This window comes from Bos grunniens, chromosome 1 (genome assembly GCF_055505025.1).
Source record: "Bos grunniens cultivar Pamir isolate PY7600 chromosome 1, Bosgru_T2T1.0, whole genome shotgun sequence".
Classification (NCBI taxonomy): Eukaryota; Metazoa; Chordata; class Mammalia; order Artiodactyla; family Bovidae; genus Bos; species Bos grunniens.
The window spans coordinates 146,691,413-146,802,396 of record NC_141165.1 but is presented as its reverse complement, the minus strand read 5'-3'; the positions used below and the strand labels follow the sequence as shown (position 1 = coordinate 146,802,396).

The 110,984-nt window shown below is 40.7% G+C and overlaps 1 protein-coding gene and 1 long non-coding RNA gene across 2 annotated transcripts; both read right to left on the bottom strand.

Annotated features, from left to right (window-relative positions):
* Positions 1-11,039: 11,039 nt before the first annotated feature.
* Positions 11,040-84,316, bottom strand: JAM2 (junctional adhesion molecule 2). Its single transcript, XM_086412546.1, is given in 9 exon segments — positions 11,040-11,134; positions 11,136-11,181; positions 12,309-12,420; positions 15,089-15,188; positions 17,471-17,673; positions 22,708-22,860; positions 23,918-24,025; positions 30,281-30,346; positions 83,702-84,316. Coding segments are annotated over 9 exon segments (897 nt in total). The 5' UTR covers positions 83,769-84,316; the 3' UTR covers positions 11,040-11,092.
* On the bottom strand, positions 74,616-80,935 carry LOC147380267 (uncharacterized). Its single transcript, XR_015167772.1, has 3 exons — positions 80,808-80,935; positions 79,679-79,753; positions 74,616-76,759 (listed from the first exon to the last, which is right to left on the bottom strand). It is a non-coding gene; the product is annotated as an uncharacterized LOC147380267 (long non-coding RNA).
* Positions 84,317-110,984: the final 26,668 nt, after the last annotated feature.

Sequence of the window (110,984 nt, the reverse complement as noted above, 5' to 3'; positions counted from 1 at the left end):
GTCACTGTTTCCATTGTTTCCCCATCTATTTGCCATGAAATGATGGGACCGGATGCCAAGGTCTTTGTTTTTTGAGTGTTAAGTTTTAAGCCAGTTTTCACTTTCCCTTTCATCAAGGGGCTCTTTAGTCCTGTTCGCTTTCTGCCTTAAGAGTGGTGTCATTCTTTTCCATTAGCATATCTGAGGTTATTGATATTGCTACCCTCAATAGCTTACTGTTTATGAAATAACACAAATGAGACCATTTTTAAGAATTATTGTTCATGCTCCAATGGCATGAAAAATGGCACAGCTGAGGACAGTCCAGGCAGTTGTAGCAAGGACCTTATGGCCTTGTATGGTTTGATCTATCTACTTCTTGGCCCTTTACAGAAAATGTTGGAAGGGTGAGAATTCTGGTGAGAATCACTGAATGTCACAGACCAGTGACGTGTCCAGGCATATATTCGGCTCTACGTGAGTACTTAATCCAGTTGTCAGTCCGGTGAATCCTAGGGACTTGCTAAGGTCACAAAGAGCTGGACTCAAGCAACTTAGCACACACTGGGCAAAAAGAGTGGACTCCTTTAAAAGCTGCTTGAAAAGTGAAAGTATTAGTTGCTCAGTCATGTCCGACTCTTTGGGATCCCATTGGCTGTAGCTCCTCTGTCCATGGAATTTTCCAGGCAAGAATACTGGAGTGGGTTGCCATTCCCTTCTCCAGGGGATCTTCCTCACCCAGGGACTGAACTGAGATCTCCAGCACTGCAGGCAGATTCTTTACCATCTGAGTCACCAGGTCTGTTGTCCAAAAGCAGCTTAACCATGTTCAAAGTTGTCAATGGTAGTAAGAGATCTAGATTTGCCTAGAACTGGGAACGCCCTAGCCATACTGTTTTTTCAATGATTTGAATAATCAAAATAAGTTCTAGATGATTATGTTATTAACACAATCTAATTGCTCTCCTATTACACGGATCATTGGAATTTTCACTTTGTAACACTAGCTGGAGATCTTCCTGATCCATCAGTTGAGAAACCAGATGATCAGACCCATTTTTTCATTTCATTTCTCCTGTGTTTTCTATGTATCAAGTGTGGCACAGGGTGCCAGGAACCACAGGGAGCTCAAGCTGTTTCATCTCATTTTACTGGTTAGACAATTGCTCCTCCCCTCCATATCCCTGACTTTGCCATAAGAAGGACTGGCAGAGCACTGGCCATAACAGCAAGGGACTTGGCTGAATGCAGAATTTCACTGCTTGGTTTTTAGAGACAGATGTGAAGTCACCACGCAGTGACAGGTATCAACAGGGTTATGTGCATCGGCTCCAGTGGCAAGTTCTGATGTCAAGGTCACTGATCCCCTTCAAAGGAGTCTCAGGGGAAGGAAATGGCAACAACCAGCTCTGGGGGTGAAATAAGACACTTGGGTTTGTGTTTGACTCTCAAAATGATGTTTAATGAAGAAGTCAAGGACACATACCAGGTGAGTGAGCTCTGGTAGTAGGTATTTTTCTTCATGTTGCTTGTGGTTCTCAGAAATGAAAGTAAACACAGAGTGAAATCCTTGGGTATGAGACCCATTCTGCCACCGTTCTGTGACTAGATCAGTGATAAACGAGCAGCAGAATAAAGATTAGACAAGAGGAAAAGGAGGATTCTGGCAGGAATGAGACCAGAGGCTCCTTCTGTGTCTGTCAGAGTATTTTTCTGAACCCTCCAAATCACACTCTCACAGAGGGTGCATGTAGCTGATATTTTCATACTCTGTGGATTCATTTCACAACCAGAATGATACATTTTAGTAACTTTTGCTAGAAGTTAGGATATTTAACATTTCACAAGCCCCAGAATATTACAAAGTATTTTGATTCCTTTACCTCTGTCAAGACACAAGAAGCCAGATTTGTATTTTAGGTGCTGACAGAACTATTTGTATAAAAATTTCAAGTGATTTAGTAGTCATACAGATTATAATGCAATACCAATTTCATATCCTCATGTACCTCTTTGCAAATGTAAGACAAAGCTGTTTTATAATCGTTTAATAACTTGTGCAACAACTGTGGTTTTGGTGTATCGCCAAGGTAGGAGTCTTTTAAATTATAAAGGATTTTGTGTGCTTGAAATCCTAGGAAAAGAAAGAATCAAGTTTAAATATGATGTATTAACTCATATATTAAGAAATATAGAAATCTTACGAGTATAGATATACCCATTATGAGAATCTTGCAGGTACAAACCAAATATATTTAATCCAATCTATTTTATGGGCAGTTAAATAAATATTAGGAGACAAATCTCTGAAACTCTACCTAAAGAGTAAAGAAATAGGAATGGGAATCTGAGCAGGAGAAATCTTGTTTGCTAGGAGGATGCTACTTGCACACTCCTACACATTCTACAATGCACAGGACAGCCCCCCACAACAAAGAATTATGTGATATTACAAAAATTAATTAGACAAGCCTTAGAAGAAACTGTTGTTTCTTATATAAATTCTTGTCTAGGAATTAGAAGAACATGTCGGTAGTGCCAAGTTTGAGAAACCCTGCTCTAGGGCAGAACTCAAACTGGAGACTAGTCCTCAGCTAACGAAGGCAACAGAGAGGAAGACCAAGAAAAAGAGTGAGGCCTCTGTTCTTCCAACTCAGCCACCAAGTATCTCTTCCTGTTTCGTGGGATGAGATTATTTTATTCCACACTCGAGTATTTTTCTACAAATTATAGGAGCAAATATGGAGTTCCATGTTGGTTGTCTTCTATGGAACAACAGGCCTCGGTATTGTAAACCACAAAATAAAGTGACTTCCAAGATAGATTCTGGAGTAGACAATTTTTAAAATCTCTGGTAGAAAAAACTCTGTGGGTTAGTATGTAGGTCTCAAAGGTTAGTGTCTATCTGAGTCACTGAAGTGTTTAAAAAACTGATGTCCATGCCTCACCCCAAGCTCTACTGAAAGGAAACCTAAGCGAATCCCTGCAGAATGTACTAAGGAATTTAGGGAAGCAGCGCTCCACTTGTCAAGGAATTCAACTTCAAAAACATGGGAAACCTTTCTCCTCCCACTGTATTCCTGAAAGCTAGTCCAGAAGGCTGAATAGCCATCCAAAGAGCTATAAAATCTGAGCAATGATCATATTGACTGCTTCTCTGGAGTGCTTACTAATCAAAAGTACTGTTGCTACTGCTAAGTCGCTTCAGTCATGTCCGACTCTGTGCGACCCCATAGACGGCAGCCCACCAGGCTCCCCCGTCCCTGGGATTCTCCAGGCAAGAACACTGGAGTGGGTTGCCATTTCCTTCTCCAATGCATGAAACTGAAAAGTGAAAGCGAAGTCACTCAGTCGTGTCTGACCCTCAGCGACCCCATGGACTGCAGCCCTCCAGGCTCCTCCGTCCATGGGATTTTCCAGGCAAGAGTACTGGAGTGGGTTGCCATTACACAAGAGTCCAAACGTCCAAATTATGTTCCCTTAACCATCTGAGTTCGATAATTCTTGCATCTTTTCAAGGATTTCTGAAATGTTCCTTTCTGCAAAAGCAGAGGATGTTCCATACCCCTTAAATTTCCAAGAGCTTTGAGTAACTACAGGAGAGTACGGACCCACAGGTCTTCTGGGAAGCCATATGCTCGGTCAAGCTGACAAGGATAAAGGTACGTGGGTCCCAGCTTGGCCATTGTCATCCTGTGACAAGCGTGTCCTAATTTCCTCATCTTTAAAATGGAGCTGACAATGCCAGATCTAATAATGCTAAGAAGGCTGACTAACAATAGAAAACACCAGGACAGAAAATAATGGGATGGGAGAGCCCCACTGCTCTACAAATGCAGCCATCCTGGGCCGGGGATGTGAGCTAACATTTATTTAGTTCCTTCTAAAGACCAACGGTAGACATGGATACAAGGTATATTAAATGCAGAAATCCATCAATTCCATACAATTAATTCATTTCCCTGCTGGACTCCCTAAATACATTTGTTCTATAAATATGCCTTAAAAATACTCACATTTTCACTCATGGTAGTGGCTTTGGATGCAGAACTACTCTTCCTGTTTGTGGAATATAAAAAAGAACATTTACTACATTATTGCTTCCAATTCTAAAATACATATCCTCTTTCAGTTAATATTACCTCCATATATTTTTCTCAACAGGAAGAAGAATATGTATCTTAGCCAGGTATAAAAAGCCCAGCACTCCTAACTGAATTTCTTATATTTATAGATGATATTCACAGAGAAAAGCATGCAACAATATATCAGTATGTGTGAAGCCCTGTGAATCTACTTGTAGCCTCAGGCTAGATACTAACCAAGTTTTCAGAATATGCAAACCAGAGACTTACTAACTTTTAACTCACCAACTCATCAAGATTTAACATTTTGAAAGCTTGATCATTACAACCTCAAATTTCATTTTTTCCATGGGAAAAAAGTTTTACACAGTGACTATTATTTCAGTTATCTATTACGGGATGCATTATATTCCCACCAAATACTCATAGGTTCAAGTTCCAATTCCCCCCAGTACCTCAGAATGTGACTGTACTTGGAGACACGGTCTTTAAAAACGTAATTAAATTAACTAAACTAATTAGAGTGGGCTCTAATCCAATATGTCTGATATCTCTATAAGAAGAGGAAATTTAGACATAAACATGGATGGAGGGAAGACCATGTGAAGACCGGGAGAGCACTATCTTTAAGCCAAGGAAAGAGGTCTGGGCTTCTAGATCCCAGAACTATGAGAAAATAAATTTCTATTGTTTAAGCCACCAGTCTATGGCACTTTTAAGGCAGCTCTAGCAAGCTAATGAAACATCCAATTCATTATCCAATACATTTCAAGGGAGATGGATTTGACAAATAGACATATCTAGGAATAAAGATATCTTCTCCCAGATTACTGTCTGGGTTAATAGACACACACTGTGATTGGATGAAAGATAATAACCTTCCTCACCATAGTGTGGTCAGCCTTTCTCCATATATAAGACAATGCCTCTCCTCCGATCATAACCTTCCCTACAATTACTTTCCATCTTAATAAAAGCAGGAATCTTCACAATTGCCTGGGGTTTGTGGCTATATCACCCAGCTACTCTGCTTTCTCAAGGTCACCCCTGAACTAACTATTGCTAACTCAAACCTCACCCTGGACTTGTCCTGGGATGTTATGGGCCTCAGAGACCAGCATTGAGGAGCAAGTCTAGGAACAGAAAATTAATGGCATTTGAAGCCATGGTGGCTGAGGAGAGAAGAAGGCCCATACGCTCCAGGTTGGGTCTGCCATTTCCATGCATACAAGGAGGACAGGGACAAACCAACCGGTTGCATGTAAACTGGAGACTGTGGTGACCTCATACAGATCTCACGCACCAGTGGCTCCTAAATTTCTAACTCTAGTTAAGAAGAGTGAAAGTCCTAATCCCTCAGTTGTGTCTGATTCTTTGCCACCCCATGGACTCCAGGCTCCTCTGTCCATGGAATTCTCCACATAAGAATACTGGAGTGGGTTTCTGCTCTCTTCTTGAGGGGATCTGACTCAGGGATCAAACCTGGGTGTTCTGTATTGCAGGCAGATTCTTTATCCTCTGAGCCACCAGGGAAGCCCTGATTAACTCCAGTTAAGAAGCTTCCTTAACCCCAGATTCATGTGCTCAGTTACTCACTAATTATCTCTACTTGGAAGTGTAATAAACATCTCAAATATTAAAATTGCAAAGCACTCCTGAGGTGTCCACCTACCCTCAACCCCACTCTCCAACATGCTCCTCCCAAAACCTTTCACACTTTAGTAAACCTGTCACACTTCATCCTTTCCAGAGGCTTGAAGTCATGTCTGATTTCTTTCTTCTTCTCACAGCCCACATCCAATCAGCAAATTGTTCAAAACAGATTCAGAATACCATCACTGACTGACTACAGCCTTGTCTAACTCAATGAACCTATGAGCCATGCCATGTAGGGCCACCCAAGAAGGACAGGTCATGGTGGAGAGTTCTGACAAAACGTGGTCCACTGGAGAAGGGAATGGGAAACCACTTCAGTATTCTTGCCTTAAAAACCCCATGAACAGTATGAAAAGGCAAAATGATAGGAAACTGAAAGATGAACTCTCCAGGTCAGTAGGTGCCCAATATGCTACAGGAGAACAGTGGAGAAATAACTCCAGAAAGAATGAAGAGACGGAGCCAAAGCAAAAACAATACCCAGTTGTAGATGTGAATGGTGATAGAAGTAAAGTTTGATGCTATAACAAACAATATTGCATAGGAACCTGGAATGTTAGGTCCGTGAATCAAGGTTCATTGGAAGTGGTCAAACAGATGACAAGAGTGAACATTGACATTTTAGGAATCAGCGAACTAAAATGGACTGGAATGGGTGGATTTAACTCAGATGACCATTATATCTACTACTGTGGGCAGGAATCCCTTAGAAAAAATGGAGTAGCCCTCATAGTCAACAAAAGAGTAGGAAATGCAGTACTTGAATGTAATCTCAAAAACGACAGAATGATCACTGCTCGTTTCCAAGGCAAACCATTCAATATCACAGTAATCCAAGTCTACGCCCCAACCAGTAAAGCTGAATAAGCTGAAGTTGAATGGTTCTATGAAGACCTATAAGACCTTCTAGAACTAACACCCAAAAAAGATGTCCTTTTCATTATAGGGGACTGGAATGCAAAAGTAGGAGGTCAAGAGATGCATGGAGTAACAGGCAAATTTGGCCTTGGAATACAAAATGAAGCAGGGCAAAGGCTAACAGTATTTTGCCAAGAGGATGCACTGGTCATAGCAAACACTCTCTTCCAACAACACAAGAGAAGACTCTACACATGGACATCACCAGATGATCAATACCAAAATCAGATTGATTATATTCTTTGCAGCCAAAGATGGAGAAGCTCTATACAGTCAGCAAAAACAAGACCGGGAGCTGACTGTGGCTCAGATTATGAACTCCTTACTGCTAAATTCAGATTTAAATTGAAGAAAGTAGAGAAAACCACTAGACCATTCAGGTATGATCTAAATCAAATCCCTTATGATTACACAGTGGAAATGAGAAATAGATTTAAGGGACTAGAGCTGATAGACAGAGTGCCTGCAGAAATATGGACGTAGGTTTGTGACATTGTATAGGAAGCAGTGATCAAGACCATCCCCAAGAAAAAGAAATGCAAAAAAGGCAAAATGATTGTCTGAGAAGGCCTTACAAATAGCTGAGAAAAGAAGAGAAGCGAAAAGCAAAGGAGAAAAGGAAAGATATACTCATTTGAATGCAGAGTTCCAAAGAATAGCAAGGAGAGATAAGAAAGCCTTCCTCAGTGATCAATGCAAAGAAGGAGAGGAAAACAACAGAATGGGAAAGACTAGAGATCTCTTCAAGAAAATTAGAGATACCAAGGGAAAATTTCATGCAAAGATGGGCACAATAAAGGACAGAAATGGTATGAACCTAACAGAAGCAGGAGATATTAAGAAGCGGTGGCAACAATACACAGAAGAACTATATAAAAAAGGTTTTCATGACCCAGATAACCACGATGGTGTGATCACCCACCTAGGGCCTGGAATGAGACATCCTGGAATGAGAAGTCAAGTGGGCCTTAGGAAGCTTCACTGCAAACAAAGCCAGTGGAGGTGATGGAATTCCAGTTGAGCTATTTCAAATCCTAAGAGATGATGCTGTGAAAGTGCTGCATTCAATATGTCAGCAAATTAGGAAAACTCAGCAGTGGCCACAGGACTGGAAAAGGTCAGTTTTCATTCCAGTCCCAAAGAAAGGCAATGCCAAAGAATGTTCAAACTATCGCACAATTGAACTCATCTCACATGCTAGTAAAGTAATGCTCAAAATTCTCCAAGCCAGGCTTCAACAGTATGTGAACTGTGAACTTCCTGTTGTTCAAGCTGGATTTAGAAAAGGCAGAGGAACCAGAGATCAAATTGCCGACATCCGGTGGATCATGGAAAAAGCAATAGAGTTCCAGAAAAACATCTATTTTTGCTTTATTGACTATGCCAAAGCCTTTGACTGTGGATCACAACAAACTGTGGAAAATTCTGAAAGAGATGGGAATACCAGACCACCTGACCTGCCCCCTGAGAAATCTGTATACAAGACAAGAAGCAACAGTTAGAACTGGACATGGAACAACAGCCTGGTTCCAAATTGGGAAAGGAGTATGTCAAAACTGTATATTGTCATCCTGTTTATTTAACTTATATTCAGAGTGAAGTGAAAGTGAAGTCGCTCAGTTGTGTCTGACTCTTTGCGACCCCATGGACTATAGCCCACCAGGCTCCTCCGTCCATGGGATTTTCCAGGCAAGAATACTGGAGAGGGTTGCCATTTCCTTCTCCAGAATGTATATTCAGAGTACATCATGTGAAATGCTGGTCTGGATGAAGCACAAGCTATAATCAAGACTGCCGGGAGAATTATCACTAACCTCAGATGTGCAGATGACACCACTCTTATGACAGAAAGTAAAGAAGAACTAAACAGCCTCTTGATGAAAGTGAAAGAGGAGAGTGAAAAAGCTGGCTTAAGACTCAACATTCAGAAAATGAAGACCACGACATCTGGTCCCATCACTTCATGGCAAATAGATGGGGAAACAGTGGAAACAGTGGCTGACTTTATTTTGGGGGGTCCCCAAATCACTGCAGATGGTAACTGCAGCCATGAAATTAAAAGATGCTTGCTGCTTGGAAGAAAAGCTAGGACCAACCTCATAGCATATTAAAAAGCAGAGACATTACTTTGCCAACAAAGGTCTGTACAGTCAAAGCTATGGTTTTTCCAGAAGTCATGTATGGATGTGAGAGCTGTACCATAAAGCTGAGCACCAAAGAATTGATGATTTTGAACTATGGTATTGGAGAAGACTCTTGAGAGTCCCTTGGACTGCAAGGAGATACAAACAGTCCATCCTAAAGGAAATCAGTCTTGAATATTCATTGGAAGAACTAATGCTGAAGCTGAAACTCCAATACTTTGGCCACCTGATGGGAAGAACTGACTCATTGGGAAAGACCCTGATGCTGGGAAAGATTGAAGGCAGGAGAAGGGGATGACAGAGGATGAGATGGTTGGATGGCATCACCAACTTGATGGACAGGAGTTTGAGTAAGCTCTTGGAGTTGGTGATGGACAGGGAAGCCTGGCGCACTGCAATCCATGGCGTCGCAAAGAGTCAGACATTACTGAGTTACCGAACTGACTGACCATCACTTCTTGACCTTGTCGATGCCATCATTTTGGGAGTGTCCTTAATCTGCTCTTGTCTAGATTATTTAGTAATTAACTAACTGGCCTCTCTGCTTCCTCCACGCTTTGTCACCTTTACAGTTTATTCTCAACAGAGCAGCTAGTGTGAGTTTTAAGAATTAAGTATGCTACCTCTCTGCTCAAGGTTCTCCAGTGATGTCCCATCTTACTCAGAGCCAAAGCCAAACTTCTGCCGGGAAGAGCTGGCGTGTAATCTGTAATCTGCCCCCACTACACTAATGTGCTCACGCATGTCTTCCTCGAGTTGTTCTCACTCTGTTCCAACCACACTGATCCCCTTATTGTTCCTCAGGTACGCCAGGCATGCCCAGCCTTTCCCCTTGATCTCTCCTTTCTGCTTGAACACGCGTCTGTCTCATGGTTATCTGCCTGGCTCCCTCCCTCCTTCAGACCTTTCTCAGATGTCCCCTCATCAGCGAGGCCCTCCCTAACCACCTATTTACAAGGACAATCTCCACTCCTCCCCTCCGCATTCTCTGTTCTCTTGCCTGCTTTATTTTTCTCCATTATACTTATCACAGTCTGACATACTGCTGAGCTCATATACTTATTTACTTTCCGCCTTCCTCTACTAGAATGTAAGCTCCATGGGACAGAGGGGTTTTTTGGTCTAGTTTTTTCACTGCTGTGTTACCAGTCCCTAGGACAAGACTGGACACATAATTGGTATCCAATTAAATGTAAAATTGACTACTACAGAAAATTTTACTTGAACATTTTAAATTTAGAGAAACATAGAGAAAAAAGCTTTTTCACGTAGTACTGTGCAAATGCCTAAGAAGTCAAATTAGTGACTCTATTTCTTCTCTGGTGGCTCAGACAGTAAAGAATCCGCCTGCAGCGTGGGAGGCCTGGGTTTGATTCCTGGGTTGGGAAGATCACCTGAAGAAGGGAATGGCAACCCACTCCAATATTATTGCCTGGAGAATCCCAGGGACAGAGAAACCTGGCAGGCTACAGTCCATGCAGTCGCAGAGAGTCAGACACGACTGAGTGACTAAGCACAGTGCATTTCTCTTCTAGATAATTAAACATCATTGACAAGTAGGCATGAGGTGGGATGTGTTTCTTGATGAATCCAAGTCACTGCCCAAAGAATTAAACCCTCACAAATAACCCAACTTCCCACTTTTGACTTTAAACAGATGATTAACAAAAAAGCAGTTGATATGGGGGAAAGTATGCATTAAGAAAGTATACTTACTGGAAAGATGTTTCTTCTACAAAAGAATAAGTAAATACCATTAATATAAGAATTAATAGGGTATGATACAGATTCATATAAAAATGAGTTTGGAATTAATTACTTGTTTTCAATTTTGATTCTCACTTGCTGACATTTATACCTTCTAAATGGAGGGTTGGCAAACTTTTTCTGTAAAGGCCCACAAGGTAAATATTTTAGGCTCTGTGGGCAAAGAGGTAAAACCAAGGATATTAAGTAGGTACTAATATAACAAAAGAGAAACAAATTTCCAAAAATTTTTATCAATGAACTAAGAAATCATAATAAAACGGAATCACTTTGCTGTACACCTGAAACTAATGTAATATTGTCAATCGACTGTACTCCAATATAAGATGAAAAGTAAAAAAAAAAAAGCACATGCATTTTTTTTTGCCAAGCACTTACAGATTTTTTTCAAGTAACTTTCAATAAACCCACTGAAATAAAAAAATAATAATCAAAATCTAGTAATACAGGTCTGCTAATTAGAAGCATGGAATTCTTTTGGGGGGATATTTTTCTTAATTGGTGTTCAACAGTAATGCCCTGTTATCAGATAGATTGCAAACTTTATTTGCAAAAAGTATTCTTAGCTTGTGGTCCATAGAAAAATCAAGTGGCAGACCAGATCTGGTCCATGAGTCACAGTTTGCCAACCCCTTCTGATATGCAAGTTCAAGAAAACAACTCTCCTAGAGAGGTTTTCTGCTAGATGAACATGAGAGTAACATTCCTAGCTAATGAATTAATAATATTCATATAAAATCTTCAAGTAATTCATTATTTTAAGAAAAACTGTTTACTAAATTTTTAATAAAAACACTCGGACAGACATTTTTTGCAGGTAGAGATAAGAGATGACAAGAATTTTAAAGAGCAATCTAATCTGTCTGTACTTCCATGGACGACCAGCAGGGGAACTCAGCCGGATTACATTACACTGGACTGGATTGAAACACAGTACAAAAGAACGGCTATTTATTAACTCACAGAGCAGTTATTTTTAATAACAGGCAATATCCTTGAAACCACACTCATGAAAACATTTTACAATACATATTTATAGTATCATTAGAAACTCCCTTTAAATTTATTTTGGTATAAAAAAAAGTTTAAACCTAATTTCCAAAAGTAGTGTTCACCACAAAATGGCTAGGAGTAAAGAAATGCATTAAGAGAATAAAGCACTTAAAAATCTCATCCATTTACCTCAAACTTACTGTATGACCAAATAGGAGCTCCAAGAGACCTAAATCCGAAGAAATCAAAACCTCAGAAGCAACTATAATACTATAGCTTTCTAGTTTTTACTGAACAATTCTCTTCTAAATACATTTGTACTAAATGTGACATTTAACATTCCATTGTTCTACACTGATAAAACATTTCACAGATTTATTCCAGTGAAATTTTTATCATAAAACTAGAAATTAATTTACATCTTAAGAAGCACAATTCCTAACTTAAAAGGATCTTAAATACATGTACATGTGCTATAAATACCCACCCACGTTGCATCTCTTGGTATTGCTGCACTATGCCACTCCAGGGTGCCTCGCGTATTCTGTGGTGTTTCCTGAAATGTTGCGGTGAGACAGCTCTGTCTTTTCCTCCCTATGTTTGCCACAATGCTTCATGACTCACCTGAGTGTCATCTTGAACATTTCCTACTGCAGGAAAGTTAACCAAAAATATTCTCCAGAGTTTGTTAGAGCCCCTTAGGAGAAACAGTGTCTCGGAAGAAAACTCAATATCCGCAGAAGTTTTCTAGCAAAGTGAAATTTACTTACTTGAAAAGTAGCCTTTCCTCTGAGCATAGCACACGCCAAGCCCACAGACAGAAATCACCAAGGCCACAATGACTACAGCTGCTATGATGCCACTTATGTTGAGATCATCTGGAATGCAAAAGAATCCATTCATGAACTCGTGTCACAAAGATGGACTGATGTAGTCATTCAGTTGCAAAAGCTCAAAAAGCTCCCCTTTGTAGACACACCATAAACAACAGATGGTTTCATGCTCTTTAAGTCTGGTCAACTAACTCACTTACAGGACACGGTTCAAAATTGGCTGGAAATATTAACAGAGCTAAGTTTTATAAGAATCTGTTATATTTGAAAAAGTTCTATGATCCAGAAATAAAATACAAACATATGGCATTCTCTGGCATGCATTTGGAGACACAATAATCCATATGATTAAATATCAGGTTACAAGTGAACTTTAAAGTTCAGTGAGTTCAAGTATTCTCAATACTACCCACCTTATGCCTCACTAAATAGAAAATGTAGTAACACGTATGAAAATAGTGTGTTCTTTCTTTTTAAAAAAAAGGCTGCGATAAAAGGAAGGTATCATTATTCGGGCCGAAAGGAAAGCAGCCACGTGCTCAGTGTGAAGTAGGATCTTGTGGAGCTGTACAGTGAAGCAGCCTGGGAGTAACCAGCAAACCTACGATTCACTTTCTTCTACACTTTACAAAGCACTGATTTAGAATAGTCAACAGATCTGGTTTTGGTGACAAGTTCTTGGTGAGAATTCAAAAAGAAAATTGGAAATGAGACTTCATGAATTATGAATTTCCATAGGTGTGAATTCCAAACCAAGACTGTGAAACATCTAGGATCAAGGGATGAACCTTAAACAAAGTAATTCTAACTTTTGAGTCAGCTTATACCAGAAAGTGTAGGTAATGTGGAAATCATGTTCAAATTAAAGTGATGCTTCTAGGACTGCAAGGAGAGCCAACCAGTCCATCCTAAAGGAAATCAGTCCTGAATATTCATCAGAAAGATGATGCTGAAGCTGAAACTCCAAATTGTGGCTACCTGATGCGAAGAAGTGACTCACTGGAAAAGATCCTGATGCTGGGAAAGATTGAAGGCAGGAGGAGAAGGGGATGACAGAGGATGAGATGGTTGGACCAACTCGATGGACATGAGTTTGAGTAAGTTCTGGGAGTTGGTGATGGACAGGGAAGCCTGGCATGCTGCAGTCCATGGGGTCGCAAAGAGAACCGAACTGAACTGAACTGGGAAAACATAAAATTCTAAATTTTATGTATTTATTTACTGCATGCTAGGAAAAAACCAACTAGTATGTCAAAACTATGACTTCATAGATAGTATTTCTTAAGATGAGGCTAAATTGATATTAAATACGAGCATTAAAAGAAAAGAAAAAGGATGAATTTTTCTAATAACTCTAAAGCAGCATTGAGAGGGATATTTTCTGATAATTTAAGGAAATGCTCACGTCTAACTATAAACATTTAGCTTGTGAGTCAGTTAGGTGGATAGTATGTATACCTGAATTTCAAAAAGAGCTGGAATTCAAACTTGTGGAAATTAGAGTATAGTACTGAATAGCTTTACTTTAGGATATCCTGAAGTCTAATAAGAATGTTTTCTTAAAAAAAAATGATGCTAAGAGTTAACCGTACATAAACAGTATGACTTACTGCCTACACATCTGCATACCTCAAAAAGCACTGAATAAATGAACTTCTGACCCCACAAAGCTGAAGACAACTTCCTGAGTCAGGGGGAGCCCTCAGTACTCTGCTTTAGAGTGCAGCCCTCCGGAGTGACCTTTAACCCTCTGGGTGCTATCTCCAGTTCATCCCTATTACACAACCATTTTCAAACAAATGACTTTCATACAAGAAAGAATTAAAATATTTTATTACAAGTAAGACTGATAAAAACTATCAGGGTCATTCTGAAATTCATGCAATCTGAAAAGATTCTTGAATCTGAATTTTATTGGACTCTAAGAAACTTATTTTATGTAATTTATATGAATTATGTTTTACAGCAAACTAGATCCATAACTATATTCAACATGTCTTGGGAGTTCCCGGCTGGCCTAGTGGTTAGGACTTGCACTTTCATTGCTGTGTCCCAGGTTCAGTCTCTGGTTGGGGAACTGAGATCCTGCAAGCCACAAGACACAGTCAAAAGACCCCAAAAAATAACAAAAAAGAGTCTTTTTAGCCTGCAATAAGTATAAACATAGTATTTAGGGGGACTGAAAAAATTAACAATTAAAATAGCCAATACTTAACAGAGCTCATAATTCACCAATGCCATCCTAACACTTTTGAATATTATTTTAATCTTCATACCAACCTTATGAGGACAGTATTTCACTATTTCCATTTTGGGGAGACTGAGGCACAGAGGTTAATTAACTTATTCAAGAGCATGCAGTTCATAAGTGGCAAAGCTGGAATTCAGATCCCTACTCCCAGTCCTTGACCCTGAGCACTTAACAACACTCTTGAGCTTTTGTTTGAAAGAGGATTGCTCAGCTGAGCATATTATTTCAATAATTATTCCAAAATCTGTAAAATACAATGATAAATATCCTTGGCTTGTTTGGAAGGTGGATTAAAACAGCATCTTTGCTTTTTTGTAACATTATGTCAAGCTGATTTTAAACATTCCCTCTGGTTTATCCTTCACATGACATAGCCTTTACCTATCTCTCGCTCCCTCCACTCTTAAATAACTGTGCATTCTAACTGCAAACTCTTTGTTCGTCCTAATATTTCATGCTTACCTACTTGCATTCGTTTCCCAGGACACCTGCGATGTCCAACAGAATTACGGGCTTCGCAGGAATATTCTCCACTGTCCATTTTTGAAACAGTATTAAATTGCTATTCATGGAAGAAAAAAATATATCTTTAAGCAATAACTCTATCAGTAGACTCCTAAAAGAACCTCATGTAATATATGTGCCTAGAAACAGTGAGAGTTTTGACCTCTTTGAGGCCTTTTCCTCTCTTCTCTACCCACTGTCCACATCCCTCTTCTTTCTGCATCTTTCAGCATGGTGGGATAGAAAGCTTTCTCTTGTGCATTCTCACTTTATGGAATCGTCAGTCCCAAGGACCAGGCTCCTTTAAAGATAGTCACCATGAACTCAAAGCCAAGGTTTATGTGTAAATAATAAGTTAGACTGAAACCAAAAATGATCTTCCAGCACATGATAACTGGGGATTCAAAGGAAGCCGCTGTCATCCATATGCTGGAGGCTGTTTTGCTCATTTCTCAGAAAATAACCCATTTTGGCTCTACCCTGGTGCACCCCTTTGACATCACAGATATTTCAAGGGTTGGGGCTGAGGAAAGCGAATCTATATCATTTCAGACTCGCCTTGGGGCTTTTCATCACCTGCTTTGAGAAGAAATAAATTTGCGAAGTAAATATAGCCAAGTGTGAAAGCAGATTTTCTGCCCAGTTTCTCAGTGTAAAATCACTCGGACCTGCTGACTTAAGGCTGCTGACTCAGAAAGGGCCAGGGCGTCCTTCCTTATTGAGCAATCACACCCACTGACATGCTGATCCTTCAGTCACTTTACCGATATGCTTTATTAGTCACCAGAAGATCTAGGTTTTAAATGTTACTGTACACTTGCAGATTGAAGGGAGGAAAAAAAACATTATACTCTCTTAAAATTCATTAGAATTTTTATTACCATGCCTTCAAAACTTTCTCACAATGATTGTGGCAGTGATCCTGCACTGCTAAAAATGCAGCATTTTTAAACTGACACATTACTTTGAATGAAAAAAAAAGTTTCAGATTTAATGATCTTCTTTTACTCCCACCTCGACCCTAAAAAGTCAGAGATGAGACAGTAAAATACCTTTATTTGTAAATGTCATTAACTCGAAAGAGCTTTTTTTAAAAATAGGTTTCCATCAATATTCCTCAGAAAAGCTTTTTGATCCATCAATCTGGACTAAAGCTAAAGTATTAGATATTCAAGTCACAGAGTTTTTGATGAGCTAGTCATGGCAGAGTTTAACGACAGACATCCTAGCACATGCTGGCAACAGGCACTGTTCTCACATGGCTGGCACCGAGGTCAGGACACCCCCATTTTCGATTTTTTAAAAAAGTTTTTATTATAGTACAGGTGATTTACAATGTTGTGCTAGTCTCTAGTGTTCAATTATACATACATATAAATCTCTACCCTTTTTCAGAATCTTTTCCCTTATAGTTGATTACAAGATGTTGAATCCAGTTCCCTGTACTATACATTAGGACCTTGTTGTTTATCTATTTGATGTATAGTAGCTTTGTATCTGCTGATCCCAAACTCCTAATTTATCCTTCCCTTTCCCCTTAGGTAACCATAAGGTCCCTTTCTATCTCTGTGAGTCTGTTTCTGTTATAAGTTCATTTGTATCGTGTTTTAGATTCCACATATAAATGATGTCATACAATATTTGTCTTTATTTCACTTAGTATGATAATCTCTAGGTCCATCCATGTTGTTGCAAATGGCATTATTTCACACACACGTATATGTACACACATCACATGTACTTTATCCATTCATCTGTTGATGGACATTTTGGTTGCTTCTACATTTTGATTACTGTAAACAGTGCTTTATAAACACTGAGGTGCATGTATCTTTTCAAATTAGTTTTCTCGGGAAAACTATATGCCCCGTGACACTGCTGGGTCATATGGTAGCTCTATTTTTAGTTTGTTAAGGAATCTCCATACTGTTTTCCATAGTGAATGAACCAGTTTACATTTCCGCCAATGGTGTAGGAGAATTCCCTTTCCCAAGAGAGTTTTCATGCATTTAGTGTAAATGCATATAGTATAAATATGAGACTGCACGTGGTACCTTTCCAGGCCTGATCCGTCATCATGACCATCTCAGTCATGCCTCAGGCCCTTGGTGCCAAGCTCCGTGTGCCCAGCTCCCCAGTCCTCTGTTTTGTCTTCTCGTCCCCTATGGCGGCGTTTCCCATCACTTCTCTGTGTGAGTGGCTCCATCCTTCCTGCTCCCCTTGCCTCTCTCTACTTAATGAGCAATGGTATCAGCCCTCTACTCACATTATTTTAGTTCTAATAATTTCTTTTTCCCAAATGCAAGACAGTTATTAGGCCAATGCTTAAAATGACCTTACCAGAGTTCCAGATTTTGGATTCATTGTGTATGAGCTGTTGGTGATTTGGGAGCCAAGTTTTGGATTCTCTGACAAAGGGACGCCATTCTTAAACCATGTATATTCAGGAGCTGGGTTGCCTTCTTTGTCCTGACATCGCAGCTCTACCACAGTTCCACGCAGAGCAGAATTGGGCACTTCACATGATGGAACTGCCGGAGCCACTGAAGGTTGGACGTCAAATGGCATTGGTTATTTACAAGCTGAAGAAGTATATTAACAGCCCGGTGAAGATGGACTTATTGGACATCTGTGATAGAGACTGGCTATTATTCAAGAGACCCACTTCCTTTCTTCACTAGCACACAGCCAGGCCACACTTGCCAGACCCCTCGCAGCCAGATGGGGTCACATGCATGAGTTCTAGCCAATGGAATACATGCTATTCCCAGCCTTGACCTAGAAAAACTTCCTGTATGATTCGCCATTCCTTCCTTCTAAAATGGAGCAGGACCCTATGGTCCTTGCCCCTGCCCCCATCCTCCCCTCATGTCCTTTGCCTGCCTTTTTTTTTTTTTTTTTTTTTAGTAATTGAAGAAGAATTGCTCTACAATATTGGTTTGATTTTTGCCATGCATCAACACTGGGGCTTCCCTGGTGGCGCTAGTGGTGAAGTACTTGTCTGCCAATGCAGCAGAAGTTAGAGACACTGGTTCGATCCCTGAGTTGGGAAGATCCCCTGGAGGAGGACAAGGCAATCCACTCCAGTATTCTTGCCTGGAGAATCCCCTGGACAGAGGAGCTTGGTGGGCTACAGTCCATAGGGTTACAAAGAATTGGACATGACTGAAGTGACTTAGCACGCATGCATACATCAACACGAAATAGCCATAGGTATATATATGTTCCCTCCCTCTAGGTTGTTACAGAGCCCCAGTTTGAGTTACCTGAATCATACACTCTGCCTGCCTTTTGTCTGTGGAAAAAATTTAGTCAAAGAGTAAGTTTAATCAGAGAAGTGAGAAAATGCAGAAACAAAGGAAAACAGTCAAAAGAGACCAAATAACAACAGTTTAGTCATTAAGCATAGTCGAGGACCTTCATTCCTTCTGAAGGGCTATAGATAATATTCTGAGCCATAGCCTGTCTTATAGATACTGAAATCCCAGATGGAGAAGCTAACTCATGATGCCCAGACTGTAGCTGCCACAATTCTGAGAATTGGCCTCAAAGAAATGGAAACAAACTATCCTGGAACTGAAGATTGTACCTAAAACTATCAAGATGGTGTGGATCAGACTACCAATGACCAATCTCAAGATGACTGTCAGAGCTGACTGTGCTGTTTCTGCATGTAACACCCTCCTCTGTATATAAAAGCTCTTACCCCTTGATTGCTGGGGGGTGAGGGCAGTTGGGGTCTGGACAGGGCTGCCCCCTGCCCCTGTCCCCAGCATTGCCAATACCCAAAATAAAGCACACTTTTCTTTCCACCAGGGCTTCCCTTGTGACTCAGCTGGTAAAGAATCCACCTGCAATGTGGGAGACCTGGGTTCAATCCCTGGGTTGGGAAGATGCCCTGGAGAAGGGAAAGGCTACCCATTCCAGTATTCTGGCCTGGAGAAATCCATAGACTGTATAGTCCATGGGGTCGCAAAGAGTCAGACAAGACTGAACGACTTTCACTTCACATCACTTCCTTTCCAGCAACCTGGCCTCTTGAATGGCTTTCGAGGGGCAAGCAGTGGGACCTGGGTTTGGTAATACTCCTACCCCTCCCACTACCAGCTAGGTGTCATGACCCATGGTGACCTCAGAAAGCTATGTATTGAAGATGTTAGTCTTGCATTAGCTTGGACCTCTACTGATTTGGAATCTCCCTGCAATGTGGGAGACCTGGGTTCCATCCCTGACTTTGGGAAGATCCCCTGGAGAAGGGAATGGCAACCCACACCAACCCAACCCACATTCTTGCTTGAAGAATTCCATGGACAGAGGAGCTTGACAGGATATAGTCCATGGAGATGCAAAGACTATTATTATCTATTATTTATCTATTATCTATCTATCTATATTACCTATTATCTGTCTATTATCTATTACAACTATTATCTCTGTCCCCAACCATTTAGACTTGACTCACATGAGGGAAGAAACTTCTATCATGTAAGCCACTCACTGAGAGTTCAAGGCTTACCTGTTACAATAGGAAGCACAACATTAGCTACTACAACAATTATTCTTTTTTAGATAAACAATCTCTACTTTCCCTCTCACCAATGGTTTTAATGTATTATTATCAACTATATTCAAAGTCAAAGCTGAGAATATTTTCAGGACCAGTATTCAAACAAAAATCCTTTTCAGGCCAAGAAAGAAAATACCTGTGTTAGTGTTATTCTAGGGTTCTATCCTATTCCTGGATTTACGGAAAGTCTGGTTTAAAGTCAAGTCAAATTTGTAAAGTAAACCAGACGTTTCTTAAATCCAGGAAAACCCAGAGCTGTCTGTGTAGGCAGAATTCAACACGGTCCCCCAAGTTCCCAGGCCCTGGTGTGTATACACTTTCTCTCAGTTATTCAAACCAAACACAAATGTAGGTCCTACTCTGAAGGGGTCTTAGAGTTGTAATTAAGGTTGCAAATCTGTCTTTAAGGGAAGGGAGATTGCATAGATGGTTCTGCCCTAAGCACATGACCTCTTGATTTTTTAAATTAGTTTTTATTGGGGCACAGTTGCTTTATAATGTTGTGTCAGTTTCTACTGTTCAGCAAAGTGAGTCAGCTATCAGCTCAGTTCAGTCGCTCAGTCATGTCCGACTCTTTGCGACCCCATGGACTGCAGCACCCCACGCTTTCCTGCCCTTCACTACCTCACAGAGTTGCTCAAACTCATGTCCATTGAGTGACTGATGCCATCCAACCATCTCATCCTCTGTAGCCTCCTTCTCCTCCTGCCCTCAATTTGCCAAACATCAGGCTCTTTTCCAATGGGTCAGTTCTTAAATCAGCTATGCATATATACATATATCCCCTATTTTTCAGATTTCCTTCCCTTTAGGTCATCACAGAGCATTGAGCAGAGTTCCCTGAGCTATGCAGTAGGTTCTCATTCATTATTTTCAATTTCTTTCTTTTTCACTTGTGCTTTGCAGCATGTGGGATCTTAGTTCCCCAATCAGGGACGGAACCCTTGCTCCCTGTGGTGGAAGTGCAGCGTCTTAACCACTAGACCACCAGGGACCAGTCCCACATGATCTCTTTGAAAAAGCAGTTTTCTCTGGTTAGTCACAGAAGGGAAATCAGACATTCAAACACAAGAAGGAGTCCATGCTTTTGTTAGGTTGTAGATGGACAGGCCAAGGAATGTGGCGGCTGTAGAACTGAGTGTGGCCCCAGCTGACAGCCAGCATGGAATGGGGACTTCAGTTCTACAACTATGTGTTCACCAACCAGGTGGTTTAGTGACTCTGCAGTGTCCGACTCTTTGTGACCCCACACTGTAGCCTGTCAGGCTCCTCTGTCCATGGGATTTTCCACACAAGAATACTGGAGTGGGTTGCCATTTCCTTCTCCAGGGGATCTTCCTCACCCAGGGATTGAACCTGGGTCTCCTGCATTGCGGCGGATTCTTTACCAACTGAACTACCAGGGAAGCCCAATCATAAGGAAGTGAAATCTGCCAATGAGCATGAACGAGGTTGGCAGCAGAGTTTTCTCCAGAACCTCCAGTCAAGAATTGAGCCCAGCTGACTCCTTGATTTCAGCCTTGTGATAGATACCCTGGGTAGACAACCCAGCCATGGTGCTAGGCTTCTGATCTACAGAACCTTGAGCTAATAAACAGGTGGGTTTTTAAAAATGTTTGTATTTACTTATTTGGCTGAGCGGAGTCTTAGTTGTAGCATGTGGGATCTTTAATCTTCATTACGGCACACAAACTCTTAATTGCAGCATGTGGGATCTAGTACCCTGACTAGGGCCCCCTGCATTGGGAGCATGGAGTCTTAGTGACTGGTATACCAGGGAAGTCCCAGATGGGTGGTATTTTAAACTGCTAAGTTTGTAATCATTTATTATGTAGCAACAGAAAACTAATACACCAGCTGAATCTCCTGCAAGATTTTCTGAATTAAATTTCTTCTGTAACAGTACATCATTAGTATTTTAGAAACAGCCTACATATAATAGAAAAAGGAAGAGGAGTTACTTTATTCTCTTTGCTTGACAGTTTATAGTGACATCTAAGAGAAGAATGGATCAGTTCCTCCACCAGTGATCATCATGGGCAGTTACTGTCTATCAGTGCATCTTAGAGTAACTAATTGTACTGGCTTTGCATTTAACCTTATCAGGATCCAAATATTGGTCCAGACACTAGTTGTGCAGCCCTGGAAAATCACTTAACATCTATATATTCATCCATAAAAAACAGGTTGTCCGTGGTAAAATTACACACTTGAAAGAGCCTAACACATACTAGCTGCACAATAAATGCTAATTTCTTTTCTTACCAGAATAACTTCTATACTTCCCCAGCCTATAGTTTCTAAAAAGTCTATTTTATTGAAGTATACTTGATTTACAATGTTGTGTTAATTTCTGCTGTGCAGCAAAGTGATTCAGATACATACACATATAATCACTGTTTTTCATATTATTTTCCAATATGGTTTATCACAGAAGACTGAATATAGCTCCCTGAGCTATAGAGTAGGACCTTGTTCATTAGATATATGATAGTTTGCATTTGCTAACTCCAATACATTTTTGTTTTATTGGTTTTCTATCATCTCACTTGAGACTATTTTATATAATAAGAGAATCACTACATATGCTGAAAGTGACTGAAAAATAAACTCTTGAGGAAAATGCTTCTATGTACAGTGTAGGATCCCCTGGAGAGGGAAATGGCAAACTGCTCCAGTGTTCTTGCCTGAAAAATCCCATGGACAGAGGAGCCTGGTGGGCTACAGTCCATGGGGTGGCAAAGAGTCAGACACGACTGATCACGCATGCACACAGTGTAGGATCATTAAGATTTACCCCAGTCTTAACTGGAAAGAGACTTTGTCACAATGAAGTAGTAATAGTAAAATGTCAGCAGCCAGTGAGGTGAAGAGGCTGCTACCGGGAAGGTGGTGCTGGAGGTCCACCTTTATAACTTTACTCCCTGGGGCCCTGAGTTGCCTCACTGCTCTGGAGCTGGGTGAGGGGATGAGGGCGGGAACAGTAACCACACACACACAAGCACATCACCTAATACTTCTAGAGTGACCGTATCCTCTTCCAGGTTTTGACCTTGTTCCGATGGGGCACTAACTTCACAACGATATTTCCCGGCATCATTTCTTGTAACATTTTTGATCCGTATGCTGAAATCTATCATCTCAGCTCGATCCTTAAAATCACCTTTTAGAAAAAGAAGACAATGATGTTAATAATGAGGCAATAACTTTCTATACACTACCTTCTTCTAATCACTTTGTTCAGTAATCACTGCATTTATTTTCCTATTAATAAACTCAATTTAAAACCTTAAAATTGTTTATGAGTGCTGCTATTTCTAATTTCTTTTCTTTTTTTTTTTTTTTTAGAATCTTATACTGTCACAAAAGAACACTCAGTTCTAACCACTGGATTATTTTGAACTAAATCCCAGCATCATTGCATTGTATCTATCATTATCAACACTTTAAAAGCTCACTACATATAAAACAAGAAGATCAGGGAGTATAAAGAAATGTGCAACAAAAAATTTTATACAGAAAACACTGGATAAAGGTGGTCATATTTACCTTCCCCTAAGTGCCAACCAGGAGTTGGTGACGGACAGGGAGGCCTGGCATGCTGCAATTCATGGGGTCGCAAAGAGTCGGACATGACTGAGCGACTGATCTGATCTGAAGTGCCAACCCCCTAAGCTTCTCAGTGATGACCTAGCTTTCTGGATCACCCGGAAATAGGGTAAAGTTATTACTAAAATTGAGCAGCGACCCTCCATCCCAACCCCACACCATCTTTTCTTCCATTCTGTCAAGAATTTAATCTACCGGACTGGCAAAAACAACTGTTATCTTACATCCTCTAGGAGTGAGATGAAAAATGAACAGTCCAGAGCCTCCATGGAGTTCACCCACTTCTATTCTGTCCTCTGTTTTTGCTGTTCTGTTTTGGGTCTTGGTTTCTCCTGGTTTTACATCACACTTGGAGAAAGCAATGGCAGCCCACTCCAGTACTCTTGCCTGGAAAATCCCATGGACAGAGGAGCCTGGTAGGCTACAGTCCATGGGGTCCCAAAGAGTCGGACACGACTGAGTGACTTCACTTTCACTCTGCTGGTTTCACATCACACTTACAGAAACACATTCTCAGTCACTAGCCACGTCCTGTTCTCGTTGGTGAATCAAAGGGTCTGGGGTATATGGCGCTCTCTTTCTCTCACCTCATTGAGTCTACAACTTCTTACCTTGAAGAGCCTGTTGATAGTAGACAAAGGAAACACCGCGCCCCAATTTCTTCCACTCCAATCTGGAGGAAACGGTCTTCTTTGGGTATTTACAGGCTAAAATAGCCTCTAGAAACAACAACAAAAAATATTTGTTTTCTAACTGTTCCTCTGAGATTATATTTTACTTAATAGATTTTAAACAGCCTTATTCTTTTATCCACTCATTAATTCATTTATTCATAAATTTCCTCATCAGGTACCAAGCTGGCTTAATTTAAAGATGAAGGGAAAGCTCTGAAATTCTTTAGCAAAATAATTTTGTGTCACTACGCTACTTTTGCTAGTTCTTGAGCCTCAGTTCCCATCTGTAAAATAAGACAATACCTCATAGAGTTGTTGAGTCTTCATATACAAATGGGCTTCCCTGGTGGTTCACACAGTAAAGAATCCTCCTGCAATGCAGGAGGCCTGGGTTCGATCCCTGAGTTTCAGAAGATTCCCCAGAGAAGGGAAAGGCTACCCACTCCAGTATTTCTGCCTAGACAATTCCATGGACAGAGGAGTCTCACGGGCTACAGTTCACCGGGTCGCAAAGAGTCAGACAACTGAGCAACATGTTTTCACTAATACAATAATAGATGCAAAGCACACAGGCCTGGATGTAGTAAGTCCTTTACAGAAAGGGCTATGATTAATTAACTCTTTCTCTCCCATCTTGGTCTTCAAAGAGTTTAGAGCCCAGGAGATGAGGCAAATAAGATGATGGAGTTCCGGTGATGAGTGCCAGGATAGAGGTCAGTAGTAGATGCTTCACACCTACTGCCTGAGAAAGGCACATATGGCCCAGGCCAGGTCACGGTATGGAGCTTCAGATGGCCCCTCAGCACGCTACCTTCTCACCCAGCACCCTTTGATAGTCTTCTCTGTGAGTACATGAATACCAACCCAACATGGTCTCCAAATAAATCCACCTCACCTTCACCTCAATCCAGAAAAAATATAAAAAGATTTAATCCAGGCCTCAGGTCTAACCGCCTCAATGTAGCTCCCCAGGGTCACATTACCACAGGCAATTTACTGCACTTACGTCATAAAGGAATTCCAGGAACTACCCAAGGCGCCCTCTCTTTTAGCTGTCCGAACAAGACGACAGGGAGGAAAAAACCAGTGCCCGCCTACCAACTGCTTCAAGTTGCCAAATGGAAACCTCTAGTCCTGTGCATTTTTAAAGGATGTTTCAACCAGGCTCTCCAGAGTGTCAACTTCATAATTCTTTTTGTTTTTTTTTTTTAATTTTTATTTTACATTGGGATATAGCTTACCATATTGTGTTAGTTTCAGGCACACACAAAGCGATTCAGTTACACATGTATATGTATCTATTCTTTTTCAGATTCTTTTCCCATATAGGTTATTACAAAGTATTAAGCAGCATTCTCCTCAATTTCTTATTTCTGAAACGTTTTTCCTTCACAGTATATTATAGTTTGACCTAAAAAACACTATATTTAACTAGAAGAGAAACTATACTAAAAAATCCTTTCTATATCTCTGATACCATTAAAAATTATTTCAAGATGTTAAATGATATGATAGATTAAAAAAGCATACTTGTATTTACATGACATATTCTATTAAAAATATACAAATAGATATGAACAAAAAACCTACATGAATATGCATGAAAATATTAACCCAGCAATGATTTTTATGTGACAGAAGTATGATTTTTCTGTTACATGTAGTTTCTACATTTTTTCTTGTTCCACACACATTGCTAGAAACATAGAAATAGAATAACAGGTCATGGCAAATAAAAAGTAGGACAGAGAAAAGAAAGAGGAGAAAACAATCTGAAAGATGTGTTTAAGGATGTCTAAAGTTTTAAAAGCAGGTTTTATATCACAAACAGACATCATTTTAGAGACATGTTTACAACCACGCTACACAGACGAATGTGTGCCGAGGGACTTGTCTGAGGAAACACAGCTCTGTTCTGTTGATTAAGGAGAATGGGCGGTGGCCTTCCGGAGTCTTGAGTTTTAGATAGGTTTCCTTCCCGTATTTTGTTGAGTTTCCAACAATTAAACACACACCCACATTCATTTTTAGCACACACTCCTAGGTCTTAGGAATACGTTTATACTCAAATAATCACATTGTTTCACGTATCTAACTGGACACACACACACCCCTTTTGGTGAATTCTTCCTGATTTCTATATTCATTACTCTATGAAAAACCTCTGTAGAAATTATGTTAAATAGTGTAACCAAGTTTTCTTAAGTGCAGTAACTCTATTCCAGCTTCAATCACATTGACCATATAAAATATGGAGAAATGGAATTTGTCCAAAGTATACTGAGTACTTGCTTCCCAGGTGGCTCAGTGGTAAAGAATCCGCCTGCCAATGCAGGAGATGCAGGTTTGATGCCTGGTTTGGGAAGACCCTCTGGAGAATGAAAAGGCAACCCATTCCAGTATTCTTGCTGGGAAATTCCATGGACAAAAGGTGGGCTACAGTCCACGGGGTCGCAAAAGAGTCAGACAGGACTTAGCAACTAAGGAACAACAATAATGAGTACTTACTGTGTGTCTGCCATTGTTCTTGAGCTATAGCAGTGAAATCAAAGATCCCTGCCCTTTGGGATCTTACAATTTGCAGGGGGTCAGACACACAACAAACATCACAAAGTGAGTTATACAGTACATGAAGAGGTCATTAGTGCTATGTAAATAGGGTAGATCAAAGTCCGGGGAGTTTGGGAATGCTGGGGGAAGGGAATGTAATTTTTAAATAAATACAGTAGTAAGAGCTTGCCTCATTTAGAAGGTGATATTTGACCAAAGACTTAAAAGAGGGAATTTGGATTTTTCAACTCCCTAGAATCTGAATTTCACCTTGTGGTTCTTCGGGAGTGTTACAAGCATGGAAACACTTTGACCTCCAAAGCTGTGAGAAACAGTACATCTGCTAGAAGCATGGGGCCAACATCTGAGGATAAAGAACTCAATGGACTTAGAAGCTATAGTTTTTCCTGAAGTCATGTATGGATGTGAGACTGGACCATAAAGAAAGCTGAGCGTCAAAGAATTGATGCTTTTGAACTGTGGTGCTGGAGATGACTCTTGAAAGTTCCTTGGACTGCAAGGAGATCAAACCAATCAATCCTAAAGGAAATCAGTCCTGAATATTCATTGGAAGGACTGATGCTGAAGCTCCAATACTTTGACCACCTGATGCAAAGAGCTGACTCACTAGAAAAGACTCTGATGTTGGGAAAGATTGAAGGCAGGAGGAGAAAGGGACGACAGAGGATGAGATGGTTGGACGGCATCACCGACTTGATGGACAGGAGTCTGAGCAAGTTCCAGGAGTTGGTGTGGACAGGGAGGCCTGGTGTGCTGCAGTCCATGGGGTCTCAAAGAATCGGACACGACTGAGTGACTGAACTGAACTGAGCTAGACTTAGAAGCTAACTACTACAAACCTTCTTCTCTCTTTTCAGCCAAAATTCAACTCACGACCAGCATGCTCTTCTTTCTGTATATAGCCCTCTGGCTCATTATGCCATATTATGTGCTCAGTTGCTTGGTCGTGTCCAGCTCTTTGCAACTCCATGGACTGTAGCCCACCAGGCAACTCTGTCCATAGCATTTTCCAGGCAAGAATGCTGGAGTGGCTTGCCATCTCCTACTCTAGGGGATCTTCCCCACCCAGAGATCGAACCCACATCTCTTATGTCTTCTGCATTGGCAGATGGAGGCTTTACAACTAGCGCCACATGGGAAACCCAAGATGTCATAATATAGTAGTTTAAGGCACAGGCTTTGGAATCAGACCTTTGCCATAAACTAGATGTGTTGCTACTGGGCAAATTATTTAACTTTTTATAAAAAGATATAGTTGTGTTCATATCTGTAAAATGAGAAGAGCAATATTATTCATCTTGCAAAGCTGTCATAGAGATTAAATGAGATAATATATTTACACATTTGGGTGCATATGGTCCATGCTCCATAAATGGTCATTATTCCTTTCATTCATGAGGTACTTCTCTTACTTACAGTTGTAAGCTTGCCCTGGCATGACAAAAATCCATACTTAACACCATCATATATTTGCTACCAAATTACTCAGATTTGAACTGAAGTGTTACCTGTGTTTGAGACAGCAAAGAAAATAATGTAGATATAAATCATACTTTTCCCAAACAAGGCATATTGAAATATAAAAATGCACCAAGTTTTTCTATTAAGATGATTATTACATTGCCAAAAATACCTGTGTTGGTTTGGATTGAGAAAAGGTAATTCTTTGTTTGGAAAAGGCATTCTTTTCAACATGTAGCAAAATAATCATTTTTAGGAATCACACAGAATCATTGTGAATATTCATTTTTCTAGTTGCTGTATTGTCGACTATTGTTTGATTTTCACTTCTATGCTCAAGTTAGAAATCATCAAAATCTTACATAATGCAAGAATAGAATTGGTACTACCAAAGTAATTCTGACAAATTGCCATAAATTACTTCTGTGGAGAAAAGCATGCTATTAAATTCTGACTTACAGTTGAACACTCTCTGCATAAGGCTGCTCATATATGAGCATTACATATATGTCTTTTAAGACATGCCTCAAAAGAGAGATCAGACATTTGAAATCAGTTTCTTAAATGTTTATCATGTAAAGAAGTATCACACTTAAGAAATAGTAATTTTTCAGGTTGCCCAGCATTATTAATGTGTTCTAGGTAAAAAGATCCTTCAGAAAAGTAGTAGAGAGTCAAAACTAAAGTAAATTGATAAAAACTCCTATAACTCTTTTTGGACAAGAAAGCTTGGCGTGCTACAGTCCATGGGGTCGAAAAGAGTCAAACACAACTGAGCGACTGAACAGCAATAATTGTTTTTGTTGTTGTTATTGGATCCTTAGGGGCTTCCCTGGTGACTCAGTGGCAAAGAATCCACCTGCCAATGCAAGAGATGTGGTGGATCTGATCTCTGGGTCAGGAAGATCCCCTGGAGAAGGAAACAGCAAACCCCTCCAGTATTCTTGCCTGGGGAATCCCACAGACAAAGGAGCTTGGCGAACTAATCCATGGGTCAAAAAGAGTCAGACATGACTGAAGTGACTGAGCATGTACACATTAGATCCTTAAAGTTTAAAAAAAAATTGTTATAAAATACACATAACTTAAAATTTACCTTAATGATTTTTACTGTACAGTTCAATAGTGTTCAATATATTCACATTGATGTGTAAGCAATCTCCAGAACTCTTTTATCTTGTAAAATTGAAACTTTATATCTGTTAAATACCAACTCCTCCCTTACAAATATTTTAAGAAGCTAAAATAAATTTAAAAAATGATATCCTTAATAGGTTATATTAATGTTATCTTTTCATACTGTTCATGGCAAATAGATGGGGAAACAGTGGAAACAGTGGCTGACTATTTTTCTGGGCTCCAAAATCACTGCAGATGGTGACTGCAGCCATGAAATTAAAAGACGCTTACTCCTTGGAAGGAAAGTTATGACCAACCTAGACAGCATATTGAAAAGCAGAGACGTTACTTTGTCAACAAAGGTCTGTCTAATCAAGGCTATGGTTTTTCCAGTGGTCATGTATGGATGTGAGAGTTGGACTGTGAAGAAAGCTGAGCACCAAAGAATTGATGCTTTTGAAATGTGGTGTTGGAGAAGACTCTTGAGAGTCCCTTGGACTGCAAGGAGATTCAACCAGTGCATCCTAAAGGAGATCAGTCCTGGGTGTTCATTGATAGGACTGATGATGAAGCTGAAACTCCAATACTTTGGCCACCTGATTCGAAGAACTACTCATTTGAAAAGACCCTGATGCTGGGAGGGATTGAGGGCAGGAGGAGAAGGGGCCGACAGAGGATGAGATGGTTGGATGGCATCACCAACTCAATGGACATGGGTTTGGGTGAACTCCGGGAGTTGGTGATGGACAGGGAGGCCTGGCGTGCTGCGGTTCATGGGGTTGCAAAGAGTCAGACACGACTGAGAGACTCAACTGAACTGAAGTTTAATTGCAGTGTTAATTTCCATTGACTAAATCTAGCTAACCTTGCAACTTTCCAAGATTTCCATCTCTTTTTTTGCAAATTAGATTTTTTTTGCTGCAAATACTTTATGTAATAAGAGACCTTCTTTGTACATCAAGCCTTTCATGGAATGTCCAAAATTTCCACTGAGGAGGTGGAGAAAGACTTCTCAAGGTAGAAAGAGCAGGGAGCAGCATTTCAGCAGAGGAGCTAGTGTGAAGTGAGTTTCTGACAAATAAGACACGCATGTCATCCCCGTGAGTTCTTCAAACAATACAGCTCGTGAAAAGGAGCAAGGCACTCTACCTTGATACTCTATTGCTGTGACCACTTGATGATCTTTTGAGGCAGAGAATCCATAGGCCTTATGATCTGAAAGATGAAAACAAATAGGATAATTAAAATAGTGCAAAGTCCATCAAATGTCTGAATGGGATGCAGTATGAAGGAAAACTGGCCTAAAGTTTGGTGACGGTTTCCCACAATTCATAATACTTCAGTTTTAAAGTATCAAAATCTGAAAAACCTAGCACAGGGAGCTCAGCTTGGTGCTCTGTGATCACCTTGTGGAGTGGGAGGGAGGCTTAGGAGGGAGGGGATGTATAGTATACACATAGCTGATTCACATGTGGAACAGCAGAAACTAACACAACATTGTAAAGCAATTATCCTCCAATTAAAAATAAATTAAAAAAAAAAAAAACAGGAAAAGCCAAGGCAAACTATATATGTGTTTTCCATTTTCTACAATTCGGTTTAGCCCTGTAAGCATTTCCCAAAGCAAAACTCATTAATCTTTTTGCATTCCTCCCCTGACCCCTGCTGTCCCCACAGACAACACACTCTTGCAAGTTCAATTCTTAAAAAAGTGTTTGTGTCCTTAATTCAACCTAATATGTGATCTAGCACTGTCAAAGATATCATTGTTCCCTGTGAATAAAAGCTAACTATTTTTACTGCCCTATGTAAGGCTATAAATTGTTTTCTGAGCTTAACCCCGACTATACCTAAATATAAAGTCCTTTAACATATTTTTGCCTATGAAATGTATAAATAATATAAAATGCTTGTAAACTTTGTATATAAAACTCTGATGAAAAATGCAAACAGAATATATTCGATTTCCTCCTAAACACTGCAATAACTTTTCCAGGACTGGTCCGTAAGTTGAAATGACTGATGGATTATGAAGTCTGATAAGTGATGTGACGATGATGATAATGGTGATGACATCATCATCATCATCATCCCTGTAAACTTACAGAGAAGTTTTCATTTTAAAAGGTGTTTTCATAAATTCTTTTACTTGATAAAATTCAATAGTGGAAGTGATTTAGCGTGGTACACATGATCCAGGCTTAAATAACAAAGTAGCTGAGCCAGGAGCTAAAAACTTTCTAATTCAATCTCTGATATGCTCATTTTGTATTATTTCACTTCACAGATGTCATTCTATGGCCCAGTTTCATGACCACGTTGAAAAATAATTTCAATCACTTTCTATTAGTATGCAATTCTGAAATTTAAATGCTACAAGGACAAGATTATTTATCTGTTGTATTCTCTGATGTAGTCCAAATACCTAGAACAATGCCTGGAATAAAGCAAAGCACAATAAATATTTATTGAACAAATGAATGAGACAACTTCTTATTGTTTACTAATGAGAAGAATCAAGTAAATGAAGTTAGAGCAAAATTAATACTAATGAAGGGTTCCAGAAAACAAGTTACTCTTTTGCGAAGGTGTCAAAAATATTCTATAGACTGATGTTAATTATTTTAATGCAAAGCATTCTTGCTGGTCATCATGGGTAAACAATTGAGGCAAAGCAGGCCAACTGCTGTCTACCCAAAAATTATACATGAAATAATCTAGGATGAAATTAAATTTATCATCAAGTCTAAGGAAGGTTATTTCTTGACGACTTATTTCTATAATATCCTAGAAATGCTAGTTCTCTGCTCATTCTACCATCTGTTTTCTGTCTTCATATAATTTACTTACACTATTTTTGCCAAGTAAAAAATGACTCCTCTGTTGCCATATTCAATGGACACTTAACGGTTTTTACCTTACTTGATCTCTCCAGGCCATCTGATTCTTTTGACTTCCTTGAATTCTGTGATTCACTCCTAGTCTTCCTTCTGTCTCCCCATGGGGTCTTCTTTCTCTTTGTTCTGCCCATCCATCCATGCATTTATCCATTCATCAATTTATCCATCCATTCATCCAGAAACTGCTTTCCTGACTCAGCTAACTCCTTTCTACACAATCTTTCATACTCTTGATTTTAAAATTTATTTTTTATACTCTTATTGACTGAACTACCATTTATTTGCTGAAAAATCTGTACCTCTGGCTATAATCTCTCTACTGAGATTAAATTCAAAAAGTCCTCTTTCTCTTGGGTATCTATGTCTCCCATTTCCTACAGGCACCAAAAACTCATGGCAAAACAGAACTTTGCCTGCCCTCAAAAACTTTGCTTTATTCCTATGAAATCTCAATGCAGTGAAAGGTATCACACTCCACATGGTTACTGTGCCAGAAAATTGAGCACTGCCCATGAGGTATCCACCCTCTCATTCAATTACTCACCAGTTTTCAACTGCAGACTGAGAACTGCATGGCATTCAGGACAATATTTTGATATATTTGCCCTTTCCCTTCTTAGTCCTTCCCCACCTTCATGCTGTCAAGTGTTATTTGCCTCAGGGAGGGGATGTGGGTAGCCAAAACCAGAGACAGAAAACCAGGGTATTCCTGCCTTTCCATATTTAGAAACGCTGACCATGAGGAAAATGGAAACGACTCACAGCTTAGGCAAACATTTGAGAGAAACCATCATGAATAAAATATATCTTCTCCCTGGACTTGGGGTACAGAGGAGGAAGTGAGTTGGAGGACACAGGCCTTAGTGAGCTCTTGAGAAAGAACAATAACTAACATTTATGAAGCACTTGGGCTTCCCAGGTGGCAAAGTGCTAAAGAATCTGCCTGCCAATGCAGGAGACAAAGGAGACTCAGGTTTGATCCCTAGGTCGTAGGAAATGGGGAGTAGGATATGGCAACCCGCTCCAGTATTCTTGCCTGGAGAATTCCATCAGCAGAGGAGCCTGGTGGGCTGCCATCCAGGGGTCACAAAGGGGCGGACATGACTGAGCACACGCATAGTAGTGTGGGGCACTTGGATGTTAGGCACCGTTCCCAGGGCTTTACGAGTATTAACTTACTTAACTCACACAACAATTATTTATGGTAGGGTGCCATCTTTATACACATTTTTCAGGTGAGAAACTGAGGCACCGAGTAGGTGAGAGACTTGGGCACAGTTATATAAGTAGTAAGTGGTAGAGCTGGGATTTGAACCTATCTCAATGATACCCAAAGTCCACATTACTTATTACTCTTCCACACTGGGCCCCAAAGCACATTTCCCCCCAAGCTGAACTATGAGGAAGGGTTGCAGATTAATAAAGATGCCTGTTGGACAATTCCACCAATCTAATGAAGATGGGATAGGTTAAAAATTGGTGCTTAAGATCAAAGCAAGGATTGGCTCAGAAGAATAACACGAAGGTGGAAGCTAAGGGGCTATGACTAGAGGGGGAGGATATCAAGGTAATTTCAGAGGGACGACTCTAGACAAGAGCTGCTCAAAGCTGAAGTACTGACATTTGAGATTGGATCATTCTTTGTTGTGGAAAAGTATCCTCTGCAGTATCAGTGGCTTCTACCTACTAGATTTCAGGAGTATCCCTACTCTCCCACCTCAAGTTCTGACAACCAAAAATGTTTCTAGACATTGCCAAATGTCCCCTGCAGATGGAATGGGCAAGTCATACTGGGTTGAGAACCACAGCTCTAGACTTACAGTTAAGGCTGGTTTGATGACCCAGGAATAAACTTAAGGGGGGCAAGAAACCATGAGTTCAAGGGTTTTGAAAGTTCCTGTGAGATCAGAATTTCTTAACTATGAAATAATTTATTACACTTCTAGGAAGGAGAGAATAATTTTTCACATGGCATGGCATCTTTGAATCATTCATCTATTGTAGATTGACATGTAAATGAATCTTCTACTGTGCTAGCTTTTATCCTTCCTGAAGAATACGTGTGATACTGGATAATTTATTTTTTTCCTTTTTGTCTCTTCTCTTGGAAGCCTGAAGAGCAAATCTAATTGTGAAATTAAAAATCTCAAAAATCTACAAATCTCAAATGTCTAGTTCTACTTAACTGTTCAGCATCGTTAAACTATTCAGGTTCTACATATCCCTGAAATGTAAACATTTTCACTAAGGAAACTGGCAAATTTATGTGAAGAATGCAGGCCTGAACTGCTCCTTTTTATTGATACTTGAGAAAATTTATCCGCATAAACCAGTTAACCCATCTGGCTCAGTCTTAGGGAGGGATTGAGACCACCAAAGAATAATTTCAAAATTACTCCTTTTCTTGTGTATTTCAAAAACCATAAATGGGTCTAAGAACTCTTTTAAAACACTCTATTTCCCCTTTTCCACATACTTCTGTCACATACCAGTATATGTCCTGCAGTCCTCCGACCCTCTCCCCACCCCTCACATCTTTCTTTTCCAGCTTCTCCTCTCCTTCCTCAATTTTATTTTGCAGAGTCCAAAGGGAGGGTTTGGAAAATTTCAGGGCGCAGAGGAAGGGGAGAGTAAGCTGGCCAAGCCAGTATCCTCTTAAATGAGCTGGAGGAAAGACAGGGCCTCATGGGTTCTTGTGAATTACACCTACGCTTAAATGACATGATGGCTGAATGTTTTTGGCAGTTGATTCTGATTCTAAACCATCATTCTGTGAAACTTTTCAAATATACTTTGAAAAAGTTTCTTTTCCCCTTTAGTAATGTGTAAATTAGCACCTTCAGAGAAAGTCCAGTTATGACTGGCATTTCTTGTGATTTTTGAACTGTTTTAGTACACCTCTTAGACAAAACAATGAAGATTCATATTCCCTAGAAACCAGTTGAAAGGGCAATGTTGGCAAAATAGGAAAAGGTAATCTTTGTTCCCTTCACATCATGTCTGTGAGCTTTTCAACCACCACACTGCCTACTGAGAATGTTTATTTTCTTTAGGAGTCTTGGATCTTCTTTCATTTGAGGCAAACATTAGTCTAATCTGAGACTGGAAGATCTAGGACTGGGCTCAATTATCTTACCGCTTTCTCCCAGTTTTCTACTTGCTAAAACCTCCTTTGAGAATTATTTCTTCAATTTTCAAAACTTGCTTTTAAAGTTCTATGAAAAAGAACAGCTGTTAACGTCAATAATTTTAATTCTCTCATAACTTTTCTATGTATATATCTGAATAGGAGAAAAAAATGTCCCAAGAAAGAAAAATGAAGGAGTGGTTGCACTGGAAAAGCTATGAATGCAAAAAAATTATAAAGAGGTTTAGGTCTATGATATTAATGAAGATAGTATTTCTTGGTAGCTGAATATTTCTTTCTATAATTTGAAGGATCTTCTTCTTGCTCCAGTTCTATTTACTTCAAGGTTTGCCTTTCATTAAGCAAAAATATTTTTTAAAGTATGGTCACTTATGTTGAGCTTACACAGAAAGTTCTAAATTTTGAAAAGATAATTTCCAGTCTAAGTCCTCAAATTCAGTTTTATTTCCCTAACTTACACACAATAACTCTATGGATGAAAACAAAATGTTCTGTATAAACATTTCACTGGAAGATTTTAGGAATAGGCTCTGTTGGCTGCTTTCTTGAACTGATTTTTTTTTTCCTTCACTTATCGTGAGTAAGTTAAGTATAAAAATAAACAAAAAACTGTCATGTAGGTCCACTGGTTGAGGTCAACAATTGTTTTAAACTTAGCTACAAAACATCTCTCACAGTTATGGATGTGTTCCAGAGCTGCTGGCCGAAGTTCATAAAGTAAGGTTAAGCGATGATTGTTTCCATAACTGCTAAACTCCAAGTCAAGTAATTCCTTTCAGTCAAATAAAATATTTTTGTTTCTTTTCTCCACCCGACTGTAAGAATGAAAGTTCTTATACTGTCTATCACCCACCTAGAATAGTTTAGCTTGACTAAGAATAAATATGTATTTACACCACCACAATTTAAAAGTTTACTATAAAAATGTTATTTCAATTAACACTTTTCAGTGGAGGGACTCAGCCCATACATACACATGTTTCTATTACTGCTCAACTGAAACTATCACAGCATTGTCAATCTGCTATACCCCAATAGAAAATGTTTTTGGTACTAAAAATAAATAAATAAAAAAATTTAAAGAGACACAGACGTAAATAATAGGCTTTTGGACTCTGTGGGAGAAGGCAAGGGTGGGATGATTTGAAGAACAGCATTGAAACATGTATATTATCATATATGAAATAGATCGCCAATCCAGGTTCAATGCATGAGACAGGGTGCTCAGGGCTGGTGCACTGGGATGACCCTGAGGGATGGGATGGGGAGGGAGGTGGGAGAGAGGGTCATGATGGGGAACACATGTACACCTGTGGCTGATTCATGTCAATGTATGGCAAAAACCATCATGGTATTATAAAGTAATTAGCCTCCAATTAAAATTTTTTTTTAAAGTGACATAGGAAAAAAAAATTAAAAATTTTTTAAATTACTACTTTTCATTAAAAACATGATTGGGAAAAACTGACATATTACAGAGGCTTTGTTTCTTTTAAAAGTACATTACAGAGAATACCATACATAGAACCAAGTAATAAATATTGTGGGTGTAAGTTATTTTCAAAAATAAAAATTAATAGTCATATGGCTTTGAAAATCACTTATATACAATTATTAGAGTGAAAAAAAATTTTTTTTTCATTTTGTGACCATGCCATGAGGCACACAGGATCTTGGTTCCCTGACCAGGGATCAGACCCACATCCCACTGCAGGGGAAGCTTAGAGTCTTCACCACTGGACTGCCAGGGAAGTCCCTAGAGCAACAAATGTGAGATCCACAGGGCTAGCAGCAACAATAATACCATCCAATATTTATTACAGATAAATATTTATATGGACAGAAAGTAACCTGAGGTAGAAATAAGGATATGTTAGACAATATACTCATCTCTCTCACCATCTGTCATTCAACCATAACAGGTCACAGAAGGGGAGGGAGAGAAGAGAGCGGGAGGAGGGAGAAGGAAAAGGGAAACAGACACACACACGAACATGTCCTTCTAGTCTCCAACCGTTCCGGCCCTTCCTCTTAATGAGACATTGGCATCCTATTTTCCAAGAAAGAGAAACTACACCAAAATGCAAGGAGAAATAAAGCGATGTTTCTGACTTGGGAGTTACCGGGTGGCTGAAGTCCTGGTGAGTTAATGATGACCTAAAGAATTCCAGGGTGATTTTGACAATGAATAAATTTTCCCCTTAAGAACCTAGCATCTAACAAAGATGTGACTCCATTATGTGAATATCTTTCTTTGACAGATGTGACAACTGAGAGAGGTTAAGGACCTTGCTCAAGGTCATGACACTAGAAAGCAGGGAAGCTGAGATGTGCGCCTATTTACAGCCAGTTTTGTCTGAGTCCACAGGCCTCCTCCCACCCCACCCTTCACCCCCCATCCTCACATCAGTGCAAGGCACTGGGAGAGATCAGTATCAAACATGATATAGTCAGACACGCTGCAGACAATTTCACACGCATTATCAATATTTAGGGTTGTAAAAACATTATTCAGGGAATATATAACAAATTTCCATTTTAACAGAGAAAGTATTAATTGGCAAATGTTTATGATGAGTGAATGAATTTGAACAAACTCTGCTTATCTGTTATATACTGCACAAAAGTTTTATGCCTCCTCCCCTTTTCCAATTTTTTAATCATTTGAGTAAAAGAACGAGATGACACCACCCTTATGGCAGAAAGTGAAGAAGAACTAAACAGCTTCTCGATGAAAGTGAAGGAAGAGAGTGAAAAAGTTCGCTTAAAGATCAACATTCAGAAAACTAAGATCATGGCATCCGGTCCCATCACTTCATGGCAAATAGATGGGGAAACAGTAGAAAGAGTGGCTGACTTTATTTTTCTGGGCTCTAAAATCACTGCAGATGGTGATTGCAGCCATGAAATTAAAAGATACTTACTCCTTAGAAGGAAAGTTATGACCAACCTAGACAGCAAATTAAAAAGCAGAGACATTACTTTGCCAACAAAGGTCTGTCTAGTCAAGGGTATGGTTTTTCCAGTGGTCATGTATGGATGTGAGAGTTGGACTATAAAGAAAGCTGAGCACTGAAGAATTAATGCTTTTGAACTGTGGTGTTGGAAAAGACTCTTGAGAGTCGCTTGGACTGCAAGAAGATTCAACCAGTCCATCCTAAAGATCAGTCCTGGGTGTTCACTAGAAGGACTGATGATGAAGCTGAAACTCCAGTACTTTGGCCACCTGATGCGGAGAGCTGACTCATTTGAAAAGACCCTGATGCTGTGAAAGACTGAGGGCAGGAGGAGGAGGGGCTGACAGAGGATGAGATGGTTGGATGGCATCACTGACTTGATGGACATGGGTTTGGGTGAACTCCGGGAGTTAGTGATGGACATGGAGGCCTGGCATGCTTTGGTTCATGGAGTTGCAAAGAGTCGGACACGATTGAGTGACTGAACTGAAAAGAAGGAGAATTGGTGTCTTGGAACTGAGTATCAGTTGTTTTCATAATATTATACACATTAATAAATTTAGGGAAACTTTCACAGCATTCAGTGACCCAAACAACCGGACAATTAAATTTTTTCATGTGATATCCACAATGAAGCAAATAAATTAACTTCTTACAATAAAATAAGTTCTTGGAAATTTCAAAGTCTTCAAATGCTTAATAGTGATCAACAGCATTGGAAAGCCATCAGTGGGTGAATTTCTCACCAGATACTCCACACTAGGACATGAAAGAAGTCCTTCAACCATTCTGAGATTTTTCTTTGATATTCCTAAAGTGACAACCTCATCCAAACACAATTCATTAACCAGTGGCACTGATTATACATTTTAGATAGATAACAGCAGTCCACTCAAATCCAGTAGACCCTCAAGATAAGATGAAGAACTGCTGTCTTCCAATATTGATGTTAATAAGAATCACATACTCAAAGCAAGGCATAAATATCAACCATTCAATGTTTTAATTGGTTCTCCCTAAGATTAAGGTGCCAGGAAGTAATGGTCCTAACACTATGTGAGTGCAAAATAAGAAATCATTACTAAAGATGTCACAGGCACAAGGAATAAAGGTCAGGATAATAAAATGGGAGATAGTTCAGTTCAGTTGCTCAGTCGTGTCCAACTCTTTGTGACCCCATGGACTGAAGCACGCCAGGCTTCTTTATCACCAATTCTTGGAGCTTACTCAAACTCATTGCCATAGAGTCAGTGATGCCATCCAACCATCTCATCCTCTGTCATCCCTTCTCCTCCTGCCTTCAATCCTTCCCAGCACCAGGTTCTTTTCCAATGAATCAGTTCTTCACATCAGGTGGCCAAAGTATTGGAGTTTCAGCATCAGTCTTTCCAATGAATATTCAAGACTGATTTCCTCTAGGATTGATTGGTTGGATCTCCTTGCAGTCCAAGGGACTCTCAAGAGTCTTCTCCAACACTACAGTTCAAAAGCATCAATTCTTTGGTGCTTAGCTTTGTTTATAGTCCAACTCTCACATCCACACATGACTCTTGGAAAAACCATAGCTTTGACTAGACGGACCTTTGTTGGCAAAATAATGTCTCTGCTTTTAAATATGCCTGAAATTAAAAGATACTTGCTCCTTGGAAGAAAAACTATGACAATTCTAGACAGTGTATTAAAAAGCAGAGACATCATTAAGCTTCAATATAGTTTTTTAAGATTAAAAGTTCAATACTGCCACCAGCATTTGATAGTTACATTTTTCAGAAGCAATGAACACACTAATTCTCAAATAAATAACTTTTGAGAAGAGGCAATATAAATCATTTCCCCAGAATTTTGATCAGCTCTGTTCAAAGAGCTAAAACCAAGTTTCTGGATCTGGATTTTGAACTCTGGTTCTGAATCTCTACAGTGTGCTAACCTGTATAGAAAGTTCCAACAGCTGACAATACAGATTACTCAGTGACTGTCTGGGTCAAGGGACAATGAAATGGTCATTCTAGAGTAATGTGATGTTTATCGGTCCACTTAAGTGATGCATGTGAGAAGATAGCTCTCTACCATCTACTAAGCTCTCTATCCCCTATTCTATACAGATGTTTGTTTTAAACTTTCTTTATACTTCAAGAGTTTTATCTCTCTACCTTACTGAGTGAATTTCAAAAGTCACTAACAATAGTGTAAAACAAAAAGTTCATTTTTTGAAAGCATGAACATACAGCTATGAGTATAAATTGTTTTACAAAATATGTTCAGTTATGTCCAACTATTTGTAACCCCATGGACCATAGCCCACCAGGCCCCTCCGTCCATGGAATTCTCCAGGCAAGAATACTGGAATGGGTTGCCATTTCTTTCTCCAGGGGGTTTTCCCAACCCAGGGATCAAACCCAGGTCTCCCACCTTGTAGGCAGGCTCTTTAGAATCTGAGCCACCAGGGAAGCCGTGTTTTACAGAGACTAGCATTGAAAGTATCAAAAAGATCTCTAACATCACCCATTTGTTAAAAGTATAATCAGCAAATGAAGTTATCTTTGCATTTCTCAAAAGAAGCTACAGCACCGCTGATTTTTTTATCTTTTTCTGAATTAGAAGACTTATAAAAATATAATGAAGAGATACACAACAGGAGACAGGCTGACCATGAGTTTAATACCGTTGAAGCTTTGGAATCCTTCCTTGCCTGGACACCTCCTAAGGCCCTGGACGTGGACAGGACCCAGGAATTTGTGTGCATTTTGTAAAATTTCCAAGGAAAATGCTGTTTTTTGGTAAAATTTTTCTTAATGAGAACTCAAATTATTCATTCTTGAACACAATTATGGACGGCTCCTTATTAATGAATTTATTTATTTTTCTTTCTAATTTGACCACCCATGGTAGAGAAGGTGGGGCTTTCCGGGTGGTGCTAGTGGTAAAGAACCCACCTACAAGGGCAGGAGAAGTGAGAGACGTGGGTTCGATCCCTGGGTCAGAAAGATCCCCTGGAGGAGGGCATGGCAACCCACTCCAGTATTCTTGCCTAGAGAATCCCATGGACAGAGGAACCTGGTGGGCTACAGTCCATAGGGTGGCAAAGAGTCGGACACTACTGAAGCAACTTAGCACACACACAATACAGACAATGGTCTCCAGAGTCCACTTTCTGATAGCTCAACCTTTAAAATACTAAGATTCTATGTGACCAATTAAATTGTAATTTCTTTCTCAAATTTTAATTCTTAAAATATGAGAGTGGTATAGATTTTATTTTTCAACTCTCCTGATGGATGATTCATAAAAGTTTTAGCCCTTACACTTCACACATGTGTTATTAATTAAATTCTATTACCATAAATGCTTCCAGGAGAGATTTGAAAACTAAGGGAAAACTTCCCAGTTTATTGTTGCTTCATGTTTCCTTTGATTAATCTTCAGGAAGCCAAAGGAACAAGAACCACTTATTTTGAAGTGCAGAACTGGGAAACAATGGCTTGGCATTGCTTAACTGTCATATCTTACTACTGTCAGGCAAGACTGCTTTGGGTTAGCTACTGTGATTTCTAGGGTACTCAAGTCCAAGATAAAGTCAGTTCTCTGACTCATTCTTTTATTTCAAAACCGATCCTACACATCTGTGAGCTAACAGCAAAACATACTTTTTAGGGCCCGTCAAACAGGCCAAGTGAAAGAAGTGATTTAAAGAACATCTGTGTTATGGGCTGAATGTTTGTTTCTCCCCACAATTAAATGTTGAAATCCTAACCCCTAATGTGATGGTATTAAGAGGTAGGGTGTGGGGGAGGTGATTAGGTCATGAGGATGGAACCCTCATGAATAGGATTAGTATCCTCATAAAAAGGGACCCCAGAGAGCACCCTCACACTCTCCACCATGTGCATATACAAGGAATTTGCAGTCTCCACTATTCAAAACACCCCCAAAGTGAAAACAAACCAAATGTCCATCAACTGATGAATGGATAAACAAAATGAGGTTTCTCCATACAATGGCATATTATTTGACAATGTAAAAGAATGCCATACCGATAACATGCTAAAATACGGATAAACTTTGAAAATATTATGATAAGTGAAAGAAGTCAGTCACAAAGATCACATATTATATGATTCCATTTTTATGAAATAGGCAAATCCAGTGACAGAAAACAGCATGTAGTGGCCAGGGGCTGGGGAAGGTGGAAATGGAGAGTGACTGTTTAGCTATGAGGTTCTTTTGGAGATAATGGAGCTATTTTGGAATTGGATAGTGGTGACAGTTGCACATATCTGTGACTATGCTAAAAAAAAACCCATTGAATTATCTACCTTAAAAGGGTGAATTGTATGATATGTGCATTATATCTCAATAAAGCTGTTTAAAAAAAACAAAACAAAAGAAGAATTTGGCAGTCTGCAACCAGGGAACAGGCTCTCACAGATGCCACGTCTTCCAGCACATTGATCTTGGACTTCTAGCCAAGAACTGTGAGACATGAATGTTTGTGGCTATCCAGTCTGTGGTATTTTAGGGACAGCAGCTCAACATAACCAAGACAATCTGCATACATTTGAGTCAGCGGGGCCTACACAGCTGCACCCTGGAATGGTCAGAAAATGAGTATGTCCTATTAGAAATCCAATTTTTGATATTTATTCAGATCAAGTATTAAAAAGGTAAACAAAGGTATTTGTGTCCAAATACGGTATGTAAAAGTCTATCTGCCATAACATATTTCAGATGAAATGACTTTGACATCCTATGCAGCATGAGGAAGACTGAGTCTGTGGCAGAATCAGCCAAATATATATTTTTAACTATATAAAGTCAGCCTTGGGGGCTTCTCAGGTGGCACAGTAGGAAAGAATCTGTCTGCCAGGGCTGGAGACGCAGGAGACATGGGCTCGATCCCTGGGTTGGGAAGAGTCCCTGAAGAAGGAAATGGCAGCCTGCTCCAGTATTCTTGACTGGGAAGACAGAGGCACCTGCCAGGCTGCAGGCCATGGGGTTTCAAAGAGTTGGACATGATTGAGCAACTGAGCAGGCACGCATGCAGAGTCAGTCTTAGCATTTCAAGTTTTTGATGAGGAAGTATTAGAACTGACTTCGCACCTCTGAGTATAAACAGCTGAAGAGTATTGTACTGCCAACAATGCCACCTTCCACGGATTGGCTTTTTGACTGAATATTATCTACAATCAAACAGAAAGCAATATTAAAGTCCAGATGGATGAGGAAAGGGTAGTCTGAGCGACTGAACTGAACTGAACTGAAGTCTTTGTGCCAGATGCAAACAGAATCATTTTTTGTCTTCAGGAAGTCAGAACTGGCAGAAAGGAAATGAGGTTTAGCTAGGCTTAAAACCACCAGGCTATGAATGACTAGTCACATGGCCTTGGGAAAGCTACAGCCTTGACCTTATAAACCTTAGTTCCCATTTAGGTAAAATGAAAATAATAATGCCTTCCTTATTGGTTGCAAAGATTAAATTAAACCAAGTATCTGACCGCTTAGCCTTGAACATGGCCCAGGGTCCATTCTCTACAAACATTTGTTTTTCCTCTCCCTCTCCTCACTCCACATTGTTTTTTATCCCAAGTGGTGATGCAAATTCAGTGTTTCACAAATGATTCCATAGTAATCATATATTAGGATGGACTGTAAGAATAGAAAATGAATCCTTATGGTTATTAGTTTTTCTTCCTTTTCATTTACTTATTTATTTTGGACGTGCTGTGCAGCTTGTGGGATCTCAGTCCCCCAACTGGGGATTGAACCCAGGCCACAGCAATCAAAGTGCCAAATCCTAACCACTAGACCACCAGGAAACGCCCACTTTTCTTCCTTTTAAAATGACCAGCTTGACTTCATTACAGTGGCTGCTTAGAGAAGGAAGCCCGAAGATTCAGTTCTTGCTTTGACACTTTTGGGACAGGTACAGCCTCTGTGAACAGTGTTTTGTCATTTGTAAAACATGATTTTTGATGACGCCTTCCCTACCTACCTTCATCTGACACAGTTCACCATACCCTTCTCCCTTGTATCATTTCCAGTCCAAGACAACACACCTGTCTGGTTTTCCTTCTCATGGGTCTTACCCTGGGACATCTTCTCTTCTCTGTCTATACTTCCTTCCTTAATGATGTGATCCAAACTCATGGCATTAAATGCTCCCAGATGTTAACTCCCAAACACATATCTCTGGTTTAGGTGTCTCTGATGAACTCTGGACTCAAATCTAAACGCCTATTCAATCTTGAAGCTCTAACAGACATTTCAAACACTATGTACAAGTCTCATCTTTTTTTCTAAATCGGCTCCACCTTCCCTACCTCAAATGATATTCTGGTTATTGTGGCCAAAAATCTCGCAGCTCTACTTAATGGTCCCACTGCCCAAAGTCCATACCATATCCAATTTGTCAGCTAACCTACAAGCTCTAGCTTCAAAATGCATCCAGAAACTGGCCCTTCTCACTACTTCCATTGTACCATGTGGTATGAGCACCACTGTCTCTTGCCTGGATCACTGCAGTAGACTCCTGACCAACCTTCTACTCTGTCCGACCCCCTGTAGAATTTAATCTCAACACGTCCATTAAGATGATGCTTTAAAATGCTAAATCAGATTGGGGCACCTTAGATTAGTTCATTTCACCAGATAAAGGTAAAAGTCCTATACAATTTGGCCTCATTGCCTTTCAGACTTTCCTTAACACTTTCCTAAACATTTGCTCTAGGGACAAAGGCCTCCTTCTTCATCCTAAAACAGGCCAGGCTCTGACTATTTTCTCTGCCTGAAAGCCTCTTCCTTCAGATGCCTAATAAGTGTCTCACTTCTTCAAGTTTATTCTCAAGATACCTCCCTGATGAGGTCTACTCTGATGACCCTAATAATATCACAACCTCACCTTCACCTGACCTGTTCCTTTCCAAACTCCCAATTCCTTTATCTTGTTTTGATTTCTTTTTTTTCCATTTCAGCTGTCATTCTAACATGGCATATAATGTGCTTATGTATTGAGGGGAAGGGGCTTCCCAGATGACACCTGTGGTAAAGAACCTGCTGGCCAATGCAGGGACACATGACAGATGTGAGTTCGATCCCTGGGTCGGGAAGATCACTTGGAGGAGGACATGGAAACCCACTCCAGTATTCTTGCCTGGAAAATCCCATGGACAGAGGGAGCCTGGTGGGCTGCAGTCTGTAAGGTCATAAAACGTCGGACACAACTGAAGTGACTTAGCACAGCACACACATTGAGGACAGGGGCCTTTATGTCTTTATCAATATGCTAAGAGACAACAATAATGCTTGGTGTATAGTAGATACTCAATAAATATTTGCCAAATGAAGAAAGGAAGTTAACTTTGGGGGAAATGAAAATGGAATATAAAGAGCTATGCTTAATTTCTTAAATTAAGGAAGAGATGCACAAGACTAAACAATGAAAAAATTTGAAGCCACCAATTTGAAAATAAAACTCTTAGTTTATTACAACATCACTGTGGGGAGTCAATTTTAATATAATATAGCAACAAAAAGGGGCTTCCCTAGTGTCTCAGATGGTAAAGAATCCACCAGCAATGCAGGAGACCTGGGTTCAATCCCTGGGTTGGGAAGATCCCCTGGAGAAGGGCATGGCAACCAACTCCAGTATTCTTGCCTGGAGAATCCCCATGGACAGAGGAGCCTGGCGGGCTACAGTTCATGGGGTCACACAGAGTCAGACATGACTGAGCAACTAAGCACAGCACAGCAGCAACAAAAAATTAAACATACGAATATATTTGATGCTAAAAATGATAGAAATCAACTCCTAAAATATCTGAGTAGTTACTTTAAATGTGATTTTAAATTCCATAAATCACCATTCTTGTAAACATATCTCTGTCACTTAAAAGTAAAAATAAATTTAATAAAAAATTCTAATGTTAATAATTACATAGATAAATTTTATTTTTAAAACAAAATTATTTGCTTTTTAAAAGTTTTTATGCACAATTTAAAACAGCACTGTGATGGTTAATTTTGTGTCAACTTGGCTAGGCCACAATGCACAGATATGTGGTCAAACATTATTCTGGATGTTTTCATGACAGTGTTTTGGATGAGATTAACATTCAAGTAGGTAGAATTTGAGTAAAGCAGATTCCCCTCCATAGTGTGGGTGGGCCTCAACTAATCAGTAGAAGTTCAGAATAGAACAAAAGACTGACCTTCCCCAAGCAAGAGGGAATTCTTCCTACAGGCAGCCTTGGAACTTAAACTGCAGCATTGGCTCTTCCTGGGTCTCCAGCTTGCTGTGCAGATTTTGGATTTGCTTGCCTTCTTCATCACATGAGCCAGTTCCTTAAAATAAATCAATCTACCTATTTATCTGGGCTTTCCCAGGTGGTACTAGTGGTAAAGAAGCTACCTGCCAATGCAGGAAACATAAGAGGTGTGGATTTGATCCCTGGGTTGGGAAGATCCCCTAGAGGAGAACATGGCAACCCACTCCAGTACTCTTGCCTGGATAATCCCATGGACAGAGGAGCCTGGCGGGCTATGGTACATAGGATTGCAAAGAGTCAGACACAACTGAAGTGACTTAGCACAGCACAGCACACCTGTCTACACACACACACACACACACACACACACACACACATCCCATTGACTCTGCTTCTCTGGAGAATTCTGACTAATACAAGCATCATAATGAGTTATAGTAATAAGTTAATTTTGAAGTGTTTAATACAACTCTTCTTTGTTCCTTTTGGAGATTCGGCAACACACTGTAATTTTTAAAAATGTTTTGTAATCAACTATTTTCTGAGAAAGCTGATCTAGAACAACCTTACAAAATCAATCACTGTCTTTTAAGTCTTAACAAATACGCTTCAAGAACATGTTTTTTAATCTTTCTTATCATTTTCACATAGTCTTCACTTGGAAGGGAAGTGTGGGCTCTAAAATTCTCCATTAAGATTCTTTCCAATATTCAAGGTCCCTCTTAAATCTTATCACCTCCAGGAAGTTCTCCAGTGGAAGCTCTGAATAACATCTTGACTACCCATGGAGCTTTCCTTTTGAATCTACTTTGATAAAATTAAATAGCATTTAAAGATTTGCCACATTTGGTGGGTTTTGTGACACCATTTCCTCTTGATTCTTTTTTCTGATTTCCTTTTCTGTCATCTATCCCTCAGATTGGCCACTGACATTTAGCATTTCAAAGAAGGATGAAATTTCCACAACCATAAAGATTTGACAAACACTGGGTAAGCACGTTAAACACAGTTATCTACTGTAGAATTTTTTCAGAGCTTGTAGTACGCTAAGGAATCAAAGGAGGAAGCTCTAAAGAAAGCTAAGAATGATCAGACTGTGTTTTCAGAATCTAACTCTTGTAGGGGTCAGGCAGATGAATCATGAACTTGTTCACATCTGTATTCATTCTTAGCTATTTTCCAAGAACTATGACTTAGAGGAGAACAAGACAAAAAGTCCAAGAAAAAAATATGTAGACGATTGAGAGTGAAGTGAAGTGAAGTGAAGTCGCTCAGTCGTGTCCAGCTCTTTGTGACCCCATGGACTGTAGCCTACCACACTCCTCCATCCATGGGATTTTCCAGGCAAGAGTAATGGAGTGGGTTGCCATTTCCTTCTCCAGGGGATCTTCCTGACCCAAGGATCGAACCCGGGTCTCCCGCATTGTACACAGATGCTTTACCATCTGAGCCACCAGGGAAGTCTTTTAGAAGATTGAGAAGAGGTAATCAAAGAAGAGAAACCAGGAAAGAATGTCGTCATGGAAATCAAGGATGGGCAGACTCGCAAGGAGGGAGTATCAACAGTGTCTTGATGTCCTGCTGCTAAGTTGCTTCAGTCGTGTCCGACTCTGTGCGACCCCATAGATGGCAGCCCACCAGGCTCCCCCATCCCTGGGATTCTCCAGGCAAGAACACTGGAGTGGGTTGCCATTTCCTTCTCCAATGCATGAAAGTGAAAAGTGAAAGTGAAGTCACTCAGTCGTGTCAGACTCTTTGCAACCCCATGGACTGCAGCCTACCAGGCTCCTCCGTCCATGGGATTTTCCAGGCAAGAGTACTGGAGTGGGTTGCCGTGGGGTCACGAAGAGTCGGACACGACTGAAGCGACTTAGCAGCAGCAGCAGTAGCAGCAAGACTGAGTGACTGAACTGAACTGAACTGAAGTCATGAATTTAGGAACTAATAAGTTTCAGGTGATATAATGTTAGTGATTGCAATGGCGTGGAAAGGGGCAGTTTGATGTGGGTTGAATGGTCAGTAAAAAATGGAGAAAATAAATATAGAGCACCAATTCACAGTGTTTGGCTACAGAATCATGGCATGTTTTTTTCCCTCTCCAAACTGTGGAGCCTTAACTGTACAAGCCTGTGATAAAAGAGCTAACAATGACCTTAAGTTGAAGATACATGAGATAGGGAATAATTGCTTAAGAAAAAGACTCAGGGAGCCTAGAAGAGCATAATGACCACAGGTAAGGAACTGGCTTTTAACAAGAGAAACTCTTCTTCCTTTGATTCAGGAGGGAAACAGCTAAGAATGAATACAGATACAGTTGTGGACAAGTTCACAACTCATCTGCCTGACTCCTACAAGAGTTATAGATTCTGAAAACAAATCTGATCAATACTTAGCTTCCTTCAGAGCTTCCCCTTTGCCTTCAGGAGGAATTCCAAGTTCCTTCAAATGGCCTTTCAACGCTAGTTCCTGTCTTTCAGTCTCCCCCTCAACCACTACTACCATACCCTATATTCAAGTCACCCACCATAGGGATCCCATTCACATAGGTTCTTTCCACTCCAAATGCCTTTGCAGTCTCCATTCTCTTTGCTGAAAATGCCAGCTCTCCAACACTCCCCTGAGAAATGGTGAATGTCTCTATTTAAGTCAACTCCCTGCTGAAATATCAGGAAAGGAAAAGCCTTCTCCACACCTTCTGTCCTTCTATACATACTCATCCATCCACCCGACAGAGCATTTTTCACAAGCCCATATTTGCTTATTTTTACAAACCATCTTTTACATATCTGATTCTTTCATTGGGTAGTGTTGGTACATGGTGATATTAGGAACTGTCCAACACATTTGTACCTATAGTGTGGTTAACACACAAAAAGTGAAAGTGAAGTCGCTCAGTCGTGTCCGACTCTTTTCGACCCCATGGGCTGTAGCCTACCAGGCTCCTCTGTCCAAGGAATTTTCCAGGCAATAGTCCTGGAGTGGATTGCCATTTCTTTCTCCAACACAAAAGGAGGTAATGAAATGTCTGTTTAAACAAGACTGAACATGTTTTGTCTTCAAATCAGATGTACAAATTCTTTTACTGTATTTTACATGTACTATAAATATATATCTAATGTAAAATATATTTTAAATATACTATAAACTATATATATTTTTAAGTAGCACAATACCTGACATACTAGACCAATGAATGTGAAAGTCTCTCTGTCATGTCCGACTCTGTGTGACCCCATGGACTGTATAGTCCATAGAATTCTCCAGGCCAGAATATTGGAGTGGGCAGCCTTTCCTTTCTCCAGGGGATCTTCCCAACCCAGGGATTGAACCCAGGTCTCCTGCATTGCAGGTGGATTCTTTACCAGCTGAGCCACAAGGGAAGCCCAAGAGTACTGGAGTAGGTAGCCTATCCCTTCTTCCATGGATCTTCCTGACCTAGGAATCGAACCGGGGTCTCCAGCATTGCAGGCAACTGAGCGATCAGGGAAGCCTTCCAATAGGGAAGACTAGTCAAATTAAAGTATTAAGCTTTAGTTATATTTTAATATTTCTTTGACAATATTAAAAATCTATAGCCTCTTTGTACAAAAAGCTAAAAGTAATACTGATACTTGTTATTCAGTCGCTAAGTCGTGTCTGACTCTTTGAGACCCCACGGACTGTAGTGCACCACGCACGCTTCCCTGTCCTTCACCATCTCTCGGAGTTTGCTCAAACTCATGTCCATTGAGTCAGTGATGCCATCCAACCATCTTATCCTCTGTCGCCCCCTTCTCCTCCATAACTCTAAACTAGCAATACCTTCACTACATATAAAAGAAAAAAAAAACTAGCATATGGTAGTGAAATATGCATACATGCACATGTGGTTTTTCTGTAGTACAGTCTGTAAAGTCATTATTTTTAACATTTTTCTCCTATTTAACTTTTTTTTCATATCAGCTAAAAATGGACCTCAGAAAGGGAAAAGTTGGTTCTCTAGAAATAGAATATGTTATAAATTTCCTATCTTCAACTGCCACACACTGAAGAATTTAGGGCAAATATGAAATTCATGTAATTTAAATTTATATATTTTAATTAATTGATCCTCAGCACTATCAGAATCTCTTTGCATAATAAATCTTTGATGCCTTTTTTTATTATCCTGCGTTGGCAGATGGAGTCTTTACCACTGCACCACCTGGAAAGCCCTTTTTTTTAATGATCCTGAAACAAAATTTATAGATAATATAACACTATATATATTCATGTGTATGAATATATATACAGAATTTGGAAAATTAAATGTAGTATTTCTTTAATATTGCTACTGCTGTTAAGTTGCTTCAGTCGTGTCCGACTCTGTTCGACCCCATAGATGCAGCCCACCAGGCTCCCCCATCCCTGGGATTCTCCAGGCAAGAACACTGGAGTAGGTTGCCATTTCCTTCTCCAATGCAGGAAAGTGAAAAGTGAAAGTGAAGTTGCTCAGTCGTGTCCAACTCTTAGCGACCCCATGGACTGCAGCCTACCAGGCTCCTCCATCCATGGGATTTTCCAGGCAGGAGTACTAGAGTGGGTTGCCATTGCCTTCTCTATCTTTAATATTAAGGAGAAATAAAAGGGAAACAACTTATAGTAACATAATATAGGTTTCTATTTATAAATGCTTATCAGTTCAGTTCAGTTCAGTCACTCAGTCGTGTCCGACTCTTTGCGATCCCATGAACTGCAGCATGCCAGGCCTCCCTATCCATCACCAACTCCCAGAGTTCATCCAAACTCATGTCCATTGAGTCGGTGATGCCATCCAGCCATCTCACCCTCTGTCGTTCCCTTCTCCTCCTGCCCCAAATCCCTCCCAGCATCAGAGTCTTTTCCAATGAGTCAACTCTTCGCATGAGGTGGCCAAAGTACTGGAGTTTCAGCTTTAGCATCAGTCCTTCCGATGAACACCCAGGACTGATCTCCTTTGAAATGGACTGGTTGGATCTCCTTGCAGTCCAAGGGACTCTCAAGAGTCTTCTCCAACACCACAGTTCAAAAGCATCAATTCTTCAGCACTCAGCTTTCTTCACAGTCCAACTTTCATATCCATACGTGACCACTGGAAAAACCATAGCTTTGACTAGACGGACCTTTGTTGGCAAAGTAATGTCTCTGCTTTTGAATATGCTATCTAGGTTGGTCATAACTTTCCTTCCAAGGAGTAACCGTCTTTTATTTTCATGGCTGCAATCACCATCTGCAGTGATTTTGGAGCCCCCCAAAATAAAGTCTGACACTGTTTCCACTGTTTCCCCATCTATTTCCCCATCTATTTCCCATGAAGTGATGGGACCAAATGCCATAATCTTAGTTTTCTTAATGTTGAGTTTTAAGCCAACTTTTTCACTCTCCTCTTTCACTTTCATCAAGAGGCTTTTTTGTTCCTCTTCACTTTCTGCCATAAGGGTGGTGTCATCTGCAAATCTGAGGTTATTGATATTTCTCCCAGCAATCTTGATTCCAGCTTGTGCTTCTTCCAGCCCAGCATTTCTCATGATGTACTCTGCGTATAAGTTAAATAAGCAGGGTGACAATATACAGCCTTGACGAACTCCTTTTCCTATTTGGAACCAGTCTGTTGTTCCATGTCCAGTTCTAACTGTTGCTTCCTGACCTGCATATAGGTTTCTCAAGAGGCAGGTCAGGTGATCTGGTATTCTCATCTCTTTCAGAATTGTCCACAGTTTATTGTGATCCACACAGTCAAAGGCTTTGGCATAGTCAATAAAGCAGAAATAGATGTTTTTCTGGAACTCTCTTGCTTTTTCCATGATCCAGCGGATGTTGGCCAATTTTTCTCTGGTTCCTTTGCCTTTTCTAAAACAATCTTGAACATCTGGAAGTTCATGGTTCACATATTGCTGAAGCCTGGCTTGGAGAATTTTGAGCATTACTTTACTAGTGTGTGAGATGAGTGCAACTGTGTGGTAGTTTGAGCATTCTTTGGCATTGCCTTTCTTTGGGATAGGAATGAAAACTGACCTTTTCCAGTCCTGTGGCCACTGCTGAGTTTCCCAAATTTGTTGGCATATTGAGTGCAGCACTTTCACAGCATCGTCTTCCAGGATTTGAAAGAGCTCAACTGGAATTCCATCACCTCCACTAGCTTTGTTTGTAGTGAGGCTTCCTAAGGCCCACTTGACTTCACATTCCAGGATGTCTGACTCTAGGTGAGTGATCACACCATCATGATTATCTTGGTCATGAAGATCTTTTTTGTACAGTTCTTCTGTGTGTTCTTGCCACCTGTTCTTAATATCTTCTGCTTCTGTTAGGTCCATACCATTTCTGTCCTTCATCGCGCCCATCTTTGCATGAAATGTTCTCTTGGTATCTCTGATTTTCTTGACGAGATCTCTAGTCTTTCCCATTCTGTTGTTTTCCTCTATTTCTTTGCATTGATCACTGAGGAAGGCTTTCTCATCTCTTCTTGCTATTCTTTGGAACTTTGCATTCACATGCTTATATCTTTCCTTTTCTCCTTTGCTTTTCACTTCTCTTCTTTTCACAGCTATTTGTAAGGCCTCCCCAGACAGCCATTTTGCATTTTTGCATTTCTTTTCCATGGGGATGGTCTTGATCCCTGTCTCCTGTACAGTGTCACAAACCTCTGTCCATAGTTCATCAGGCACTCTATCTATCAGATCTAGTCCCTTAAATCTATTTCTCACTTCCACTGTATAATAATAAGGCATTTGATTTACGTCATACCTGAATGGTCTAGTGGTTTTCCCTACTTTCTTCCATTTAAGTTTGAATTTGGTAATCAGGAGTGCATGATCTGAGCCACAGTCAGCTCCCGGTCTTTTTTGCTGACTGTATAGAGCTTCTCCATCTTTGGCTGCAAAGAATATAGTCAATCAGATTTCAGTGTTGACCATCTGGTGACGTCCATGTGTAGAGTCTTCTCTTGTGTTGTTGGAAGAGGGTGTTTGCTATGACCAGTGCGTTCTCTTGGCAAAACTCTATTAGCCTTTGCCCTGCTTCATTCTGTATTCCAAGCCCAAATTTGCCTGTTACTCCAGGTGTTTCTTGACTTCCTACTTTTGCATTCCATTCCAGTAAATGCTTATACATGGTACAACAGAAGACACACGGAAGAAGTCAGATATTAATCTACATTTATAATGTTAATAAGATTATTGATAATAGTCAACATATAGACAAATGGTAAAGAAACTGTGGTTTCTTTATATATATATAATATGTGTAGAATATAATTCTATGTATATTATAGAATATTGTTGTTTTGTCACTAAGTCATGTCCAACTCTTAAGCAATGTCTGACTCTTTTGCAACCCCATGGACTGTAGCCCACCAGGCTCCTCTGTCCATGGATTTTACAGGCAAGAATACTGGAGTGATTCCTTGTACCAGAGATCTTCTCAATCCAGGAACTGAACCCAAGTTTCCAAGAATGGCAGGCAGATTCTTCACCACTGAATCACCCAGAAGCCCATTACAGAATATTATCCAGTCATTAAAAAGAGTGAAATTTTGCCATCTGCAACAACATGAATGGACATTATGCTATGTGAAATAAATCAGACAGAGAAAGACAAATACCATACAATCTCTCTTGTATGTAGAATGTTTTAAAAATTCTTAAAAATTTTTTTAAAGCTCATAAATGGGACCTCTGTATGGTTCAGTGGTTAAGACTCTGTGCTGAGTTTGATCCCTGGTCAGGGAACTAAGATCTCACATGCTATTTGGTCTGGGAAAAAAAAAAAAAAAAAAAAAAACCTCATAAAAAAGAATAATAAGGTTAAATTGGATTTAAGAGAAGTAAGAAAACCAGAAATCATTCCAAATGGTACAGAAGAGTAAAGAACAGGGTTACTGTGGACTTTACAATTAAAACTTGTATATTTAGATATACACTAAGGTTGCACAATAACAAAAAAATTGTGTTCGTAGGGTAAACAAATTTTACACATATATGAACGTGCAACAAGATCTGAGAAAGTCATGGAGAATGAAAGGTGAGAGACACAGGGAAGTTCTTTATTTTGCAGTGTGGTCTGGACTTCCTGGTGGTTCAGATGCCTGCAACGAGGGAAACCCGGGTTGGATCCCTGGGTTGGGAAGATTTCCTGGAGAAGAAAATGGCAACCCACTCCAGTATTCTTGCCTGGAAAATCCCATGGGTGCAAGAGCCTGTGGCAGGCTACAGTCCTTGGGGTCACAAAGAGTCAGACATGACTGAGAGACTTCACTTTCTTTCTCTTTCTGGCACACCGATGTTCATCAGCCTGGCTCCTGCCCTACAAACCTGCAGCACTCACCCATCACCAGGGCAGTCAAATAGCTCCCACAGGACTCCACGACGCCCCCGAGGCAGGAACCCTCCTTCTGATGGTAGTTCCCAACTGAATTCCTTGAACACACTCTGAGCTAACAAATCCGGAAGCTTTGTTTAATAAACTGAGGGTGTTCCCCACTTATAAAGCTGATGTAACAAAACTACAAAGTTAATTTTTCAAGAGTGAAACTTATGATCAATATTATAATCCACTGGTGGCACCTGTTCTCGTAACAAAATTGCAAATTGGGTACTGCAGAGGATAGAGGATTATTCAAGACCTATTTTATACAGTTTGGAGGCTTTTCAATTATGTTACTTTCTATCTTACCTCTTTCAACTTTGAATTACTCACTGCTCCTAATCAAAGCCCAATATAATTCTTCCTACTCACACTATGCTGTATTTCAAAGGATAACGTTTTCAGCTAAGAAATTTTAACTAACTTTGATGAACTTAACTGGAATAATTAATGTCTCTTAAGTCTCCTTATCTCTCAATAATGGTACCTAGAACTATTTTTATTCTTTGTCAGGTATGTACTATCACACTCTTAGATGATCTTAAAGATCTCTGATCTAAATATTCATTGAAAATCTTCAAAAAGGTAAACACAGTATAAAATCATTACCCAGTTTTCCCCACCTTCAAAGATATAATGCAGAGACTCATATTAATTAAACTATAAGCGCCTGAATCCTAATTAGGAACCCTGGACTCAACATTCTAAAAAAGTCCCAAATACTTTCTGACTGATCCTGTTCCCATGGAAACTAAAGTTGGGAAGCAGCTTTTAAAAGACAAAAGAAATTGCAAAAACGGTACCAAAGAAATGAGCTAAAAGACTTATTCTGTATTTCAAAATAAAGGAAGAAACACCCTTGCTGTCAGATAGCACTTAGCAATTTTAAAAAAGAATACATATAAAAATTTAAGAAATGCATGATATATAAGAAAATTTATTTTTGTTTAAAACAACATTAATGCTTTTCTTTTAATATTAACTTTCAGAAAAAGGGCTAGAAAATTAGGACTTTTTCCATTTTCCTTTTAATGATCTGTGATGCTGTTAGGTTGACTAAATTCGATAATAAATCCCTGACGATATTGAATGTGCTCATTTTTGGATATTTTTCCCATTTACTTAAATAGGATTTTCAAATCATGAAATGCTTATTGCAGGCTTATGGGTTACCCTTCAGGTTAATACTGCTCTGAATTCAATTTGAGTTGTGAACGTGAAAGGCATTTATATATGTTGAGACAGCCACACTGCAAATATTACTAAATGTCAAGAAGTATTTTAATAACACATTAAGATATTTAAATCATGAACCACAGTCTAAATAGAATATTCAAATTATTTTCTTATTATGATAGGAGTTAGTCATCTTTGAACTGTGCCTGCGTGCTGATTCTAAATCTGTGCGTAACAAGACTGAAGCTCCCTGTCTCCTATCCTCCTGCATCCAATCTCCTCAGCCTTCTCCTTGTCTCGATACTTTGTCTCCCACCAAAAAAAAAAAAAGAGAGAGATTTGGAGTCAGCAGTTTTAACTTCTTCTTGTCTTACCTCTGCGTATATCCCTAAAGACATCCTAAGCTTCTGCTTCTCATGTATGAAACTGTGATAAAAATAGTTTCTAGCTACCACACAGGGATGTTAACATGAGAATTAAATACTATAATTCCTCTGAAAGCATTCTTTTTTTTTTTCAATCCTAGAGTTCCATTCAAATGCTAATTTTTTTTTTTTTCCCACTCTTTAATCCCCCAGATTACCCATTACTTCATTCTGATCTTTCCCCTTCATCCTTGGCCTCCAGATAACAGCTCACTTGGCAAAATTCCCTCCGGGGTCCAGGACACTGTTCTGTTGGTTGTCTGTTATTTCCTCGGGGATTTTTTTCTTCATTGTCTCTGCTCCTTTATATTCTTTAACTGAGCGCATTCTCCAGAGGTCACTCCTATGACCCCTACTAACTGACCTCCATGTTTACTCCCAGAATGAATTTACGTTTCTATTTTTACTTACCTCTTGAATAAAGGGGATAGGTACAGAGGAGTGACATGTCTCACCCTCTTTCCATTAGCCTAACAGATGTTTTTAGTTGACTATTTTGTTGCCTCCTTAAGTATAAAAAGAAATCATTTCTATTCCATTTAAATATTACAGTTTCTCCGGTTCTTCACATTTACAAGTATTGTTTTGGTGTCTTTGATGTCCCCTGTATTTGATCTACCACTAAGACTTACCAATTTCTATTTTATTGTTTTTCATTATAGTTTTTTGCAGATTCTTTTGATGTCTTTATTGAATTGTTACAATATGATTTATGATTTTATGTTTTTGGTTTTTTGGCCACAAGGCCTATGGGATCTTGGCTCCCAGACCAGGGATTGAACCTGCAGTCACTGCACTGGAAGGCGAAGTCTTAACCACTGGAGCACAAGTCTCTGAATTTCAAGTCTCTGAATTTCTGTTTTAAATGTCTTCTGGATTTAACTCTCTTTAAACAATGTTTTGACAGCTGCCACTTTAATCTTGGCTTCCATTACCTAATACCTGGGCTAAAGTTACCTCTTTCCTCCTCTTTATTCCATAGGTAAAGGGTCAAAATGACTGTTTACTTCAAATATCATTTTTTGGCGTATTGCTTCACTCATCAAAACTGGCATCAGCTCCCTGTTTCCTACTGAATCAAATAGAGACTTTAAACAGAGTACACAGGAAGATATGAGCTCCATGAACACCAAGCCACTTTGGGCACCCCGTCTTACTCCTTTTAAAACAAATGTGACTGTGTGGATCACAATAAACTGTGGAAAACTCTGAAAGAGATGGGAATACCAGACCACCTGACCTGCCTCTTGAGAAACCTGTATGCAGGTCAGGAAGCAACAGTTAGAACTGGACATGGAACAACAGACTGGTTCCAAATAGGAAAAGGAGTACGTCAAGGCTGTACATTGTCACCCTGCTTATTTAACTTCTATGCAGAGTACATCATGAGAAACGCTGGGCTGGAGGAAGCACAAGCTGGAATCAAGATTGCCAGGAGAAATCCTCAGATATGCAGATGACACCACCCTTATGGCAGAAAGTGAAGAAAAACTAAAGAGCCTCTTGATGAAAGTGAAAGAAGAGAGTGAAAAAGTTGGCTTAAAGCACAACATTAAGAAAACTAAGATCATGGCATCTGGTTCCATCACTTCATGGCAAATAGATGGGGAAACAGTGGAAACAGTAGCTGACTTTATTTTTCTGGGCTCCAAAGTCACTGCAGATGGTGATTGCAGCCATGAAATTAAAAGATGCTCACTCCTTGGAAGCAAAGTTATGACCAACCTAGACAGAAAATTAAAAAGCAGAGACATCACTTTGTCAACAAAGGTCCATCTAGTCAAGGCTATGGTTTTTCCAATAGTCATGTCTGGATGTGAGAGTTGGATTACAAAGAAAGCTGAACGCTGCAGAATTAATGCTTTTGAACTGTGGTGTTGGAGAAGACTCTTGAGAGTCCCTTGGACTGCAAGGAGATCCAACTAGTCCATCCTAAAGGAGATCAGTCCTGGGTGTTCATTGGAAGGACTGATGCTGAAGCTGAAACTCCAATACTTTGGCCACCTGATGTGAAGAAATGACTCATCGGAAAAGACCCTGATGCTGGGAGGGTTGGGGGCAGAAGGAGAAGGGGACGACAGAGGATGAGATGGCTGGATGGTATGACCGACTCGATGGACATGAGTTTGGGTGAACTCCAGGAGTTGGTGATTGACAGGGAGGCCTGGTGTGCTGTGATTCATGGGGTTGCAAAGAGTTGGACACGACTGAGTGACTGAACTGAACTGTGTTCTAACCAATAAAAACTCTGATAGAGGCAGTTTAGAATAAAAACATGTTCACAACTCCACACAAAATAACTTTATCATCACAGGCTATATATGGTACATTTCCCCTTATTTAAAAATATAAAATGTTAAATTATAAGGAACATTGCGCTTAGACTCTTAGTCATGTCCGACTCTTTGTGACCCCATGGACTATAGCCCGCGAGGCTCCTCTGTCCATGGGATTTCCCAGGCAAGAATATTGGAGTGGGTTGCCATTTCCTCCTCCAGGAGATCTTCCTGACCCAGGGATCATAAAGAACCTTATCATCATTAAATTAAACTCTCTTCCTCTTTTTAGAAATAAGGAAAATAGCCATATCATTACTCAGCACAGAACAGCACAATCTTAGTTCCTTGGATCCCAAGCTCCATTTTATTCACATCATACTTTTTGCTTCTTGTGAATAAATTTGAAATTTATGGTTCAAAACATAAGGAAGTTCTTTGAACCATTCAGTGGAGATATTTCATATGGATATTTAATCTATAGATTCAACAATGTGTCACTGTCAGATAGATATTAGAAATATGCTTTATAAAGTTAATTTAAAAATGAAGGTGATTCTGTCCGTCATACCAGTCAGTATGAAAGAACATGCTCTGGAGTAACCCCAGCAGGGAAAAAGTAACCAATACTCTTTCAGGTAAAAAGTGGGAATCCATTGTCCTCTGAAAAGAAACATTTCTATTCAGCACACTCCCTGGTGAGGTAACTTAGCTTTATTTTTTTAAAAAGTACCTCCGTATCCCATTTCTAAAATTATTGTCCTTTTATTTTCTAATAATTTTAAAATTCATTTCCTCCACCATTCTAACCCATGTAAAGCAAAAGGCTAGTTGGGACTGGTCTCATTCTTCCTCAGCAGATTCTGGTGTCTCACTGTTAAAGATAAACAGTTTAATGTGTAAAATGGGACTGGTAGCTCAGCCAGTAAAGAATCTGCCTGCAATTCAGGAGACCACGGGTTTGATCCCTGGGTCAGGAAGATCCCCTGGAGAAGGTAACAGCAGCCCACTCCAGTATTCTTGCTTGGAGAATTCCATGGACAGAGGAGCCTGGCTGGCTACAGTCCGTAGGGTCGCAAGAGTGGAGAGAGACTTAGCAACTAAACCAAAGAGATACAACGTGCTTGTTCAAATAATGAGGACTCTAAATATAAACTTTATTGGAAGGTTGAGATGCAATCTTGCTCCAAAACTAAGAAATAATGAAATGGAAGTTGAAGTGAAACTCTATCCTCTATTAACTTCTATATTCTCTTGCTCATGAATTCACAGCGTTTGGGAGCAAGTATTAAAAATAGCTTCTGACATAAATGACTGCATTGCTAGTATGCATAAGCTGCTGACAGAGGTTCTAGGTGGCTTCCAACTGCCTCTATTTTTTCTGTTTTTCCCCCCAACAACCAGTCTTCTCTAGAGAATCATCAGAGCTTTGGAGTCTTCAGGGTTCAAGGAATATGGGAAATTAAATCATGCAAAACTCATTTGGAATTTGACATGAAATTATTAGGGCTTCCCAGGTGGTGCTAGTGGTGCAGAATCTGCCTGCCAGTGCAGGAGACATAAGAGATGTAGGTTCAGTCCCTCAATCAGGAAGATCCCCCGAAGGAGGGCATGGCAACCCACTCCAATATTCTCATTTTGGAGAATCCCATGAACAGAGGAGCCTGGTGGGCTACAGTCTACAGGTTCGCCAAAGTCAGACACAATTGAAGCGATGTAGCTTCAATTAATGACGTGGGTTTGAACTTTAGTCAAATATATTAGACAGTTTGAGCAGTTTTGAAATGTGTTTGAATTGATGTCAATTGCTGGATATGCCCTTACCCTATAAGAAGGCTGCACGTATTCTCTTCTGTTGTTTGTAAGAGCCAGATGCTTGATGAGAAAGACCTAACTGAATCAGCCTCCATGAAATATATGCAAGAGAAAAAAAATCTAAATATTTAGGAATTTAATCAACTCTCACCTTTTCTTGCCATTGGTCTATGGATGTGACATGCACTCACCTAATGGGTACTTTTACATTTTAGGGAATAAAATATTAAAGTCCCTTTCAAAAGAAATGAACTGGAAGGTCTGGGCTACATCATGAAGAAAAACATGGCTGTTATGCAATGAATTTACTCACAGACTTTATTGTGTAACCAGGAGTTCCAGTCGGTGACATGGTATTTGCTTGTTTGTTTGTAAGCATTTCACACTAGTAGTGTGAAAAAGATAAATTAGATTTAAAAGGGGGCTATTTAAAGAGAATGTTGGTTTCTTATACTGACTACCCTGGCCAAAAGGTACAGTGTAAGAGAACAGATGTTTCAGATATCTAAGTATACTCACTTTGGTCTTTTTATTTTCTCTTTAAAGCTGGAGGCTTTAAGGAAGATTGTACAAGAAAGCCCAGAGGGGTAAAGGAAAATATTAGAATTTCCATGTATTTTTCACATTCTTTTTTTTTTTGTTTTTATGGGTTTAAGTAGTTTTTTATTGTCAAAAATTTCCAAATAGACACAAAAGTGGAGAGAACAGAACAATAAGCCCCATATCTCATTATTTGGTTTTAAAAAACTGTTATAAAGACTTTGCCACATTGACATCTATTGCTTTTTTGTTGGTGAGAAATTTTCAAGCAAATCACACACATTAAATTATTTTCTTTATTATTTAAGTAAGTTCAGTTCAGTCACTCAGTCGTGTCTGACTCCTTGCGACCCCATGAATCACAGCACACCAGGCCTCCCAGTCCATCACCAACTCCCAGAGTTCACTCAAACTCATGTCCATTGAGTCGGTGATGCCATCCAGCCATCTCATCCTCTGTCGTCCCCTTCTCCTCCTGCTCCCAACCCTCACAGCATCAGGGTCTTTTCCAATGAGTCAACTCTTCGCATGAGGTGGCCAAAGTATTGGAGTTTCAGTTTCAGCATCAGCTCTTCCAATGAATACTCAGGACTGATCTCCTTTAGGATGGACTGGTTGGATCTCCTTGCAGTCCAAGGGACTCTCAAGAGTCTTCTCCAACACCACAGTTCAAAAGCATCAATTCTTCAGCACTCAGCTTTCTTCACAGTCCAACTCTCGCATCCCTACATGACCACTGGAAAAACCATAGCCTTGACTAGACGGACCTTTGTTGGCAAAGTAATATCTCTGCTTTTTAATATGCTATCTAGGTTGGTCATAACTTTCCTTCCAAGGAGTAAGCGTCTTTAAGTAAGTATCAACTCAAATTGAAGACATATGTCTACAACATCATTAGAACAGCTGACAAAATTTAAAATAATTCCTTTTATTGTTGTTCAGTCACTCAGTCACGTCCTGCTGTTTGCAACCCCATGATATCCAATCCTAACCAATTTCCTCGATGTCTCATTTGAATCAGAATCCAAACCATGTCTCAGCATTACATTGGCTTTGTAGGCTTTTCGTCTTGTTTCATTTTTATGTTGTTTTAATCTTGTTTGTTTTAAAGACCTAACCTACTCTGTCTTCCATTTATTTTTTTTTTTTTTCCTTTCATGCCATTGACTTGTTGCAGAAACCTGGTCAGTTATTCTGTAGAAAAACACAGTTTCTGGGTTGACTGCAGCCATGAAATTAAAAGACGCTTACTCCTTGGAAGGAAAGTTATGACCAACCTAGACAGAATATTCAAAAGCAGAGACATTACTTTGCCAACAAAGTTTCGTCTAGTCAAGGCTATGGTTTTTCCTGTGGTCATGTATGGATGTGAGAGTTGGACTGTGAAGAAGGCTGAGCGCTGAAGAATTGATGCTTTTGAACTGTGGTGTTGGAGAAGACTCTTGAGAGTCCCTTGGACTGCAAGGAGATCCAACCAGTCCATTCTGAAGGAGATCAGCCCTGGGATTTCTTTGGAAGGAATGATGCTAAAGCTGAAACTCCAGTACTTTGGCCACCTTATGCGAAGAGTTGACTCATTGGAAAAGACTCTGATGCTAGGAGGGATTGGGGGCAGTAGGAGAAGGGGATGGCAGAGGATGAGATGGCTGGATGGCATCTCTGACTCGATGGATGTGAGTCTCAGTGAACTCTGGGAGTTGGTGATGGACAGGGAGGCCTGGCGTGCTGCGATTCATGGGGTCGCAAAGAGTCGGACACGACTGAGCGACTGATCTGATCTCTGGGGTCATTTATACTATGCATCTACTCACCTTCAAGAAGTCAGTTTGCCTAGAGGGTTGATTGAAGGGAAGGTCATTTTTGTTTTGTTTTTGAAGGATGGTCAAAAATATTACGGGCTTAGCAGTAAAGAATCTCTATGCAGTGCAGGAAACACAGGTTGGGAAGATCCCCTGGAGGAGTACATGGCAAGTCACTCCAGTATTCTTGTCTGGAGAATCCCATGGACAGAGAAACCTGGTGGGCTACAGTCCATGGGGTCGCAGAGTTGGACATGGTTGAAGTAATTTAGCACAAATGCCCGCCAGAATACTACATTGCTTCCTAACACTATATCCTTCCTATGGTATCACTGAACCTTTGGTTATCCCACTTTTAATGAGGGTAAGATTAACTAGTGATTTCAGGTGATGAACAGACTGTTCCTTCTATTGTAAACTTTCCCATCAACCATTTTTCTAATGTTTTTACCCATTAACAATCATATCCTAAACCAATTACAAGCTGTAAGATAATGATAATTAGATTCTATTTTTTCTCTTATCTTTGCACATTTATTAGCTTGAATTCTATAAAGAAGACCCTTTCCTTGTTCAGGCTATGTGGTTAGATAGGTAAACATAAAGGAAATCAGCACAGCACCTTACTACTGACTGCCAACTATCAGAGTAAGAAGCAACTGACAGTTAAGATGGTGATCAGAGTGGTAACTGTGTGTTTTTTTAATTTATTATTTTACTTTCTCTTTTTGGTATCTGTTTAATTAATATATTTAAAAAATATGTCCAACATCTTTAAGTCAACTGCATTCAATATTTTAAAAAATATTTTGACTCTCAAATTGCCTCTAATTTGGCCAAAGGGAGCCTTTTTATGTTGATTCCTGTGTCTTATAGACACATCTTCAGTAGCTTTGGGAGTTCTAACTTGGTTTTTGGTGTAACAAAATGTCCCATCTTATATATGCGCAACTCTAAACACAGTCAGATGTTCCCCCAAAAATCCCTACTCACTGCCAGTGTGTAATGGCATTTAGCAATCAGTCTTTCTGTGATCATTTTTATAGAGTTGTAGGGATAGATTTTCTAATGTTTTTACCCATTAATAATCATACCCTAAACCAATTACAAGTTGTAAGATAATGATAATTAGATTCTATTTTTTCTCTTATCTTTGCACATTTATTAGGATAGATTATATTATTATTCCCAACTACTCATTCCCTTCCCACTTTTATCACATGATTTCCAGGGCATTCTGGGCGGCAGAATATACTCCCCTACCCCAGTCCACAGTCTGGCCATGTGATGTGCTTTAACTAATGCACATCCACCATGTTAAGTAGAAGCTTTCAGAGATTTTACATGATTTAGCTCTGCCTCCTGACTTTGCAGAGACATTATTTTGCCAACAATTTCCGTATAGTTAAACCTATAGTTTTTCCAGTAGCCATGTATGTATGTGAGAGTTAGACCATGAAGAAGGCTGAGTGCTGAAGAACTGATGCTTTTTAACTGTGGTGTTGGAGAAGACTCTTGAGAGTCCCTTGGACAGCTAGGTGATCAAACCAGTCAACCTAAAAGAAATCAGTCCTGAATATTCATTAGAAGGATTGAAGCTGAAGCTCCAATACTCTGGCCTCCTGATGTGAACAGCCAATTCATTAGAAAAGACCCTGATGCTGGGAAAGATTGAAGGTGGGAGAAGGGGATGACAGAGGATGAGATGGTTGGATGGCATCACCGACTCAACGGACGTTGAGTCTGAACAAATTCCGGGAGATAGTGAAGGACAGGGAAGCCTGGTGTGCTGCAGTCTATGGAGTCACAGAGAGTCAGACACAACTGAGCAACTGAAACACCACCACCTGCTTTGCCCTTGGCCACAAGGACTGTCTCTCCCAAACGGGGCCAGCTCCTTCAGCCCAAGGCCTGGAATGAGGAGACGTACAGAGCAGAGATCCAGCAGCTGACCTGGAGCCACCAAAATCAAATGCCAGCAAAAATGATGCATACGGTTGCAAACTACTGAGATTTGGAGATTACTTATTACTTCATAAGAGCTGACTGATAACAGCTGTGATTTCATTTAGGCCTTTTTAGTGGACAGACACAAGAAATGTGTTGCTCTATTTTTGTATTTTTATTTTTTTTAATTGAAGTATAGTTGATTTATAATGTTGTTAGTTTAATGTGTACAGCAATGTGATTTACTTATATACATACATATCTATATTCTTTTTCAAATTCTTGCTCCTGAAAAGAGCATGATGAGTTCATAGTGCTATTTTCAGTTCAAATATAACATTATAGGGCTTTTCTCAGCATTAAAAATATTATATACCTGATAGTATATTTTCCCACACTGAAAATCTTGATCTCTCTGTATTCATAAACCACTGATTTGAATTGGTTTGTAATACAAAGTAGTTTCAAAAGAGCAAAACCACTATCTGAAATTACTTTAGGTTACAAAAGTATTTGTAGTTTTATTCATCCTTAAAGTACATCCTACTATTCGGTGTAATATTAAGTGCTAAGCTCAAACTGGAGTAATTCTTTCCTCTGTGTGGTTACCTCTCTGATTTGACACACGGTAGGTTCATCTCTTTCCATCCTTTTTCAATTTTCAGAGACGGATGCTTTAATGAATTTTGTCTTTTAAATATAATCTTAAAGTTTTCAAAATCAAATCTGTGTAATAATTTATTAAGGGAAATCCATCCTATTCCTGTCCCTTCCACCCACTTTGAAAAGTTTTCATTTAACTTCCCAGTATTTCTTTCTTACGAAAAAGGTAGCCTGTGCAACCATACAGTTCTGCACCTTGCTTTTTTCACTCACTATGTCCATATATGAAGCTCACCCTCATTCCTATTTGTGACTGCATTGCAAACCATTTTGTTATTTATTCAGCTAATCCCCTATTAATGGGGATTTGATTATTTTCTATCTTTTTAATAATAAATAATTTCTGATATTTATTTGGCCACCTCTTTTTGATGGGTATCTGATTTTCAATTTTTTATAATAAATAGTTTTGAAATAAATAATACAGTGCATGAATCATGTCCTGTTACGTACAGCTCTGGAACTGGTTCCCCGTAGGGGGGCTGATGAGTCAAAGGGTAGATATGTAATTCTTCTGTATGTTGCTGAACTCCAGTTCAGAGCAGACACATCATTGCACAGCCCATCGGGACTGTGTGAAATGCCTGTTTCCACTCAGCCTGAATAACAGAGTATGCAGATGAGTTACATGTTTTAGTTCTTGCTAATCCGAGGCAGGAGATGCTGTCTTTTTGGTGGTTTATTTACATTTCAAGTTATGTTGAACAGAGCTTCACACTTCGCAGTTTTTTGTTTGTTTCGCTGAGAAGCTTGGAGAATCTGAGGTCCTCAACCAGGGACTGAACCCAGACCCTCGGCATCGAAAGCTCAGAGTCCCACCCGCTGGACCACCAGGGAATTCCCCAGAACTTCTCGCTTGAAGAACCATTTGAATTGTTCTTCTGGGAACTCTCTGGGGCTTGCCGGTGCACGCTAGCGCGTGCATGTGTAAATGTGTATGTGCACCCACAGCCATTTTTCTATTCTGTTCTTTTTATTTTTATTTCCATTTTTAGGGCCTCTTTGTTATATCAGTGACAATACTCTTTGGTTGAGGCTTAAATTGCAAACATCTTTTGCCAATTAAATATTTAACCTTTGATTTGTGTATAGTATTTTTTCATGCAAACACTCTTTGGATATACAGTCCAGTTCATAGAAGAATGTACCATGTTTCGTTTTGTTTTGTTGGGGGGTAATGGTATTATTTCGGAGAAGGCAATGGCACCCAACTCCAGTACTCTTGCCTGGAAAATCCCATGGACGGAGGAGCCTGGTGGGCTGCAGTCCATGGGGTCGCTAAGAGTCGGACCCGACTGAGCGACTTCACTTTCACTTTTCACTTTTATGCATTGGAGAAGGAAATGGCAACCCACTCCAGTGTTCTTGCCTGGAGAATCCCAGGGACGGGGGAGCCTGGTGGGATGCCGTCTATGGGGTCGCACAGAGTCAGACACGACTGAAGTGACTTAGCAGCAATGGTCTTATTTATTTATCTACGTACATTTAAATCTCTCAATCATTTGGACTTTACCCCCATGTACACTATCAGGATCAGATCCAATTTCCCTTAAATCGCTGCACAACTGTTATTACAATATTTATTAAGAATTCTCGATAGTTTGAGATGCTACCATTTTATATGTAGATAAACAGATGGATGGATGGATGCAGACATAGAAAAAGGTCGTTATAGATAGATAGAGCTCTTTTTGTTACTGCTGCTCAACTGTGTCCAATTCTGTTGGGACCCCATGGATTGCAGTCTGCCAAGCTTCCCTGTCCATGGGGTTTTTCCCAGCAAGAACACTGGCATGGGTTGCCATTTCCTCCTCCAGGGGATATTCCCAACCCAGAGATTGAACTGGCATCTCTTGCGTCTCCTGCATTGGCAGGCAGATTCTTTACCACCATGCCACCTGGGAAGCCCATCTTTATCCCTAACTTTTCTAAATCTATAAATGAACTTAGGCCACTTTCTAGACTTCATATTCTGTTCCATCCGTTTGTCAGCCTCTTCATGTACCGGTTCCACAGTGTTTTAATATAGAGGTGTCATCAAATTCTATAATATAAGGCTACCACCACCTCATTTCCACCCAAAGGCATGAGCATTTATTTATTTTTCATCATCTCATCTAATATTTATTTTATGTACATTTTATAATTAATGTAAAATATTGATACAAAAACACACATATATAATTTACAAATAAAAACTTAACGTTGGGACATATTCTCTTAAAAAAAAAAAAAGTAGAATACAGAATCAAAAAAAAAGATGGAGGATCACTGATCCAAACAGTGATTTTTGAACATCGCAGCATCCTCAGACAGCTTTTGGTGGAGGGTGGGGGAGCAGCACAACAGAGCTGAGATTCTTAGGATATATCTAATCCTGGCATTTGCCTGATGCTGAACTATGTGATAATACCCTTGGACTAAGATGATGAGTCACCTGGATTCTGAGGAAGTTTTTTCAGTGCTACTGAGCAGACCCCACAAGAAGATGTTATGGTTACTGAACAAGAATGCCTAGGGAAACCATCTTTGGTTTAGAGATAAAGATCACTTTATCAGGCCCTGTCCTCTCATCTCTCTTCAGAAACATTTGGGACCTCTCTGGTGGTCCAGTGGCTAAGACTCTGAGCTCTCAATGCAGGGGGCCCAGGTTCGATCCCTGGTTGAGGAACTAGATCCCACAGGCCACAGTAAGAGTTCTTGTGCTGCAACGAGAAGACCCTACATGCCCCAACTGTTTATCTGGCACAAATAAATAAATAAAAACATTAACAAATAAAATAACATTAAGTGCTTGTCTCTTTGGGGACACGAACTGCTATGATACCAACTGAGTGGCAAAGGGATAGGACCATGAGGGGAAAGTCTGGAATCCCTTGCTCCAGAGAATTCTTTTAAAACTCTCTAACATCCTATGTTGTGTTTTATCTAAGGAGGTACTGTTTGATTCATGAGTTTATAATCAATGCTTATCAATTCAAGAGAAGCTTATGTGTTATTATGATACAAGGAGGCATCAGGTAATCAGCACCTGTTTAAGGCAGACCTATCCCTATACTTCCCAGTAACTCTAGGGAGGTCACAGTTAATAAGGAAGGAGAGAGTTTGAGGAGCAATAAAATTATGCATTCATTTGCCAAGTGTTGTTCAGTTGCCAAGTCCTGTCTGACTCTGCGACCCCATGGACTGCAGCACTCCAGGCTTCCCTATCCTTCACCATCTCCTGGAGTTTGCACAAGTTCATGTCCATTGAGTCGGTGATGCCATCCAACCGTTTCATCTCTGGTTCCTCTGCCTTTTCTGAATGCACTCATTAAGGACTATGAATTTTATATGTCTCCTGGGATTTTTATTACTAAAAAAATTTGTAGTTTTATGAAGCTGAGGCAAATACACAAACTCCAGGTTACTTAATTTCTTTTAACCAGTTATTACTGTGTGCTAGCCACTATGCTGGGTTCCAGGGACACAAAGATGTGTTGTCTCTGCCCTCAGCAAACTCACAGTCCAGAGATGCAGGTGTAAAATGGTAAGAGTACAGCCCAACAAGTGCTGTAGAGAAGCAGCTACATGGCAAGAGCACCAGGATTATAATGAGCAGGAGACTCTGGCTCTGAAGAATGGATGGGCTGGAAAGGCTTAAAAGAAGAGGTCAGGGATTTTGGAGTTAGACCTTTAGAAGGCAATTGCGTTTGGCAACATGGAGAACATTTGGACAAGGACAACAATGGTAGCAAAGATGTGCCTTGGAAAGGAGGAACATTCAGTTCAGTTCAGTTCAGTAGCTCAGACATGTCCGACTCTTCATGACCCCATGAATTGCAGCACGCCAGGCCTCCCTGTCCATCATCAACTCCCGGAGTTCACCCAAACTCATGTCCATCGAGTCAGTGATGCCTTCCAGCCATCTCATCCTCTGTGGTCCCCTTCTCCTCCTGCCCCCAATCCCTCCCAGCATCAGAGTCTTTTCCAATGAGTCAACTCTTTGCATGAGATGGTCAAAGTACTGGAGTTTCAGCTTTAGCATCAGTCCTTCCAAAGAACACCCAGGGTTGATCTCCTTTAGAATAGACTGGTTGGATCTCCTTGCAGTCCAAGGGACTCTCAAGAGTCTTCTCCAACACCACAGTTCAAAAGCATCAATTCTTTGGCACCCAGACTTCTTCACAGTCCAACTCTCACATCCATACATGACCACTGGAAAAACCATAGCCTTGACTAGACGGACCTTTGTTGGCAAAGTAATATCTCTGCTTTTGAATATGCTATCTAGGTTGATCATAACTTTCCTTCCAAGGAGTAACCGTCTTTTAATTTCATGGCTGCAATCACCATCTGCAGTGATTTTGGAGCCCCCCAAAATAAAGTCTGACACTGTTTCCACTGTTTCCCCATCTAAGTCTCACAACATTGTATCTAGGTAAAATGGCACAGAGGTTCACTCCCTTACACACACTTACAGGTACAGCTGGGACACAAACACAAAAGAACCTGACTTCTTCTGGCACCAAAAGCATTATATGGGGTCAAAGTACAAAGATCCCACAACCCCAATCAGTTTACATAAAACTTTTATCATATTTTTATGGAATAGCTCACTGTGCTTAGATTATTGGATTAAATAATAGAATAATTCAGTTCAGTTCAGTTCATTTGCTCAGTCGTGTCGGACTCTTTGCAACCCCATGGACTACAGCATGCCAGGCCTCCCTGTCCATCACCAACTCCCAGAGTTTATCCAAACTCATGTCCATTGAGTCGGTAATGCCATCCAACCATTTCATCCTCTGTCGTCCCCTACTCCTCCCACCTTCAATCTTTCCCAGCATCAGAGTCTTTACCAGTGACCAGTAATTACATTATTGGATTAAACAGATCAGTGTTTATTTACACCTGAGTCACCGTTTATTTCATGGTGTGCATTCTACTTCTGATTAAAATCCATTTCTATTTTAAAATGCCTCTAGAGCGTTTTTTTTTAAACATAAACACAATTCTCTCTTTTCAAATTTAGCACTTTTCCAGTAGTTCAACGTTCCAATTTTATTTGTGGTCATTACTTCTTTGGTCTCTTTTAAAAATAGCAGCAGCTCACACTTGTCTGTAAATCTTAGCTGGAGCTGGTGTCTCCACCCTGTCTGGGTGTCAGCCCTTACTCTCTTCTTCTATGGATTTTTTCATTGGGTCTCCTTGGAATTCCTCTCTTTCTAGTTTTGATCACTTGTTTGGGAGTTTATTTCCCTCTGTTGTGTTATATCACTTGGTTTCACTACTTATATTTTAGTGATTTTAACTAGAAGATCGTCCCTACTGCATCTTGGCATAAGGTGTTGTTTTTTTTTTTGGTTACAAAAAAGTATTTTTCTGTATGTTTTTTAAAAATTAATTTATATTGGAGTATAGTTGCTTTACAATGGTGCTATGTTAGTTTCTGCTATACAGCAAAATTAATCAGCCCCACAATACATATTCCCCCTCCCTTTTGGACTTCCTATGCGTTCAGGTCACCACCGACCATTGAAGAGAGTTCCCTGTGGTATACAGTAGATTCTCATCAGTTCTACTATTGAACTATTTCACAGTACAGTTTCGATAGTGTATATGTGTCAATACTAATCTTCCAATTCTTCCCACATGCTCACCAACCGGCCCTCTCTTCTCTGGCCAGCAATTGAGTGAAAGTTGCTCAGTAGTGTCTGACTCTTTCATCCCCATGGACTGTATAGTCCATGGAATTCTCCAGGCCAGAATACTGGAGTGGGTAGCCTTTCCCTTCTCCAGGGGATCTTCCCAACCCAGGCATCAAACTCAGGTCTCCCACTTTGCAGACGGATTGTTTACCAGCTGGATCACAAGGGAAGCCCAAGAATACTGGAGTGGGTAGCCTATCCCTTCTCCAGCAGATCTTCCCAAGCCAGGAATCAAACTGAGGTCTCCTGCATTGCAGGTGGATTCTTAACCAACTGAGCTATTGGGTTTTTAAAAGGTCTCTTCAATATGTTATCACGATTCCCATTTGGTGACCTAGCTTTGGGTTGTGGTTTCGTGCTATGTCACTTCAGTCATGTCCAACTCTTCATGACCGCATGGACTGTAGCCTGTCAGACTCCTCTGTTCATGGGACTCTCCAGACAAGAATACTGGAGTGGGTTGCCGTGCCCTCCTCCAGGGGATTGTCTCAACCCAGGGATTGAACCTGGGTCTCCTGCACTGCAGCAGGAGAGTTCTTTACCACTGGTGCCACCTTGGAAGCCCGGGTTGTGGCTTTAGTTACTAGTAAAAATAGAATTTTCTAGGAAAGCACAGAATACTATACATAATATGATATGGTTTGTTGGAACATGCAGAACATTAAGCATAGTAAAATTTGATTTTTATTTTTAAAGAAATGCTACAAGTACGCTCATATATGCTGGAACTACATTTCCCCTCATAGTCTTTCTGGAATCACTTGCAACAAACTTATGAGTGGGCTACATAGCTGATGAGGAAGTAGAGAAAAGAGAACTCTTGCACACTGTTGTTAAGAATGGACATTGGTACAGTCACTGTGAAAAACAGCACGGAGGTTCCTTAAAAAACTAAATACAGAGCTATCCTGTAACCCAACAATTCCACTTCAGGGTACGTATCTGAAGAAACAAAAACATGAATTAGAAAAGATACATGTACACCAATGTTCACAGCAGCACTATGTACAACAGCCAAGATACAGAAGCAACCCACATGCCTATTAACAGATGAATGGATAAAGACGTGGAATGTGTACACACATGATGGAATACTACTCAGCCATAAAAAGAGAAGGAAATGTCATCATTTGCAACTACGGGGTGGACTTGGAGGGTATTATGATTAGTGAAATAAACAGAGAAAGACAATTACTGTAGGATATCACATATACGCTATCTAAAAAAATAAAGCAAACTCATTTGTATAACAAAAAACAGACAATCTCACAGGTATAGACTACAAACACCAGAGGAGAGAGGTGGTTACTAAAGGAGGGAGTGACAGAAAGGGACAGATGGAGTAGGAGATTAAGAGGTACGAAGTCCTGAGTGTAAAATAAACAAGCCACAAGGGTATATTGCACAGCACAGGGAATACAGCCAATAGGGTATAATAACTATAAATGGTGTGTAACTTCTAAAAATTGTGACTGTTGTACACCTGAAACTTATATAATATTGTACATCAACTACACCTCAACTAAAATATCAAATAAAGAAAGTGGGAATGGAATAGAAGTCAGAAGGACTGGAAAATACACTTATTTGTCATTTGACAACTTTTCTGTGATATTTGAATTCATCACATACATAAATTTTGTCAAACATGTAAGTAGGTGCATTTAACAGTGCTCTACTTTCAGCTCTGGTTATGTATATCATAAAGCAGAGAGCGAGTTTTTACAGTGTGAGGAAAGCTAAAACTGAAGACAGCCAAGGACTATTTTGACAAGATGTAAGCCAGCAAGCTGGAAACACTTTGCATAAAGGAGAGAGACCAGCTAGGCTTCTTCACTCTGTATAAATACAAAGACAAATTGGTCCCAAACCGTCCCTGTAAGATATTTTAAAAACTAAAACAAAACAGATTTTCCAAAGAAACAAAATCCTGATGCCAAAGACATATGAGAGTCAGAGAAAGAAGACTGTTCAGTTAAGGACTAAAACTCATGTCTATTATACTCACGAGGATTCTTGCTCAGGACGTTTTGAGTCCAGACAGTGGACAGCTAAGAGAGTAGCTATTTCTTTAATCATGGAATCGTTCAAGAGCATTTTATTTACTCCCGTATAGTCCACTCTTGCATGTTTCCCCACTTCCAGTTTCTTGAAGGAAATATTTGACATTTTTCTCCACAAAGTTTCTTTCCCATTGGGCTATTAATAATGTTAACAAAAGTAGAAGGAGAACCTCTGAAGATTTAGAGAAAGCAGCTGGACAGGCATAAATGACCCTTGTTTACTTAAAGTGAAGTGTTTATCTCTATTCAGCAGTTTTAAGGAATTTCCAGGAGTTAAAGTATGCTTTAAATCAGGACTCTTCAAATTCTATCCCTTAGAACATTATAGAGTCTGCAGGAGCTGTTCAATACTGTTTCCTAAAAATGTTATTTAAATCATTATTTTTTAATTGACACATGGTTGACTTATAATGTTGTGTTAGTTTCAGGTATATAACAAAGTGAACGTATCTACATCTATTCTTTTTCAGATTCTTTTCCATTATAGTTTATTACAAGATACTGAATATAGTTCCCTGTGTTATATGGTGGGTCCTTGTTTATTTTATATATGGTAGTGTGTATCTATTAATTCCAAACTCCTAATTTATCCCTCCCCATCCTTCCTTTTTAGTAACAATGTTTGTTTTCTATGTCTGTGAGTCTATTTCTGTTTTGTAAATTTAGGATTCCACATACAACTGATACTATATTTATCTTTCTCTATCTGACTTCATTTAGTATAATAATCCCTAGGTCCATTCATGTTGCTGCAAATGTCATTATTTCATTCTTTTTACGGATCAGTAATATTTCATTGTATGTATGTACCATCTCATCTTTGTCCGTTTGTCTGTCAATGGACGCTTTGGTTGCTTCCATGTCTTGGCCCTTGTAAACAATGCTGCAGTGAACAAACGGGGCACATGTTTCTTTTCAAATTAGAGTTTGTCTTTTCCTGATCTATGCCCAATAGTGGGATTGCTGGTAGTTCTATATTTTTTTAAGGAACCTCCGTCCTGTTCTCCACAGTGACTCCACCAAATTATATTCCCACCAGCAATGGAGGAGGGTTCCACTTCAGGGAGTAGCTCTTGACCTACTTCATAGGTTCAGGATACTGTTTTGCTTCTCTGCTCATAAAACACAGGAAAATTCAAACTGCAGAACATTTCCGATCTACTTACCGGTTTGAAGATTCTGAGTAGGGTTTTGTGGTTCGGTCAGCAGTCATTCATTTGAACACACACATCCTCCCTCTCTCTCTCTCTCCGTCTTCCTCTCTCTCTCTGTCTCCCTCTCTGTCTCTCATGCACATACTCACACTCTTAGTAATACAGAAAGCCACTCTTCTTCCCATCACATCTAATCAAATCACCCTTCTAAGGGTGGTAACTTGGGGAAACTCTAAAAATACTTAAAAAAAATCCTCTTGGGAGACAAACTCAGGCAGTGGAAAAGAGAACAACATTGAAAGAAGAGACATATTACTGGTAACCCAAGGAGCTATGTTTTATGTTTATACATTAGAAACTGAACATAAAGTTGGAAACACCTGCAATATACATGATTTTTTTTAAATCCCTTAAAAACCAAAGAGCAGTTTTCTTCAAATCCCTGATTCAATTGAATAAACTACATTTCAAATAATCAAACCATTTTCTGTGGGTACCTGTACATAGTTGATGATATATGATTGTGTTTGTATATATTTCAGTAAACGATGTAAAAGACATACTTGGGGCCTTCGCTGATGGTTCAGTGATGAATTCACCTGCCAAGGCAGGAGACATGGGTTCGATCCCTCATCAGAGATGATGCCGTATGTGGCAGGGCAACTAAGTCTCTGTGCCACAAGTACTGACGCTGTGCTCTAGAGCCGGGAGGCACAAGTACAGAAGCCCACTCACCCTAGAGCCCGTGCTCTGCAACAAGAAAACTCTCATAGCCATGGCAATGAGAAGTTTTACGCACCGCAACTCGAGAAAAGTCCAAGCAGCAACAAAGACTCAGCACAACCAATTATATAAATAAATACTTTTTTAAAAAGACATACTTAGCAAGTAATTGTCGACCACTCCAACTGCATCCAACTGTCTCCCCACTTCAACTCCCCACCTACCCTATTCTACCCGTTCTTCACCCTCCACCCACTGTGTTCTCTTTCTGAAATGCAAATCAGACTGACATTCAGTGTTCAAAAGCCTTCGCTGGCTTCTCCTTGCTATAAATTCAAATCCTAAATATGTGCATCCACCTCCACCTGCTGCCTCGCACCTCGCTGCTGTGCACACTCTGTCCCTACGGAACTTCTTTTATTCTTTCACCCTCTTTCTTCTCACTCTGCCCCAAGGACAGCTGTGCATTCCGTTGGCTTTATTGGTCTCTTCCATCTTCTTTACCCAGTATGCCCCTTCATAGATATAGAGATGAATGTGTGTATGTTTTGTAATAAAACTTTAAAAAGTATTCCATTTTTTTTACATTTTAAAGTTTTTATCTAGCTATTTTATTCTATTTTTCAGCCATGATGTGCAGCTTGGGGCATCTTAATTCCCTGACCAAGGATCAAAGCTTTGCCCCCTGCAATGACAGCACAGAGTCTTATCCACTGAACCACCAGGGAAGTCCTTAAAATAAATTCTTAAAATAATGAAAGTAAATGAAACTTACTGGTTCATTCAAAGCTGTTTAAACTAGTACAATGCTTATGAAACAGCGTAGTTTTTGTCTATGACTCTCAAAAATGTCAGAAATCCATTATGAGGGATAATACGAATGCTTAACTTTAGTTCAGTTCAGTTGCTCAGTCATGTCCGACTCTTTGCAACCCCATGAACCACAGCATGCCAAGCCTCTCTGTCCAACACCAACTCCCAGAGTTCACCCAAACCCATGTCCATCAAGTCAGTGATGCCATCCAACCATCTCATCCTCTGTTGTCCCCTTCTCCTCCTGCCCTCAATCCCTCCCAGCATCAGAGGCTTTTCAAATGAGTCAGCTCTTCACATCAGGTGGCCAAAGGATTGGAGTTCAGCTTCAACATCAGTTCTTCCTATGAACATCCAGGACTGATCTCCTTTAGGATGGACTGGTTGGATCTCCTTGCACTCCAAGGGACTCTCAAGAGTCTTCTCCAACACCACAGTTCAAAAGCATCAATTCTTCTGCACTCAGCTTTCTTCACAGTCCAACTCTCACATCCATACATGACCAATGGAAAAACCATAGTCTTGACTAGACAGATCTTTGTGGACAAAGTAATGTCTCTGCTTTTTAATTTGCTATCTAGATTGGTCATAAATTTCCTTCCAAGGAGTAAGCAGCCAGATTCATGGCTGCAGTCACCATCTGCAGTGATTTTGGAGCCCAGAAAAATAAAGTCAGCCACTGTTTCCACTGTTTCCCCATCTATTTGCCACGAAGTGATGGGACTGGATGCCATGATCTTCGTTTTCTAAATGCTGAGCTTTAAGCCAACTTTTTCACTCTCCTCTTTCACTTTCATCAAGAGGCTCTTTCTGCCATAAGGGTGGTGTCATCTGCATATCTGAGGTTATTGATAGATTTCTCCCAGCAATCTTGATTCCAGCTTGTGCTTCCTCCAGCCCAGCATTTCTCATGATGTACTCTGCATATAAGTTAAATAAGCAGGGTGACAATATACAACCTTGATGTACTCCTTTTCCTCTTTGGAACCAGTATGTTGTTCCATGTCCAGTTCTAACTGTTGCTTCCTGACCTGCATACAGGTTTCTCAAGAGGCAGGTCAGGTGGTCTGCTTAACTTAATGGCTCCCCAAATTTAACAATAATAACAGTACCTGTTTTTTAAATGCATTACACGGGTGGACACGTTTCTTTCTCCCTCATCCTCTATGAGGTTATTGGTACTGTTATTGGAATTATCACTATTACAGCTGACGCATAAAAGTCAAATCAACTTGTACAAGGTCAAAGAGCTAGTAAATGAACAGAGTTCAGCATTAGAGTACACACTGTTTACCAGTACACTATGCTGTCTGAAATACAACCCCAAAAATGCAAATATATAAGCAGCAATATAATTTAAAGGGGATTTCCTGATAGCTCAGTTGGTAAAGAATCTGCCTGCAATGCAGGAGACCCCAGTTCAATTTCTAGGTTGGGAAGATTCCCTGGAGAAGGGATAGACTACCCATTCCAGTATTCTTGGAGTTCCCTTGTGGCTAAGCTGGTAAAGAATCTGTCTGCAATGTAGGATGCCTGGGTTAGATCCCTGCGTTGGGAAGATCCCCTGGAGAGGGGAAAGGGTACCCACTCCAGTATTCTGCCCTGGAGAATTCCATGAACTGTATAGTCCATGGGGTTGCAAAGAGTCGCAAAGAGTACATGCTCTTTACCAGTACACTATGCCATCTGAAATACAACCCCCAAAATGGAAATATATAAGCAGCAATATAATTGAAAAGGAAGAGTTATGGTTGCTCCATAGGTTCTAGAATGTTCTTGGCCACAGCACTGATTTCACAATCCTGATTTTGGTTGGTGTGGTAGACAGAATAATGGTCCCCCAAAAGGCGTCCACAGCCTAACTCCAGGAACCTATAAATATGTTACTTTACATGGTAAATAGGAAATAAGGTTGTAGATGGAATTAAAGTCACTAACTAGCTGCCCTTGAGATGAGTAGATTATTCTAGATTTCCCAGGAGGGCCTGATGCAATTTTAAGGGTCCTTTTAAGTGGAAGGGGCTTCCCAGGTGGCACAGTGGTAACGAAACTGCCTGCCAATGCGGGAGATGCAAGAGACTTGGGTTCGATCCCTGGGTTGGGAAGATCCTCTGGAGTAGGAAATGGCAACCTGTTTCAGCATTCTTGCCTGGAAAAGTCCATGGACAGAGGAGCCTGGTGGGCTACAGTCCAGGAGGCCACAAACTTAGTGATTGAGAATGCACACACATAAATGGAAGGAGGAGGAAGAAGACAGAGAACCAGAGATACGGCAGCCTGGCATTGCTGGTTTGCATCTGGAGGAATGGGGCCATGGCTTGCCTCTAGAAGCTAGAAAAGACACAGAAACAGGTTCTCTCTAGAAACTCTCGAAGGAACACTGCCTCTCCGTACCTTGATTTTAGCCCAGGGAGACTTATTTCATACTTCTGACCTCTAGAACTTTAAGATAAAAGGTTTATGTTGTATTAAATGTATGATAATTTATTACTGTGGCAATAAGAGAGTCCTGACCTCAGTAACAACTTCCAAGAAAGTAGTGCCCAGTTTTAAATTTTCTCTTTTTGCCAGAGAAAGCACTTCACCCAAATTCTGATTCCTCTTTTCCACCCACCCCCTCATCTTCTTCAAAACATCAGTCTGGCAATACAGGTACTCTGGAGTATTGGCTCAGCGGTGCTGTCACTACATTGCTATGAGATGTAAAGAAATGTTATTTTAAACAATGGCTTTTACAGATTTCTACTGGTGTGACTTAAACACAGCATCTCTTGCCTCTGTGGTCTAATACATCTTTTCTACCAAAGAGATCCACTGGAGGAAGCTGGTGTGATAGAAACCATGGGCAGAGCAAATGTATGTACATTCATATGGGCTCCTCCCCTTGAGCTGTTCCTGAAAGGGAAAGTGAAGGTCACTCAGTTGTGTGCAACTCTTTGCCACCCCGTGGACCTCTCCAGGCTATAATACTGGAGTGGGTAGCCTTCCCCTTCTCCAGGGGATCTTCCCGACCCAGGGATCGAACCCAGGTCTCCCGTACTGCAGGCAGATTCTTTACCAGCTGAGCCACAAGGGAACCCCAAGAATCCTGGAGTGGGTAGCTTATCCCTTCTCCAGTGGATCTTCCGGACCGAGGAACTGAACTGGGGTCTCCTGCATTGCAGGCGGATTCTTTACCAACTGAGCTATGAGGGAAGCCCTGGGGAGGGATAAATGAGTGTCCTCCGCCATAGGGAACTCAATGTTCTCTTTATGCTGACATTTTTGCTTTTGACTTCTCCCTTTCTAATGTCATGTTTGTTACAGTACTGAAATGGTTATCAGGTCTACCAGCAAGCCCAATATGGCCTTTGCATTCATCTTGACTATGCCAAGATGGAACAAGTTCTCCTCGGCAAACTGATTATGATGTTTTGTTCTTAGCAATGTTGACAGAGGGCAGAATTTTCCTGGCACTGGTTTCCTGGAGTGCTGTTTTGGGTCAGTTCCATCATAAAAACAGAATCTTATAATTTTGCAGAAGATACAAACCTCTCTCTCCCTCCACTGTCCTTATCAGTTGGTAAGAGATTAGAGACTCAGACCAAGTTGCCTGGCTTGGGTTCCAGTCTAGATCTGGGGACCAGCTGCTACTAGCTGTGTAGAGTCAAGAACAGCACACTGCTCTCATTCAAATTCAACTCCTTGTCTTAAATGTCACCTCAGAGAACTCTGACATCTCACCTCCTTGGAATAAATTAGAGCTTAATGATTTATAATGCAATCATTAATTCTATCCATATATTTCTTCCACTTACCCCACATCCCTTCCCATTTAATTGATGTATATTTATACATACCATTAACCAAGCACTTTGCTCAGCACTGGACATATAGTGGTGATCAAACATCAAGACATGTCTTCCCTCATGGAGCTTTCATTTTAGTGGGAAAGAAAAATATAATTCAACTAAACGTGCAAATAAATGTCCATTTATCAACAGGTATGCTGAAATCAGAATTTAAATAACAGCAATGACAACAAAAAGCAATTCTCCTGACTACCAAAAAAGAAACAAAGAATATTGACAGATAGATGTAAAATGAAAGAATGGGAATGAGCATGATATTATACAGAATAGGATTGAGATAAAAGAGTGGCACAGTCATATATGGGATGAATATTAAGAAGTTGAATATATAAATACAGCATAAGGAATCTACTATCTTTTCTTGAATGAAGGGGCAAAAAAGGGCCAAGTACTTGAAAAAATGAAAGGAGTGATGGCCAGTTATCTATGAACAAATTCTCTGATATTCTCAGAACAAATCTCAGTTCCACCTCTTTCCAGCCTAAGTAAGTGAGCTTAGACAAGTAACTTAGCTTTTCTGAGCCTTAGGGACCCTTTCTATAAGTTGAAGATATGTTCTATCTCACGCATTTGTTGAGAACTTAAAAAGAGAGAATATACAAGGAAGTCCTAGGAACAGTGTGATACTGTTCCTTCAGTACAGATCTAGCCTTCCGTACAGTTTTGGGGGCCTTCCCTGGTGGCTCAGGGGTAAAGAAGCTGCCTGCCACTTCAGGAGTCATGGGTTCTATCCCTGGGTCAAGAAGATCCCCTGGAGAAGGAAATGGCAATCAGCTCCAGTATCCTTGCCTGGGAAATCCCATGGACAGAGGAGCCTGGTGGACCACAGTCCATGGGGTGGAAAAGAGCTGGACAAAACTTATCGACTGAACAGCAACAATATTTTTTGACTCTGGACATGAAACCTGAGTGGATAAATCACAAATAGAATAGTGGAGTGAAACTTAGTCTCAAAGAACAAAAAAGTAGCGACTGAACAACAACAATAGCTTTTGAATCTGGACGTGACACCTGAGTCAATAAATCACAAATAGGATAGTGGAGTGAAACTTAGTCTCAACGAGCATTCTTATTTTTTTCAACACCCTAAAAGCAATGAATGTACACAGTGCCAGACCTCGGTGTCTAATGTTTTCTCCAATCCAGGAACCAGGGATCCCTGGAGCAATGGCTAATTCTGGAACTGAAGCAGAAAATATACAGGATCACCTGGAGCATTCCGTGGTACTAGAAAGTAAGAAAGTGCTAAAAACAAACAAAAACACATACATACACAGTGATGAGGGGATGTCAAAGGGATATAGGAACCAATTTAAAGAACTCTCAATGGCCAAAGTTGGACAGTTTAGATTGTAAAAAAATAAATAAATAAAATACTACTGGACTATACCAGGTTCGATGCATGAGACAGGGTGTTTGGGGCTGGTGCACTGGGATGACTCAGAGGGATGGGATGGGGAGACAGTGGAAGGGGGGTTCAGGATGGGGAATACATGTATATCCATGGCTGATTCATGACCATGTATGGCAAAACCACTACAATATTGTAAAGTAATTAGCCTCCAATTAAAATAAATAAATTAAAAAAAATTACTGGACTATAATCCAAAGTGCAAAATAAATATTGATAAGCCTATACTGATGTAAAAATGAATGGATGAATGAATGGAGGAAGGGGGAGAGACACATCTCTCAAGCAGAATTCCAAATAATTTATGGAGCTACTCTACTCTCAAGGAGGTAGAATATAACTCTTCTTCCTTAGGTGTGGGGTGCACATAATGACTTCCTTACAAAAAATACAGTAAGGAAGTGGGGGGAGGGGAAGTTAACCGATATCATGTATTACATCAGCCAGGTGATAAAGGGTAACTCCAACAGTGATAAGTCATGTTCACAGGATGTACTCTTGATATGATGTGATGCAAATCATACTTTATCTTGGATATCTTCCTCCCACAACCCATAAATCCAGTTTAGTCATAAGAAAAGTATCAGAGAAACACCAGTTGAGGGACATCCTACAGAATATTTCGCCAATACTCCTAAACGTGTTAAGGTAACAAAAAAACACAAGGGAAGTCTGAGAAACTGCCACAGCTAAGAGGAGCCTAAGAACAGGACCACTAACTGTACTGTGGTGTCCTCAATGGGCTCCTGTGACAGAAAGGGACACTAGGGAAGAATGAAGAAAGTCTGAATAAAGTGTGGACTTCGTTTCGTAATAACGTATCAATACTGATTCTGTAACTGTGTGACTGATTCTGTAACACTAATCTAAAATATTAATAACAGGGGGAAGTGGGTGCCATATCTAGGGGAATTCCCTATACCACCTTTGCAATTTTTCTTTAAGTCTAAACTATTGTAAAATTTTAAAACAAAAGAAAACATTCTTGCAATACCAGGCCTTTGACATCCCAGGAACAATACAAAAAAGATCCCTGCACACTTTCAGATTAATCCCCATAGGAGTCAGGATTAGACAGGCCAATGTGTTAGCTTTACTCAAAGCTTGTAAAAGAGCTTATTTTGCTTATTCATCTAAGCCTGTGTTTGCCTCTGGGTTATTTCTTGACTCCAATTTCAAATTTAGGGTGTACTGTTTCTATTTTGATTACTGTATAGGAATACCAGAGTAAAACCATTTTCTCTGTTTTTAATTACTGATCATTCTAAAGTCAATCCTTTGACTTGAAATTTAAGATTGTCAGTGAAATATATAATTATCCTAGTGGTTTTGTTACAATTCCTCCAGCCTATCTCTTTGTTGCTTTTTGGCATTAGTGATTTTTCTCTCTGTGTGCTCAACATGACACCAATTGATATTTCAAAATCGCATAATGGTTTTATTGTGAAGCCTTGACTTTCTGATTTGATTTTCTATATATAAGTCAGGCACGTCCCTTCACTGAGACAACTTGCACCTTCTTCCCCAATAAGGGACAAAAACTCACATCAGGTTGAGCTGAGCAACTCAGGCAATGAGGGTGTGAGATTAAAGTCATTATATTATGTTATTAAACACTCATCCTGCAGGTTATTTTAAGTATTCTATTACCAGAACTTGAATAGCAACAATAATAATCCATCCCATTAAAAATAAATAAAAGGACACGAAAAAGAAAAGCCAAAAAAGGAAAAACCAAAGAAAACGGAAAACTTCGTTGCCTAAGTGCTTAAGATCTTTGCAATTTCCTCCATTTTTCTAAAAAGTTAACGGGAGGAAAACAAAATAATAGGAGATATTAACAGGATTTTAAATCTTATGAGCCCAGGATCCATAACAATCCTGTTTAGAACCATCCTGTGAAATTGGCTTTGGGACGTCCCCCCGCCACTCGATCATCCAGCTTCTCTAACTTTCTAACAACCATCCCGTTGGAAGTCCCCTGAGGACACAACAGCTGACTGGGGCGCTCAGACCAGACTTCTCTAACCGAATGTAGATGTGCAGGTGGAGAGGATAAAAGTAATTCTAGTTCAGCAGCCAGGAATTTCTCCCCACCCCGCGCCCCCACAGTGCACTGCATATTACCGCCAAAAATGGGACCTTCAGACGCCAAGAAAACTCTAACACTGCCCCCAGCTCTGGTACTTAGAGTGTGGCCGGCCCCTGCCTCCGAGTGATGATGCCATCTTGGGATCTTAGCATCTCCTAAGGAGTTAGTGAGTTCTGCATTCTGGTCACGTCCCTGTGTCTAAAAACTTAACCCAACTTTTCCAGAATATGAGAACCTGCTGGTCTGGACCCTTAATTTTTTCTAACTAGTTCAAATCAGATATTATTTAGAATAAACCGAAAACCTCCGAACTCCCCCCTACCCCCGCCCCAACAGGCATCCAAAATTGTGGGCTCCCTGGGTATGAAATCAGATGCCCGGGGGAGGACCTTTCTGTTCGAGGTCCCGGGGACAGTCCTCCGCCAGGACCAGGTCTAGGGGCTGAAGATTGGGGGAAGCTGGTCTCAGCAGGACTGGGTGGGAGGGTAGAGGTACCCCAGCAACTTACAGTCCAGGGCGACCACCAGGTAGCGCAGCAGGAGAAGCAGGAGGTGGTGGCGGCTCCTCCTTGCCATCTTCGTGGGGGTCGGGAGCTGGCGGCTCCTCGGAAGCTGAGGGTCCCGGCGGCGGGAGCGCGGGAGGCCGGCCGCGGGGTGGTGGTGGCGGTCACCGGACTCCTCAGGGCGGGAGGGGAGAGCGGCGCGCAGCGGAGCGGAGGGGTGGACCCTGATGGGATGTCAGTTTCCCCCTTCCAGGGGCGCCCGCTCCGCGCGCAGCCCAGAGGCGGCTCTGGTGTAGCCCGGGGCCTGCGGGGGTCTGGGCAGTTCTATTTTGGAGGGGGCGTGGGGGGAGGCAGGGAGGCGGAGGCAGCCGGACGAGATGCCTGCTGGCTCCTAATGAGGGGGCCGGAGGAGGCAGGCGAGGAGCGGAAGGCAAGCCCTGGCGGGGCGTCCCCCGCCCCCGTGCCACCGGGATTGATCGGCTTTGTGTCGGGTCCCGGCGCGGGGCTGCCAGCTGTCCCCGGGGCGCGGAGCCCGGGCGCGGGAGGCGCTGGCCGCTGGCGCGGGGGTGGGGCGCGGCGGAGGTTGCGGGGGGAGGTGCTCCGCCCGCCGCGCTCAGACTCCTCGCTCACCCTCCTTGGCACCAAACTTCTTTGGAGGGGGTGCGGTTTCAGCCTAGGGGTGGGGATTTGGGGGAAATTTCTGGCCAACCCTCGAAGCTGAGCGGGGAGGTGCTCCGGCTATATGGGGTTCGCCGGCTCCGCCTTGGAGGCGAAGGCGGGGGCGATGCGGGGAGGGGAGGGGCGGAGCGGGGGGGGGGGGGCGAAAAAAAAATCAATCAAGAAGAGCTGGCAGGCAGGACTGAGATTTTAGTAATCGTCTTGGCCGCGTCTCAGTGGAAGCTTTGTGCTTCTTGGAGGCTGAGGGTGTGTTTTGTGTTCTTTGCCTTTGCCGTGTCAGAGTTAGAAGTTCATCTAACGGTGTGAAATATTTATCATGTTTCTTTGCAGTTATATAATTGCCGCCTGTGGAGTTTTCCACATGTTAAAACTCTACAGCTGCCCTTTGTCAGGTTTATTTTTGGTCTACAGTGCTTTTTAAAAGGGAAACCCATTATGCATGCTCCGTTGCGTGTTTTTAAATTGACCTGCACTTGTAGTGTTCAGGGTACAAGGGCTAAACAGGCAATTTTTCTATTTCCTCTCAGGGACCAGAAATGTCTGATGCGTTCAACAATACTGACAGGTCAGTATTCCCAAGAGAAGAAATTGTTACACGTGTGGGTTTTTGTTTTTGTTTTTGTTTTTTTAACGTAGAATAACGAATCAAGTTCTGTATAGAAGACAGTTGATTTAGTGGTGTGCACACGAAGAATCGAGTTAGCTCAGGGACAAAGGCAACCAGAGTTGAGATATGCAGAGCTGTGAGGAATGAGGCGTCTCTGCTGTTTCCTCGGTGACGGTGATGGAAGCTTAATGCCCATGGCGGGAGAGGGGCAGAGGACCCAGAAAGGAAAGTCAAAGTGGCAAAAATGTGAGAGCCATACTCCAGTCAAGCAAAGAGAAAGGACACAGCAACAGGCTCATGCACGTTTTTCTGGGCAGTAACAAAAAAGATGAGATGTTTTACAAGAAAAGTTGTTGGCACCCTCTTTTCTCATTCTTGCCACAACTGTCTCTTTTGCCCCTCCCTAAAGATACACACACACAAAAAGGAATCCTTTTTTTAAAAGAAACGCTGTCACCTCCTATGTGAATAATTGATTCACTACGTTATCTGTCATCCAGTCAAATAAAAGTCACTCACTTGTGTCCGACTCTCTGTCACCCTGTGTACTGTATGGTGGCAGGATCCTCTGTCCAAGAGATTCTCCAGGCATGACTATTGGAGTGGGTTGCTGTGCCCTCCTCCAAGGGATCCTCTCAGAGGGAATCTTCCTGACCCAGGAATGGAATCAAGGTCTCCTGCATTGCAGGCAGATTCTTTACCATCTGAGCCACCAGGGAAGCCCCAGCCACCCCCAGTCAAGACATTTATCAGATAGCTACATTGATGCTGGAGAACAGTGAACAAGATCAAGTCTTTGGTGCTAATGAGCTCACAGTCTTAAGGAAAGAAAGTTCCAAGACTAGAAAGTGAGTCCCATCTGAGAAGACCTCTAATACCACATCGTGTGTCCCCTGGGAGAAAAGAGTAACAGTTTCTTATTGAGTGCTTTCTCAGCAGTGGAGTCTGAATAGTGCAATATCTAATCCTCCAACAACTCTGTAAGAGAGAAAATAGTATCATTCCCACTTTACAGATGAGAAGACCAGGCAAAGAGATGCTAAACAGCTTGTTCAAGATCAAGGATAAGGAGATGTTCTACACTGGGGATGCCTGTAGGGTATATAATAACCATTGCACATCCTTTTATATATGCTTTATTAGGCATAGAAAGTTGGGGCAAATTTTGAAAGGGAGGAAGGAAGGGAAGGACATTCTAGGCAAAGAGAAGGATCAAAAGCTGAGCAAGCTAAATATTATGACTTGTTTAGGAAAAGCAAGTTTATACAGTGTTAGAGTAGAACATGTGGAATGGGGGCAGGGGAGTTGGCAGAAAAGTTGAAAAGACCACTGGAGTATGTGTCATTCAATGTCACACTATAGACTCTAGATCTTGTTGTTGTTGTTCAGTCGCTAAGCCGTGTCGACTCTATCCTGTGGATAAAGAGCTTTTTGAAAGCACTATGATAGGATATAAAATAATCCATATTTTAAAACTGTGCTGTCCAATATGGTAGCCTCTAGATTCACATGGCTATATAAATTTGAATTCCGTTAAATTTAAAATCCAGTTCTCCAGTCACACTTGCCACATTTGAAGTTCTCAATAGTCAAAGCTATGGTTTTTCCAGTAGTCTTGTATGGATGTGAGAGTTGGGCCATAAAGAAGACTAAGTGCTGAAGAACTGATGCTTTTGAGCTGTGATGTTGGAGAAGACTCTTGAGAGCCCCTTGGACTGCAAGGAGATTGAACCAGTCAATCCTAAAGGAAGTCAACCCCTTAAATATTCATTGGAAGGACTGATGCTGAAGCTCCCATACCTGTCCACCTGACGCAAACAGTTGACTCATTGGATAAGACCCTAATGTTGGGAAAGATTGAAGGCAGGAGGAGAAGGGAGCAACAGAGAATGAGATGGTTGAATGACATCACCAACTCAATGGCCATGAATTTGAGCCAACTCTGGGAGACAGTGAAGGACAGGGAAGCCTGCGTGCTACAGTCCATGAGGTCTGAGCGACTGTCGGACAAGACTGAGCGACCGAACAACAACAATAGCCACCTGGGGGTAGGGTGTACCCTCCTTGATAATGCAGATACAGAGCATGCCCATTACTGCAGAAAGTTCTATAAGACTTAGGTGTCTTAGAATGATGAGCCAGGATATATAAGCCTTTTTGCTGGAAAAAAACAGCAGGAACATCAGTAGGAACAGTTCGACAGTAGCCGAACATCAAAAGGAAAGGGTGCTGCTAATCACAAAAACAGACATCTCAAGTTAATGATTTTACTGCTTTTCTATGTACAGGATGATTAAGAGCCAGAGTTCATTGAAATCATTCCTTTGATACACATCCTAACTATCTGAGGTCTGTATCCTGTTTTTCTCCACCCTGAATTCCCCTCAGGGTGCACCACGGGGGGGAGGCTGCAGTGACTGATGGCTTGATGCAGGCAATATTCTTTGTTTACTGAAATGGCAGGCAACATTTCTTTGTCCACAGTCCAAACCTCTAGAATATACAGTCACAAAAAATGAACCCAAACTCTGGACTCTGGGTGATTGTGATGCGTCAGTGTAGGTTCATCTGTTGTAGCAAATGTGTCATTCTGGTGGAGACACCGATTAAGGCAGAAGCTGTGATGCACTGGGGGCAGGGGGAGATGTGGAAAATCTCTGTACCTTCTGCTTAACTTTGTTTTGAATCTAAAATCTGAAAAGTAGGGCTTCCCTGGTGGCTCAGAGGTAAAGAATCTGCCTGCCAGTGCAGGAGACATGGGTTCAGTCCCTGGGTTTGGAAGATCCCCTGGAGAAAGAAAGGCTACCTACTCCAATATTCTTGCCTGGAGAATCCCATGGACAGAGGAACCTAGTGGGCTACAGTCCGTGGGGTCACAAAGAGTCAGACACGACTGAGTGACATTCACTTCACTTGGTGGCTCAGTGGTAAAGAATCTGCCTGCCAGGACAGGAGACACAGGTTCGATCTCTGGAAAGATCTCACATGCCTCGGAGCAACTAAGCCTGTGCACCATGACTTCGGACTCTGTGCCCTAGATCCCAGGAGTCACAACTACTGAGCCCTCGTGCTACAACTACTGAGGCCAGCACGCCCTAGAGCAGGAGTTCTGCAACAAGAGAAGCAGCTGCAAGGAGAAGCCCATGCACCACAACTAGCCTTCACTTGTGGCACCTACAGAAAAGCCGGCACAGCAATGAAGATCGGGTACAGCCAAAAATAAGCAAATTTTTAAAAAATAAAGTCTAGTAACAAAATTACAACAAACAAAAGAACACAAGAAAGAGCGATCAGAAATGTAGGAGAGGAGCTCAGAGAGAATCAGGAGGTGGAGGTATTTACCATCTTCAGTGCTAAAAAGACGACTGACAATTGTTTCCTACTTAAGTAATTTCATTTCGGTTCAGTTCAGTGGCTCAGTTGTGTCCGACTCTTTGCAACTCCATGGACTGCAGCATGCCAGGCCTGCTTTAGTAATTAGGAGGGCATCACCCACATAGACGATAGAGAAAGCAAGGCCACCCTGTAGAAAAAGTTTAAAGACATTTACTTTACTTAAAAATTAAGTACAATAATTTTTGTACTTAATAATTCCTTAATTATTAAGTACAATAAAATTAGTATACACAATACAAATGCAATATTGCATATTAGTACATACAATAAAAATGAGTCCTGAAATGATCACAAACATCAGCAGCACACAGGCCACCCCCAGACAGTTCCCAGAAGAAAAATTCAAATGGTTCTTCAAATGTGAAGCTCTTGAAAATTCCCTGGCTGTCCAGGGGTTAGGATTCCTCACTTTCACTGCCAAAAGCCCAGATTTGATCCTTGGTCAGGGAACTAAGATTTTATCAGCTGTGTGGTGAAGACCCTCCCCGCCCCAAACTCAGCAGCAGGATGGTGAAAGGAATAGTAATAATAGTAACAGTTACACTGCTTCATTCCTGGGTGGTTGGGAGTGTGTTTCATTATTGTTCTGCTTGTGAGAATCCTTACGCCCGGGAGCACTAGGCTACTTGTAGGGAGGAATGGGAGGGTTCGCCATGGGCATCCCTCCAAGCGATCTGTTCTCCGTGGTTGTGTGTGGCCTCCCTGCCCCCTCCCATGGGTCCGAGTCACTTTCACTCTGATACTATAAGCATTTTGTCAGGTAAAAATGGGGATTTGGTGTTTCCACAAGTCTGACCATTTTTCCTCCTTTCTACCCACTCGAATTCTGAATTCCAGGTGATGCTGAGGATGTGGCAAGGCGCATTTCCTAAAACAAGCAATGCAGAGAAGGGCTGAGTTTAAATTGAGTGACTTCTCACAACTTCTCAGATTTGGTGTTTCTGTGCAGAGTGGGTTATTTTCCCTCATGGGTGTGGAGAAGGTGCTGGAAAGTGGCCCACACTCTGCAATTTAGAGAAAAGAAGTGGCGGGGGTGGTGGGGTGGGGTGGAAAGACTTCCATTTCCAGAACCACATAAATTCCTAAGAGTCTCTCATATACATTTTAAATGCGTATGGATAGAATTCAAGGTCTTTAATGGGATCCTTATTACTTATCCCTCATCATCATCTTTTTTCTGGAATAAACCTGATTTCAGCATTGCATTAAGATATGCCCACAAAAATACTCAGATATTTTTGAGCTGGTTGAGCTGGTGTTCAAACCACAGCTCTTTCCAGTCAAATGAACCTTCTCAGAGAAGCCCAGTGTCCCCAGCACATAGCCTTCATGAATCTCCCAAAGTGACATATTTCTTCATATACATTATAACAATACAGCCTCAAAACTTTCTTCTAAGACAAAAACCCTCACTAATCTCACCTGGTTTGAATTACTACAAGCAGGACAGTCTTTCAGTCTCTGTGCCTACATGATTTAACAGCTCTAAGGTAGTTCTGCTGCTGCTGCTGCTGCTAAGTCACTTCAGTCGTGTCCGACTCTGTGAGACCCCCATAGATGGCAGCCCACCAGGCTCCCCCGTCCCTGGGATTCTCCAGGCAAGAACACTGGAGTGGGTTGCCATTTCCTTCTCCAATGCATGAAAGAGAAAAGTGAAAGTGAAGTCGCTCAGTCATCTCTGACCCTTAGCGACCAACTACAACTAATTGTAGTTGTCCTGGACAAGGGGCGCAGGGAGAAAATTAGAGCATTTGTTGTTGTTTAATCATTCAGTCGTATCTGACTCTTTGCAACCCCACAGGCTGCAGCCCACCTGGCTCCTCCATCCATGGGATTTTCCAGGCAAGAGTACTGGAGTGGGGTGCCATTGCCTTCTCCGGAGGTAGTTCTACCTGACATTAAATGAAGTTCACCTGTGATCAGTAAATTAGTTATTAAGGCTTTCTTTCCTTATTTGTTATTAATGCTTTCTTCCCTGGTGTCTCAGAAGGTAAAGAATCGGCCTGCCATGTAGGAGACCTGGGCTTGATCCCTGGGTCAGGAAGATCCCCTGGAGAAGGGAATAGCTACTCACTCCAGTATTCTTGCCTGGAGAATCTCATGGACAGAGGAGCCTGGAGGACTACCTTCCATAGGGGTGCAAAAGTGTTGGACATGACTAATCAAATTTTTCCTTTTTAATTAAAAAGCCTATTTAATATCAAATCAATTTTCTTTTAAATTAGATAATAGCAATTTCGTAGGGAATTAGGTAATGCAGGAGATATCATTTAACAAATATTTTCCAGGGTTAAACAAAGGAAGGACAGGCATCAGTTAGTCCTGGGGGCCCCACCATCTGGGATCTAATGCCTGATGGCCTGAGGTGGAGTTGATGTAATAATAATATAAATAAAGTTTACAGTAAATGTAATGTCCTTGAATCATTCTGAAACTATCTCCCCTACCCACCACCCATGGGAAAATTATCTTCCACGAAACTGGTCCCTGGTGCCAAAGAGGTTGAGGACCGTTTAGTCTATAAGGATGGAGTCATAACAACTAGAACTGGGGGAGAAATGTAATTCCCAAATCCATCCCCTCCATTCCTCCCCCCTTCCTCATATCACAGTTAAGGATGATGAGACCCTGAGGAGTGATATAATTTACTCAAGATGACACAGCAAGAAAAGAAAAGAGCCAGGCCTGGAATGAACCCTAGTTCTGTCTGTCCCCGGCAGCCCCCTAAACAGTGTAAATCTCTCCGCTTTGGCTGGAAATGAATTTACCTTTTTGTATATAACTTGACGTGTGTTATATCTGGGCTTCCCCAGGGGCTCAGTGGTAAAGTGGTAAAGACTTGCATGAGACTCAGGTTTCATCCTGGGCGGGGAAGCTCCACCCACTTGACTGCCCACTCTAGGATGCCAAAGAATGGATGCTTTTGAACTTTGGTGCTGGAAAAGACTCTTGAGAGTCTCTTGGACTGCAAGGAGATCCAGCCAGTCCATCCTAAAGGAAATCAGTCCTGAATATTCATTGGAAGAACTGAGGCTGAAGCTGAAGCTCCAACACTTTGGCCACCTGATACAAAGAACTGACTCATTGAGAAAGACCCTGATGCTGGGAAAGATTGAAGGCACGAGGAGAAGGGGATGACAGAGGATGAGATGGGTGGATGGCATCACCAACCTGATGGACATAAGTTTGAGCAAGCTCTGGGAGTTGGTGAAGGACAGGGAAACCTGGTGTGCTCAATCCATGGGATCTCAAAGGGTTGGACACAACTGAGCGACTGAACTGAACTGGGGAAGATCTGCAGCATAGGAAACAGCAACCTGTTTCAGTATTCTTGCCTGGGAAATCCCATGGACTGAGGAGCCTGACGGGCTACAGCCCGTGGGGTTGCAAAGAGTCAGACACGACTGAATGATTAAACAACAACAAATGCTCTAATTTTCTCCCTGCGCCCCTTGTCCAGGACAACTACAATTACAGTTAATGTGTATGTTTATGCTTAGTCATGTCCGACTCTTTGCAACCCATGGACTGTAGCCCGCCAGGCTCCTTTGTCCATGGAACTTTCCAGGCAAGAATACTAGAGTGTGTTGCCATTTCCTTCTCCAGGGGAGCTTCCTGACCCAGGATTGAACCTGTGTCTCTTATGTCTCTTGCATTGGCAGGCAGGTTCTTTACCACTAGCACCACCTGGGAAGCCTTTACATCTCTCTAGCTCAAACTTTTCTCTTGAACTTTGCTTCGGTTTTCCTTATTTTTAGAACATCTAGATGTACTACTCAAAATCAGCTAAAGTGATTGATTTTAAAATATTTAGATTAAAATCAAGCGTAAAATTGAGCTGGTCTTGTCACCTCTTCACCCAACTTTATTTTTCTCCAGTTAAAAAAAAATTGTTTTTTTTATTTTTTCTTTTTGGCTGTGCTTCAAGGCATGTGGGATCTTAGTTCCCTGACTCGGGTTCAAACCTACACCCCCTGTAGTGGTTGGGCGGAATCTCAAGCACTGGACTGCTGGGGAAGTCCCCGTTTTTCTCCGATTTTTAACCTTCCTCCTTCTCTCCCATCTTTTCTCTCTTTCAGTACCCAGCATGAAATAAGCATGAACTATAGGCCAATCACTATGCTGATGGCTTGAGACACACTTATGTGCAGTAACTGACAATATCTCATCTCGTGGATGTGTAGGTGGGGGAGAGTGGCACTCACCAGACAAAGCAAGGGTGCATACCAGGGAGGCTAATTAAGAGTTTGTCTATTTGGGAAGTCAGGAAAGGGACTCTGAAAGCTGAAGGAAGTGGGAGCAAACAGGTGGAAAGAATAGTTTATAAAAAGCGAATACCAAGTGCACAGACCTTGTGACAAGTCCGGAGAGTGAGAATTGGCAGCTGCAGCTGGAGCACAGAGGTTGACTGGGACAATAATGGAGCCGTGGAGTCCGCAGCTGAAAACCTTCAAGGACTCCCAGCAACTTTTAGAACAAAAGCAAAACACACCACACTGCCTTCATTCTCTTTTTCTCATCATGAGCCTTTGTATATGCTGTTCGCTCTTTGTACTTGGATCTTTTTCTTTCTTTGCACTTGGATCTCATTCTTTTTTCTTTAGTATCATCTAGCATTGATTGAATATTTGCCATATATTAGGCACGGTGTTAAGCTCTTTTCATATTACCTGTTTTAATCCTCATAATCATTTAAATGCAGGAGCTGTGGATTTGATCCCTGGGTGGGGAAGATCCCCTGGAGAAGAAAATGGAAACCACTCCAGTATTCTTGCCAGGAGAATCCCCATGGACGGAGGAGCTTGGTGGGCTACAGTCCATGGGGGTCACAAAGAGTTGGACACAGCTTAGTGACTAAACAACAACAACAATCATATAAATGAGAAAAATCTATTATTTCCATTTTATAGGTGAGGTTGTTGGGACAGAGAGATAGACCAACAATCCCAGAATCACAATAGCTGGTGGGGGTAAATTGAAGTTTGCAGCAACGCTGAGCTTTGTCTAGACTCAATGCGCCAAACCATAACGACCACTGCCGGCCCTTCACCTCCATCTCAGCTCATCACCTCCTGTTCATCCTTCTGTCTCTGCTAAACTTCAGATTCCTTAGGAACATTTCCTGCCCTTCCTGACTAGATCAAATCCTACTATTGAAAACTCTCTTCACCCCTTCCTCTCTGGTATCAGAGCTGGGATTTGAAACTCAATTGGTCACAGTCAGTCACCGACTGTAGGCCAGACTCCATGAACACAGGGTTTGTCTAATTTTTAATCTCATTATTACCATCTTTTTTCTTAACTAAGTGCTTGTCAGTTATTAGATGCTCAATAAATGTATGGCTGCTGGTTGGATATACTGAGCCATATAACTTTCATATATACTGAGTGCAAGTATAATTTTTTTTTTTAACGTAACAGCTCAGTTCAGGCTGCTATAACAAAGCACCGGAGATTGGGTGGTTTATAAACAACAGAAATTCCTTTCTCAAGTTCTGGAGGATAGGAAGTCTGAGGTCAGGGAGCCAGCACAATCAGGTTCCACAACCAGCCCTCTTCTGGGCTGTAGGTAGAGAGTCAACTTCTCATCCTCTCTTGGAGGAAAGACAGCTAGCTCTTAGACTCTTCTGACAAACACACTAACCCCATTCATGAGGACTCTACCCTTATGACCTAATTATCTCCCTGAGGTCCTACCTCCAAGTACCATCACACTGAGATTACAGTTTCAAACTATAAATTTGGAGGGGACACAAACATTCAGTCTATAACACCTAACAATGTCTTTTGAAGTCAATAGTACTTCTAAGCTTCAATATCTCTACATACAATCTCACTGCAAAATGCTCTATTTTCACTATGATTCTACACGTGAAGGAACTGAGGGTCTGAATGAGGCCCAGTAAATTGCCCCAGGACAGCCATTGGTCAACGGCAGAACAAGACTTGATTCAGATGTGTCTGCCTCTAAAGCCTTCACTCTATAGCACTGCCACGTTTCCTCCACCCTTAAGACCGTCTTTCCAACATCAGTCCTGAGGGCACTGTTGTGTTTACTGCAGGGATGTGATAACTGTTTCACAGATCCTAATTTTATGTACTTTTAGGTTGTGTTGACTTTTTAACATCATAAAGAATGCTGTGATGCATATTCTTATATATTTGTCTGATATTCCTACATGCATATTGTTATCCTCTTTTCTGATTATTTCCTTAGGATAGTTGGTGATAAAAAAAGTCAGAGGTTTTTATTCATATAGCCAAATTGGCAACAGTAGTATTTGAGGTTTTAGGGATGGGTTATATTACCTGCCTATTTGCCAAGAGGGTATGTTCTACCATTGTACCCACAAAGAAAAACATGATTTAAATACTCTTTGTATTTTCACGTGTTTATCCTGGAGTAAAAGACCCTAAACTGGGAAAGATTGAAGGCAGGAGGAGAAGGGAATGACAGAGGATGAGGTGGTTGGATGGCATCATTGACTCAATAGACATGAATTTGAGTAAACTCCGGGAGATAGTGAAGGACAAGGAAGCCCCGCGTGCTGCGGTCCATGGGGCTGCTAAGAGTTGGACACGACTTAGCGACTGAATAACAATCCTGGAGTTCAGGAAAAAAGATAAAATCTACTGTAGCCTTTTTTCTTTAGACCTGGTTCTCAAGGCTTATTTTAGAAGTAAAAAAATTTAGTTTGTATTCCCAACTTAAGTCAGATAAATAAGAGAACTTGCAGCAAACCCAGGCTTTCTATGATTTATTTGGTGTTTACTATGTATTCTCAACACATTTTTCTCTAATATAACCGTATAAACCATTCATTTTTTAAAAATTCCTAATGCTGATGAAATTCTGTACCTGAAACAACTGTCTTGCCCACATCTCAACTGCATCTTTGATCTTTAAGATCTTTGGGAAGAAGTTAGAGAACATGACTAAACCTGTTACCGTGAAAATTAGATGGATAGACAAAAAAACAGGGCGATGCATTTTCACTCCCAAAGATTTAGGAATTCCGCTGTGTTCTTGGATCTGCCTCCTTTTAAGCAGGTGGATAGTTTTAGTCTTTCTAGAATGCTCTTTTTGGCCCTGATGAAAAGTAGCTGACTGGAAAAGAAGCAGAAGGTTAACATTTGTTTTCACAACTGATAACACTGGTAAGTGACCACGTTCTGTCCACCCCACAAGCCAAACTTTGTGTTTTTTTTGGAGAAGTCAAGAAAGGGCATGCTTCCTCATATGATAACCTTTAAAAACCCTCTCACTGTTTCACTGAATTTTAAAGTTCGACTTGTGCCTTATCGATGTGAGTGCTACTATTGGAACAGTTTTCAAAAAAAAAATTTCTTTTTCCTGGAAATGTGATAGTGTAATGAAGGCCAGGCTGTTGATTCCCTAAAGTGCTAGAAATCCCCGCAAGGAGGGACAGAAGTTCAAATATTTGTCTGCTGGCTTGGGGCCAGTGAACACAATGGCAGAGAACTTTGGTGAAAACCTTGAAAATGCCTGATGGAGGTGGATGCAGTTTAAGAAGCAGGATACAGGGGTTAGGTCCTATGGAGGAAATGGCCATCCTTGTCATTCCTTCCTAGGATAGGGGTTCAGCATCCTGGAGCAATGCAAATCTAAAGTGGAGACATATTGGCCATTCTAGAAACTACATTTTTCTCCTAGAGACACTTTCAGATGAGCCACCTAAAACTTCTGGAACTTTGGTTCCTTATATACAGAAAATTGGAGAAGGAAACGGCAACCCACTCCAGTATTCTTGCCTGGAGAAGTCCATGGACAGAAGAGCCAGGCAGGCTACAGTTTGCCTAAGGTCGCAAAGAGTCAGATATGACTGAGCAACTATCACTCACTCACTCATACAGAAAATGGGACTGACATATATAATTTTAAAGGCTTTTTCTACTATTAATATAGAACTAGTCTACTGTTTGAAGCTTCAGATTCAGAAACAGAGAATAAGCAAGTCTTCTAGTAACAATATCATACTTTATTGTTGCTAAAAAGTCGTCGCTATAATAAGCAACCTCTACTCAACTACTGCAAATTTTTTTCTTTCCCTTCCTGCTCCAACCACTGGACACACACACACATACACACACACACACACACACACACAGTCTCTCTCGCTCTCTCATAAACTGTTTAAAGCATATTTGATTTTATCCTAGTAAGTCATGGATGTTAGAATAGAAAGAGACACAGGAAAGGGACACTGGTGTTCCAGTGGCTAAGACTCCACACTCCCAATGCAGTGGTCCTGGATTCGATCCCAGATCAAGGAACTAGGTCCTGCATGTTGCAACTAAAGATCCTGAATGCTAAATAATTAAACAACAGAAACACACAAAACCTTTTTTAAAAAAGGGGATATATGCAGATAAAAGAAAGATATGCCTTGATTATGGTATCTGAGTTGGGATGCCTAAGTAATAAAACAAAAACACACAAAACATTTTTTAAAAAGGGATATATGTAGATTGAAGAAAGAGATGCCTTGATTGTGGTATCTGAGTTGGGGTTTATAAGACTATCTGTTTCTTTTCTTCTCTCTTCTAATCTTCCTCTTATCATTGCTTGTCTCTTTTCTATACTCCCCTCCTTTCTTTTTGCATTCAAAACTTCCAACATGTTGACTGAGATTCTTAATTAAGAAAAAGCTACTGGTATTTAGTCAAATCTCTCCACTGCAGTTTTCAATGAGGAGAGCTTTGACTTTTGGCCTAACTTGACCACAGTCTTTGTTAATAGTTTAGAATTAAAGAGATTTTTGCTTTCTGATGCCAGAAACTTTCTGGAAACACCAAAAAAAGAGTCTTGGCTGGTACTTGGCCCGGTTCTAACAGGTCCATGCTTTTCCTTCCTCTCCTGCTAGTAAGAGAAAGAGTGACGGAAATAATAATGAAAGCTTTGTGGTCCGGAAATCTCTCCAGTTTTTTAACCTCAAAAGTTTTAGTCAAGTGAAACTTGCTTTTATTTAAGAAAATGTCATTATTTTTTAAAAATACACACACTGAAAAATTAGAAGTGAAATGTCCAAATATCTGTAATTTTATATTACAATGGTCAATAACATGATAATAGCTTTGTACAGGGACAGGCGGTTACTAGGTTTACTGTGGTGATCATTTCATAGTGTGCGGAAATGTTAGAACACTGCATGCGTGCTTGCATGCAAGTCACTCCAGTTGTTTCTGACTCTTTGTGACACTATGGACTATGGCCCACCAGGCTCCTCTGTCCATGGGATTTCCCAAGCAGGAATGCGAGAGCCGGTTGCCATTCCCTCCTCCAGAGGATCTTTCTGACCCAGGGATCAAATCTGCGTCCCTGCTTTGCAGGTGGTGGCTCAGATGGTAAAGCGTCTGCCTGCAATGCGGGAGACCTGGGTTCAATCCCTGGGTTGGGAAGATCCCCTGGAGAAGGAAATGGCAACCCACTCCAGTATTCGTGCCTGGAAAATCCCATGGGCCGAGGAGCCTGGTGGGCTACAGCCCATGGGGTTGCAAAGAGTCGGACGTGACTGAGCGACTTCTCTTCTTTTACCTCAAGCCGCTGAGGCAGCCCCAAATCACTGTATACTGTACCCGAAACTAACATGACATTATACACCAACTCCACTTCAATTTTAAAAGCGAATAAAAGAAAACAGTTTGTAAAAAAGTGGAAGAAGCAAAGTGTGGCTAATTGTTAATCTATGCAGTGGGGATATGACATTTGTTATATGATTTTTTTCTTGGTTGACATGTTTCACACATATTACACACAGTTTTCAAAACTTCATACACGTAACAGAAAGTGAGTGAAAATTTAACCTCATCTACATAAATAAAAAACCAAAGCCTTGAGTTAATTTGATCTCCTCTCCTCCTAGGGAAACTTGCTGGATCTTCAAGATAGTAACAGGTAACATCTCTCTGCTATGTTACTGTCCGCACTTACTCAGTCGATCCACGAGAAGTAATCACTATCAAAACAGGTTTAACTTTACAGAGGTTTTGACTGCTAGTTGGAAGGCCAGTTCACTGGGCGAGAAAAACAGAAACTTCTCATTGTTTCCATCTTTCTCTCTCCAACTAATTCTAACGCTCCTGCTGTTCTTTGCAGGGAGAAGAGCACAGGAAAGAAGGAGGCAAGGAGTGTGAGGACACTTCACCGGAATTCTCACTTGTGTAGGAGAAGTAAATAAAATAAACTTGCCTCAAAAAAGGCACAGCACACCCAACCTAAGCAAACTAAAAAGCTTTGGTTCAGCAAGTGAAAGTGACTCAGTCATGCCGACTCTTTGTGACCCTATGGACTATACTAGTCCACAGAATTCTCTAGGCCAGAATACTGGAGTGGGTATCCTTTCCTTCTCCAGGGGATCTTCCCAACCCAGGGATAGAAACCAGGTCTCCCGCATTGCGGGGAGATTCCTAACCAGCTGAGCCACAAGGGAAGCCCAAGAGTACTGGAGTGGGTAGCCTATCCCTTCTCCAGGAGATCTTCCCAACCCAAGAATTGAACTGGAGTCTCCTGCATTGCAGGTGGATTCTTTACCAACTGAGCTCTCAGAGAAGCCCCTTGTTCATCAAAGGAAATTGTAAATAAAACAAAAAGACAACCTACAGAATGGGAAAAAACATTTGCAAATAAGTGACCAACAAGGGAGTCATTTCCAAAATATACAAAAAAATTCATGCAGCTCAACAACAATAAATATTTTAAATGATCCAATAAAAAAAATGTACAGAAGACCTAAACAGACATTTCTCCAGATGAGATCAGGTGTGTTCAGGGTGGTGTGGCTGAAGACAGACATTCCTTCAGAGAACACATACAAACAGCCAACAGGCATACAAAAAGATGTTCGACATCACTAATTATTACCGAGCGAGAAGTTTGGACCCTCCTGAGTACCAGTACTAGTACCTGTTGAAGTGCTTTGACACCCTCTAGGTATTAACCATTCTGAAGAAGTGAAGTAATAGTCGCTCAGTTGTGTCCAACTCTTTGCGACCGCTTTGTCTGTCCATGGAATTCTCCAGGCAAGAATACTGGAGTGGGTTGCCATTCCCTTCTCCAGGGGATCTTCCTGACTCAGGGATAGAACCCAGGTCTCCTGTACTGCAGACAGAGATTCTTTACCATCTGAACTACCAGGGAAGCCCATTAACTGCTCTAATCATCCCCAAGTGCTACAAGGCAAGTATAACAATTATTCCACCATACAGTTAATTGGAAGCATGAAGTGAAAATAAAGTTTAATAAACATCAAAAACTAAAAAGTAGACAGGAGAGATTTCAACACTGTCAGCTTGCTGTTGGAGTCCATGCTTCTCTTACAGGGAGTTTATCCTGGTAGCATCCACCATGCAGGGAAATTTTGGGTGGCCAGGACCCAGCTGTGTCATCTTGTTAGGACATATCACAGTTGATGGGAAGAGGCAGGCAAGAGTCATGACCAAGGAATGAGAAATAAGGCATCTTTTCAAAAGATCAGCCAGACTGGTCAGGAAGTATTTTAAAAATAGCTTTATTAAAATATAATTCACATGCCATACAATTCACCCATTTAAAGTATCAATTCAGTGTTATTTAACATATTTATAGGGATGTCCAATCATCATCACTTAATTTTAAAATATTTAGTCCTGTCTATAAGAAATCAGGGAAATCAGCCACCGTTCCCTGGTGGCTCAGATGGTAAAGAACCTTCCTTCAGTGTAGGAGACCCAGGTTCAATCCCAGGGTTGAGAAGATGCCCTGGAGAAGGGAAGGGATAACCCACTCCAGTATTCTGGCCTGGAGAATTCCATGGACAGAGGAGCCTGGTAGGCTACAGTCCAGGGGATTGCAAAGAGTCAGATACAACTGAGTGAATAATATAAAAGAAATCTATTACCCATTAGTTGTCACCTTCCACCCAATTTCCCAACGCCCTTTCCCATGACAAACACATTATAAACTGAACCATGCAGTATGTGATATCTTGTGATGGATGGCTTTCTTTCATTTGGCATGTTTTCTAGACTTATCCATCTTATAGCACATATCAGTACTTTACTCCTTTTTACTGAGGAATAATATCTCATTGTATGAATGGACCGCATTTTGCTCTCCATCCACTATTTGATGGACACTTGGGTTGTTCCTACTTTTTGCCTATCATGAGTGATACTTCTATGAACATTCATGTAATATTTTTTGTGTCTGCATGTATGTTTTCATCTCTCTCAGTATACACCTAAGAGTTGAATTTCTGGGGTATAGGATAATGCTATAGTCAACATTTTTAGGAAATGTAAGCCTGTTTGCCAAAGCAATTATACCATTTCTTGAAAAAATGATTCTTTCCCTGTTATGTCTTGGCACATTTGTCAGAAATCAACTGATCATAAATGTAAGGGTTTGTTTCTAGACACTCAGTTTATTCTATGTCTGTGCTTATGTGACATTGTCTTGATTCTTGTAGTTTTGTAATGAGTTTTGAAATCACAAATATAAGTCTTCCAACTTTGTTTTGCTTTTTCAAGATTATTTTTAAATTCTATATGAATTTTAGAAGGGGTTTGTCAGTTTCCTCAAAAGCCAGCTAGGATTTTGGTAGAGATTATGCTGGAACTGTGAATCAGCTTGAGGAGTATCACTATCTTAGCAATATTAAGTCTTCTGAACCACAAACATGGGCTGTCTTTCCATTTATTTAAGTCTTTAGTTATTTTCAGTAATGTTTTGTGATATTCAGTGTACAAGTTTTGTACTTTTTTGCTAAATTGATACCTAATGTGTTCTTTTTGATGATATTATAAATGGAGTTATTTTATTAATTATATTTTCCGAATTATCATTGCTAGTCTATAGAAATAAAATTGATGTTTGTATATTGATCTTATATCCTGCAACCTTCTGGTATCTTTTATTAGTACAAATATTTCTTAGCGGATTCCTTAGGATTTTTGGTATATAAGATCATGTCATCTGCAAGTAGAGATAGTTTTACTTCCTCCTTTCTAATCTAGATGCTTTTACTTACTTTCTTGCCTAACTGCCCTAAATGTAACCACATGTTAAATAGAAGTGGAAAGAAGAGATACCGTTTTCTTTCTTGTTTCTGATTTAAGGGGAATTATTTAGTCTTTCACTGTTGTGGATAACGTTAGCTGTGGATAGTTGAGGAAGTTCCCTTCTATTTTTAATTTGTTGAGTACTTTTATCAAGACAGGGTAATGGAATAGAATAGAGAGCCCAGACATAAAACCACACACTACAGTAAACTAATCTATGGCACAGGAGGCAAGAATAAACGGTAGAGAAAAGATACTCTCTTTAATAAGTAGTGCCAGGAAAACTGGACAGTTACATATAAAAAACTGAAATTAGAAATTCACTAGCACCATATGCAAAAAATAAACTCAAAGTGGATTAAAGACCTAAGTGTAAGACCAGATCTATAAAACTCCTTGAGGCAAAGATAGGCAGAACACTCTTGGACATAAGTCACAGTAATAACTTTGACATGAATCACAGCAATAATTTTTTTTCGTTATGTCTTCTTGATTAAAGGAAACATAAGCAAAAATAAACAAACGGGGCCTAATTAAACTTAAAAGCTTTTGCACAGCAAAGGAAACCATAAACAGAATGAAAAGATAACCTACAGAGTGAGAGAAATTATTTGCAAATGACGTAATTCACAAGGGCTGCATGAGGTATCACTTCACACTGTTCAGGGAGGTCATAATCAAAAAGTCCACAAATAATAAATGCTGGAGAGGGTGCAGAGAAAAAGGAACCCTCCTACACCACTGTTGGTGGGAATGTAAACTTATATATACACAAATATATGTATATATACATATATATATATAGAGAGAGAGAGAGAGAGAGAGAGAGGTGTTGTTGCTGTTAAGTTGCTAAGTTGTGTCCAATTTTCTTGCAACCCCATGGACTGTGGGGCCCCAGACTCCTCTTTACTTGGGGTTCTCCAGGCAAGAATACTGGAGTGGGTTGCTAATTCCTTCTCCAGGGGATGTTCCTGACACAGGAATCGAACCCCTGTCTCCTACGCCTCTTGCATTGGCAGGCAGGTTCTTTACCACTGAGTCACCTGGGAAGCCCATGCCCCACCACCTACATATAACACAACATCGTAAAGCGACTATAAGCAACTATATCCCAAACAATATAAAAAATTTTTTTTGTAGATTATTGAATTCAATTTGCTAGTGTTTTCTTTTTAAATTTTTGCACAGATATTCCTAGGGGATATTGGCCTGCATTTTTTCTTTAGTTATCTTTTTCTGATTTTCAGAGTAATTCTGGCCTCATAAAATGAATTGGAACGTTTTCTTGCCTCTCTTATCTTTTGGAAGAGTTTGTAAAAAATTAATATTAATTCTCCTTGAAATATTTGGCCAACTTCACTGGTAAAATCATCTGAACCTGGCATTTTATTGGTGGATCTTTTATTGGTCTTAAATTACAATGTGATCTCTTTACTTGTGATACACTTATTTTCTCTTGAGTCAGTTTTGGTACTTTGTGTCTTTCTAGGAATTTGTTCCTTTCATCTAAGTTATCGAATTTGCTGACATACAGTTGTTCATAGCTTTTCTTATAATCCATTTTATTACATCAAAGTTGGCAGTAATGTGCCTGCTCTCATTCCTGATTTTAGTAATTTGTGTTTTCTCTCTTTTTTTCTTGGTCAATCTAGCTAAAGTTTTGTCAATTTTGTTTATTGTTTCAAAGAACTAATATTTGGTTTCGTTGATTATCTCTATTCTGTTTTTCTGTTCTTTTTTTCATCAGTCTCCATTCTAATTTTATTATTTCCTTTTTTCTGTTGCCTTTGGTTTAGTATGCTCTTCTTATTCTATTTTCTTAAGATGTAAAGCTATTGACTTAAAATCTTTTTTAACACAGGCATTTCAGCTCAGTTCAGTTCAGTCTCTTGGTCATGTCCGACTCTTTGTGACCCCATAGGCATTTAGAGCCGTAAATTTACAAAAGACTGTGGACTGTATTTGGCCTGCAGAAAATACAATAGTTTGATGGAAACCTACCAATAAAACTGAATTATAATTTAATTAATACTTGGATGTTTTAGCTTAGCCTCATTCTATGGCAGACAAACATCCAAAATGCACAGGTTATGTACATAAACTCCAGTGAGCTTTATTAATAACTCCAGTTACTGTTATTCAAAGAGTTCATAGAATTTTGAATCCTGAAGGGTGATTTACTTGATGACAATTGTGAAACATTCTCAAACCTGTCACATGCAGTAATTCTGTCGTCTGAGAAACTGTTAATGGCATTTGCAAGCGTGGCAGAAATGTAACAAATTGTGGCCAAACCATTTGCTTGTTTGAATGCCAAGGTTTCCTTCCCCACTCACATGTGGTGTGCTGCTGCCAACAGTTATCAAAATACTCCCACAGTTGTCACAGCGAGAATTGTTCAGGGAGTAACTATTTCTTTATTCTTGTTGTCCCTCTATTTCATTGCTTTTGCCACTTGTACTTGGAAAGTTACTTGAATAACTTGCATAATGTCAGTATAGAACAGTTAGACACTAAGTAAGGGATTAAAAAAAAAACCAAGACTATCTGAGACACAGCCATGGTGGTTTTGTCCCTAAGTCATGTCCAACTCTTGTGATCCCATGGACTGGTTGCCTGCCAGGCTGGTCTGTCAATGGGATTTTCCAGGCAAGAATACTGGATTGAGCTGCCAGTTTCCTTCTACAGGGGATCTTCCTGACCCAGGGATCAAACCTGAGTCTCCTTCATTGCAGGCAGATTCTTTGCCACTGAGCCACCAGGGATGCCTAAGACATAGTTCTAGATACGTATACAGAGTGCAGCAAGATCAGGAAGGATGTTTTTCATACTTTACCCTCTATATGTTCCTAATGTTTGGATTTTTACAGACAGACTATGCTGTTTGTGTAATGTAAAGCTGCAATAAAGAAAGAAAAAGAACATAAAAATAGTTAAGAGGGAGTCTAGAGGAAAACACCAAGAAAAATCTGATTATATCAAATGATTCTAATTAAGGAGATACAGTTAGGTGGCCAAACCTTTATAATAGGATTTAGAGACACAATTCAGCCCTTTGAACCAAAGGTTGACAGAAGTTGAAACGATTGGCTCTGAGTTTGCATTTTCTTTGATGACTCCACAGAACAGGTGAATGCCTGGCCTGGTTAAAAAAGTGCTCTCATCTGAAACATAAAACGGGCAAGATTAGAGAGTATGACCTGGGACCTCAGCTGCGAATTTGAAGAGGCGGGAAAGTGTGACCTTTTACCATTGTGACAATATTTGCAACTATCATCTGGAATAAACATGTCTCTGCTTCATCTTGTGTGCTAATGACTTCAGTGGACATTTTGGAAGCCCTTATCTGTCTTTCAAATGATACACGTTTGACCAAGCAGTTCTACTGCTAGGAAGCTCTTCTTCGGAATACTTACACCAGGGCACAGAGTTTTAGATACCTAGATGCTCACTGCTGCAAAATATTTCATTTCACAGTATACATCAAAGAGAGTATGGCTGTGTAAGTTATGGCCCAACTGACCCAAGGCCACAGGGCTAAGAAGTCGGGATCTGGGATCTAACTTAGGCTTTTAGTCCTCAAAATACCGTGTTTCCTGAGTTAGCCTGTGGTTGCAGGTGGCTCTGGGTGTTCATGACTCAGCTTGTGTATTCTTCCCAGGGCTGGTCAAGATTGGATGGTGGGGAGAGGAGAGAGGACAGGCAGATGTCACAGCTGAGGGATAAGGAATAAGACAGGGCAAGTCAAGACTTTCCAATAGCAATAAAGAGTGGAAAAAAGGCTATGTATAATTAAGGGAGAGCGATTCTGGGGGCAAGTATTCTGTTTCATTGAAAGAACATCATTGGGACCTCCCTGGTGTTCAGAGGCTAAGAATCTGCACTCCCAATGTAGGCTAAGATTCTGCACTCCCAATATAGGGCACCCAGTTTGATATCTGGATGCGGGAGGCCCAGGTTCTATCCTTGGGTCTGGAAGATCCCCTGTAGAAGGGAATAGCCACCCATTCCAGCATTCTTGCCTGGGAGAATCTCATGGACAGAGGATCCTGGCCCGCTACAGTTCATGGGGTCGCAAAGAGTCGGACATGACTGAGGGACTCACACTTTCACTTTCTTTCCCAGATCCCACATACCACAACCGAGAGTTCAAACACTGCCACTAAGACCCGGCACAGACAAAATAAATGGAAAAAAAAGAAAAAAGAGCCTTCCCTTAGTTAACTCCCACCCCCCGCCCCCTGCCAGGAGCATGACCTATTTCCAAGTTTGTAGTGATCGTTCCCATTCTGAAATAGGATGTGAGGGGGCGGTACTGAAGGACGCGCTTACTTCTGGAGAAGCAAGCTTGTATCTGTTCCTTTTCATCAAAGAAAGTCCATATTAACATGTGTTTGAGGGATTAGTGCCTCTTTGAAACCCTAAGCAAATGGGAGAATTCTTGCAGTGTCCACCACACTGTGAGCTGAAAACTTGGTGTGGCTATCACAGCGTGGGAGGATGCAGAACATTCTGAAGAACACATGCCCGTTTCAGGAGTCCTGACATTTTTCACATGCCCTGGTATCTCCAGTCATCCCCGAGGCTACACCCGCATTCTGTGTGACCTTGAGCCAAATACTAGCCTTTCTGTAACTCATCTTCTCTAGTTATTAAATGAGGTGGTGTGTATAATAAAAGATCCTTACTATCTCCTCAACCTCTGATTTAATTGACAGTTTTCAAAACTTTACGGAACCGTTAGTATCTTAAATAAAAATTATTTGGTATTTATTTATGAAAGTGAAAGTGTTAGTCATTCAGTTGTGTGGGATTCTTTGTGACCCTGTGGACTGTAGCCCACCAGGTTCCTCTGTCCATGGAATCCTCCAGGCAAGAATACTGGAGTGGGTTGCTGTTTCCTCCTCCGGGGGATCTTCCTAACTGAGGGATCGAACCCACACCTGCTGCACTGGCAGGTGGGTTCTTAACCACTGTGCTACCTGGGAGGCCCATTTACTAATGAGTCAGAAACAAACAGTGTTACTTAACACAGTTTATACACACACATATATACACATTAAAAAAAAACCAAAATATTACATATGATAAACTCTATACCTTGATGATCTGTATCATTGGTTCTTTCTTTACTCTTAGGAAAAGAACTGTTAAGATTTTCTTATGGTGTAATGAGGAAATGGTGGTTTAAGGAGGAATGGCAGTGGAGGAAGTGAACTAGTGTACACCTTTATATTCAACTGCATTTCATTTCTCCAGAAATCCATCAGCGCGCGCACACACACACACACACACACATACTCACACACCCTCCACCGCCACCTCAGCCCATTAAGGAGCTGGTAAGGAGTGATGCTGAAGTGAGGGGCTTCCCTGGTGGCTCAGTGGTCAAGAATCCACCTGCAATGCAGAAGATGAGGGTTTGATCCCTGGGTTGGGAAGATCCCCTGAAGGAGGAAAGCACAACCAGCTTCAGTAAGCTTGTCTGGAGAATTCCATGGACAGAGGCGCCTGGTGGGCTCCAGTCCATAGAGTCTCAAAGAGTCAGACATGACTGAGCAACTGAGCACACACACATACTCGATGTTGAAGTGAATCACCATTTAGCCCTGGGCTGCTTTCTCTTCTCTTGCTATTTCTCAGCAGCAGCTTGTCCATCCTCACTTGCCAGGCCAGGTGCAAGCTAGGCGTGTTAAGCCCTGATGTGAGATAATTGATAGAAACGTGTGTGTGTGTGTTTAACACATAGGAAATGTAAAATGCATAGCAAGTGCTTCTTTATTTAATTTCTTAGACACAGCTTACTTCATCTGGTTCCCAGATCTCCAAGTACAGGGGGCGTCCCTGACCAAGAGCCCCAGTTGCTGACTCTGAGACCCATGGCCTTGCTGGCAGCCGCATCATCCTCTTCCTACCAGTTGCTCCAGCCACAGACTGGGTGTGGCCGGGACACTAAGGCATGTCCACTCCTGGGGCACTGGGACCCCGCTGATGGTGGACTTTGGCTCAAGGGTACCCCCACCCCCATGGCCTTGTGGACCCCTTTTTTAACCTCCTCTCTACCTTCCATCCTTCTCCCTTCTGTGCGGCATCAGCTTTACCCGGCTGAGTCCCCTTTTATCCTCACAGATGACCCCCCTCAGAAAACCCTTGATTGTTTCACTCTGTCTGTGGCTCTTTCCTCAGGGGACCCAGATGAACACAAACTGATTAAAAAAAAAAAGTATAGGTTTTCAAGGCAAAGAACCATGAGTTTGCTTGGTTGCATTTTGGTTCAAAAAGGATGGAAAATAAGAACACCTACTTGAATTAGTGGACTAAGGACTCAAGAACTCTCCAGCGTAAGAAATTAATCACAGTGGTAAGATTGGTGAGATTTTGGAAAGAACCTGTGAATGGGGACAAAAGGTGAGAGGTACCTTTTCATGGTGTGTGTACTGTACAATATACATATTTTAGATTTTCCAAGTGAATAAATGTATGATCATTTGAAGACATAGAGTCAAATATTTGGCTCAAAAAACATGTAGACCCGAGGAAAAAGAAAGCATCTGTTTTGGAGATGGATCTGAATTTGAGCTCTTCTCTTGATGGGGGAGAGTAAATGGGCTACCGGATTCCAGATTTCAGCATTCTGCTTCTGGAAGGAGATGTCTATGACCTCATTCTCTGACTCCATGGAGAAGGCAGATGCCTCCTGCTGGACACCACTGGACTTGGCTGTGGGACATGCTGGGTTAGGGGACTGGGAGGCTGAGAACCAGGTGGGTCTGAGTGGACGCTCTGTAGAGTCCTGAAAAGTCCTTGTTTTCTTTCCTCTCTGCCCCAGAAGCGCAAGTCCCAAGCAGGGACCGCTTCTGAAAGGGAGCAGGACCCTGTGGTCCCTGCCCCCAACCCCCCACCATGTCTGCTACCTGCCTTTTGTCTGTGGAAAAACTTTAGCCCAGGAATAACTTTAATCAGAGAAATGAGAAAAGGGAGAAACAAAGGAAAACAGTCAAAGGAGACAAAATAATAATTACATACTCATTAAGCATAGTCAAACGGCTATGAAAAGAAGAGAAGCGAAAGGCTAAGGAGAAAAAGAAAGATATACCAGCTTGAATGCAGAGTTCCAAAGAATAGCAAGGAGAGATAAAAAAGCCTTTCTCAGTGAGCAATGCAGAGAGATAGAGGAAAACAATAGAATGGGAAAGACTAGAGATCTCTTCAAGAAAATTAGAGATACCAAGGGAACTTTTCATGCAAAGATGGGCACAATAAAGGACAGAAATGATATGGACCTAACAGAAGCAGAAGATATTAAGAAGAGGTGACAAGAATACACAGAAGAAGAACTGTACAAAAAAGATCTTCACAACCCAGATAATTGCGATGGTGTGATCACTCACCTAGAGCCAGGCATCCTGGAATGTGAAGTCAAGTGGACCTTACGAAGCATTACTGTGAACAAAGCTAGTGGAGGTAATGAAATTCCAGTTGAGCTATTTCAAATCCTAAAAGATGATGCTGTGAAAGTGCTGCACTCAATAGGCAGCACTCAAATTTGGACAACTCAGCAGTGGCCACAGGACTGGAAAAGGTCAGTTTTCATTCCAGTCCCAAAGAAAGGCAATGCCAAAGAATGTTCAGACTATCCCACAATTGAACTCATCTCACATGCTAGCAAAGTAATGCTCAAAATTCTCCAAGCCAGGCTTCAACACTACGTGAGCTATGAATTTCCAGATATTCAAGCTGGATTTATAAAAGGCAGAGGAACCAGAGATCAAATTGCCAACATCCACTGGACCATTAAAAAAGCAAGAGAGTTCCAGAAAAACATCTATTTCTGCTTTATTGACTATGCCAAAGCCTTTGACTGTGTGGATCACAATAAACTGGACAATTCTGAAAGAGATGGAAATACCAGACCACCTGACCTGCCTCTTGAGCAATCTGTTTGCAGGTCAGGAAGCAACAGTTAGAACTGGACATGGAACAACAGACTGGTTCCAAATTGGGATAGGAGTACGTCAAGGCTGTATATTGTCACCTCACTTATTTAACTTCTATGCAGAGTACATCATGAGAAACGCTGGGCTGGAAGAAGCACAAGCTGGAATCAAGATTGCCAGGAGAAATATCAATAACCTCAGATATACAGATGAGACAACCGTTACGGCAGAAAGTGAAGAACTAAAGAGCCTCTTGATGAAAGTGAAAGAAGAGAGTGAAAAAATAGGCTTAAAACTCAAGTAAGATCATGGCATCTGGTCCCATCACTTCATGGCAAATAGATGGGGAAACAGTGGCAGACTTTATTTTTTTGGGCTCCAAAATCGCTGCAGATGGTGATTGCAGCCATGAAATTAAAAGACGCTTATTCCTTGGGAGAAAAGTTATGGCCCATCTAGACAGCTTATTAAAAAGCAGAGACATTGCTTTGCCAACAAAGGTCCATCTAGTCAAAACTGGTTTTTCCAGTAGTCAAGTATGGCTGTGAGAATTGGACTGTAAAGAAAGCTGAGCACCAAAGAACTGATCCTTTTTTTTTTTTTTTTAGCAATGTCATGCTATTTATTTACTTATTTTTAATTTAATTTTATTTTTAAACTTTACAATATTGTGTTAGTTTTGCCAAATATAGAATTGATGCTTTTGAACTGTGGTGTTGGGGAAGACTCTTGAGAGTCCCTTGGACTGCAAGGAGATCCAACCAGTTCATCCTAAAGGAAATCAGTCCTGACTATTCATTGGAAGGACTGATGCTGAAGCTGAAACTCCAACACTTTGGCCACTTGATGTGAAGAACTGATTCATTTGAAACGGACCTTGATGCGGGAGGAGAAGGGGACAACAGAGGATGAGATGGTTGGATAGCATCACTGACTCAATGGACATGAGTTTGAGTAAACTCCAGGAGTTGGTGATGGACAGGGAGGCCTGATGTGCTGCAGTCTGTGGGGTTGCAAAGAGTTGGACACAACTGAGGGACTGAACTGAACTGACTGAAGCATAATCACCCTCTCAAGATGGCGCTAGTGGTAAGGAACCCACCTGCCAATGCAGGACATGGAAGAGATGCGGGTTCGATCCCTGGGTCAGGAAGGAGGAGAAAATGGCAACCCACTCCAGTATTCTTGCCTGGAAAATCCCATGGCCAGAGGAGCCTGGAAGGCCGCAGTCCATGGGGTTGCAGAGAGTCAGACATGGCTGAGCAGAGCAGCACAGGGTTTTCCATAATATTCTAAGCTATAGCCTGTGAGTCATCTTATAGATACCCAAATCCCCACCAGGTGGAGAAGTTAAATATATGATGACCAGACTGTAGCTGTGACATAAAGTTTGACGCAATTCCAAGAGCTGGCCTCCAAGAAATGCAAACTAACTGACCCTGGAACTGAAGATTAACTGTACTTAAAACAATAATTGTTCAGTAATGCTGAAGAAGCTGAAGTTGAACAGTTCTATGAAGACCTACAAGACCTTTTAGAACTAACACCCAAAAAAGATGTCTTTTTCATTATAGGGGACTGGAATGCAAAAGTAGGAAGTCAAGAAACACCT